Below are 133155 nucleotides of genomic sequence, written 5' to 3'. Positions count from 1 at the left end.
AGTAAACAAAGTAGTTCAAGTAAATTGAATATACAAATTGTTGAAAACAAAAAAAAACACACTCACGATGGAAAATATACCTTGTGCTTATTCGGACTGCATCGAGGATATCCAAAATGCTAAACGAAATTTATATTTTGTTTCCTGTTTGATTTCAGACTTGTACCCAAAAAAAGTTGCAGGGAAACCAAATCTAGGGTAATCAATCAATTTAAGATGAAAGTTAAAATTCAACGAATGTTTTCCAGTTTTTACTTGTTTTGGTTTAAAATTTAAAATTGGATATATACCACCGTAAACTGGTGTATTTATAGTAAGCTACCACCGTAAACTGGTGTGACTACAGACCTAATGGCTTCTTTGGTCCAAGCAGACTAATTTGTTTTAACCCTTTGTTTTATATAGTATCCAATATGATACCAAATAAACTCATTTTGCATACACATAAAAATAGTTTTCAACTTTTTTTTGACAAGATTTATCTTCTTTGCTACATATTATTGAAACGAAAAACAATGGATTTCCTCTCTGCTGACGTCATTAGTCATAGAGCGTTTCCCACCTCATTTCGACATTGTATCGTTCAACTTCGACATTGCACCCATACATTTCGACACTGCTGCATCACATTTTATTTATTTTAAGGTGCTTAAAGAAGTCTTTACGGTCTTATCACAGAGCACTGCGGAAAAGCATCCGAAAGCAAGTTCACGCCTCCTTTCTTACCGGTGGGTTGTTTTTAATTAGGCCAATAAAATAAAAAATGTGTCTTTTTTTTTAATTCTAAAATATTTATAGAGAATACTGAAATTATGAATGTTGTTTCCAAAATAAATTGGATATACGTAAAAAATGTATGTAAAATAAATTGTGTATATTATTCATTTTAAGTTACAAAACAGTAATAATTGTCTTTAACAATACTGTAATAATTGTTTTTTACCGCCATGTTAATTATTTTTATTAACCGGTATAATTATTTTTAAATGCCAAAACAAAACATTCACATTTTTAATATCCAATAATAATGAAATGTCAACAAATTATCATAGTGTCATAATTTTTATCTAGAAAACAACAATATATTGTTGTTTCTCAGAAACAACAATAAGATTATAATCTTGTAACCAAAATATAAAGGGTCACCGAGGGAGGGGGGGCAAAAGAGACAGTTAGCTCCGGGCGGCAAATATCCAAGGGGCGCCAAATGAAAAAAAGACACCTAAAAAAAAAAAAGGTCCTTCATCTATAATATACGAAAATTTTAAAAAATAAGGGCCCCAATCAGGGTTGCTGTCTAGATTTATCTTGTCTGTCGTCATTGCAGTATAACTTTCATTACATTTTACTGTAATGAAAATATAACTGTCATTTTTTGATGTTTAGCTGCTATGTATTCCTATTTTCATTCTTTTTTTAGAAGCTTCATCAATTTTTTTAAATTTTTTTTTGCATATTTTAACAAACCAAAATCAAAGTATTAAATTTGTCTAAACGATTCAATATTACTGTTGCCAATTCATTAATTTTTTCGCAGAAGTGATTCTTCATTCTGTTCGAGTTTTTGTGTTGAAAAGTTTTTTTTAACACAAACTCTTTAATGCAGTGTTTTGAACAATTTTTTTTTTGTGTGGCTAAATTTGCTAATTTGTAAAATTGAACTTAGGCTCTCCTAAGTTAATCAAAAACAATATTTCAAAAAATTACTTAAAATAAAATCTTTGATTTTGAATTCGGGCCACCAAAATTGCTAAGCAATTAAAGCAATTGTTTAAGGATTTTTTAGGGGCAAATTTTTTAGTTTTTAACTACTTCCTTAATCCAGCACTACTCGTCCCACTTTACCTTAATGACTTAATTGACACCTTAATAACACAATTTTTCTAAAATCAAAAAGTTATAAAAAAGCGAAAATAAATTTATTAAATGACGTAATAAATGTTTAGTAATTAATTAGTAATAATAACGCTATTAGAATGAGTTCATTGTTTAACTGATCTTATTTGAAACAAATTACCTCCTAAGCTTTGTTCGTAAAAGCTTTTTCATTTAATAAAAAATGTAGTTTCTATCAAACTGCTCCTATGACGGGGTACATTGATGCAAGTCAGAGGGCATATCGATTCTTAGCAAATATTAATGAAAAGCCTAAAAAATAAAACACACAAAACAATTTTGTTATATTTTTACATTATAATATTAAATCAAAAAACAGTTCTATCAATTACTTAAAGAAAAATGTTGTAAAAAAATTAATTTATAAAAAAAAAAAAAGAAAAGCCTGTCCTATCAGTATCTTTGTTAATTACAGAACTTGGTAACTTTAACACAATATAACATAAATATGAACAAAACCTCCATCTTTTTTATCAGGAAAAACAAAATCTTCGGAGGCACATTGATACGTATCAATGTTTCTCACATTGATATGTATCAATAAATTTAAGCCCAATGCGATTTATAAAAAATTAGAATTACAACTAGGTTAAAGTACCAAATTCTCATTAAAATAAAAAAACTACTATTAAATGAAAAAAGGTGTGTACTTACTCAATAACTTTTACACAATAGTCAACACTTAGTTTGCTTGGTAAAACACACTTAATGAAGACACAAAAATTTTAGTTTAAAGCATTTGAAACACGTCTTTGCGTGTTCATTTGGTATCGATAACTGAACTCTGTTGCAACTGTGACACCTATTGTTTCCAACTGACACTTAATGTTTTGCGTGTGATCATCAACTTCGCGTTGTTTTATGTAAGACCTGCTCTGACTATGTGCCTCGTATATCAATGTACCCCAACTACTTCTACAAAGTTATCAAGAGAACTTACTTTTAATTAAAAAATCTTTAGAAATGAACGACGGAAAAATGATAAGTGTAATGTTTTGGTGGACATTTTTCTCTATAAAACCGTTAAAAAGTTTATTAGGTGTTTATCAGGTGTTTATTAGGTGTTTATTAGGTGTTTACTCAAACTTTTGAACAAGCCTAAGCTTTCTCTTTGACCCATTTTGCATCTCAACGTTTAGTGCATGAAAACCACAAAGTTATTTCCTCAAACACCTTAGCACTGTTAAAAGTGCAAGAAGCGCTAAAAGTTAGGAATGATAATTAAAGCTATTTGTCTCAAAATTGAAATATTATTCACTTAAAGTATTTTTGGAGGGTTTTAACGGTGGGCTAAAGACATCCCGCTTGTTGGGGAAACTATGGCTCAACTAAAAGGGATCTAGACATATTTAAACAAAGAGCTTAAATAATTTGATGACACGCCTTTAAACCCAAGTCTTTAATTGCCCATTTTAAGATTCTTTTTTACCCAAAGTATATTCTTTTAAATTTTTTGTGACGTTAAAGTGCATGGTGTGGTGTTACTTGTACGAGGTTGTAAAGTACCTTTTTCTGGTTCGAGGCTTCGTGTTGATTTCTTTGCTTCATCCCCACTATCATAACTGTCTTCACTGTTAATTTGCAGATCATCTTCAACAACTTCTTGATCATCACCAGATGTTTATAAGTCATCCTCAATATCATCTAAATTTTCTAGAAAGACTGGTATTCTTACTAATTAGTACCTCTAGTAGTACCAGAAACCTTTGACAGAGTTAGTAGAGTTAGTACTTTATTAAAGTTTTCTGACTTCTTTTGAACATCTTATAAAATATATAAATGCATATTTATAACAATCTTATACACCACAAAATTTATTTTTCTGGTATTTGTTTTCTGGTATTTTGGCAAAAACCTTACCAATTAAAACAACCGCGCACTCTAAATTAAATTATAATTATAAACTATAACTTTACATGAAATTAACTTGAAAACAATTACTTTAGACTTTAGTAAATACAATGATTTTATTTATATTAGATCAATGACTTATTTTCGCTAAATTGTAGTTACTAGTAATACAACGCTTAAGAACAATATTTACATTATAATTCTATATTTCATTATAGTTCAATGAATACTTAATTAGCTAAATTATGTTGTAAACTACTTACCCAAGAATCACAAAACATTTTTTACAGTATTAGAGTTACAGTACTAGAGTACAATAATAGAGTTAATATATATAAATACAAAATATACAACGTTTCTGGGCTGCCAAAGAAAACAAGGTTTTAAAAGTTGTGTAGAAAAAAGTTATAAAAGTATTTACAGAGTTTCCCAACTCATTTTGACAATGTATTATTCAATTTCGATATTGTATCAGTAAATTTTGACAATGTTGCATTCAATTTTGACACCGTTGGATTGAATTTCGACTTTGTTGCATTTAATTTCGAGAGCGCTAAGAATACTTTTCTTAATATAAAATAAAACAGTTAGATTCATTCTAAATTTATTTAGTTAATATAAATTTTTAGTTTGTATACAAACCAAAATTATTATAACTGCAAATATTCCCTTATCAAAAAATAATAAAACAAATGTTTCTTGATAAATAGTTGATTCTCTTAATGAACACGAAATCATAAACTTAAACGTGTTCCCAAAATAATTATTGCAATATGTGCAAATAATATTCAATGCACCATTTTGAATAATTTTAAGCAGTTCCTCTTCAGTTTTAGACAAATATTTTCAATAGGATTTATAAAAGGGAGTAACGGGTAACTAAAAAACAGTAATAACTTTGAAGGATCATAACTCCGTTGGTTCATAAGATAAATACTTAATTTAAAAAAGAAAAAAATAGTATTTTAGGTGGGCAATTTGTTTGCTTATTAAGTTTTTTCAATCAAACCATTGCGTCCTTCATAATCTAAATAGCGCCGAGATGACTCAGAAAGTCGCTGTACAAGAGATTTTTCCAATTTATAAAGACAATACTTTATTATGTTGCACAATTTCTCAAGATGATCAGCTTTCTAATTATTTTTATACACTTTTTTTTTGAAAATACTCCAAAAATCCTCAGTTAGACGTCATTTAGGCACATTTGCAGGGTTATCTTCTCTTTTGACAAAAATAATACTTTTCTCATTTATGTAGTTTTGTACACATTTTGCGTGAGACGATGCCAGATCAGGCCAAAATATGTATTTGCCATATGATGCTTTTTGATAAATGAGATGAGTTTGTTCTTGATACAACCATTTTTGTAGACTTCTTGGTGGGTTAAATGTGAAGTACGATTCGTCGTCAAGGATTAACAATTTATTGGCAGAAATTCGATACAGCCGACCGCACTTCGTTTGAACTGTCTCTATTTGGTCACAAGTTCTTAATGAAATCTTCTTCTTCTTCTTCTTCTTTGGCTTGATTAAAAACTTTGTTTTTAATGTTTTACTGATATATACTTGGGTGCACTTAAATTTCCGAGCTGCTTGTGTTGCGATGAGCCGTCTTTGTGGTCAAATATTGTTTTAAGGTTTCAATGTTCTTTTTTGTCATTTATTTAGCAATCCTAGCACTTCCAGGGACTCTCTGGTGCCCAGAATTATTTTCAGCGTGTCAAATAATGGTATAGATGGTGTTAATAGAAATTTTTTCAGCAAGAAAGTGATCAGCTGTTCTCTTGCTGAATAAATTTTTATTAACACCATCTATACCATCATTCGTTAATTAACAGTTCTTCTGTACCAACGTTCTCGACGGACTTGTTTTTTTTTCCCTTTTTTCTTTGTAACAATAAATTATTTTAATTTAAAATAAAACAAATTTTGTAGAGAATTGAAAATGTTAAATACTAGGTGAATAAAATATAAATAATAGTGCTAATACTAGGTGAATAAAATATAAATAATTGTGCTAATACTAGGTAAATAAAATATAAATAATAGTGCTAATACTAGGTGATTAAAATATAAATAATAGTGCTAATACTAGGTGAATAAAATATAAATAATAGTGCTAATACTAGGTGAATAAAATATAAATAATAGTGCTAATACTAGGTGAATAAAATATGAATAATAGTGCTAATACTAGGTAAATAAAATATATATAATAGTGCTAATACTAGGTGAATAAAATATAAACAACTTTCTGTATTAAATGCTCTTGTTTGTGTTTCATACTTCAAAATTCCGTTTAAGTTCATTGCAAAACAGACGGAAATGATTCTTGACCGTTTATTGGTCACAGCTTGTGCAACCTTCTTTCAAGCTAAAGGACGTCCTCTTTTAATTACCATTAAAAGTCTAAAGCCTACTTCATCAGTAAAGGATATTATAGTATCACTCAAAAAAAGACCAAGTGTTCGTGAATCTTTTTGCATAAATAGCTTTTTCGTCAATAACATCTTTGGAATTTCTTCTTTCTGGAATATTGTGAACACATTTTAAAGTATAGTTAAAACTTTTAACGCATTTTGCTATAGTAGAACAATTAACTGATATGGACTTGGTTCCAAAAAAGTCTTTGTTTAATTTTATCAAAAGTTATCCCAAAATATTCATTATAACAATTTTGGACTAATATTTTGGATTCATCAGTTAATTTTTTGTTTCTAGAACCACCTTTTAACTGCCGTTTTATCGGCAAACCATTTTTATATTTTTTAATAATTGAGCAGATTTTAGTTCCATTTAATCCAAAAATATTTGCAATTTCTGATAGTGAATTTCCATTTAAATATGATTCAATTAACCTTGAACGGTTTTTATTGTTGATTGTTTGATTCGACATTGCCGTTTATAAATATTGAAAAAGACATTTAAACTTTTACAATGAACACTGATTGTATCGTTACAATGAGGGTACATATATTTTCAAGGCTACCTAGAGCCGTCACGCCGTCTGGGACAGCAACCCTGATTGGGGCCCTTATTTATCAAAATTTCCGTATATTATAGATGAAGGACCTTCTTTTTTTTAGATGCCTTCATTTCATTTGGCGCCCCTTGGATATTTGCCGCCCGGGACTAACTGTCTCTTTTGCCCCCCTCCCTCGGCGACCCTTTATATTTTGGATTATAAGATTATAATCTTATTGTTGTTTCTGAGAAACAACAATATATTGAAAATATATCAATACAAGAAAAATATTTATTAACATTTTACAGTATATGTGAGTGGTCTCAAAACCAAGAACTCGATGCTTATGGGATCCTGAAATTGGTAAAAAATATCACAACAGCAATGTCCATAAATAAATTTTAAATTTTGAAAGTCTTTATTTTAATGACAACAAATTCTTGAAAAATCACGTTATTTATATGATAAATTGTATAAAATCACCTTAAATAAATCACGTTATTTATATGATAAATTGTTTTAAACCAACTTAAATCCGTATTATTTTAGTTGTGCAAACTTTTAAACCCATTGCAGTATCTAGTGAAGGGATCACATTGAAATATGCACTAAATTATTTTTAAATTATCAGTGCTTGGTTCTATCTTAATCCTTGTTTTTGAAGCTCAAAAGCTTATAACTTTTTTGTAACTAAGGTGTTTGAGGAAATAACTTTGTGGTTTTCATGCACTAAACGTTGAGATGCAAAATGGGTCAAAGAGAAAGCTTAGGCTTGTTCAAAAGTTTGAGTAAACACCTAATAAACACCTAATAAACACCTGATAAACACCTAATAAACTTTTTAACGGTTTTATAGAGAAAAATGTCCACCAAAACATTACACTTATCATTTTTCCGTCGTTCATTTCTAAAGATTTTTTAATTAAAAGTAAGTTCTCTTGATAACTTTGTAGAAGTAGTTGGGGTACATTGATATACGAGGCACATAGTCAGAGCAGGTCTTACATAAAACAACGCGAAGTTGATGATCACACGCAAAACATTAAGTGTCAGTTGGAAACAATAGGTGTCACAGTTGCAACAGAGTTCAGTTATCGATACCAAATGAACACGCAAAGACGTGTTTCAAATGCTTTAAACTAAAATTTTTGTGTCTTCATTAAGTGTGTTTTACCAAGCAAACTAAGTGTTGACTATTGTGTAAAAGTTATTGAGTAAGTACACACCTTTTTTCATTTAATAGTAGTTTTTTTATTTTAATGAGAATTTGGTACTTTAACCTAGTTGTAATTCTAATTTTTTATAAATCGCATTGGGCTTAAATTTATTGATACATATCAATGTGAGAAACATTGATACGTATCAATGTGCCTCCGAAGATTTTGTTTTTCCTGATAAAAAAGATGGAGGTTTTGTTCATATTTATGTTATATTGTGTTAAAGTTACCAAGTTCTGTAATTAACAAAGATACTGATAGGACAGGCTTTTCTTTTTTTTTTTTTATAAATTAATTTTTTTACAACATTTTTCTTTAAGTAATTGATAGAACTGTTTTTTGATTTAATATTATAATGTAAAAATATAACAAAATTGTTTTGTGTGTTTTATTTTTTAGGCTTTTCATTAATATTTGCTAAGAATCGATATGCCCTCTGACTTGCATCAATGTACCCCGTCATAGGAGCAGTTTGATAGAAACTACATTTTTTATTAAATGAAAAAGCTTTTACGAACAAAGCTTAGGAGGTAATTTGTTTCAAATAAGATCAGTTAAACAATGAACTCATTCTAATAGCGTTATTATTACTAATTAATTACTAAACATTTATTACGTCATTTAATAAATTTATTTTCGCTTTTTTATAACTTTTTGATTTTAGAAAAATTGTGTTATTAAGGTGTCAATTAAGTCATTAAGGTAAAGTGGGACGAGTAGTGCTGGATTAAGGAAGTAGTTAAAAACTAAAAAATTTGCCCCTAAAAAATCCTTAAACAATTGCTTTAATTGCTTAGCAATTTTGGTGGCCCGAATTCAAAATCAAAGATTTTATTTTAAGTAATTTTTTGAAATATTGTTTTTGATTAACTTAGGAGAGCCTAAGTTCAATTTTACAAATTAGCAAATTTAGCCACACAAAAAAAAAATTGTTCAAAACACTGCATTAAAGAGTTTGTGTTAAAAAAAACTTTTCAACACAAAAACTCGAACAGAATGAAGAATCACTTCTGCGAAAAAATTAATGAATTGGCAACAGTAATATTGAATCGTTTAGACAAATTTAATACATTGATTTTGGTTTGTTACAATATACAAAAGTGATTGTAACAAAAGTAACAAAATTAAGTCAAAGTTATTAACAATAAACTATTATTTCATTGAAATGCAAAAAAAGTTTGTAAAAGCTCAAATAATTTAAAAAATAATTTCGTTTATGAACTAGAACAATTTAGCGATTGCTAAAAAAGTTGCAAACTTTTTTTTGATCAAAAAGGTAGATTTAATAGTGACAAACATATTGTATCCTCTGTATTTTTTAAATTGGATTGTTAATACTATTAATGTATTTCCAAATTTTTATATATCAACCGGTTGTTTCACACTATAACGATAGCAAACTGCGAGGCTGAGAAATTATACTCTACTCTTAAAAGAGTAAAAAACATGCACAGATCAACAATTAGGGGGGTGGGGGGCTTAGTCCAAAATTCTATACTTTTTGTTTAACCAGTTATTTATTATTAATTTTTTTAGAAAAGCTTGAAAAACAATTCAGTTTTTTCTATTTTTTTGTGGTTGGTCTTCTACTTCTATTTAAACATTTTTAAAGATACAAAAAGAAACAAAAAACATTTAAAAGAAAAATCTTTACAGCTGTTATTTTGCGCATAAAGTTACGCAACTTTATTTTAAAATTTATGCAACTTAAATTTTGATTGGATAAATTTGAATTAAAATGAATAATAGTTGCGTTTAAAAAAAAAAATGTAATAAAACTTTTTTTTGTTTTAACGTAAACTTTATAAATACTTAAAAAACAGCTTTTGTTTTACTTTGCAAGAGAATACTTTGCTTCTACTATTGTTAACTAAATTTAGATATCAATTAAAATGAAAAAAATTGTAACGAGACGTAATAACAAAATAGTTTCAAATCAAAATAAATAAACTCCTTTAGAAATTATCCCTGTAGTTAATAAATTTTATCATACAAAGTAGCCTTTACTCAGAGATGTTCTTTCACTTGTCTTTATCGAAGTCAACAATAAATTATCTTTTGAAAGTGCTTGTCGAAGAGTTGCAAAGTTAGTAGAAATTCATTGGACAGAACGTAATATCTACACAATATCATATCAGGCCATTTTAAAACGTCTGCAAAATGAAATCAATGAATATCGCTACTTAAAAGGTGTTGACAAAAACAAGCCAGGTGACAGTTCTTTAAGTAGATGTATTTCTATGAACGAATACCTTAAAAACTTTTTGACATTTTGTGCTTCAATCCACAACGTCGTGAAAAGCTAGAGAAGTTTTTCGGTATTTCAATGAATGCTGAAGACTACTCGTATCTAGGAATTTTACATGTCAAAATGTTGATAAAATTTTCCATCAAAAAGTTATTAATGACAAAAGAAAAATGGAGAAAAAGATAAGAAATGAAAAAGCAGTTTATCAGACAATGCACGTTGATAATGATGATAGCGAGTTAAGTGAATTTGAAGACGAAGATGAATTTCTTGAAAGAGAATTAACAAAAAATGAATATCAGTTCTTTGGAAAAGACACTGAACCAATTACAAAAAAGATTATATAATAATATAGATTAAAAGGTTATATTTGTTGATGCAAATGAACCAAAACTGCCATACATGACGAGATCAAAACCAAAATTAATATTCGAAGATAGTTTTCACAATACTTATGTTCCACCTAATGTGCGACAATCAAAAAACCTAGTCTTAAGTGATATCTATCATGCATGTGCAGAGTTAGATGGAGAAGGATTCTCGATGAGGGAAATACAAATTACACTGAAAGTAATCGGCAATCAAATTTTTAAAACAAAATGGAAAATTCCAGATAAAACTGACCGTATATCTAAGTACGATAAAAGTGGTTGTGAAGCTATTGAGAACACATTTATTGATTCTAACACACTCCCAACACGCAGTGCCATACGTAAAAAACTAAAACAGATGCACGCGTATTCTCTTGGCTTAATTGCAGACAGAGCTGTTCAAGCTAAAAATAGTGGCGATATAATATCTCACGCAACTGACTCTACCACTCGAAAGTTTGTTGGGACCTTTGCACCTTCTGGTTTACATATTAAGCGAGATTATTATTTTCCTTTGCCTACATTAGCAATTGCTTCAGAAACTACAGCAAATATTGCAGATGGAATAAAAACAACATTCGAAATGTTACAGGAAGCCTCAAAATACACCTCAGAAGAACTATACCTAGGGTTTCTGTCAGCTGTTTAACAGTAACAGTAAAACAGCTGTTTTTTCGCCAAAAACTAAGAACAGCAAACAGCTGTTTTTTTGTAACTGTTTTTTACTGTTTTTTTTTTTTAATTTTGATATGTTACCGCGATTACATTTTACTTTTCTAAAGTTAAAGTGATTTGAAAAAAAAAATTTCCATACAAGTAACTACTTTTTTTAAAAAAAATCGCGGGGCTTTTCCCTTCGCTTTGAAGAAAGTGATTTTGTCACAGTTTAAGTTAAAATAATAACTTATTATAACAAATAATTATTTAACAAAAAGTAAACTATATTACGAATTAAGTTTAAATATCTTGCACTATTTAATACTTATTTAGATTTCAGCTATGTCTTCTGTTTGGGATTTTGCAATTAAACGCAAGAATGCAAAAACAAAAGATCTCGAAGGTCAATGCAAACGTTGCAACAAAATTATTAAGTGTTCTGGTAATTCAACGACCACATTAAAGAGGCACTTGATTTCACATGGTATTACGTTTGATAAACCACCTGATACAGCTGAATCTAGTCAACAAGCTGTAACTGAAAAGAGAACAATGATGATCCCTGATATTTTTTCTAAAAAAATGATACTTAAGGAGATAGTAAGTGACTTGGCCACTGACAATATTTCAATACATGCCATCACAAACAGCAAATATATCCGTTTATCCATATCACGAGACGATTTTAAGTTGCCAAGAAACGAGAGCGACGTCATGAAATTAATTCACGATGATTATGATGATAAGAAACAAAAAATGATCGGCAATATCAAAGAATTGCTGCAGAAGAATGCAAAGTTTAGCTTCTCGGTTGACGAGTGGACAAGCATACGAGGACGGCGATACTTCGGAGTGAATCTTCACAATAATGTTAATAAGCTGACTTTTAAGACAGAACTTGTTCGCATATTAGGCTCATGCTCAGCTATGGATATGATAGAAATTATGAAAAAGCATTTTTTTAGTTTTGGTTTATCAATGAAAACCGATATTGTTGCTGCTACTTTGGATGGTGCCTCTGTAAACAAAAAATTTATTCGTCATGCTGAGATAGAGGGGCAATTTTGTCTAAATCACGGAATTCATCTTGCCATTTGCGATACACTCTATAAGAAAAATAATCTAGTCGATGATTTGGAATACATTGATAGCGATGATGTATCAGAAACAGATGAATTTGACGAGAATGGTGACCTTCAATTCCTCGAGGAAAATTTTTATGATGTCGAAACTGATTACAAGGACCTTCTTAAGAAATCACGAGAACTTGTTAAATTTATAAAAAAATCATCTGTCAAAAACCATGCGTTTCGAATTCACGTCAAAAATGAGTTAGGGCATGAGAAAGAACTTCATCTCGACGTTAAAACTAGATGGAACTCAATTCCAACAATGCTTGAGTCACTTATACAAACAGAAAATTCTATTCGAGCAACATTATTTGACTTTAACTCACTTCATCTAATCGATTCCTTGGATTTTGGTGCTCTTAAAAATTTGCTCAGAGCTTTAGATCCTGTAAAACTTGCAGTGGAGAATTTAAGTCGAGAAGACGCAACATTAGAGACTGCTGATACAATCATCGAATTTATGTTAAAAAAGCTTTCAATGATGAACAACGAAATAAGTAAAACATTGTACGAGAACTTAAAACGCCGAATTGATGAGCGCTGGACAAGCGATATAATGAATCTCTTGCGAAGCTTGAACGATCCTTCCACGACACCGTCAAAAAACACTTTGATTTTTGCTGGAAAACTTGCATCTCGCCTCTTTGGAATCAATAACGAGGAAAATGATGATGAAATGACAGTCACAGAGTCTAACGATGCCGAGCAAGAAAGTTTATCGCTTCAAGATGAACTTAACATGCTTCTTCAAAAAGAAAAGTCATCAAAAATATTGGGGCAAGATAAATTCAAATGGTTAAAAAGTGAATTTGTCCTTTTCAAAAATACAGGCAAACGAACAGAGCATCTACAAATGCTTTACAATGCATTACTTTCAATTAAACCAACATCGACTGACGTTGAGCGTGTTTTTTCAGTATGCGCAAATTACTGTACAAAAATTCGATCACAATTATCGGACAAATCACTAAATGCACTTGTGTTCCTTAAATATTTTTATAACAAATCATGTAAGAAAAGTCATACAATATAGTATTTAAATAAAAAGTACATAAGTTTACTATTTTCTTTGTATTTTAAAAAAAAAACAGTAAAACAGCTGTTAACAGCTGTTTTTTGAAAAATTAGGAACAGCAAACAGCTGTTTTTTGAAAACCACTGTTTTTCAGAAACCCTAACTATACCAGAAGGTAGATGTTCATATGACTGACAGTACTGTTCATAATATAGGAATATCTAAAACCACAGCTGATATACTCGATAGAGAAATTCCTGCTGGTCAACTGTTTGCACTTCACATACAGCTTTAGGTTTTGACAGAGCTATTGAAAAAGTTCTAAACCAAATTGAAAATGAAATGAATATGGATAACCTTTTCAAAGGCTTTCCGTTAGATATATCTATTAACAAAAGTACGGAAACGTTATCCTTAACCTTTCTATCATGGGTAACTAAACTTGTTTGGTCCAAGTCTTATTCAAAAACCATGGAATTATCATAAAGAATTTAAAACTTTCATGCAGCGTAAAAACAAAGATATTTTTCTTTTTGAATGTAAAGATGTTCGATTTGAATGTTTTTCGAAATGTTCTTCTATAGTTTGCTTTTACTGGGATGACTTTAAGGAGTTTTTAGACCAACATGAATATATCAAAAATAAACTTGCTTGTTTAGTCCGAGATTCTATGAATTTTGATTACATTATAATTACTTTAGTCGTGGTAGCAGCTTTTAGAATGCAAGTTATTTGACCATTTTTCTGTAAAACTAAAAGTAAAGCCACGTATTCTAAACTGCTAATATTCTTTAGCAAGATGTATGCAAGCTTATCTAATGATATCATTAATGAACAATTCTTTGAATTTAAAGAGCCATGTGTTCAAGGAGTATCAAAGAGACTTTTTGAAAATCTCATTATAGAAGATTATGACTTAGAAGTTGTTGATGTAGTTCGAAAATACGCATCAAAGAACTTTGATGATTGCATTATTCTTGCAAATATAGTTCGGCAAAGTTTAACTATAGTTCTTCAACACCAAAGAGGAAAGCATTATGGGTTTGGAGATGATCGATTACCTGATGAGTATTATGTTTTTAATCAGGTTGTTGGAGTTGATAAAACAGTTATAAATAATATTGAACTTGAGTGTCAGTGTGGATCTCAACAGTTTCACTTGGTAATGTTCTTAAATATTCAAACCATTTAAGAAATGAAGATTCAAATAATTTAGAACTATTTCGGAAAACGGGTCCTATTGTTAGAAAAATTGAAAGTATAGAATACAGTTGGAACCAGCGACAGATTCAACTGAGACAAAGCGGCTTAATTAAAAAAGAACAACAAGCTTTACATCAGGTGTCCAGGAGAAATTCTATTTTAACTTGTTTAAAACTACAAGGTGGCCCATTTACTAGTGCATCAGATGTCTGTGAATATAGTGAAAAAGAGCAAGATCTGATAAAATGCCAAAAACGATTGAAGAAGGAAGTAATTTATTTTAGAGATTTTTGATAAAAATACAAAAAAGCGTCGTCTTATGTCTATAGGAGAATATGCTACTAATTTGAAGGTTCTACTTGGAAAGTCATCACAGCAATCCACAATCACCTACGATGACTTCCACAAAGTTATTTCGCACTTTCAATAGAGGTCAAAACAAATTATTAATAATATAAGACTATCATGATAATGTTCAATGTCTAACTTTTTGTGTTATTTATAACTAGGCATAATGATAACATGTTTTATTAATAAAATGAGAAAACTACAAAAAATCTGAAAAAAGTCAATTTTGGACCCCCCTACAACAATGCTTCACAGCTGTTAAAGTAACTTAGCAACCTAGTAACTTAGTAACTAACTATTGAAAAAAATATATTAAAAAAATTGATATATAGCTAAGTTTGCCTAAAAAAAATCCTAAAAGAAATTGTAAAATGTAATATCTATAAAATGGCTTTGTATATATGTTTTTTGTTATTAGTCATACTTAAAATGTCTTTAGCCTTTCACCGAATCATAATTAAAATAAATAAAAAATGCTATTTGTTTTATTCAGTGCCGTAGCTAGTGGATTGGAGGCACCCTTAAAACCTATCATTAGGTTCCCAAAATCTTAAAAAATTTTCTACCAGGCATCACTAAAAAAAGAAGAAAGAAAAGCTCCTTAAATTTGCAAATGGGCCCCTAAAATCGAAAAAGTGCTCAAAAAATTTGTTGAATCCCCTTCCAGTTTGGGGTTGTAGGGTAGCCTAGCCACGACTGTGGTTATATTTCTCATTATTAAAGTATTCAATTGTCCAAATTTATTTTTAAATTCTAATTTTGGTTTCTGACAAAAATGTTAACAAAAGCCACATAAGTTACTTAGAAAGAAGACAAGCTCAGCAATTTTAATTCTACCTGGCAACAAAAATACTTAACGTAGTTCTGGAATTGTCATAACATTGGGAAAATATTTTTATTCATTTTGTGATAATAATAAAAATATTCTTGGAGAACTGAGAACCATTAATATGCTGAAAAAATGTTAAGTATTTTGCAAAAAAAAGGTATTATAGACTATTAAACGCACTAAAAAAAAGGTAGAAATGAATGACCGGCGAAGTCATTAACATTTTAAGACGAATTCAGATCGCATTCGTACACAAATTTAACTGAAAGACGAATTTTGGCTTTATATGTAGGCCGAATTTAACTGAAAGACGAATTTGGATTATAAAAACACATTCAATTGAAAGAGAAATTCTATAAAAACTTTTATAAATTTTATTGTTGTTGTTTTGTTTGTTTAAGGTGCCCAATAAGAACCTAACGGTTTTGTCGCGAAGCCCTAACCACTGCGCTTCTGTGCTGTATAATCATTTTTTATAAACTAAAGTTATTATTTTTCAGCTTGCAATTCACCATAATTCAAAACATAACAAAGAACAAGTAAAGCAAAGTTTTAATTTATTAAAAAAAATATATGCATTCAAAAAACAACAGTTTACGTCGAGATAAAAAATCTAAAAATGCAGTAATAATGAGAATTTAAGTTATGGAATTTTTACAACTCCTAATGTTTTTGAACAAACATGAACAAAAGAACATTAACAACATTCATTTAAAACCTTCAAATGTCAATTTTATAAAGGAAAAAGATCGTTAAGAATATTAGGTTAAATATTCATCTGTTTTTTGCCTTTCGAATTTTTTAAAGCGATAAATAAGATTTAATGAGTAATGAATAGACTTTGCGCCTTTGATGAAGAATTTCCGAATATTGACTCTTTTAAGTTTATGTTCCCAAGGCTCCGCAGGGCCACGAGTTTCGTGTGGATTACTTTAATCGAGGAAGCTGCTCATTTTTTTCTCTTTATAGTGGTTACAACCATCTCTTAACTCTTTAACTCTGAAACACTTTTCAACCTTAACGATCAAGGCTGCTGCACGGCAAAGCAAGTTGATATACATAAAACATGTAATATATTTTATAATTATTGTTCTTTTTAAATTGTTAAAAACTTTTATAAAGTTACTGAAAGTTAAATAAAATTTTGCAATTGTTACCGAATTTAACTGTAAGCCGAATTTCTATTTTAAAATTGGCATCAAAGTCGAAGCCAAAGTCAACTTCGCTTTTCAGTAAACTTCGTAATCCGAATTTTAACGAATATTTGCCGGTCTTTTGTAGAAATAACCTTAAGTGTATAAAGTATATCCTATATTGCGGGATGCAAAGATATAATCTTTCCATTGGGCACGGAACGTAAAAAGACGTCTTTTGAACGTTCAAAAGATGTCTATTTTTTAAGTGTCATGTCCACTAGGTTATCATGCTTCTAAATAAAAGCTTCCTTTGAGAATATTTTTTGAGCGATGTTTTGAATCTGCTGATCATAATATTCTAAAAACATTCAGCAAATTCGTAACTTCAAAGTTACTGAATACTTAAGCCATCATTTGTGATTTAATAAACAATTTTTAAATACTTTAAATATATTATATTATACTATTTAATATTACAGATTATATTATTATATCAATCATATTGTATTATACAGATATCTAAATATCAGCAGATGGTACTATGTATTAATTCATATTACGGATTGTATCTTATTATGCCATGCAATATAATATTATGTTGCAGATTATATTTAATATGTTTGATTTAAGATAAACAACATGCAATATTATATGACATAATATAACATAATATGTTATACAATATTGCAAATTGTTTATATTATATCAAATATTATACATGAATATTACACTATATCTTAAAGTAATGATGGTAAAAAGAAAATGTTGCGAACAAGAGAAGGAGCAAAATCCTCCCCAACCAAATTAAAAATTGATTTACAAACACAGCCAACACAAGTTCTTAAAAAGTTACTAATTGTTTCTATTCCATATTTAAAAAACAAAAAGAATAAAACGTGTCTAAAATAAGGTTTTAATTAAGTGAGGATATGGCAGCAGTATATCATACAAGGACGGGTTAGAGATTTTTAGAGATAAATAATAAAATCCGGAGTAAGAGAATCTAGAATGGCGAGCACGATGAAGAGATGCAACCTTAACAAATGCTATTTTTGCAATGGACTTGGTTTTACAATTTCCAAGAAAGTTCAGAAGTAAGAGTTGATCCTAGAAGACGAAGGGTAAATGACTCATTGACTTCGTTACCGTTCATAAATATAAGGAGATCTAGATTGTTACAATTAACAGAAAAAATCTGAGTTTTGTCCGAGTTAAAGTTCACCAGTTACTGAGATTCCCATGCTGCAGCAGAAGTGAGATCCTTTTCAAGCTCAAATCCCCCCTTTGATTGGTAATGTAAATTACCAATCAAATAAACATTATCAAAGGCTTTGGAAATGTAGAGAGCGATAATTTTAACTTCTCCACATCTATCTAATGCACGATAAAATCTATCAGTTAAAACCGTTAACAAATCAGCAGTAAAACGAGAAGATCGAAAACCATATTGATGACCAAAAAGTAAAATATTAGTTTCAAGATGAGTGATTGAGTGTTTGTTAATTAAAGACTTAGAACTTTGCTTGCAATCTGTAAAAGATTCTTGGCAGGAAATTGCTTTAGATACAGAAGCCGGAGTGTATGAATGTCAGGCAATGGATCAACCTGTTTGATGGCTATATCAGGTAGGGTTTGACTAATGGAATGAAGAGATGAAGTTAATTAAAAGTTTTTAGCAAACAATTCTGCTTTGTCTTTAGGTGATGTAGCAAAATATGAACCATGCTAGAATGAAGGAGTAACAGATTTGTCTTTATTCTAGACACTGATAAAACTTCTCCAGAAGTCTCGGGAGCCTAATATTTGAAATGAAATACAAAATTTTGTGACCTAAGAATAGCGGGCTTTGGCGTTAGACAAAACCTTTTTACAATGGTTTCAAGCAATAGTAAACAGACGTCTATTCAGAAGAATTGTTTTGGAAGTAAAAGTTACAAGTAATGGTTACAATTGGAGTTGCAGCAATTCTTGGCCTTATTTCCTGCAGAGTGTCTGAGAGCTACTCACTAGAGCCAAGTTATTCAGTGCGACGAGTATTAAAGTCACCAACAACGGTATTGACTAAAGGATAAAGAGAAAGGGGCTTTGTCAATTTATTAGAAATAACAACGAAAAGAGTGCAGTCTTCAAATAAAGGACAGCAGTATAGAACAAAGAGAAAAATGGTATAGTGAAGTGGTACTAAACAAACGCACAAAAAGAATAGTCTGTGGTTTCAAACCTAGCTTCCCGACAAATGGGTGAACTCTTACGAATGTTAATGCCCAGGCCAACCATGTGGCTATTGGAGTCTTTACGAATTAAAGGAAGATAACCAACACTAAGATCACAAGATAAGACAGCTAAACTCAAATTAGTCTCACAAAGAGCAAGTAAGTCTGGCGAACTTTGCAAGAGATAGGACTTAATAGAAGAAAAAAAAATTGAAAAACCGCATCGCAACTACCTAACTACTATCGCAACTAACTAAATATCTAGAAATTACAATCAAAGTTTACCGCATAGTCACATTGCGGTAAGGCCAGTGCTTAATTAAAACCAATCAGAAATTTTCATTAACTTAACAGAATAGAAAAAAATTAGTATTGTCAGCGTACTTGTCATTATCATAAGGTAATAAACATTTAATGTTTGCTGATGATACCAACTAATTTCTTTCTAATAATGATATTCACAAACTTTTTTCTATGGCGAATGAAGAATTAAAAAAAATTATCTAGTTGTGTAATAAATGTATAATATAATTATGTAATAAAATATAATAAATTAACTTTAAATATTAATAATAAAAAAAAGGGTTCTTTTTTAATCTCTCATAAAAAACAGCATCTACCTGCAAACTTACCGCGTGACTTTATTGACCGAATTGAAATCAAGAGATTCAGTTACAAAATTTTGGGGAAAATTTCTTAATAAAAACAATACATGAAAACAATACATGAAAACATCATTGATTTCATCTGCGCTAAAATTTCAAATAATATTGTAGTTCTGTATAAGGACAGAACTTATCTAAACAAAAAGCGCTTGACTATATTACTCATTTATTTTTAGTTATACAAATTATGCATATATGTGTGTGTATATATATATATATATATATATATATATATATATATATATATATATATATATATATATATATATATATATATAAATACAAGCTGATAAATAATTTTATATTATTATAATAATAACAACTTCTTAATCGTCTCCAGAAACGTGCACTTCGTATGATTAATTTTGCGGATCATTTTTCAAAATCAACTTTTTTTCTTATCAAGATTAAAATATTCAATGTATATGAACAGAATATATTTATTATATGTTTTGTTGATACGTGGAGAAGTAATTTATCCCTCTTTTTTTACCTTTAAACCTGGAAATAAATATACACTAAGATACAACAACTTCACGAACATTTTTATAAAACTAAATTTAGTCTTTGTATTGAGTACCGTGCTCACTTCTTAGCTTGCTTTTAAAACTAACCTAAAAAATTTTCTTCTACTTTCTGATAATATATTTAAACTTTACTAATATTTTTTTTTTTTTAAACATCTTTGCTTCCAACAAAGCTGCAAGCAGCCACTAATTAAAGTTGGAAGTTACTGTAAGAGAACAGATGAAGATTGTAGAGCAAGATAACGATTAACGGACGATTTAAAAGATTGCAAATTATATGAATTAGGAAAGCAAGATGAAGGAAGCGAATTCCAAAGAGCTGATGTTTGAGGAAAAAAACTAGACGAATAAGCGTTTTTGGAGCACTTAGGAACAGTCACAGAAAAAGGATGACACTTAATTGAATGACGAGTAACACGAGAATGAATTTTAGTAGATGGCACAAGAGACGCTAGCTCTTTAGAGCAGTGCCCATTATAGTATTTGTGGAAAAGAGAAAGAGAAGCAACATTACGACGATGTGATAATGGTTGAAGGTTGGCTGCAAGAGCAGGTCCAACTATGTTTACAATGCGTTTTTGCACCTTGTCTAAAAGAGAACGGGCATCATTAGAAGATCCGCCCCAGATATGGCAACAGTATTCCATACAAGGCCGGATTTGAGATTTATAGAAATAGAGAATAGAATCCGAAGTAAGAAAGTAACGAGCTCGATAAAGAGATGCAACCTTAGCAGATGCTAATTTTGCAACTGATTTGATATATGCTTTCCAAGAAAGATTGGAAGTAAGAGTTAATCCTAGAAGATGAAGAGTAGGTGACTCATCGAGTACATCACCGTTCATAAATATAGGAAGATCTAAATTATTGCGATAACGATTGGCTGAAAAAAATTGAGTTTTATCTGAATTAAAGTTCACCAGCCACTGTGAGCCCCATGCTGTAGCAGAAGTGAGATCCTTTTCAAGCTCAAATGCCCCCTCCAGGCAATCAGAGGGTGTTGGTTTCTTATCACGACAAGAATAAATGGTAGTATCATCAGCAAACAATGCCACCTTAGATGTAAGAATATCTGGAAGATCGTTAATGTAAATTAAAAAGAGTATAGGGCCAAGGATAGAACCTTGAGGAATCCCTGAAGTTACAGAATAAGAAGAAGAGTGTTGTCCATCGAGGACAACTTTTATGCTACGATTGGAAAGGAAGGATTCAATGATCTTAAAGATGTTGCCGGATACAACATAAGAAGAAAGCTTATGGAGAAGACCAGCATGCCAAACTTTATCAAACGCTTTTGAAATGTCAAGAGCGATGACCTTAACCTCTCCACCTTCATCTAATGCACGATAAAACCTGTCAGTTATTACTGTTAGCAAATCAGCTGTAGAACGAGAAGATCGAAATCCATATTGATGGTCAGAAAGTATGTTATTAGATTCAAGATGAGAAATTAAGTGTTTGTTAATTAAAGATTCAAAAACCTTGCTTATGATAGGAAGAAGACTTATGGGACGGTAGTTAGGCGAATCAGATCGCTCCCCAGAATTTTTGAAGACAGGGATAACAGATGCGGCTTTCCAGCAGGCTGGAAAACAAGACTCTGATAAGCACTTGTTGAATAGTTTTGAGAGTATAGACGACAGCTCCGGAGAACACTTCTGTAAGACAATAACAGGTATGATGTCTGGGCCACAAGCTGTAGAAGAGTCTAGGCAGGAAATCACTTTAGATACAGATGTTGGAGTGATATGAATGTCAAGCAATGGATCAACCTGTTTGTTGGCAATATCAGGTAGAACGCAATTAGTGGAATCAAGAGATGATATTGATGAAAAGTTTTTAGCAAACAGTTCGGCTTTGTCTTTAGGTGAGGTGACAAAGTCTGAACCAAACAAGAGAGGTGGAATTATAGATTTGCCCTTATTATTGATATTATTAAAGATTCTCCAGAAGTCACAAGAGCCTAATTTTTGAGATGAGATACGAGATTTCATGACCTGAGAATAGCGGGTTTTGGCGTTAGACAAAACCTTTTTACAGTTGTTTCTAGCAGTAATAAACAGACGTCTGTTTTCTGGAGAATTGTTTTGCTGATAAATATGGAAGTAACGGTTTCGATTGACAATCGCAGCAGCACAGTGTGAGGAAAACCATGGAGGAGAGTGAGGCTTGACCTGGAATCGTCAAAAGGAAATAAAAGATTCCATTGCAGCCTGAATCCACGAAGTTATGTAAGAAGCACATTTGTCGACAAAAAGTTGAAAGATTTCTACCCAAGGGCCATCACGAAGAAAATCACGGAAAGAATCCCAGTCAGCTTCACTGTAGTTGTAAGAGGTTCGATAATAGGGGATTCAGGTGATGAAGAAGAATGAGATATTAGTTTTAAAGAGATCAAACTGTGATCAGAAGCACCTAAGGGTGAATGTGGAGAAACTGAGCACTGACTAGGATCAGAAACAAGACATAAGTCGAGTAGAGAAGGTAAATGATTAGGGTTGTCTGGAAAGCGAGTTGGAAAGTTGACTATTTGAGTTAGGGATTGAGAAAGGCAAAAGTTGTGGGCTTTAATGCCTGCAGAGTCACTGACACCAGAGCCAAGCCATTCAGAGTGGTGAGCATTAAAGTCACCGACAACAACTATGTTGGCAGATGGATAAAGAGAGAGGGCTTGGTCAATATGATCAGAAATAACATCAAAAAGAGTGCAGTCTTGAGATGAAGGAGAGCGATATAGAACAAAGAGAAAGGCAATAGAGTGAAGTGGTGCTAAACGAAAGCACATGAAAGAATAGTCTGTGGATTCAAACCTAGTTTCACGACAAACAGGTGAATTCTTACGAATGTAAATGCCCAGGCCAAGCATGTGACTATTGGAGTCTTTACGAATCAGAGGAAGATAACCATTAACACTAAGATCACAAGATGAGACAGCCGAACTCAAATTAGTCTCACAAAGAGCAAGTAGGTCTGGTGAACTTTGCAAGAGATAAGACTCAACAGAAGAAAAGTTACTTCGAAGACCACGAATATTAGTGAATGATAGGTTTAGAGAACTTGGTGATGATGATGGTTTTTTGTGTTTTATAGTTTTTGGTACTTTATTCATTTTTAAATTAGATTGAAGAACTTGACTCAAAGCATAGATAGTACTCAGAACACCGTTTAATAGCCCAAGCAATTGCCTCATTACTACTAATAAACCCTAAGCCGTAACAAAGGGCTCCAAATGTGGCCTCCGCAATGCACACCAAAAGTACAAACAGGGACACCATCCATGCGCAACATGGCACTGTTAATACTTTGATATTTTTCAGCTGTTGATGGAATCAGCCTCTCTGAGAGCTACCACAGAGTTCGGGAAACCTGACTACCAGCCGGCCTCAGAACCATAAAACTGAGTTTTAGAGCTGTACCCTCATAAGGAGATAATAGAATGAGTTGCCTAGTTATAAAAACAGTGACACAAGCAAACCCATGCATTGAGTCAAGAAGATCCAGCATTCAACATCCTAAACTGGAAACAATGTATTAAAAATACATCTGCGCCACCCTAATAGATGAAGAAGGGGTGCGAGGCTGGTCAACATATAGAATCTGTTTACCCCTTAAGTCTTTGCCTAGGAGGCCGTCTACAAGACATTAGCTGGGTGCATTTAACATCTGCCTAAGATGAGTATTTTTATCGAGACACCATCTCTAGCCTTTACTCAACCAAGAGCCCCAAGGCAGGGGGTGTTTTAAATCGGAGTTGGCATCTCCTAGCCTTTGCCTAAAAAGGCGTATCCTACAAGGCAGCAGGACATGAAGCAGATTGTACTGGGTTACATGTTACCAGTAGCAGGATAACCTGATCTGACAAGAATATTTATCAACTTTAATTTTTTGATATTTGTAACAAACGAAATTTTAATACTTATAACTAACTTAATAAATGTTTACTTTATAAGGTTCTGATGATAAGATCGTTTGTGACCTTCCTTCGGAAACCTAGCTTATGCTGTTATGTCTTTATTATATTTTATCACGAAAAATATTGTACACGAATAAAATTGTAAACTGAAAAATAATACAAAAATAATAAATTTTTTTTATAAATTTATTAAAAAAAAATAATAATTTGTAATATATACGTAAAACTGAAAATTTAAACAATATGTAAATTATATAAAAGGAACATGTATATAATATTTAACACAACAAAATTGTAAAAAAATAACGCCAGCGTCAAGAAAATAAACATCACAACAAAATTGACAAAAAAGGTTCGTAATTACAAATTTATTTCGCATTAAGATGGTAACGTTTTGCGCTTGATCTTGCTTCGGCAAATAAGGTCTTCTTCCTCCACTAACATCGCACGGCGACGAAACACAGGACTTTGATTTGTATGCAATTCATCTTCTGGTGTGAGATGCATAAAATCATTACTGCTACTTTTGCTTAAACCTTTATCTAACTTTTCGTTATTTAGTGTTGACAGAGAATTAGAGTATTCTGATGTACTAACAAGATCCGACGGATTTGTGTTTAAATATGTTGGAGATAATAATCTTACTTTCTGAAGAGACATTAACCTACTAACTGAGTCTTCTGGAAATTTTCTGCGAATGCTGTTAAGGAGTTCTTTATAAGAATGTTTACGTGCACAAAATCCACTGATTGATGAGCTTTCTATATCGTTCTAAACCCACAATATATAAACTTAAGTAATTAAAACGCAAAATTAATTAAAAAAAGAAGCACTATTTTTTTATGCAACTTGAATAGCCAAAAGCACCATTTTAGGCAGTTAGCAGTTTCGTGAAAAACAATAAAAATAAATATTTTCTACTTGATAATCATCTAAATAGTTATGCATGTAATGTAAACTTATATTTAACCAGGTAATCCAAAAAAAACAAAACGTTTGTGTATCTAAATGTAATATAAACTTATATTACACCAGATTATCCAGCAAAAACGTCTTTATATCTGAATGTTAGGTAAACTTACATTTAAACAGATTATACGTGAAACTATACAACTATTGTAAATACGTAAAAAAAAAAATTTTAATTTAAAAATTGAATAATAAAAAGTTGAGATTTTAAAGCTTGTTAATATTGAAAAATCTAATACTAGTACTGGTTTAAAATCATAAATCACCATCAATCAGTCACCATAACACCTTCAACTATATTAAAAACAAAAATAGATACTATTTATAGACATGACTGATATTAAATAGTATTGAAGACAGGTAGTGCACTTTTTTTAGCCTTTGCTTAGGAAACAAATACTACAAGGCAGCAGGACATGGAAAAGGTTGCACTAGATTACATATTACCAGTAGCAGGGTGATCATGGTTACCATACGCCTGACCTGACTCTTATAATAATAAATAGAAATCTTTTCTCAAGAGAAATGCTCTCATGGATAAGGATGGAAAAAAAATGTTACAATTATAAATAGCAGCTGCACAGGAAGAAAGGGGATTGGGGATGATGTTTGAGTGAGGTTTGACTTGGAAACAACTAGAATGAATAAAAGCTTATATGCTTGCAACAAAATGAGTGCAGTCTTGGAAAAAAGGAGAACATTAATTAGAAGAACATTAAAAGTGCTCAACAAAGCATATGAAAAAATAGTTTGAAGATTCAAACCTGATTTCATGATAATTAAACAAATTGGTCATAAGAATATTCTCAGACCAAGTATGTGACTGTTGAAACTTTTGTAATTTTTTTGTGATTTTTTTTTGTGATTTAACGAGTAATAGTCTTAAACACAATTCTCATAAAAAGCAAACCTGGTGAATTTTGAAAAAAGAAAGATTCAACAAACGAAACATTATTTTGAATACCACAAATATTTGTAAAGATAGATATTTGGTGGTAATGATTTTTTAGTATTAAAATTTTTATGCACTTAACTTTTTTTTTTAAATAGAGAACTTGATTCGAATAATAGTCTTTAACACAATTCTCATTAAAAGAAAGTTTCGGAGCTATAGAGTTGAGAGAGGGTTGTAACTGCAACTAAAAGTTGTAACTAGCCTCCTCGACTAAATGGCCTTCATGACCTTGGGGAGGTGAACTGAAAAAAAAAATTACTTGTTATATATCAAAAAAAGTCATTACAATCTTATTTACAATGTTATTAAATAGATTAATGATATTTAGATTTTTTCACAACTTAATTTTGCTCTAGGGCCCTGAGCCAGCTTGGAGCGGCCCTTTACAAAATTATTTATGAAAATCACAAGCATTGAGTAAACAAACAAAAAAAAAATTAATGAAATAATTCATTAATTTTTTTTCCTGTGTTTTTTGGGTTATTTCCATATGAAATTACTTAACCACCTTAAATTTGCTTCAAATTTTGACCACCCACAGCTTTTATGAAAAAAACAGTCCTGAAAATTTCAGCTTGATTGACCAAATCATTCAAAAGTTATAATTGAATCAATATTGACCAAAATCGGAAAAATTTGAGTATCTGGAGCTTACAGTAGATTTTTTTGATTTTTAACAGATCATAACTTTTTAAATAAAATAGATGATCACCTAAAATTTTTACGGTAATAGTTTATCACCCAAATTATCTATTTCTAAAGGCGTTTTGATTGATTTTAAAGGATTTTCGAGTTCTTGTACCTCAAAGTTGCTAAATAACGCAATATTAGACAATAATTTTGCAAACTCTAATGTGCTACAGTTCAATACCAACAGACAAGCTGTGATAATTTTTTGTTACTTTTGTGTACTTAGATTAACCACTTGCGGAAGAAATTAAAATTATGTGTTAAAAGTTATTTTAGCCTTTGCAGCAGTTAAAATTTCACTTTTTTTTAAAAACACAACAAATTACATTCACTTTGTAGGCATAGAAAGTAGCATAGACAGTTAAAACATATACTCTATCTTATAACATGATTATAGCCCTATGACTTAGGTGTATACTTTTAATTTTTCCCCGAATATATACAATCAGTTTTCCCTAAAATAACATAATCAGTGTCTTAACTTATTTTATTTGATATGATTTTATAATATGTATTCGTTTTATGTATATAATATAATTATAATGATATAATTAACATGGTTATAATTTGAGTGTAAAATACTTCAACTGCTTCAAGAGTTTGTATTAAAATCTAACTCTGCACAGTATTTTCTGGATTTTATTATTTTAATTTTTAATACTGCAAGAACCAAAAACTAAAAAATTTTGTGTATGCAGAAATAGTTATATGAAGAAATAGGTTATTGGTTGCATTTTTATCACATTTATACTTGAGATTTCATTTTTACTGATTTCAATACTGGAAAAATATAAAGAAGTTTTTTTTTTAGATTATAATGTTACATGTTTAACCCTCGATTTTAATATTTCTAGATTAGTAAAAAGTGTCAAAGAAATGTTGTGTGGGAAGAATTTTAAATGAAAATTGTCATAAAATGTTATATTGTAGAATAGTAGGAAGAATAAGACTAAAAGATACTGATATTGAAGTTTTAATTCAAAGGATAGTATACACTTTCAAACCAAATGAGGAGATATGTTTTCACCATGAAAAAGCCTAAATTTCTAGATATGAAGCACCTCAAAAATACTGTTGTGATTTATTTAAAGTCCACAAGAAAAAAATTATCAAGGGCTTGTATAAAGTCAACATATCAATAGCAAATCAACTTAAGATCAAACTTGGTCAAAAAGTTTATACTAACTGTATGAATGAATTCAAACTTGAAAAAATTACAGAAGTTAATCAAGATGAAGCTGCTTTTAGTTGTTCAGATCTTGATAAGACTGTTCTTAATAAGAGTGTGTCTTTATTAGAAATATCTCCACTCAAAAATGTAAGTAGGTGCGACAAATTAGAATATGGAAAGCAAAAAGTTAAAAAAATTGCATTAAGTATGACAAATCTAGTAGCGTCAGCATTGGAGATAGACCCACAAGATATAGTATTGGAAAATAAGCAAAAATGTATAAACTGTAATGATTTAAACAAACTGTTGGATGCAATAAAAAATAAAATGAAAATAAGTTTGAAGGAAGAAAAAGTTCAACTACTAACACTAACTCCTAATAGTATGTCAATTGAAAAAACTTGCAAAATATTTTCAGTTTTAGAACATCTTGTTAAGAAAGCTCGAAAGCTGAAAAATGAAAAAGGAATACTTGCTAAACCTGAGGCTAAAATAGGACAGCCTTTGGAAGATATTTTTAAACAAAAGTCATTGAAATTTATGAATCCGAAGAATTCAAAAAGACAATAGGAAAAAAATACTTTATTTCAGCGCATATAAATAATGCAAAAGTTCATAAACAAAAACATTTAATATTAGTTCAATTAGAGGAACTTTATATTGAGTTTAAGAAGTTATACCCTACACACAAAGTTGGATTCAGCAAGTTCTGTGAACTAAGGCCAAAGTGGGGCATCACAGTTGACAGTAGTGGAAGTCAGTTTGCATATGTTCTGATCATCAAAATGCTAGGTTGATGTGCGCTGCTTTACCTAAGGGCAATTCAATATATTACAAAGATTTGATGAAAGTATGCGTTTGTAATATAGATAGTTGAAGCTGCATATTTTATCTATATTCCAGCTGCCCCAGTAAAAAAAGTTGAAGACTTACTTGGAATAAGTGTCAACTGACCAAACTGCACTTGTCACAGTCCAAACAAGCATTGAGTTTATTGAAACTCTAATTGAAACTTTGTATGACCTTTGTCACCACCACTTTATCAAAGAAGCACAATTCTCCTACTTATCAGAGGCAAAAAGAACGTTAGATCAGCACACTTGTCTTATTTTTATGGATTTTGCAGAGAACTATAGTTTCCTTGTGTATGATGCTGTACAAGGATTTTACTGGCAAGCCGATCAAGCTACCTTACATCCATTTGCTGTTTATTATAAAGATGTAAAAAATCAACTCAAATGTGAATGCTTTTGTTCAATTTCTGATCATTCTCGCCATGACCAAACAACAGTTCATTGTTTTCTCACAAAGTTACTCCCTATATTCAAAATCAAACTACCCACAATCAATAAAGTAAAATACTTCAGTGATGGTGCTGTTTCACAGTACAAAAATTACAAATTAAACTTAATGTAAACTTTTAAACTCAATGTACCATCTTGAAGATTACAATATAAATGCTGAGCATCACTTCTTTGCTACATCCCATGACAAAAGTCTATGTGATGGAATAGGACGAACTTTAAAAAGAGAAGCAGCAAAAATGAGTCTACGAGCAGCAAATGCAAACCAGATTCTCACTCCAGAAAAAAACATTAAAGGTGTTAACATATTTTACATTTTAAGTAATGATATCAATAACCATGAAACTTATTTCAACCTAAAGAAACAATGTAAAGAGATGAGCACAGTCCCAGGCACAAGAATCACAGTTTTGGACCAGGTGGAGAGAAATCATTTTTACGGAGAATCTCTAGCAATATTTATAGTCTGTTACTAAGTTATGCAAATCAGAGATTATGAAATTACTGTACTTGTATATACGCTTCTTTTTTTAGCATTTTTATTTTTATTTAAATATATTATAACTTACGATATTATGTATTCTTTTAAACTAAAAATTGCACTCAAAATGCTAAATTTATGTCATAAGATAGAGTATAGATCTTTAAATTTTTTTTGGTAATTGTCTATATATAGAACCTCGCCAGTAAAAGGTGTATGTAATTTATTATATTTTTCAAAAAAAGTGATATTTTAATAGGCTGCTGTAAGTGTTAAACTAACTTTTAACACATAATTTTAATTTTTTCCACAAGTGGTTACACAAAAGTAGAAAAAAATTGGTACTGCCTGTCTATAGGTATTAAACTGCAGCACATAAAAGTTTTTCAAAAATTTTCCTATTATTGCGTTTTATAGCAACTTTAGGATACAATAACTCATCAATTCCTTAGAGCTAATCAAAAGCACCTGCAAAATTGAATTATTTGGGTTAAAAACTATTAACATACAAAATTTCAGGTGATCACCTATTTTATTTACAAAGTTATGCTTTGTTTAAAATCAAAAAAAAAAAAGTACTGTAAACTTCAGGTACTTAAAATTTTCTGATTTTTGTCAATATTAAATCAATCATAACTTTTGAGCGGTTTGGTCAATCAAGCTGAAATTTTGAGGTTTGCATTTTTTTCATAAATACTGTGGGCAGTCAAAATTTGAAGTAAATTTGAGGTGGTACCCTGAGGACCATTGGGTAATTTGATATGGAAATGACCCAATACATAATTGAAAGCTTAATTAGGTATAAATAATGCTAACATGCAAGGAATTAGATAAAACTTTAAGAGAGTAAACAAAAAACTAGGTAATGGTTATATGGAAAAGTCGGACAATTATGGAAAAAATAGATTGTACACATGTACTAACAGAAAACAAAGTCTCAAAAGACTTTTTTTAAAGTATAAAATTTATTTATTAAATTAGAAACAAAAAGATAATTATTGATTACATTAATAATATACAAAATATAAAATAAAAAATGTTAGAAAAAAGACTCGTTTCAAAATTGGAGGGTAAACATAGTTTAACCATAATTTTACCTCTTTTTACCAATGTGACACAAATATAATGCATGAATTATTTAACATTGGATAGTTTTCAACACATTCAAAAAAAAGTCGCCTTTAAAAATTGCCTCTGATATATAAGGAATGGTAATGAAAATGCCATCATTTAGAAATATAAACATGAGTTTTTTACTAATGAAAATAAACACTTAAAAAAGTAAACACTTTTTTTCAAATCAAAGGTCTTTTTATTAAAATTAAATGAAATACTATTAAAGGTCTGTGTTTTATATTAAATTTATTAATATTTATATAAAAAAAATTGCTCATTTTTAATATGTAAATGGATTAAGTTGTCCGGAACCACCTTCAAAACATGTGGCTGATACCATCCAATCATCCCTCATTCACAAAGATTAGTTTTAAAACCAGATAATTTTTTTTTTTTTTAAATTACTATTGTAAATAAAAATCTTTAATCAATAAAAAGTTATTAGTTTACATAAAAAATAAATATATATATGAATACCTGAATCAAATATGATGATAAATTGCTCTTCTGGTAATGGCCTCACGCTTTTCCATGGTTTTCCTCTGATTGTGCTGGTGGAATTTCTAATCATAATCATTATTTTCATATCTACTACCAAAACAATTCTCCAGAAAATAGATGTCTGTTTACTATTGCTAGAAACCATTGTAAAAAAGTTTTGTCAAATGCTAAAGGGGCTATTCTCAGGTCACAAAATCAAGTATTTTATCTCAAAAATTAAGCTCTAGAGACTTCTGGAGAATATTTAACAGTATCTATAATAAGGGCAAATCTGTTATTCCACCTCTCTTGCATGGTTTAGATTTTGTTACCTTACCTAAAGACGAAGCTGAATTGTTTGCTAAGAACTTTTCAACAATATTATCTCTTGATTCCACTAGTCACATTCTACCTGATATAGCTGACAAACAGGGTAATCCTTTGCCTGACTTTTGTATTACTGTAATTTCCTGCTTAGACACTTTTACAGATTTTGGTCCAGACAACATACCTTTATAGTCTTGCAGAAGTGTTCTCTGGAACTGCCGTCTATACTTTCAAAACTATTTAACAAGTGCTTATCAAAATCATGTTTTCCAGCCTGCTGGAAAAAGCATCTATTATCCCTATTTTTAAAATTCTGGAGAGCAATCTGATTTGTCTAAATACTGCCCCATTAGTCATTTTACTATCATAAGCAAGATTTTTGAGTCTTTAATTGACTAACACTTAATCTTTCATCTTGAATCTTATAACTTACTCTAATATGGATTTCCGTCTTCTCATTCTACTGGTAATTTTTATTAGGCATTGGATAGATGTGGAGAGGTTAAGGTTATTGCTCACCATATTTCCAAAGCCTTTGATGAAGTTTAGCATGCTGGTCTTTTCCAGAAGCTCACTTTGTACGGCTTATCAGGTAACATCTTTAAGATTATGGAATTTTTCCTTACCAATCGTAGTGCAAAAGTTGTCTGCAATGGACAACACTCTTCTTTATATCCTGTAACTTTAGGGGTTCCTCAAGGTTGTATCCTTGGCCCTTTACTTTTTTAATTTACATTAACGATCTCCCAGAAATTCTTGGAAACCATATACCAAATCATTTACAAAATTAGCATCTGCCAAAGTTCCATCTCTTTATTAAGCTTGCCACTTTCTTACTCCGAATTCTATTCTTTATCTCTATAAATCTCAAAATTGACCTTGTATAAAATACTGTTGTCATATCTGTAGCTAGCGTCTTTTGTGTCATCTACTAAAATTCATTTTTGTGTTACTTGTCATTTAATTAAGTCTCATCTTTTTATTGTAACTGTTCATAAGTGCTCCAAAAATCTTGTTTTTCTGATTCATTAAATTTGTAATTTTTTAAGTTGTTTGTTAATTCTTGCTTCATAAACTTCATCTTTTCTTTTTCAGTAACTTCCAACTCTTATATTGCTTTCTTGTTTGAAGTGAAGATGTTAAAAAAATAAGATAGTGATAATAAGAGGAGGAAGTTTAAACAGAAAATTTACTACTTAAAAAAGTCACTTTCCATGATAACTGACAACATGGTGATTGCCATAAATCACCAAAAATATTATTTTACCAATGTGTATCAATTTGGGTCTCAAAAAGTGAAATTTTATAGAGATTTTATAAATATCAAGCTTATTTTAATACAACCTTCTTAAATAACATGTTGTTAAAAACATCTTCAAAATTAAGTCTTTAAAATTTTTGTTTTATAATTTCATTTTTTAACAATAAATTTCAAAAAAAAGATTTATAATATAAAAAAGTTTTTTTTTCATTTCTATAAAATTTTATTATTTTTTGAAGCCCAACTTGATATACTTGATATGCGAGAAAAATATTTTTGGCAATAAATTGCACCCACTATATCATTGAGTGACTTTGGGGCATGATATTTTTTAAACACTGGCATTTTCTTGCATAAAAACTCTACAAAATATAATAGATAGATAATCTTTTAAAAATAGTTTTTTTATTATATATTTTATTACTAAATTGTTCTAAATGCATGTATTTTAAAGAAATTAAATTATTGTAAATCTATTTTTCTTTACTGGAACTAAATTAGCAGTTATATACTGTGGATACATGGTATGCAAACGAATTTTTTTTTACATTTTGGGTTTTTATATACCTTGTAAAAGAGGAAAAGTTATCAAAAAATTGCATTTGCTTTGTACTTTTATTGTCTTTTACATATTGACACATATACTCACAAATTATTCCAATATATTTGACTATTGCAGCTTTCATTCAAACATTTTAACAGTATAGTTTTTAAGTACTATTAGGCAACATAATTTTTAGGTACATTTTTTAAAGTATACAATATACTTTGAAAATAGTACTTTAAAATTATGTTTTATTGACTCTATACTATTCAAGTATTTCATTTTTTTTAAAAGATCAAAAAATGGAATTTATTATGCATAGAACACAAACCTTTAATTTGTAAGTATTATTGTTTTATATATTTTCTCCTACTCTCTTTACAAAAGTACACATACAAGCAAAATATATAATATAAAGCAAAATATAGATTTTTTGAGTTCCAGTGTTTTCTTTTAGAACTTTTTGACACAATATCTCTCTAGTAAAACAATAAAACTGGAAATAAAAATGAATGTGAAACCTAATAAAATTTTATAAAGCACAATTAGTATATTTACTGTGATCACAAAACCAAACAATATAATATAAAATAAAATTAAAATTTAACTTTACATAGCTAAAATAGTATTAAATATAGTATAACTTTTTTCAAACTGTTCAATGAGGCCAGCGTTTAAAACATATAACAGGTTAATTTCTATAAGACATACTACTTTTTAGAATGGCAAAGTACTTTCTGTTTTCATTTTTATGCTTTTTAATGTGTTTCGGTAATCTATAAACAGTATAGTTTACTTATTTTACCTTTATATATTATACTTAGATTGTATATACAATCCGAGTATATATATAAACCAACTTTAAAACTATCCAACTTTAAATAATAACAATTACAAAAAATAAAATAAAAATAATTTTGTTTATTTCAAAAGCTATTTAGAAAACCTCTTTTTCTTCATTCTTGCTTTCATATGCAGAAAACTGGTTTGTTTTAGACACTAATTTTAGCAAACTTTTTGCTTCGTTGAGTTCTTTGACAGTTTGTTGTAAAGTATTTTTTACTGATTCTAATTCAATTGCAATTTTTCTATAACAAAATTTTAAAGGTAAAAAGTATAAATATTTAATTTAGATTATTACTTTTATTTAAATTATTTTTATAACATTTAAGATTTGAACTATTATTATATTATTCAAAAATAAATACTTGCATGTAACACAGTGTAACTTGCTTTTTTGAAACTAATAAAAAAAATCTCTTTAATTAAAAATATCAAACATCATATTAAATATGTTGTCATGAAATAAAGGTTCACATGAACATATTTAACCATATGTTTCAAACTCAAACCTTCAAACCTATAATTTTTTTCATATTAAATAAATCATATTAAATATTTTATTTTAAATTAAAAGTTCACATAAACATATTTAATACAATATTTCAAACTGAAAACCTCAAACCTGTAATTTTCTTCGAGAGTCTTATTGACATCAATCTGTTTCCTAAGTCCTTCTTCAGTTTTTTTTTTTGAATCTGCAATAGCATTGTATAATTTATCTTTGTCTTCCAATAATCTGTCACAATCAAATTTGTGTGCAGCTTGTATATCTTGGTACATTTTAACTTCTGCTTCCAATATTGCATTTTGGTCTTTTAAAAATGTGTAATTCCATTCCATTTCTAGAATTCATACAACTATGATTACACCAAGTGAAAATATACAAATTTAGAATTATAAACATTTAAAACAGATTAATATAGCATTCGGATTTTCAATTTGATAAATTAATGAAAAACTAATTTCCTTTAAATAAAGTTCTGAATGTTAATGATGATATAATTTTTCAACTTATTAAAAATATCATTGAATCAACAGTCATCTGTAAAATACTTGTATCCTAGCCATATATCTGCATCCTGGCCAGCTTGATCATCAGATTTGATCTATTTGGTGTTGGATGAACAAAGAATTATTCAAGATCTAAATAAGATCCATAAACAGTCTTAAGCAAGAAATAGATATCATTTGGAGAAGAGTTTCAATGAAAACTTTTACAACTTTGTTAAACCAATGTAAAAAAGATGCGTAGATTGCAAAAAAGCACCTGGATATATTTTTAATACAAAGTTTTTTTATTATTATTTGTCGATATGGCGCAATGTTTTTATTGATAATATTGATATTATGATAAAAAAAATTTGATATTATAATGAAAAAATATTTTTAAGTTTTATAAAAATTAAATATACAATTATATATACAATTGTATATATAATTGTATATACAATTTTATGCTTTAGTATGCAAGATTTGTTTAAAAAAAATTTTTCTCTCAAATTAATAAAAAAATTTAGTTCAATACCTTCAATATCTTCTTTAGTTCTTATTTTATGAAACCATAAATAAGCTTTTTAATTTTTATAAAACTTTAAAATAATTTTTATAACTTAAAAATATTTTTTATAAAACTTAAAAATAATTGATTTTTAAAAATCATCTTAATAAAATTAAACAAATATATAAAAATAACTGTAACTTTTTATAACAAAAATAATTTATTATTATCTAAAGAAACTGTAACAACAAACCTTCGCAGCGTGATTTACTTTGCTCATTGTCTAAAGCCATGTTCTTAAAACCCCAACTTATCTGTCTGCTATAGTCTTTTAATTCTGAATTTTCTTTCAAAAGCATTTTAAATTTGGTGTTTAACATGTCACTATACTTGACAAACTCATCAAACTCTCCTTTTAATGTTTCTAACTCTTCTGCAGTTCTCTGAAATTTAAGTTGCATCTCTTTAATTTCCTCAGCAGAAGACGAATTTGCATTAAAGTTATGTTCACTGTACATTCTCATAACTTTTCGATGGAAACTAAACTTTAACTTTATTTCATCAGCCTGAAAAATAATTTTATTGTTAGCATTTTTTAAATATTAAAAGTATAGACAAAAATGGAGATTAAATTTTTTACTTGCAAATTAAACATTTGTTATCATTTTTCTCAGGATTTATTGCTTGCAAGAAATTAGTAAAAAGGTTAAGAACATTGTCTTGATTATTTATTGTTTATAAATTTAATATTTTTATTTTCTACCTTTGGCTAAATCCATTACAAAAGCCTTTTTAAATCCATTACAAAAGCAAAACAAACAATAAAAAAAAGTTTTTCTTGGTATTTTTTAGGTCAATGGAACAACTCAAAGTGTCACACCCAGAAAAAAATTCACAAGAAAACTCAACATAGTTTATTAGTAACAAAGTAAGTATAAGAATTAGTTTACCAAGTAGTATTCAAAGGTACAAAATATATACAAGTAGTATATACAAAGTATATTCAAGTGGTATATACAAAGTATATACAAGTAGTATATACAAAGTATATACAAATAGTATATACAAAGTATATACAAATAGTATATACAAAGTATATTGAAGTAGTATATACAAAGTATATACAAGTAGTATATATAAATAGTATATACAAAGTATATACAAATAGTATATACAAAGTATATTCAAGTAGTATATACAAAGTATATACAAGTAGTATATACAAAGCATATACAAGTAGTATATACAAAGTATATACAACCCCAATTACATTTTAAAGTTTTGTTACGTAACGAAACCAGGTTACAATATGTACAAAATGTCCATTAATCATATATGACAAGACGTAACATTTCTATGTAACAATATGTAATGTTACAAAACTGTTACATGACATGTTTACATAACAATACATAACGAATGTACTGTTATGTAATGTGATGTAACATTTCTACGTATCATTAAGTATCAAATGTCTGTTATTTTTATGTAACAAAAAGTAACATTTTTAACCTTACGAGACGTTACATTGTAATGTGTGGTTTCTTAATATTTTATAATTTTCTGTTTTTTATATATATAAATATCTTCATATATAAGTATATGATAAATATATATAAGCATATAAATACATATTTGAAATAGAGTATAAATAGTAAATAGATATAACATTAGTAAAACAAAATACTAATCAAGCACTACAAATAACAAGTTATAAACACAAAAGTAGATTTGACTAATTTTATTATTATTGAAATTTCTATTTATCATAACACTTTATATATATTTTTGCTTGTGGGTTTATTAAAACTTTAAAAGCGCAAAAAGAATAATTTCATTACAAATTCACCAATTGAAACTGAACATTCAACTTCTTTTTCTACAAAAAAAAAAAAAAGAAGTGAAAGTGCTTTCATTTGTTTTTTGAAAGCTGTGAGAATTTTTTAACTTATCCGAACTTTACTATTTAAAGAATTAAATAGTAAATTTACTAGTTAATTCTTAAAATAGAAAGTTCAGGTAAGTTAAAAATTCTTCTGTGTAAGTTAAAAAATCTAATTTTCGTACATTTATACTTATGTTAATTAATGATTTTATGATAAAAAATCATGCAGATTAAAACCTAGGAGCGTAAAGACCATAAAAAGTAGGTATCACCCAGCTAAATGATAATTTTTAAGTGGGCAACTTTCAGAAAAAATGTGATCAGCAATCCTTAAACAATGTATATTAAATCTTAAAACCATTAGGCATATTTTCTTTAATTCAAAGGTGGAGGGGGGGGGGGCCCTTTAACAATTTTTGTAAAATTTTCTTACCCACCCTAAGCTTATTAAGACCCCTCCTCTCCCACCTTTTTTAATTTTTACTTGTTATCAGCAGAAAAATTAAATCTCAAGATTAAAAAAGAAAATTCTGTAAAAATCGACCTTAAAAATAAGAAAATCATTATTTCGGTCACCGAAAAATCAATGTTTAGTGTAAACAGCCTTACAAATCGTTGACATTTTCTCACTAAGGTATAAAATTTGAGCATAATAAGTCCTATTGAAATTATGAAAAAACAGCTGTTAGAAAATGCACATTTGACCACAAGCCATGCTGGAATTAAATAGTTTTTAAAAAATTCTGCATTTATGACATGTTTAATTCAGCCTTTTTTTTACGTTACATTACGTCTCAATTGGTTACACTTTTAAAAGTTTTTAAAAAGAAAAACCAATTGAGACATGTTGCAAATTGGTGTCTCAAATTTGAGACAATTAAATACGTTGTAAATATAGATTTTATTTTACACTACATTGCATTTTTTTGAAACTTTTAAAAGTGTAACCAATTGAGATGTAACGTAGCGTAAAAAAAAATAATCTGTATTTGAGACTTTTTCTAATTGTGCCTTTTTTTACGTTACATTAAGTCTCATTTAGTTCAATTTTAAAAGTTAAAAAAAAAAGCTAATTGAGATGTAATGCTGCTAATTGAAACTTTATTTTTTTTTTGTGACAAAGTAACCAGTTGAGACGAAACTTATATTATCTTATATTAAAAAGTGAAGTAAAAATGGTAATTAGCAATACAGCAATGATAAACAAACATTTACTGCGTTATCAAGTTTATTTAATTAATATTTCATTAAAAAGAGAATGTAACCTTGTTACCAATTGTAATCGATTGAGACATAACGAAACTAGTAAAATGTTATAGGGGCAAGTAGTATATACAAAGAGTATATACAAAGTATATGCGGTAGTGGTGTAGTGGTAGAGCATTCGCTTCATAAGCAAGAGGTTCCGAGTTCGATTCCCACCACATCAATGGTAGTACCACGCTCAACTTGTTTCTCGGTGCAGCAGCCTTGTTTGTCGAGGTTCGTATTTTGGAGTTATAGAGTTGAGAGAAGGTTATTACCACAAGTAGCCTCTTCATTTTTGTAGCAGCCTTCTCTGCCTTGGAAAGGCCTTGAATTACAAATATATATATATATATATATATATATATATATATATATATATATATATATATATACACAAGTAGTATATACAAAGTATATAAAAATAGTATATACAAGTAGAATATTCAAGTAGTATATACAAGTAGAATATACAAGTAGTATATACAAGTAGTATATACAAAGAGTATATATAAGTAATATATACAATAGTAGTATAATTATTAGTAACAAGGTAGTATAAGAAGTAATAGTATTATAACTTTTTTCCATTTTTAAAATTCAAAACTTATTTTATTTTACTATTTTATTAGGCTATTATGTCATGACAGTAATTTTCTTTTAGGTTACTATGTCATTACAATATTATACTATTAGCCTATTATGTCATAACAATGTTATTCTATTAGGCTTTTATGTCAAGTAAACAGAAATTAATGTCACTTATCCATTTTTTACATTCAATGTGCCAAACCTTAATAACAAAGAAGTTATCCAAATTATTCATCCTTTAATATGCTTGCCTTTAGTCATGTATTTAGAGCCCAATTGTTTTGTACCTACTTTTAAAACAAAATCTTTAGAAAGTCTTTGATTAATTTGCCTTAGCAAAGTCTTTAGCTAATTAAATAAACTGTCATGAAGTACATATTAAGCTTAAAATATCCTAAATGTATAATTTTATTCAAACTTGTCTTATTTTTTAATTTGCTTAGTTATGAACAAATATTATCAAAAACTGATAAAAAAATTTAATACAGAATTTTACCATTTTTTTTATTTTCTTGTTTTCTTCTTTTATATGAATGCATTCATTGTTTTTTTTGCTGATTTCATCTAATAGTTCAAGAAGCTTTGATTGTAAGGCAATTGTCATACTATCATGCCTTGCAAGTTTATCATAAAACTTAGAGCGAATTTCTTCCTCTTGTAACTTGGAAAGTAATACATTTTTTGTCTCTACAGACTTTGGATTTTTTTGATAATGTACCTAAAACATAATATTTAAAATTAAATATGCAAAAAATAATTTATAAATATAAAAAGCAACCTTAAAATAAATATTAAAATCATTTTAATATTTATTTTAAGGTTTTAAATACATATATAATATTTATTTTAAGGTTTTAAATACATTTTAAAAATGTATTTAAAAAATATAGTTAACTATATACATTTTTATATCAAACTTATCATGTGACACATGAATAAATAAAATTTAAGGAAATAAACCAAAAGTCAAAGATTGTTTTCAGAACTAACTTTAGAACTAACAAAAAACTATTTTAATAACCATAACAAAAAAGTTCTCAACTGTAGTGGCCTCTATGGGGAGGTAATAACAATAAAGTTGATTATTTTTACATTGTGTATATATTTAATTTACATAATATTATGTTTATACACAATAATATAAAAAATGCCCCAAGCAGCAATAATATATAAAATGCCCCGAGCAGCAATAATTTACATACAGTAAACAATATTGCGTTAATATTGTTTGCAGCTAATTTTATTTGGACTCTCTAAAAAGAAAAGTATCTTCATATTTGTAAGCCTTATGTACCATCTCATAGAACTCAGTAGTATGGTATAGAAGTACTCAGAAGTATCCTATTACCTGTTAGCACATTTATGAATAGGACAAGAGCCTCGTATGTATTGTGAAAAATTCAAAACCTTTGAATATGTTTATAATCTTGTCTTCAAAATAAAAAATAAAAAAAACAACATTAAAATATAATTTAGTCTAACTTTTTTGCAAGTTTTTTATCTATTTTTATATTAATTCACCTCCCCAAGGCCGAGGAAGCCTTTAGTTGTAGTTACAATCCTCTCTTAATTCTATAACTCTCAAACACGAACCTTGACGAACAAGGCTGCTGCGCAGAGAAACAAGTTGAGCGCTGTACTATCAGGGATGTTGCGGAGATTGAACTAGTTTTGCTGGTGCAGAGCGCAGCATAGTAAAAAATTTAAAGGGCAAGCAATTAATTAGTTATAAGTAATAAGTTGCTTGCTTTGCAGATCAAATTAAATGACAACCTAACTTTACAAGACTGTAAACATCAATGACACAACTCACCTTAAAAAAATAGACTAATGTTTTTCATACAAATGACAAATTTTTCTATTTGTAACTAATATAACAATAGCTTTTAAATCAAAAATTAAAAATAGTACAATATAAAACATCATGTTTGTAAAATACCTTAAGCTTTTCAATATTCTTTTGAAGATCATCAATTTTTAATTGAGCCGTCATTAGGTTTTTTTCAACAATGTTCTTTTCTTCTATAGATCTATTAAGCTGAATAACCATACAGTGGTAATCTTTTATTCTTTGTTCCAGTTGACTTGATAAAATTGCTCTGTCAGAATCAACATATTCTTTTGCTGAAAGACCTTTAACATAATCATATTTTTATTTTTTATTTTTATTAGAATTAAATGTTTTAATAATTCTATAAACACAAAAATTGTTAATTAAGAAAATGAAAGTCATGATAGTAATTAAAAAAAATTTCAATAGTATTTTGAAATGAAGCATTCAAATATTTTTGTTTGCTTGATTTTTAAATTTAGATAACTTCTATTTAAATGTATATGTGTGTGTATATATATATATATATATATATATATATATATATATATATATATATATATATATATATATATATATATATATATATATATATATATATATATATATATATATATATATATATTGTTATAAAAATATTGTTATAAAAATTATAAAAGCACAGCTTGATCATTGAAATATTACACTATGTGACTAATTTTAATTTCTTCAAATCATTTATCCAGTTATTCCTTTATTGTACTGGTACCACACAGTTCTGAACTGTTTGCTCCTACTTCCTTTAAGAGAGATCAGTCTACAGGAAAAAATCCTACAGTAAAAAAGATATTGATGGTATAGGAGCAGATGTTGAGAACAGCAGATCATACTTCCTTAACCAGAAAATTGTCAATAATCTAATCAGAGATTTAGGTTTCTGTTTATGTCGATTAAGCAATTGACTCAAGCAGTCAAACTTATGGCTGAAAACATTCAATTTAGAAATTAGAGAATATACCATCAACTTTATTAATACTATTTCAGTTATGAAAGGTGGGCTGTGCTTCTTTATCAATAGAGCTTACTTTTTTAGGGCTATTTGGCTGCGATTGAACCTAAAAAATGCTTATGCCAACCCTGCACATCAATTTAGGCTTCAGCAAGTAATTTGTTATCACTGCCAAATAAGATGCAAAACTTCACTTAAATTCCATTAGTTATGTGCTTACTCAATAAAATTAACGAGAACACAGGAGCTTGCTAAGAAGAGCAAGGTGAGCACTTCCATCAAGAAATAACTTTAAATATTGTCATTAAATACAGTATAATGAATGCATAATACATGGGGGAATACATTAGGGGGCTTCTTTGTGAAAGCAATTTACAGTGCATTTTTAAATCTAGAAAATCTACTCATTTCTGAAGCTTTTTAAGTATTTTTTTACTGTTTTTGCCTAAATAATATAATTCTTATCAGACAAAACAAAACAAAAAAAAAATGGTTTTACCATTCTTTCTCAATAAAAAAAAGATTTTCTTTTAGCTGCGATCATAAAAACAAAGTTTGTGTTCAATGTAGTTGGTTTCCAAGAGTTTTTAAAGGTGATTATTTCTAAATTTTCAAACTTATTCTAACATTGACAAAATGCAGAATAAGTTTAAAGATTTAGGCTTTTATGTTAAAGATTTAGCTTTTAGATTTATTTACGTTAAATTAATAATTATTGTTATTATTAAAATACAAATGTTTTATTTTCATTTGTTTTATTTCACATTTTTCCAGTTAAGTATTGCATAGTCGAAGGTTCAAACTCATTTGCTTAAAATTTTTTTCTGTTTTTTTTCAATCATGCTAATTTTTTGAATATCTAAAGTTTTAAGATTAAGATCTATAGTTTTAAGATCAATTTAAAATTTAGTTATGTTTATAAAAAACCAGAACAAAAGTAGATATTTTAAAAAAAAAATACTGATTATTATGGAACAGTTGAACTTTTCATTAATTTAACTTTTTCAAATAATATTCTATTTTTTTAATTTTCTATTTTATGTTAAAACTTTCTTTTTAATGACACAAAAAATATTTTAGATTTAGAAATATTAATTACAACTTTTAGATACTACAGTATGGCCTCACAAGATAAGTCTCAATATGGAATTACCTCACAAATTAAGTCTGCAGTTTAAATTTTAATGTTTATACATTATAATAACTCCAATGCATGACTGCAATAAACAAACTTTTGTTAAATTTACCTGAAATACAATCCCATGCTCGTCCAGATAGAATAAGAGGAGCAATAACTAAAAAATATATTAAGTAGTAATGATGTCAAAGGTAAAAGTAAACAACTGAATTAACAGAAAAAATATATATGTATATATATACCAAGGTATACTAGTAATGGGTACTTAAATGAAGCAATAAAATAAGAATTTTGAAAACTTAATTACTTTAAGTAAATTATTCTAAAAAAAATAATTTTCAAAACTTTACAAAACAACCAACATTTTTTAGATTAGCTTAAAAGATTTCTTGCAAATGCTTATACAATTGCTTCTAATGAGTGCCCATATGTCATACTATAAGAAAAATTTTTTTTGCTGGTTTTTATTAAGGGCCCTGTTATATCCATTAAGACCTTAATCATTTTCCAAATAAAAGTTGGAGAGTAAGAGACATGGTTTTGAAAAAATATCTAAACCCCTACATTAAAGTGCACCTTTTAAATAACATAAGAAAAGTAAAAAATTTTAGACCCAATCTAACGCATACCAGATCTGTCAAGTCTTTCCAAGAGTTATTTCTTCGCAGAGTCTCCCAAATTTAGATGAGCAATTTATATCCCTCATGCATATATAAAAAAATTGAAAACTCCCTGTTTCTTATTCGCAAATTTTAACCCAATTAAATTTCAAATGAATGGAACATTGGTGAGTAATATTTCATTTTAAACAAACAGACAATAAAGTCAATCATACTTTAGATAATATAATCCATCACCTTGTGTGAAAAAGCAAAGACTGTCATTTTGGAGTATAACCATGAACATTTAAAATGTATTTATGACATGAAAAGGTATTTATATTTCAAATATATTTACTTAATCTAATCTTGAGAATATTTTTTTTTTAATAGTAAAGATACTTTGTGGGCTAATACTATATGATCAGGCAATACAACAAAATCTTCCTCATGCAAATTTTGAAAACTTGACAGCTCTGGCATACATGCACACATACATACACATACATACACAAATACATAAATACATAAATACATACATACATACATACATACATACATACATACATACATACATACATACATACATACATACATACATACATACATACATACATACATACATGCATACATACATTTTTATATATATATATATATATATATATATATATATATATATATATATATATATATATATATATATATATATATATATATATATATATACTTCTTTTTTGTATTTTAATTATTACAGTATTATTATGACAATGATACTAACATTTAGTTGCACTTTTCCCAGTAAATGCTTTGTAAAGAGCTGGATTTTCATATTCTAAGGCATCAATGAAATGTTTGATTCCAGATGATCCTTTACGTCGAATTATATCAATAAAGCAACAAACTTTTTGCTGTCTTGTTACACCACTATTCATTATCTGTTCACAGTCTTCTTCATCCAAGACTTTCTTACTTATTAAGTAACTTAAACCAAATTTTAATTTTATCAATTAAATTCAGTTTATTATTAAACACAAGCAAACAAAAAATTGCTTGAATAATCTTAAATCTGCTGTATTAAAAAGAAAAAAACTAAATAAAGACTAAAAATGCTTGTAAAGCTAATAACTTATACTAGGATGAATTATAAGCTATAGAGGTGTTGAAAAAAATAAAATTTTTAAAACAAGAATACACTGTGCAAAAAATTTGAAACAACTATTAAAAAACTTGGATGATAAAAAAAAACTTTAAAACATCCAAGATTTACCTCGCGCTCAAGAGTAAAAACACTCAAAATAATGTCCAAAATAGTTCTTATGTAAAAAATCATTAAAAAAGAATACTAAAATTCAAAATATCTTTAGGTTGCACACTTATGTACTTCGTGTATAAATTGTACATTCACAAAGTAATTTAGAATCCTTATGTGATTCTTTTTTTGCCTAATAAATTGTGATTTATTTTCTTTGTTGATAACAATTTGCTGTGTTTTACCCTGAAAATTGAACAAAATTTGTCAAGAGCTGTTTTATTTTTCTTCTTTGTCTTTTTAGCAATGAACAAATTGTTGCATCAAATTAATTTCCCCCTTGTCACACAAAAAATATTTTTTGCAAAATTTTATGATGATTCTGAGAGCCAGTACTGAGGTGGTAAGCTCAGCCTGCCCTTGCATAACCATACATTTGTAAGATCATCACCAGAATTTTCAAGGGTTGCAGCAGTAACTTTTGTCTAAAATATTAAGACAAATTTGTAATTGTAATATTGAGACAAATTTGTAATTGTACCAATTGGGGCAATATTACCAGAAATAATATCTTTTAGAATCTCTATTTATATTTTACTAACAACATCCATAGAACACAAATCTCCTGGGTCAAAGTCTGAATTATTGCTGGTGTCCAAAGATTTCAACTCTGAATTTATTTATAATAATTTTGCAGCATCTTTTCTAAATAGTTTTTTCTTTTTTGTATTCTTTAAATCCTGAATAACATTCATTTAATAGTACTTAATTATTATTATTTATTTTGACAAAAAAAGCAACATCCTGTGTAAGTTTTTCTTTGTTTTTTTTTTTTTTTCAAATAAAAATACATCTTGTTCAACCTATTTAACTTTTGATTTGAGCTATTATCTGATTAAAGAGAAAATCAATCTTGAAGACATGAACCCTTAATTTTTCTAAGAATACACTTACAATGCAGTTCAATAAATGGTTCGTATTTCCTGCCTTTTTTACCAAATAAGTATTTAAGTTTTTTTTATGTTTTAGAAAGTATAGACTGATTAAAAGCTATGTGTTAAAAATATACAAGCCAGTTAGAAGCTGATCAAATAAAATAATCATAAAAATATTCAGTATGATTGTTTGTGTACAAACGGTAATCTTATTGACATAGATATTTAGAAACTTAATAAAACCCCAAAAAAAAATTCATTACCTAATACTGCTAGTTTGTCTAATTAATAACAACAACAATAATAATAACAATAATAATATTAATATTATTAATAAAAATAATAATAACAATAGTAGTAATAATAATAGTTATAGTAAAAACAGTATAATATCTTATTTCTAAGGAAAGACTTAATGTTGTCTGAGTTATTAACTCTTCGTGCTGTTCTTCGTAAAGCTACTCTTGTAAAATAGCTGTCAGAAAAGAAAGTATAGCTATTTGATTGGTTAGGAAGACAAGATTTGAAGTAGTTAAAAAATGGAAAAAGCAATCTCACTTTATTTCCAGTAATTTTTACAGACAAGTCTATTGATAAAAAGATTATAATGGTGTTTAGGATGTTTGCAGAAAAAGGTTAACCAAAAAAGAAGAAACTGACAACATAATGAATTTTTTGTCAGAATTGTTTGATGTTTGAATGTTCGAACTGTCTGGGATGTGAAAGAAAAGCTCACATTAACTGTAAATGTAAAAAGTCAGCAAGAATTCCCCTTATAGAGCTAGAATTTATTCAATTGCGGAGAAAAAGAGTGGGAGAAAGCTCAAGATTGTTTAGTGATTAAATGGAAAAAAAGGGCACTTAGTAAAGTAGTAAAAAATAAAACAATGTGAAAAAGTTCAAAGAAAAAGAGATGATATGTAGTAGCCATTTGAAAGGAACATATATAAAACTTTTAGAAAAATGTAATGATGAAGAAAGGTGTTCTAATGGTGAGTTAGATTGTTCTAATTATACTGAAATACTGATGTATCAGATAAAAGTAATGATTTCAAAGTAGAAAAAATGTTGTATGAAGATATTTTAAAATAGCAATTAGGCAAAAGCAGCAATTAGGCAAGAATTTTCAAACAATGCTACTATAATTGTTTCGAGGTTTTTAAAAGATTTTAAAAATCTATGTGGAGGCTAAAGTTTATCTAGAGTCATTTCTTTTTTTTGTTGCAGAGTGTCAAATAAAAAGGGAAAATAAATTTGAGTGTATTCTTTATGAAGTGACATAACCAATGTATTGACAATTAATAAAAAAAACTAAAAAATTTTATCCTCTAGTTAAAGAGGAAGATCAATATACTTTAACAGATAAATATGGTAAATATCTTTCATTTAAAATACTTTAACTAAAAAAGATATATGAAAAAAAAATCGAAAATCAAACCTGCTGAACATATTGCATATGAAATATATAAATGGTTTTTTTTACATAGTGATGAAGATAACTTAAACTTTTTTTGGTTGTGTTAGCACAGCCACAAATACAGTTCATAAAGAAAGTGTTTTCCATTGTTTAGAGGATATGTTAAAAAAAAAAAAAGAAAATCTAAAATTTTGCCAATTGACTGAGTTTATAACAGATTAGGTTTCATAGGTATTTGATTAAATCAAATACCTATGAAACCTAATCTGTCAAATAAACATAGGTAAGCAAGAAATTATCCTGGATTGTCCTATGGCAGTTTTATATTTGTCTGTTCACACACAAGAAGTTGAAGTTGTGTTCACACACAAGAAGTTGAAGAGGTAAAACTAACTTTCTTTTTCCTTAATTATGTTGAAAAAACATTAAAAAAATTATACTGTATTTAAAATAGTTTTTAGAATAAGTTGTTTTTTTAGGCAACTGCACCTTCTGAGACAGTCTTTGGTTTTAAGAAAAAAGATGGAATTATTAGAGCGAGAGCAGAAATTAGAGCAATAACATCACGTTTTAAAAGCAAGAATTTAATTTCAACAATCGTTTTAACTATTTTCAGTAACTTTATTAGAACAAATTATAAAGATAGAGAAATGACTTTCACATTTGCTTGTTAACTTCTATAACTTTTATGTTGAAAAATAGACATTTTAAAAACCAGTCACATATACATAAGGGAAGAAATAAGAGGGATTTGCTTCAATTTATATATTTGAAAACTGTTCTATATTTACTGACATTAATTAAAGAACATTTTTTACCACATATATGGGATAATCTCAAACATTTTGACCCCTTCTCCATTAGAGTTAAATTTTGAAAAATTAAGGGCTATTTTCGCAAATTTTACATTTTATCTGATTATTTTGTTCATGACTTTCTTTAATGAATGTACTTAAAGGCAAAAAATCTTAATGGTCAACATTTTTAGTACTTAAAAAGTACGGGATGCACATTGAAGCATTTGACCGAAAAAGTCAATTAAAAATATTTCACTGAGGGGTCATCCATAAATAATGTCAGTGTTTTTTCTCAATTTTTCGATTCCCCCTCCCCCTTTGTCAAACTGTCAATTTTTGGCCAACCCCCCGTTATATATGATGTCAGTTTTTGCTTACTTCCCCCCTAAAAAGCAATAAAAATGTTTAAAATGTTAATTTTTTTTCTGACTAAATTATACATTTATATAATAGTAGATCTCATCAAACTATATTATATAATAGTCGATATCTCATTAAATAATCAACTAAGCAAACAGTATTACACATCTTTAATATAATCTTCCCATGGGATGTTGAAATGATCATCGATTGAAACAATAGGTAGTGAATGCTCTCCACGCTCTAAAAGGATATCGTATTCTTGAGGTACAATCAAATTCGTTGCGTCAACTTTATTTTCATCTAACCATTCAGCAGTTTCCGAACTCTTCTTCTAGACGATGACTGCCAAAAATTCTGTCTGACGTTTGGCAGCGATACAAACAGGTTGGACCCTTTTGATTAGAGGGAGTGTTATAGCAGAAGAATGGATAGAAGCGTGCTTTTTCAACATAGCTTGAGAAGCAAAGTAGATATTGTACTTTTTACAGATTCTATCAGCTAGGCTAGACTGAATTGATGGACAAAACGCATTATACGGCAAAATTGGAAATCCTTTGGCAGTACGAGGAAGAATACTTTCAATGTTTGATGCGATGAGTATAAAGACGGATGATGAAAACATTTCTTGTGCTCCTTCTGAGACATCTACTGCTTTGAGCCCGTCTCTCGTTTGGTTGACAGGGACAGGTGGCGGAAGAAATCTTGCTCTAATTAGAGTAAAGTAAGAGCTGCTAATAGTCCGACAACAAGAACGATTTTCACATTTCACAATTTGAGTAAAATATTGACTTGAACGAAGATGATCGGCAATCCAACGTTGATCTTGTAATTAAAGGCTCCTTGACTCTAGCTCTGATTTGTCTGGATTAATATATTCTGCAATGGTTGGATAACCGTCAATTTGTAGATCAGACCAAATACCAGCCAAAGCCTGTCCAGCAAAACCAAAGTTCTGTTTTTATAAATTTTCATCTATTGTCCTGCCTGATTTAAAAAGATATGTTGGTTATTATATGTTAAATGTTATATTAATGTTTTTACAAATTAACTTTTGTCAATGTAATTACCTTGAGAATCAAGATGAGTTCCGACGAGTTCCGTAATGTTCGTGCGGAAGAATCACCCCAGATAATTCTTTACTTAGAGGTGCCATTCGTTGCTCAACTATGTTGAATGCACTGCGGCCTGGAGCGTTCGTCATAATGAAAAGAGCGTCAAGGTTATTCTTCAAGAAATGGTGAATCCCGATTTCAATTACTTTCTGGTATCTGGGATTTTCGTCGGGTTCTCCATCGACGCTAAACACAACGATAGGTTTAACTATCTTAGTTTGAGGATCTCAGGTAATAGAGTCGAATTCTTTGATATCCAAGAGCCGCTGAAAGTCTAATCCATAAGCAAAGGCGGTCAAGGATGCGTGTTTTCCTGATCAAACAGCAGTGTAGGTAGGTCCAGAATAAGTAAAAGCATCTGTTTTTGAGAGACCATCTTTTTTGATCGTATTTCCAGCGTATACAGATGGTATAAGCTTGTGTTTAGCAGCCACGACCCAGTCGTGGTCCGGGATAGTTACCCGGTACTCCAAATGCATCAATAACGGCGCCTGTTTTTTGGCTGCTGTGATTCCGATTGGCACTATAGCCTTGTTGTCTTGGCTAATGAAACACACTTCATCATGCCCTAAAATAGAACAAGTTCTTCCACATATTTTATAGTTGAACTGCAAAAGACTCCGTCAACATGTTTTAAATGAAATTTATTCTGAGAACTGATCAATCTAACAGGGACTGTTTTGACGTGCCTTTTGCCTTCTAATGTTCCGTAACTTCTAGGAAGTAGACGAGTATAGAGGGCGTTCTTGCTGATTGCAAATCCAATTTTGTTCATCTCGGATGTCAATTCGTCGAGAGTTTTAATGCTCTAAATAATAAAGAAATATATTTGGATATAATTAACTTTTTTACAGAAACCGGGATTTATTTCGTAAATTATATTCAAATCAAGTCTTGAAATTAGTTGTTAACATTTCAAGGATATTTACAATAGTGCAAGTACTAATTAAGAGTAAAATTTTAACAAATGCAATATAAACAAACATAGCTAAGCTATCATTACCCAAAGAACCTCTGACCGACGTTCATCAGCGGACAAACCATGGAGAGCAATAATCGCCTTTAAAAGAAGAGGTTGATCTATTTCTAATGACGGTCGACCAGGTTTCTTTCTGATTTTTATTTTTTCTTTGACTTCTCGATTGCTCCAAGCAGATTTCCTCCATTTTAGCTTTTTTCAGTTCTCTGGTTTTCTTCTGTTGAGCTTGATCATACTTTTTTTTGGCCAGTTCTTTACATAGATGAGCTAGTATCTTCTTTTTCTTTTTCAAATCATCCTCTTCAGCAATGAATCCATTTCTCTTTCTAGTCTTCAGTCCAGCAACTTCACAATTTAAAGCTGCAATTTCAGAATTGAGTCGATCTTAAGCCACTGTTGCATTTTTTTAATTTTTCGTGCTCAACAAACTCAAAGTTAACGCGCTTTGCTGATCATCAATAACAGATCGCTCATTGGTGGGCTCAACAAACTGTGAGGAATTCTTGTCAAATTCAAGTGGAGTATACGTGGGGGCAGACTGTTTTGGAGTATTCGCCCAAAATGATAATTACTTGCTTTCGAACTTCATTGCCTTTTCATTAAATAAATTGATTAAATACATTACTCTTGATTCAAGATTCTTATGCACCAGTTTCTCTTCTTTTAATGAATTCCATATACTATGGACTTCTTTCTGGATATTAGCCTTTTTTTAATCGGGATGAGCATTTCCATACGAGACCATCAATAAGTTAAGTAATGCGGTTTTATCCATATTTTAATATTGATTTATTGTTATTGTTTATATCACAATCAGAATAATGATTTTGCTCATCGTTAGCGCAAGCTTTTTAAAAGAGTTTCTTCAACCCACTTGGGAGAAATTAGCGTTTCGAATTTTCAATAGACTTTGTTTGCATTGCAATGTTTGCATTGCAATGTTTGCATTGCAATGTTTGCATTGCAATGTTTGCATTGCATCACATTTTAAAATCAACTAGAGAGCAATTAGAGTTTCGTATTTGAAAAAACGACAATTTAATTTCAAAAAGTGACAAATTTACGAGTTTACTTTTATGAGTTTACTTTGAACCACATTTTATAATCCGCTAGGGAGCGAATAACGATTTTGAATTTTATATACTAAGAGTTAATATTTCTAACATAATTTGATTCGCAGTCAAATGGTAATATATCAATAAAACAATAGTAATTTTTATTTTACGTTTGTAGTTATTATTTATTTAACGTCTCTGGGAAACTTATTATATTAATTTATAATATTATATTATAAATAATTTAATAAAATATTATATTAAATTCCTCGCATTATTTTATTAATTTCCCCACAAACAAAACATCATTTCTATACCATTTAGTAGATGTAAATACCGTTAAAATTTGCTCATTAAAACTAATAAAATAATTTAAATTGACATCATTTTGGCATCAACACCCCCTCTCCATTGTCAATTAGTATCAAACTTTCCAGCACCCCTCCCCCTCCCTATATTTACTGACATCATATATGGATGACCCCTGAAGTGAAACAACAAAAAAATCTTCAAAGTTTCCGCAAAATATTTTTTTAACAAAGTTTTTTTTTTTTATTAATATACTTTTATACAAATCAAAACAATAACATTTTAAAGATACAAACTAAATAAGTCCACTTTGTACATTCTCTAAACCAACGTCATCAATGTGTCGCGCCTAAATAGGGTTCGTGAGCCTCTTAAGCAGAGAAGGGATGCTCGCGTAATCTCCATCGAAAGACGTGTTCTTAACCAATTTATATTTGTTCCGTACTTCTCACCATTTGTAATAGACAGTTTATTCGCAAGTAGAGCCGTGAACCGTTTACATTCGTCTCCGAATCCACCATTGGTACCAAAAATCAATGGGGTGTCGACGGAATATCTGCTTCGTTGGTTGTTTTTTGGAGGGCTTGGAGTTTACGTGCGTTACTCTAACATCAAAAAATGCAGTTTCTCCCTTCCTCCAAAATCTTTTAGCTTTTATATCCAATCTAGCTTCGTCGCTTGTATTGGCAGTTTTGAAATTTTTCATTTGTCAACGGAACTAAATGTGGCTCCACTTGAACATCAGTACAAACTTTAGCTAGGCAAACAGTTAAAAAATCTCTGATATTATTATGTCTGTTACACACAAAGCCACCTTTTTTGTAAGAAATTGCATGCAAATCATCAAATTTATCTCCACAAGATTTTGTTCTTTAATTGGTAAAGTGTGTAACCAGCTGCTGGCGCCTTTACCACCAGTTTGTTCAACCAGTTATTTTAGATTTTCTGGAAACCTTGCATGTATTATTTTGACCTCTTCTTTCTTTTTTTTTCGATTTATCCATGCAAATCTAAACTTTTTTTTTGAGACAACTGACTGAGCCCATTTGTTAAGGAGAACACATATACTGGACAGCCTAAAGGCACAATAAAATCACTTTCTCTAATTGATAATAATAAAATTCTTGCTTTGATGAAGATGTTCTGTCATTCCATTTAGATATATTGTCCTGTGCATCAATTATATGTGGAAGCTCAACATCAAAATTAATAACAAAACATTAATTTTCGTCATTAATAAAGAACTAAATAAAAAGTAAAATAATAATAAGAAAATGTGTTGTTAGTTTTATTTGTAAAAATAAAAACCATGGTAAGTTTTCATTTAAAAAGAAAAATAAACGACGCATAATGATGTTATTTTGCGCGCATTGGAGAGGTTTCTAAAGGAGGAAAAATTAAAACTACTGCGATTAAATGTGATATACCCAGGTCTAACCTTCAAAGATACATAAAGCAGGGTGGCGTCGTGAAATATATTTCTTCTAAATTTATATCATACCTAATATTCCCGAAAAGATGAATTTCACGAAAAAAGAAAAATTTTAGAAGATCTTGTAACATCGTTTAAACTAAACTATTGAATGTCAAAACCAAAGGCACGAGAGTTAGTTTACAAATACGCAATTGCCATTGATAAAAATACCAGACAACTCGACAGAGAAGAAACTTGCATTCAAAGATTGATTAAGGGGATTTTTTAAATGGCAACTTCAGCTTTCGATAAGGACACCAGAAGCTACCAGTCTCTCGCGGGCCACAAGTTTCAATAAAAAAAATGTTGGAAATTTCTTTAAAAATCTTAAAACTGTATATGAACGGCATCGCTTTGATGATGAAATGGAAAATGTTTACGTTTCTGACGAAGCCCTTGTTGATATCGATTCATCAGAAAAAGATTTTGATGTAGACGATGTGTTTGTTCTGGATAGAAATATCCAGATCAATAACTTTGTGTTCGTTAAATTTGAGACCAAAAAAACTGTCTATCGTTATGTTCGAATAATCGAAGAGGTTAATCACTCCATGGCAACTGTCAAATTCATGAGAGCGAGTAAGATAAGAAATACGTTTATGTTTCCTGGTATCAAGGACGTAGCCAGCGTCCCCCTGGAGGGTATAAAGACAAAATTGGCTAGAATAATTTCATCAGCTAGGCAAATTTTTTCTTCAATCAATAAGTTTAAAAGACTTTGCTCATGTTTAACACAGGGCTTTCAAACACTGGCATCAAGAGTATAGCAGCTACTATCAATCAGTCAACCTTCATCACAGATTATTAAGAAATATTGCGTCATAAAATTTGATAGTTTTAGCAAGCAACTTACACATCATTTCACAAGTTCACCAATTCAAGATCACACTGGATGTGTGAGGACTTTCATACATTGCAAGGACTTCCGTGAGCCGAAAAATGAAATTATATCCATAAGAAGTACGTTAAAAAGTCACATTGTTAAGGTTGGAACTGACGGAGCAGATGGGTTCCTGAATGTTAGTCTTTGAATTATTGTATTAAATCACGAACCTAGCATTCCTCGAGCAAAACTCAATTATACAAGCAATGTTTTTATAGACACTGGTGTCAAACGACAACTCATTATTGCTGTCTCTGAGCAACAAGAAAATTATACAAACGTTTCACAAGTATTTGAGTTGATTATATTGAGGGACCAGGAATTTTTAATGTCCTGTAAACTAAAACTTACATACATTATTTGTGGGTTTCAAGCACACTCAACTGCACATTCCTGCACCTGGTGTGAATCTAATTTAAAGGAACTTGTAAATCAAAAGAAATTGAGAACTGTTAAATCTATGGAAAAAATGTCTCACTCTTCAAGTCAGTTGGATTAAATATAAGAAAAGCTTTTTACTACAAAAATGTTGTTCATTTTCCAATATTTGAACTACCTAGAGACATTTTGGTTTTAATGTTCCTTCCTCCCATAGAATAGCATCTCCTAATTGGAGTTTTTATAATCAACTGTTTGCTGCACTACTTCAAGTTTTTACTCAACTTTTTGAACTGATGCATTACACATAAAGCAACAGCCTTACCATGGTGGACATTTTGTAGAAAATGAATCCAAGCTGCTATACAATATATTGATATTTTTTAATCAATTGCTGAGAAATATTCATGCTATGCAGCAATCCCATTTATTGTTACTTTTTGAAAATTCAATGCGGAAGAGTCTGGCTGTTTTAGATGCAAACCTGCTTTAAACTACCTACAAATAATTAAAGCTTCAGAGCGTCGTATGTGGTGTTGCAAAATGTAAGTAAATGTAAATAGTAAACATTGCTTGAGAAAAGTCATTTGTTCCATGTAAAAGAAACACATTTTTTGGTGAATTTTTTTGTTTAATACATGTGTAGCTTCAAAAATATATCATTTTGTTTCCTTTTTACATTTATTATTACATAAACGTAAATTGGAGATTTTTACTACTGTAAAAAAGCAAAATGAGCTGTCATTTTGCATGTTTGTGCAAAAAGGATTTCTCCGGATCAGAAATTTAAGGGTAGAACTTGTTTTATAACACTGTGTCTTCTATGGGTTTACTTGGTTCAATCAGGGTGTTTTAAAAAAACTATGAATGTCAAAAAATAACTCAAAATACAATGGAAAGAACCATTTTTGGTGAATATTTATTGAAAAAAAAAACAATAATATAATAACATTTAATACATTTAATGGAAATTAGTGTTTATTAAATAGTTGAATTAGAATGTAATGGAATTTATAGTCTTTTAGATTGATTACATTCATGTTTCAATAAATTTTAAATTTATCAATGTAATTAGCATATGAACGAATTCCACGTTTTCGTTTATATTTACGACCCATTTTCTTTTTTAGAATGAAGCTAAAACAAATGAAAGTACCTTTTGTGTACTATTTGAAAAATGACAAAACAAACATTTAATAGAGAATAAACTTAATTTTGGACACTTCAAATATGTTCCAAGTAACTAAAAAACTAAACTAAACTAAAAAGAAAAACTAAACAAAAATAAAAACGCAGCTATTAAACTTTCATCCAACTCTATTATCTCAGAATAATGTTTGTAAATCTCGAGCATGAACCAGCTGTGAAATATGATAAATGAAGTAATGCCAACCTAAAAAACTAAAACTACTCATTTTGTTCCAAGTAAACACCACTGTCCCAAATTTTACGGTCTAATTATTAGGGTGCTCTTAAAATTCTTTACGGTCTTTTCACAGAACATTGGGGAAGAGAATATATCTCGAAAACTCACGCCTTCTTCTTTACCAATCTCGCAAATATAGCTGGAACTGGCATTAACCCGTTGACCTTTCGGTTTTGAAGCAAGCACTTTAAGTGCTGCGCGAAAAAGCTTAGAAAGCTTTTTATTTAAAAAATTTATTTAAAAAAAGATTTAAAATTAAAATTGTATACCATAAAATCGCTTAAGTTTGGTCACTTAAGCTTTGAACATTTATTTATCACGCATAGATAAAAAATTTTCAAATTTTTTTCCTGAAACATACAGGAAATTATATTGATAATTGATATTGTAAAAATAAAAAAATGAAAAATAAAAACTAGTACTCAATATTTAATTTAAAATGAAAACATCTACTTTGACCGAGCTTTCAATACCATCTAATAAGTTCGGCCGCTATATAAATACTAATATCTTATCACAAGCTTAACGTCACAAATAATGAAAACTAATTTTTAAATGCTGTTTTATTGTAAAATTATGATATAATTTCAGGTGGCACCTGTAACTAAGGAGGGCATCGCCCCGGGCTCACAAAAAGTATTTTGGGTCACCAAAGAAAACAAGAAGGAGCACATAAAAAAAAGCCTATTTAAATATAAGTAGTAGTATTTTTAATTTTTATTGTAATTAGTCAACTATTTTATTACTATAGCCATTATCACATTTGCTACGTTACTGGTTAATAAAATTATAAATATATATTTCAATTAATTTAAATTGGTTTTTTCAATTAACTAAAAAACACTACTTTGCTTTAAATTAGCTTGGTATGTTTATTAGAAATTCTTGCACCATAGTAGAACAGCAAGATCCACACAACCAATCGTCACAGGATTCGCAACGCATCTATAACTATCGTTGAGCTGTAATTTTATCTCCAAAAAAAATGTCACAAGCTTGATATTTTTTTGGACTCAAAGAACCGTCAGTTAATTTTGAAAATATGAACAAATTTTTTATTCAAATAAAATATCATAGTGTGTATCCATTATAAAAATGTCAAAATTCACTGGTAATTTTACAGGTAAAATTACCGGTAAATTTTACATTCGCAACACTTATCAACATTTCACAATATTACTGCTAATTGTCTCCTTCGTTGTTTATCCGTGAATGTCCGAAGTTAGAGTATTTTAAAATTTCACTTATTTTTATAAAAAAAGTAGTTAATTTTCAAAAATTGATAATTATTTTTTTGTAAATATGATTAATTTAGTGATTCTTAATAATACTAAGATTAAATTTGATCGTTTATTTTAATAATTTGCGTAATTTTATACTTTAATAGTATGCATTATTTCAAATTATTGTTTTGCCAAAGAATTATTTCAGCAGGTTGCATATAAACATTATCATTTTTTTTATAGATTCATCTTTACGAACTAATCACAAAAATAATTTGAGAAAAAAATGTTTGTAAAGTTTGAGTTTTGCATGCTTTTTTTATTTTTTTCTTAAATGACCGAAGTTACATGGTGACCGAACTGAGGCGATTTTACGGTAATCTAAAAGAAAGAAGAACCGTTTTTAAATTGGTTTACAATGGTTTTCTTTTTATCAACAATGTTTGAAAACATTTTCAATAAATATTTTCAATAAATATTTTCAATAAGTATTTTCAGTAAATATTTTCAATAAATATTTTCAATAAATATTTTCAATAAATATTTTCAATAAATATTTTCAATAAATATTTTCAATAAATATTTTCAATAAATATGTTCAATAAATATTTTTGATAAATATTTTTAATAAATATTTTTAATAAATATTTCTAATAAATATTTCTAATAAATATTTTCAATAAATATTTTCAATAAATATTTTCAATAAATATTTTTGATAAATATTTTTAATAAATATTTTTAATAAATATTTTTATAGATATTTTTAATAAATATTTTTAATAAATATTTTTAATAAGCATTTTCAATAAATATTTTCAATATATATTTTCAATAAGTATTTTTAATAAATAATCACATCAATGAGTATTAGCTCAATTATATTTTTATTGATATTTTTAATAAATATTTTTAATAAATATTTTTAATAAGCATTTTCAATAAATATTTTCAATATATATTTTCAATAAGTATTTTTAATAAATAATCACATCAATGAGTATTAGCTCAATTATATTTTTAAACAATAAAGCTGTTTTCTAAAAATCTTATAGAGTAAGGTAATTTAGTCTAATATTGATAAATCTTTAGAAAAAATTTTTTTCTCATGATTTGAATGAATTGAAAATATTTTTACATGTTTATCAACGATATTGATGACGTAAACTGATAAAAAGTTTAATTTAAAGTTTATGTTAATTTTTGATTAAAATTTTTTACGATTTCATTAATTTTTATTATTTCATTATTAATTAACGTTTATATGCATTAATTTCATTAGTTTCAACATTAATTTCATTAATTTATGATTAATTTTTTTTTTAACAATGGTGTCTGAGAATTGTCAAACTGTTAAACTCTACAACACATCATTGACTCAATATCTGGCTCCGACGAAACCTTGCAGCGTTGTAATTGTTTGTTTGATTTCTTTTTAACAGACTTTTTGGTGTTTGTTTTAATTTCTGAAACAACGAGATTTTTTACATCTTCAGGTTCTGATGTCTTGCTCTTACCAGTATTATGCAACATTAGGTGCGGATTTTAACTTTCTGCAAGTTTCGGTTTTTAGTCGTTTTTTTTTAAGTTAACTCTTTTAGGTTTGTTTTGTTTGCATTTCATGTAATCGTGTAATTGTTCGTGTAATTGTGAAAAATTCATCTGATGTAAGACTTTACGCTAATTTTGGATTGATTCTTGGCTCATGGATAACTTGGGCATTCCTGTCAATGTTACCTCAATACTGAAATATGCGTTAAAAAAAAAATTGCTAAAAAATAATCTTAAATGCTTAGTATTTAGAAATAAAATCATAAAAACACATGTAAAGTGATATTTTAGTATGGTTTTACTTATCTTTTAATTAAAGTTTTTCAGCAACAAAAAGACTGGAAATTTATTTAATTTATGCCCGCCATATTGTGTTATTATTTATACTTAGTATTATGCGGATAACAGTATTAATTTGTTCATTCAACATCTGGTTACAACATCTGGCTACAACATCTGACTACAACATCTGGCTATAACATCTGGCTACAACATCTGTTAAAATAATTTAAACTAAAACAACAGGCGACGGGTAAAATTTGTTTAATCTAAAGCATGTTAGTGTTACGTAACGTGTGGGTAATTACCCACATGCCAAAAGACCACGTTATCTTTTTTATGGCTTTTTTAATATTTTAATTAAATTACATTAATTTTTAAATTAAATTGCATTAATGTATTAAATTAATTACATTATTTTGATAATACGGAGAGGCACAGCTAAAAATGTATTCTTTATAGTACTTTTGAGTTACTGTGGAGTGTCTGCCTTTGAACTTCTTTCATACTTTACATCTTCATTCTTCTAAAACACTTAAGTCTTCCGTTTAAACTGAATTAAAGTTTGCCCATCATACCCTTCCTTGACTTATATTGCCCACATATTTTTTTATGTTTTATGGGACCAACCTGTAAGCTTGAAAATCTGAACCTTTATTGATCAAAATAAAAAGTAAAAAGTTTTTACTGTAGTTGTTTTGTATTTATTTTTATGTTAAAATTTTCTGTTTGAGTTTTTAACTAAACTTATCCTGTTTGCTTTTTTAGCCACAAATCGGAATATTAAAAATTATTTAAAAAAAAATGCGATACCGAAATAACAAAAGACGACAAAAAAACAATAATAACAAGAAACTTTTTTAGAGTTCTAAATAAATTAAAAAACTATAAATTACTTGTAGTAAAAACATTATTACACAAATTATTATCGAAAGTTGAGCTTTTTAGTTAAAAACGGTAAATGCACGAAAAACATCAATGCATCATATTGTAACTTACATTGTGTTACTGTATTGTGTTACAATAATTAGGGTTGAATCTTCCACCTAAAATAAGATTGAAAACGGTGAAAAAGCAAAAACGCTAATAGTGTAAAACAGTGTAAGTCACAGTATGATACATCGATTTTTTTCGTGCATTTACCCAGGGCCGTCTTAAGGCCATCGGGGGCCCTAGGCTAGACTTAATTTGGGGGCCCCCTTTTTCCTTAGTAAAAAAATTAAATCAAATACTAAAATAGGAAACATTTATTAAAGCAATGATAAAATTTACATGTGACGTTTACGTGATTTTTTTCTTGAAAATTCTTTAATAATATCATCAAAATCAATGGTTAAAAGAACATCTGATTCAATTGACATTAACGACAAACAGTTCAATCTTTCTTGCAGCATGGTTGAGCGGAGTTCATTTTTTATAAGTTTTAGTTTTGAAAATGATCGCTCGCCAGTGCAATTTGAGACCATCATTGACAGAAAAATTCTAAGGGAAATTTTAATATTTGGAAAAGTTGATTCCAAGTGGTCTCTTTTTAATGTTGAGTAAAATTCTGTAAATGAATGTTCATCTTTTGACATGTAATATTTAAATTGCTGGCACTCAAAAAAAAGTTCATTTTCATTTATGTCCTTCTTATAAATTTGTGCTAGGTTTGAACAATGGTATTTTAGTTCAACATTGGCAATTGTTTGAATGTTTACTAGAAATCCGAAATTGTCATTGATCTTCTCATATGCTGATGTTCTTTTTTCTAAATTTGATGTTAGTGAATCAATAACAGGAAGGTATGTTTCAATTTTGAATTTATAACTTCCCTGAAATTCCAATTCTTCAGCCTCACCATCAAAGAAGGCCATACGTCGGCTTCTTTTTTTGTTCTTTTTGAAGAATCTCTGTAGTCAGTGTTTGGAAGCAAGATTTTGGCTTTTTCCTGGTAATTCTCAAATTGACTCCTCAAATCTTTAATGAAATGCAACAATGACTTTAGAATCCGAACTGCAACATCCAGATTTAAATTTTCTTTCTGTAAAATCTTCGATGTTTCATTAAAATGACAAAGAATATCATTCCAGAAAATTGTCAGAAAAACAATCTCAAAAGTGTTCATTTTCGTGATAAGATTTTGAGCATCATTTTGAGTTTCTTTTGACTGACTTATGTCCTTGATCAAAAATTCAAGTGCTTTTTTAATCTCATCATAACTGTCATGCAGACAAGTCACAGTATTTGCACGTGCTGACCATCGAGTTCCAGAAAGCTGTTTGACAATTTTTTTGCCTTTGCCGACAAAAGACAGAAGCACTTGCCAACGATGAGTTGATGCAGAAAAAAAGTTGTAGAGGCATTGAACAAAGTCAAAAAAAATAATTGCGACTAAACAACATCCAGCTGCACTGTTGCCAACCAGATTTAAAGAATGTCCAGCACAAGGAATAAACAATGCTGATTCACTTTTGCCTTTAATCCTCTTTTGTAGGCCTGAGTACTGTCCTACCATATTTGATGCATTATCGTATGACTGCCCACGACAGTCAAATATTGAAATTTTATTTTCTTGTAAAAAATTCAAAACCACTGTTTCTAAATGTTCAGCTCCATGCCCGTGAATGGGAACAAATTGCAAAAAACGCTCAACTGGTGCCAAGTCTTTAACATATCGAACTGTAAAAGTTAATTGATCTACATGTGACAAGTCTGGAGTTGAGTCAACGCTGATTGAGTAGTATTTTGCGTTTTTTAATTCAGAAATTATTTCGCTCAAAACTTTATTTCCCATTAGGCATATAAACTCCTCACAGATATTGGCGGAGAGGTATGAAGTATTACCTTTTCCAGAATTTCCATGTTTTTTCATGTGTTCATGTAGGAATGGGTCAAACTGGCTAAGTAACTCAAGAGTTCCTAAATAATTACCATTTTGCTCTGAACCAATGGTTTCATTGTTTCCACGAAATGGCAATCCTCTTGATGACAAGAACTTTACAACTGCAACAATTCTTTTCAGCACATTTTGCCAGTACAATTGTTCGTTATGTAACTGTTTTAATAATACAGAGTCAAGCTGGCCACTTTCTCTTTGCCGACTGGAGTAAGTAAGCATATTTTTGTGATTTTCAGAACCATTCTCGTGTCCAGATATACATTTTAAGGCATTTTTCCAGTCATCAAATCCAGTTGTGGAAAAATTAGAGTGTTTGCTGGAGAATAAGGTACAAGCAAAGCAAAAAACAGAACCTGTTGAAGGTGAGTATAATAGCCATTCACGATTGACAAATTCGCCATTGTGTAGTTCACGTCTAAAGCAAGATTTTGATAAGTACCTTTTTTGTCCACAACTCAACCTTTCCGAATTTTTGAAGCTCCCATCATTGTTCTGGCACATGGACGGGCCATTAGAAATCCAAAATGATTGAGCTTCTTGGGATAACTGATGCCACAATGCTGGGTCAGTTTCTTGAGTAGTTTTTGTTGTTGCGTTTGGATAAGTTTTAATTTGATTTGATTCTGGCTCCTGTGCTGGTTCTAGCTCCTGTACTGGTTCTGGCACCTGTGCTGGTTCTGACTCTTGCTCTGGTTCTGGCTCCTGCTCTGGTTCTGGCTCCTGTTCTGGTTCCAGTTCCTGTTGAATTTCTAGAGTTTCATTTGGCAACAAAGCACTATCAATGCTTACGAAATTTGAAGTTGGACAAAGAAATACATCTTCGGACACAACAGGCTTTGACTTTTGTACCAAAAGAAATGATGTCAAAGGAAGATATTTTGAAATGTCTTCTTTTGCTTTAGCGGCTTTTTTCCTCTTTGCAGCACCACTTTGATAAGTCCGATTAGACATGTTAAATTACTTTTTTTCAAAACAGATGTTTTAAGTTGATCCCAGCAATTTCAAATTCAATCTAATAGGATATTTTAAGTGCTTGTATTTAACACTTCTTATCGGAAAATTTATATTGATTTTCGGACGCATGCATGCATTTTTGCTTATCAAGAAAAAAAAAATTCCCTAGGGGGCCCCCAAACTGAAAACTGATACTTTTCTAAAAATAATTTAAAAAAATCTTATCAAGAAAAAAATTATTCCCGAGGGGCCCCCAAACTATGATTTCTTCAGAAAATTTAGAAATATAATTTTTTATTTATATAAATTTGAAAAAAAATCCAGAGACATTTTGGGGGCCCCTAAAAATCGGGGGCCCTAGGCTGCAGCCTACCTAGCCTATGCGTTAAGACGGCACTGCATTTACCGTTTTTACTGTAAAAGCTATTATTATCGTAAATAAATTCAGACAAAAAGTTTTTCTCTGTTTAAACTTCTAAATTAATATTAATTAAATTAATTTTAATTAAATTAACATCTTCTCATTTTTGAACTTCTAAATTCAGTTATTGGACAAAACAAATAAGTTTTCCTTTATTATGGTGGTATCCAGCCATTATTTTGGTGTAAAATGAAAAAAAAAAGAAAATTAAAAAAAAGTAGTAGGAAAACCATGAAAAGTAGTATAACAAAGCATTATTTTAGCTTCAAATTTTCAGGATATGTTCATTATTAATATTTTTAGTGCCTGAACCTAAAATAAAATTAAATGAAAATTAAACTTAATCTACAATTACCATATCAAATGAGTGTTTTATCTCTAAAAATAGTTTTTTATACTATTAAGTCTGCCATTTTTGATCGTTTAAGTTTTTTATTTAAATTTTAGGTTCAAATTAAAAAAATTTTTGCAATACGTTTTAGATTTTTATCTATTATGCTAGTAATTCATAAAAGGTAGTTATTTTGTGTAAAATATAAAAAAATAGAAATAATGGCTAGATACCACCTTAAATTCAAAAACTTAAAGATTCAAATCAAAACATTACCTAAAAATAAATTGTCTGTGAATATCTAAATTCGTCGTAACCTCAACACGAAGATTATCTAGTAATTCTTTAAAGTTTTCAGTTGTTTTTTCATTTTCAGTAACTAAATGTGTTTCATTTGAATTTTCGGTCATTTTGATGTTAACTTTTGTTGATTTGCATCGTTAAAAATATGCGCAAGACGAATAGACGAAAGCAATTTGAATGACTTCAATAATTTTATCAAAAATGTTAATCCTGCAACATAAAAACTTATTAAGTATTTATTCAAAGTGATCTGCGATTTCGATTTCTGTCGTTATTAAAAAACACATTAATTCGAGAAGAGTCTGAATGATATAGGGAAGAATTCTATTTATAAATAAAGAGATCCTAAATGTTATAAGGGAATTGCCTACTTATAAATAAAATCAAAATTTTCAAAGTGCGCATTGCATTTAAATAATCATTTAAGGCTATATTCGTTAAACAAAAAAACAAAATTCCGTTAATAACAAATTACCGTTAATAATGCTAATGCTGAATAATAATTATTAATGGTACTATTTATAAAAAAGAGATATAAGTTTTTAGTTATAAAACAACTTTTTTTGAAATTTTCAAATCTTTCTATCGTTTTCTGAAACTTTGTTTAACTAAATATTCAATTTGAGCTACTTCGCTTTGTGTTCATGATTAGCTTCATACTATAATTATTATAATGAAGCAGATTTTATTGCGACTGTAATTTAATGAAATACATTTGTGCAAGCAATTTAAAAACTATATTTGACATATTCCCAGGAAATATCGAAACTGCAGATTATGGAGACTAATCTGCAATTAAAAAAAATTCTTAAACTTACAACTCCTTATTACGTCATAACTAATTAGTAAGACAAATAAAATTAAATTTAAAGTAATTCTGCATAAAAATAACTTTTTGTTTGAACATAGAATGATAGGCAATTGCAGCATTCCAAGCTAACACTGGAGTAACACTGATTTTTTACAATTATATAATGATCGTTTAAATACTAGTTTTAAATGTCAATTTAAAACTAGTATTTAGAGATTCAAAAATGCTTTTAAAAAAGCTCAAAATAATCTTAACAAAAGAATGAGTCAATCATAAAAGAATTTGCCAACAGTTTTGAAAATCGCTTAAACACTAAAGCAGTCTCACACATACCTCTACAAATTTTAATGTTCCACATTGTACAAGTTTGACAAGATAATAATATCAGATGAAAATATAAAAACGGCTATTACTCGCCTAAAATTGAACAGCTTTTGTAATCTCAACAAAATATTTAAAGAATCTGCGCTGTGAAGCACCAACAGAATGATTCAGAAAGTTCTTAAACTTTTCTATTGATCATTGATAGACCCAAAAATCGATGTTAACATCACTTATGCTAAATTGTATAAAAAGTCTTTAGTTGATCCAAATAACTACCGTTGAATTAGCATCATTTCAACATTTGTAAACTAAGAGAATATCTTATTTTACTAATCTATCCTAAAATAAAATAAAAACTCTTCAGTTTGGTTTTATAAAAAACAGCTCAACCTTATATGGGCAATTCCACGCTCATTTTTTAATTTCGAATAATAATGTTATTTGTGTGTTTTTTTTTTAATTCCAAATAAAAGTCTTACGTCATACTCTATATAAATGTTAACTAAATTATATTTTGATAAAAGCGTAGAATTATAAGAGGAATTAGTTTTTTTGTATCTTAACTTCCACGAATTTATTATATCATATATGAACTTAAAAAACGCAATTGACTTAAACGTTTTTATATTTAACAATATATATTATTAATTCTGTCGCGATATGTTTGTTAAATTTATTTATTTTAGGTGCCCCAAGAAGTCCTTACGGTCTTATCACAGAGCTCCACGGAAGAGCACTTGAAAGGAAGTTTGTGCCTCCTTCCTTACCAATGTTATAAAACTTGCTAATGAAATTATTTGCTACGAGAAGCCTTCTTCTTATAGCAAACAATTTTTAAATATAGTAAAATAAAAAATGTAGCAAATAGCGTAGTACACCTTCTTCCCTTTCAAGGGCTGTAAATAAAGTAAAACTAATGTTACCCAATAACCCGTCAAAGCAAAACGCAGTTGTTTTAAAATTACCTGCTAAACTACATTGCAAATAATGTCATGCAGTTGTTAGTGATTGTATAACTCATGATCAAGAAACATCATAAGTAATTCTTGGTAAATTGATTCGAAGTCTACCAAAAGAAGTTGTTGAGTTAGAAGTTTGGAAAGATGGCCCTACAAGTCAATTTAAAAACAGATATATTGCTTAAGCTCTTCAAAAAAAGTATGGAATTGTTACAAAATGGAACTACAGTGCGAACAGTAATAGTAAAGGACCTATAGGTGGCTTAGGAACAACTGTTAAAATAAATGCTTCTAATCAGGTTTTGACCAGAAAATCTGTTATTAACAATAATAATTTAACCAGAAAAGCTGTTACTACTCTTCAATACTGAAGATTTTTATCACGTTGTTTCTTAGACTAGCTCAAAATTTCAAATTTCTTTAATTTTATCTGAACGTATTCTTCAGAGAAGTATTGAATTAAATCTACAAGAAATATTTCACAAATCAAATAAATTAAAAGGAATTTCCACTTTTCTTTACTTATTTTTTTTTGATGATTGCATTCAATTAGAACGATAGTCCTCAGAGTCTGTAACAGCAACTCCAAAAATCAATAAAGCAAAACAAAAATAGAAAAGAAATAATATCGAGCTTGATTTTTAAACTTTTGTCACGTAAGTTGATTGATTTTTTGACAAGATTTTTACAATTTATTAATATTTAGAATACTACAACCAATTCAAAAATCGGAGTGATGAAGTATATGCTGCAAAACAAATAGTAAATTTAATATTATCTTATTATATATAATAATGCCTAAATAGATATTTTCTTTAACATAAATAGCTAAACTCCTGTTTGTTTTAATTGTTAATAAGTTATGTCCCATGAGTTACGTTTATTTCTGTCCCCATAAGTAACGATAACTAATTTGATTTAAGATATATAAATAAATAGCTAAAATAATCTTTTGAATAATTTTTACGCAGAATAATAACTACTTTATTTAATTTAAGAAGCAAGTTTATGTAGGTTAAATATTTGGCTCGAAATATTCAATTGAAGATAACAGGTTTTAATGCAATGTTTTTTGCGTCCCGTAAGTAAGACAGCATATAATCAACTATAATTTCTAAATAATTTTGGGATAATTCATACATATATAAACATCTGATCTTTTAAAACAAAAAATATATATCTAAAAATGTGACAGTACAAAAATCAAAATGTTCCGTCAGGGCCGTCCCAAAAAGGTCTCTCATGAATGGGTGTCGTATATGCTTTTTGCCAACTAGAAAAACCAAAAAAAAAAAAGGAGGGGGGTCTTGATATTTGACATTTGCAAAATATACTTCAAATATTGCAAACTCAAATGCTAAATGCGCCAACTCAAATGCATATTTAACAGGTTTGGGGGGGGGGGGACAGCCCCCGTTCGGGAGTGCCCTGTGTCCCATAAGTAACGGTAGAGTTGCCCACATGCTGAATTCGTTATTAGTGAAACAATTAAAGGCTACAATAACAACTCGCTTGTCTTCCTCTGTTTCATAGATGCTGAAAAAGTATTCTGCTACTGGGACACATTTTTTCAGAAAATATACAATAATCAAAAATTACCGCTGTATATTGTTAATACCATATGTCATTATACCATGAAAGCAGTGTTTCTGTCTCTTACCTAGGTTGCAAATCATATCCATTTTATTTAACGCAAGGAGCTAGAATGGGATTTATTCTTTCGTCTTATCTGTATAATATCATGAGTTTGATTAAATTTGTTATTGCTTGCTTCAAATTGTCAATAATGATTATTTTTTGCTAAGATACTTTCTGTTTAACATATCACCATAAAAAAAAAATTACATGTTGTCATATCTGGAGATATGAGATTAAACAGATCATAAGATCAAACAGCCCATTCAATTGGACCTCATCGGCTAATCTACCTTTCTGGCAACTTCTATAAAGTGACTTTTCCAAGAAGATTGATTAACAACGTTTAAGGAAAATAACACGCTTTTAAGTTAGATGAACTGAACACACCAGTAACACCAATTGGATTTTTATATAAATTATTTGAAAAAGGTATTATTTTTATATTTCAGTATATAATGAATAAACATACTTATTGACTATAGAATCAATTGGTTGACGCAGACATGATTGCGCATTTGCAATAAAAAAAGACATCATTTCCTTATTCAAATTGGTTTTTACCACAGAATGGCTGATCCTTGTAAATTCAAAGAGATATATCTTCATAACTGTTTTTCATTAAACCATTAATATAGCACTATGTGCTATGTTAATGGTTTAATGAAAAACAGTTTACAAGAAATTTAGTTGTAGAAACCATTTGGCGTGGCACACATTTCCAGTAGATTTTTTTTATTTTCAAACTGTTTTACGAATTCTCAGTCGACTTAGGCACCTTTAAGTTTAAAATACGTCAACAAACTTAGTAGTTTCTTCTTTCCGTTAATTTGAGTTTGATAGAAGAGCTCCACACAAGCTCTCTACACAATTTTATGCAATTGCAGAACGGGACACAATTATATGATTATACACAATTAAAGAGCACTTTGATCTTAGGGGTTGCAAAAGTTTCCTTTTTTTCCTCATTTCTTTACCCGGAAACTTCTAAGAGTTATTAATTATAAATTACGTAATATAATGATAATTGCTAAATATCCAGATTGCTAGACACCCAATTGTTAAACATTTCCTGATCAGCTCAGGTTTAGGATCATTACAATCACCCTGCTACCGGTAACATGTAACACAATACTACTTGCTTTTCTCCGCAAAGACTAGGAGAAAAAACTATGAGTTAAACTCCCCTGCCCTTAGGCTCTTGGTTGAATAAATCCCAGAAATGTTGTCTCCATAAAAATACTCGTCTTAGGAAAATGATAACGGCATCAAGCTATTGCTTCGTAAAGGTCTTCTAGGCAAAGAATTTAGGGGTAAGCAAAATTTTCTACACATATTCTTCCTCTAGTAGACTAACGTAGATGTAAACCTGTGTTACAATATTTCTTGCTAGGTTAATGAATGTTGGATCTTCTTGACTCTACTCATAGATTTTTGCTTGTGCCTCCTTTATAGTGTGTATGCAAATCTTCATGTTATCTCTTCATAAGGGTAAAGTTCTAAAACTCAGTTTTATGTTTCTGAGGCCGGCTTGTAGAAAGGTTTCCCGAACTTCATGGTAGCTCTCAGAGAGGCTGGTTCTATCAACAGCTGTAAAATATCAGATTATTAACAGTGCCATGTTGAGCATGGATGGTTTTCCTGTTATTTTTTAAGATGTTTATTGTCAAGACCACATAAAGAGCCCTAAGTTACGACTTAAGGTTAATTAGTAGGACAGAGGTAACTGCATAGCTCATTGTTAATGGTGTCATGCTCTATCTACGAATGAGTCAAGTTTTTTTAAACTTAAACAATGACCAAAGTAACCAAAAAAATTAAATATAAAAAAACTATCCCCTCGACTTAACTGTTTCAATATATTATTTACAAATATTTGTGGTCTTTGAAGTAACTTTTCATCAGTTGAATCTTATCTGTTGCAAAATTCACCAGACTTGTTTGCTCTTTATAAAACTAATTTAAATTCGGTGGTTTCTTTTTTTGATCTCAGTATTGATGGTTAATATCATTTAATTCGCAAAGAGTCCAAAGAATGTTTGGCTTACTATTATACTGCGCATCAATTCATTTATTTATCACCAATTTATTGTCAGTAGAAAAAATATTGCTTTTAATTTTTTTTTTTAAACAAAAAACAAGATTGACAAACCAAAATATGAACAATTGTGTTTAAATATTATTCTGATTGAATATACCTGATAAGTTTTTTTATTTACATTTAACACTTGTTAAATAATTCTTAGTTGTAAACAAAAGGTTTTACCTCATATTATAGACAAATAAAGCTGCGAGTTTGGTCTAGTTCAAGTTCAAACTTTATGCAAAAATTTCAACATTCAGGTTCAAACATTTTTTCTTCTTAAAGTTTAAATATCTAAAATTTTAATTAAATAAAAGTACCTGTAAAATTACTTTGTTTTATAAATGTACACTTTGGTTGAGTTGTTTTGGGAGCATCAGTACCAATGCTTTTTAAATGGTCTCTAAAACGAAGACATTGATAAGAAAAAGCGAGTCCTAGATCAGTATGGTATTCTTTTTGAAGTATATCGGCACTCATAGACTTCGGCTGTTGACAGTTATTTCAATTTAAAGAAAAATTTATATTTTTCGAGTAGGCAGTTATAAGACTATTTTCTTTTTTCTAGTTCTGATATAAGTCTATCCAAAATAGCTTAACTTTAAAAGTATTTTTTATTAGTATCTTCAGCTAAATATTCATCGCTGAACTTTGGTAGTTTTTTTTTACGTTTAGCATTATTTTCAAACTCTTTAATGCCGCATTTTTCAATTGCAGATAATTTAAAATATTCATATGCTTCATCAGAACGAAAATCAATTACATAAGCAATTAACGAACCATACAATTCAACTTCAATACTTAAGTCAATATTAACTGCAATTTTTTGCTAACTGCATTAAATCTTTGCTACACTTGTACTCAGCCCCCAAAATACTGATATAAAAAGTTTCACTGTTTAAAAGTGTTTTTTTTTTATTCCTTTAGACTTACAACAAGCAATTCATTTTCATTATTTGCTATCTTGTCAAAAGATACCTTTATGTTATATAATTACTCATAATATACTAAAATAAATTATATAAATCATAACTCATGTTATAATAAATTAGTTTTCTTGGGAAATGAATATATTATTGTTAATAAGTAATATAATAGTGTTATCAATAATTCGAAATCGTGTCTGTCATAAATAGAATCACTTATCACGTGGTAAAATATTATTAGAAAAAACTTAATTATCTACTGAATTACTGAATTAGATAATTGAATAATATAAATAATGAACAGTGATTATCACTAATCAATGCGACATGCGCGTTATGTTTAAAAGTGAAAAAGGTTTTAAGTAAATAAATTGTTTTTCTTTCCATCATGATTGTCAGAATTTATTCAACATTATGTACCCCTTTACTACCGCTGCTCAAAACTATAGATGCTTCCTAAAAATCTATGCGTAGTTGATGTGCAAAAAAATCCATGCAACATTACCAATAAATAGCTTTGATTGGTAAAAGCATTGCTTTCTCCTTTTCAAAGATGAACTTATTTTAAAAAAATAGCCTATCGGTTGCCTTAAAGCCGCTTAAACAATAGAAGCAATAGAAGCACATTTTTTTGCAATATAATAATTTACTTACTCCGATATTCAAACAGTTCATCAAGAATAGTTAAAGAATGATGAATATTTGTCGAAAGATTTTCTTCACAGAAGTTTATTTGCTCTTCTCTTAAAGAATGGTATGATAAGATTCATGCTAAATTTAAAACTTTTATCAAACTTATGAAGAACTTGCCCCAATCCAATATTTGCGTGTATTGCGAAAAATGTTTTTCAATTGGTTCATTTTGTATACGTGCAATAATCATGAGCTTCTCAACAAGTACTACTTGAGACTGTAGAGTGATCGAAAATGCTGTAGCTGTTTGAATTGTTTGAATAAATGCAAGTGAAAATGGCCAATGATTGTTCTAATTAGCCAGAACCTAAAAGAATCTTATCATTAGCTTTGCTACTAATGCAACAATATTATTTATAGAACTACCAATTTGAAATGTTTTTAAATCTTTTTTGTTTACTAAAAAATGTGCAATAGAACGAAACAAATTGAGTTTAAAACTACTTGTTTATTTATAGAATCTCGTTTTCTCATTCGATTTTAATTTCACCTTAATCGATCGTCATTTGAACTGTTTGATTAAAAAATCAATTTGATTTTTTAATTAAACAATTTTATACTTGAATTAAAGTCGATTTATTGTTATTATTTCTGATGTCATCAAAATACATAAAAAACATCAGACTTTTCCATATAAGGATGGAATAACCTTGGAATGATGTTAATGATAAGATATTTTATACTGTTTCTTTTCAACTTATTTCCAGTTTAAAAAATCTGAATTTAACAAGTATTTCTTTAGATGTGAATTAAATGCCGTTATTTGGCAATATTTACTAAATAAAATTTTATTTGCTGTGATTGATGAAATACTGTAGAATTTTATACTAAAAATTTTTAATAGCTATGTTTACATGTTTATATTTTTAATGTGAAAGAAATACTCATACAAATTGCCAGAATTATAGCAAGATTCCAAGAATTATAGCAAGATTCCAAGAATTATAGCAAGATTCCAAGAATTATAGCAAGATTCCAAGAATTATAGCAAGATTCCAAGAATTATAGCAAGATTCCAAGAATTATAGCAAGAGCTAAAATTGAAAAATAGTAATATTAGAAAAAAAATCAAACCAAAAACCGTTGTTGCAAAAAAAAATATTACACTAACATGGTACAACATACTTAGACTGTCTCCCGCCAGTGGTTCGATCCTAACTCATAAACTTTTCTCAGCATTGTGTCATAAGAACTTTCCTTTATGTTTATTTATATTAATATAAATAAACATAATTTATATTTTCAAATTTTTTTTTACGCAAAAACATGCATCAAAATTTGAATCATAGCTTTTCAAAAATTATTTCGTTCTTTTCAGACTTTTCATTGACGATTCCAATCACCTAAAAGCTGAAAATATCTTTTCATGCAATGCGTTCTTGCGATATTTAATACAAATCTTCCATTCGAAAATTTACAATTCCATTGTTTAGAATTAATTATGGTTAAGGCTGTATGTAACATTGAGTAACCATATGTAGTAAGTATAAAGAAAGATAAACTTAAGCCAAAAATAGTCTTTAATAACTGCAATAGAATATTAGAATTATTATTAAAATACCAATTCAGGTACAAAATTTATGCCATTACTAATTTTATCATAACCGGTTTTCCAATATCAGCACAATACTTAATTTCCGACATTCGGTATCTGTTTCAAGAGGTCTTAAAATCCAACATTACCGCCCGTAAAAAAATTTTTTAAGTAACAAGATTTTCACTTATTTTAAACATTTTTGTCACTGCTTTGGTTAAATTTTTCTTGGTTTTCTTACAGTAAAAAAAAGGAAACTTGGATAAACACTAAATCAAATTAACTCTATTTGAGCAGTGGAGCCTATTGAAGTTTGTATAAGCTGAAAAAAGCCTAATGACTACTTTACAAATCTAATGATGCCAGATGAAACAGTTTGATGCGCCAAGCTGTTTACTCCCATATTCTAAACAACTTGTGTGAAGCGGTCACTAAAAAGTTAAGTGATTCGTTAATTGTGAAGTTAGGAATGGACATAAGTAAGTCATTTTTGAAATTAAGCTTCATGTTTATCTCAACTTATAAGATGGCTTAGCGTTCGTGTTCTAAAGAAAGCCAAGTTTATCTCCACAAACAATATCTAGAGTCAAATAACAACTTATCATTGCAGTTGCACAAGACACATTACTCAAAGAAACTTACTCAAAGCTCTTCTTGATTAAAAAACCCAGTGGGCATGCGTCATGGGCGACGTGTGCACAGTGGGAAAAGTTCAAGAGAAATATCGGATTAAATCTTTGAATATTTTTTTGATTATGCAAATTATTCAAAATAGTAAAATCATACAAATATGCTGTATCAAAGTTAATTAAGCCAGGAGGATCACATCTCTATGCGTGAGGATCTTTGAAGGCCTTCAGAGCACGACCGCATAGCTAAAACAGAAGACCTTTGAAGTTTTTTTTAAAAGCCGCATGACTGCAAAGTAGGTCTAAAAGCGCAACAAAAATGTTATGACGTACGGGAATTTTACGCACAATTATTGAACAAAATGCAGCTAAGTTTCTTAAAAGTGACTGGTTAATTCAATGCAGGAATTGTTTTTTTTTCTTGTTTTATTTCTAGCATTGCAAACACGGGTACAACAAAACCAGATAATGTACTGGCATAGCATTATGAAAAGCTATCCCCAGTATTTATTGCTGTTAGTTATTTGATCATTGCACTGAATAAAAACAGAATAGTGAATTTAATTGCAAATTGTCTGATACAGCCAAAATAATATTTACATTTTTTTCTTGTACTGTTTAGGGCACTTTTTTTGCTCCTGTGGGTACAACAAGATTGATCTTATTGCATTTACAACAATGGTCTCTAAGGCTATAAAGCAAATACCTTTTTGCACTATTTAAAAGCAATTCTAAATTGGAAATTAATATTATCAGCATTTTCTGAAATTTAAGAATTACTTTAGTTTAAAAAAGTATATGCGATTGGTTCGCAAACGCAAGACTGTTTACATCTGATATTAATTTTTGGTCACAAATTCTAACATTTTATCAGGGGCAAAGTCTTTAACATCATATACATCTTTAGGTCTGATTAAACTTGCTTGTCCAAACATTTTTAACCAAAACTTATTTGATCTAAATGGTCTTAATTCAGTCACTGACATAATTTAGTTTCTTATGGCCTTTGCAATATTATTATTATCTTTTAAACAAAACTTGTAAGTTTTTTTTTCAATAAATGATATAAAAACTATTGATGTCCACCTTTTTTTATGTTTTACAACTCTTAAACCTGTTACTTACTTTCATATGATCATCTGTGCAATAAGATACCACGTCAAAATTTAGATGTTTTTTTAAAACACCTAATGGGATCATTGAATGCATGAGTACTTTTATTTGTTGTTTGGGAACGATTATAAAGAAGTGTCATTGGTGTTATCCCTTCAGGACAACTGTGAAGTGTTGTAAAAAACTTTAGCTTAAAGCGATTATATTTCTCATTTTTTCATTTTCTAATTATGCTTTTATAATTAATCATAACTAACTCATAATTATGATTCATTCGTAATCATTGTTCATAGTTCATTAATTTATAATTCATGATTATAAATCATAATCATGATTCATAATCATAATATGATTAATTCATCACCATGATAATTTCATAATTATGATAATTCATAATTAAATCATGAATAATCATAAATATTCTTAATTAATTCATAATTATACCAACTTTGCTCGGTGCAGCTACAAATATAAATAGGAAAAAAAAAACTATTGAACAAACAAAAACATGCAATTAGATTATTATCAGACGTCCACGTCTCTCACATTCAAAACCATTGTTTAACAAACTGAATATACTAATCGTTAACATATAGGGGAGATGGGGGCGCATTGATCGCCGTAGCAGTGTTTTGAAAATTGCGCAGAACCTGAAAGAGATGTAAAAACTTATTAACTACGAAACACATGTAGAACTATCTGGCTTTTGGAATATATAAATATTTTGATTTAAAAAAACGATAAACATGAATAATTTTAACTTTTAAACAACCCTCTCAAAAGATCAATGTACCCCAAACTATGGGGTACTATGATCTCCGACTTGGGGCACATTGATCTTATATGCGTAATATTATCTAAACGTTTAACACTTCTATAACTAAATCTTGTAAATAATTTAGTCAAAGGGTAATATTGTATAACATATAATACATCTAAATTTTTTAATTATTTTTTAAATATAGCAGTTAAACCCACTAGTCTAATTTTTAATTAAAAAATGTATAAATCACAGCAGCTATAAGCTACCCGCTTTATATACGTTTAAAACTTTACAACAACTTGAAATTTATAAGAACTGAAATATAAAGACTGAAATAAGAATACAACTTTTAAGTTTACAAAACTTGTTAAAAGTACAATATTTTGATTAAGAATATTTCATCATTTGTGAAAGTCAAGTTGTGAAGCAGCTTTTGGTTTACATTGTTTTTTATTCCTAAGCAAGTAATTCTTAGTTTCTTTCTTATCTTTTGTGGAGACTTTTTTGTTGATTTTTGGTTTGCTTCAAAATTTTCTTTTCTTTTGACAAACGAATTTCATTTCTGACAGGAGTATCAGTCAAGATCCTTGTTTTTAACTGCCTACTTTTAACTTTTTTTTTTTCTGGCAGATGCTTTTGGGTAAGGTTTTAAAACCTCAGGTGAGATTATAGAAGCAACACTTGTTGACACTTTGTTTAAAATACTTGTTTCAATATTTACTATAGTTATTTCAGACTCTATGTGATTAACATGTGCTGGTATCATTTCAGATTCCATGTTGTTGACAGGAGTGATAGTAACTGTATCTGGAGCAGCTCTATCTGTAACTGATGATGGTAAATATTCGTCATCTTTGAAAATTTCAGAATTGAATGGCTCAATGCCAGCTACTCTAAATCCTGTCTGTATATTAGATGGTGAGAAAGCTTTTGTATACGGTTCTCGAACTATTGAAACAATATCATAAATGGTCATTGGTCTTGGGTTTGAAACCATCCAATTATCACATGCAGAATTGTAAAACCTTTTCAATGGTCCAAAAACAGTTCTATCTAATGACTGCAATTTATGGCTGCAATGGGGAGGAAAACTTATCATTGTAATTCCGTGTTGAATTGCAAGCTCCAAGCCTTTAACAGAAATATGACTTTCATGACTGTCGAGAAGTAACAAAACTGGAGATTCCTGAGAACAGTTTGAATATTTAACAAAATGTTTAATCCATTCTATGAAAATTTCTGAGTTCATCCAACCAGAAGGATTTGCAAATCCCACACATCCAGGAGGTCCTTCCTTAATCATGTAATCATGAAACTTTACCCTAGGAAAAATAAATAATGGAGGAATGGAATTTCCAATAGCATTAGAGGCACAACATGCAGTTACCAATGTTCCTCGTTCTGCAGATGTGATTCTTCCAACTTGTTTGCTTCTTCTACCAGCTAAAACTTTTACCGGCTTTTGAACGGTTGTTAAACCAGTTTCATCAACATTATATATACAGTTAGGATTATATTTATATCGATTTCTTACCGTTTTAAGATTTTGAAAAAACTCTCTTACAGTGTGTTTGTTAAAAGCTGTTGATCGAGCGAAGCTCGTTGCTTCAGGTGTTCGTAGAGACAACTCTGGTTGTCTTTTCATAAAACCTTGCAACCAATCAATGCCTGCAATTTTATTTTTGATCCATGATGATGGGCATATCTTATTGTTTTTTAAAGCAAATTCATATGCCAATAATCGCGTTGACCTAGTTGAAAGGCCATAGTTCATTTTTGATGCAATTAGTAAATAACTTGATAAACTTTTTTCATCTTCTGCTGTAAAAACTTGTCTATTGTTGTAGTTAGGCTTGAAAGCTTCATTTGGATTAAGCCTCTTTTTACGACAATATCTTTTTAAAGTCATTCTATCTATGTTAAACTGACGTGCTACAACATTCAGTTGTGTTCCTTCTAAAACTTTATTAACAGCTACTTTCATTGTTTCACTTGGTATAGCAACTTTATTTGTTTTTTTAATTCTATTTCTAACCATTTTAAGATCTGTAAAAAAATATATCAATAAAAACATATGTTTTTAATAAATGCTAATATTTAACATAATAATATTATGTTAAATATTTTTTAATTATTATGTTAAATATTACTCTTTTGATATTATAAAATAATAGTATTATTATTACTAGCTTATAACATAAGTAGATTTAAAAAATGAAATGCTAAAAGCTATTGTTTGTTTATATATAGTTTTTTTTTAAATTATAAATACAATTCCATTCGTTTAACTGTATTGCTTATAAACAAAAACATGGGGCACTTCGTCTTCTATGGGGCACTTTGATCCTCCGATCAATGGGCCCCGCATAGTCAAAGATCAATGTACCCCTATAGGTATAGGTAACATATTGATAGCAATATCTACTGTATAAATTGCAGCCAAATAAAAATTATATATTATATTATACACCTAACACTTACAAATTTAAAATAAAATTGTGGTTAACCCATACAGACATCTAAATAAAAATATATTTGAATTACAGTACGATTTAAAAAAATCACTTTTTATGACGAAAAACAATATTTTCTTTACTTTTTTTGACGCTGATAACCTTATGAAAAAATATTACGAATAATCAATTAGGGAAGCATAATGGTTAATTAAATTGCAACCTCACTTCTAGTAAGGGGTCGTCCATAAAGTACGTACGCCAAAAATTTTGAAATTTGACCCCCCCTCTCCCCCTGTTGCCATGCGTACTTTTATGTCCCCACCCCCCCTTAAAAGTACGTACGTTTCTCAAATACCCCTCCCCCTCAAATATCCCCCCCCCCACCCATCCATCTTTCTTTTTTTTTTTCCTAATAAAAAAGTTTAATTAAAAAAAAAAGAGACGGAGGGTACCTTAGATACTTTATACGACCCCAAAGCTCTTTGTTTGCGCATTTTACAAACGTCTTTAAGTATATATGCAAATAATAATTTAAATAAATTTAAAATTTATGTAAATAAGTGCGTATTTGGGCGAGAAGTTAATGCGGCGGCAACAGTCGGCGGAGATCCAGGTGCGATTCCTGGTGAAATCCATGTGAAACTTTTTTTTGTTTTAATAACGAATCAAATGTAAATAAACTATACTTAAGGTGGACGTTTTTTTCAGGCACCCCTCTTTAGTAAGTAAAAAACGAGTCTAAGGTGAGATCAGTAATATTGAAAACAAAGGGTAAAACCCAGTGGGAGAGGGCAACAGCAAATTTTGTGCCCTTTTGCTAATTAAAGAAGCTCTTTATTTTAGTAAAACCTAGCGGTCAAATTTGGAAGATTTTGAGACGCCATTGACACGTTTTTTTGGGGGGTGACTCCGTCGCATCAATTACGGCCCTCAGGTCTTACTCAGGGCCAGTATATAAGGGGTGGCATGTGTGCATGGGCCCCCTCAGGATTTTTTGATGTTCCAGATAGAAGACTTTCACACATCGTGCAGACTTAAGTTTGTTAATATGCCAAATGAGGTGGCCTTGCAAAAAATTTGGATGGCGGAGGACTGGGAACAATAAGCCCTAAAGCGTTTGCCTCCCCCCTTCCCTGCCCAAACGTGAGGGAAATAAGTAGCAAAATTTTTAACTTTAACATCTAATACTAAATTTAAATTTATCGAAAGATTTTAATTTTTGTAGAAAAATATTATAAATTACAAAAAAGTTATGACCATGCAAAATTTACATCCCTCTTATTTTGGGGGTCGGGAGGGTAAGCATTTTAAGGCTTTTTATTCACAGGCCTCCGCCATCCCGATATTTTGCAAGGCCTCCTCATTTGGCATAGGTATAAACAAACTTAAGTTAGGAGTTTGCACGATGTGCGAAAGTGTCCTATCTGGAACATCAAAAAATTCTGAGGGCGCCCATACATGTGTGTGCATAGAGGAAAACTATACCCTCTACTCGATATACCATATATCTTTTTATGTTGGCAAACTAGAATCTTTAGTCAGAATGTAACTTTTCTATTGATTAGCTGGTTAATTGTGATAAATTAGAAAATCGAAGTACGTACTTTTAAATTGAACCCCCCCCCCTCCCCTCCCATACGCTTTCGTACGCTTTTTGAAGACCTCCCCCCTCCCCTCTATGAGCATACGTACTTTATGGACAACCCCTAAGGCAAAAATGAACGAGTAAAAGCCAAAAGATCATACTGCCCAGGCGATCAATGCGCCCCCATCTCCCCTACTATATCGTTAATATATAATAACTTTTTATAATTTTTATGTATAAAGTTAAAAAAATACAACACAAAAAATTTTTAAATCATTATTTAATAAAATTCAGCACAAGTACCTAACCGAACATTTGAATAATAAATTTGAGTAAACTATTGACATCCCAAAACTAAATATGATTGAAAAAAGTTCTCAATAACTATTCAAAAATTCAGTATATGGAATTAGATAAACACCAATGATGTTAAACAATATTCAATTTAAACAACAACTAAAACTATTTCTTTTAATTAATGAGAAAAATGAGGATTATTTCTTGAAAATCATCATATAATCTAAACTTTCTTTTGTATGGAAAGTTTTTAATTACTTATATTATAGTAACTGATTTTATTTAGTTTAGTTTTTTTATTTTGCCGTTTAAAAATGTTTACTGTTTACAAAAATTAAATTAATGGCAAGAGCAAGAAGAAGTCATAAATTGGCTTCATCACCGAGTCCCATAAGAAAAGCTTCTAAATTCAACTTTTAAAAAAGGACAATTGTAAGATATTAAGAAACAAAAAAAGCAATAGAAATAAAAAAAAAAAAAAGAAATTAATAAAAAAATAATATAAATGACAAAACTTCCCGTTTTGGGTTTTATACAGATCATAAATCAAAATTAAAAAAAAATAAAATTTCTGCTGTAATATCATTTTCAAGCAAACTCTAGAAGAAAACATTCCAAAATGATTTACCTTGTAAAAATATTTACAATAGGTGGTTAAAAAAAATATATATATATATATATATATACATATATATATATGTATATATTTTTTTTTTATATATTCACCCATTGTATATAATACAAGGTAAACTATTATAAAGTTACATTTTAGAGAAGAAGCAGTTTATATTCACTTCAAGAATATCTTTAAAGATTTTCCTTTGCTCTAATGAGTTTCAGCACTCAATTGCATAGTTTAACCTTTGAAGGTCCTTTTTAGGAAATATATTTTTTCAGACTATAATCTTTACTTTTTGTTTTGTTTTGCATTAAGTACTTTAAATTTAGTTCATTTCGATTGCATAAACCTACGACATCATCTAAAAAAGGTGCCAAGTGGTTTGGCTTTTGAACTGCGAATTTACAATATCCAAGGTTGTTTTATTGCTCAATATGCAAATAAGTAAGTTAAAATTGTTTTGCTGCACGATTGTTGATACACATTCCTACTACATCAAGCTTTTACATTAATACGTTTTTATCATCGGAAAGTTCAAGACCATATGTAAGTACCGAAACCGCCAATCTTTTATATTGCTGGACAATAGAGCTTGGATGATCAAAGCGGATTCTAGACTGAGTAAGAGTTTGGATTAGTGCCTTGAACTGTGATATTCATGATCAATATTTGAAAAATTAATTAAGGCGAAAAAAGAGCATTTAGTATCCCATATAAAACCTAGATGACTAAGTTTATCATCCAGTTTTATTTTGTGGTGGTCGACTGTTATTGTGCAGTTTGCAATTTGTTTTTTTCCGGTGAACAAACACTTGATCTTGCCAGCATTCAACTTTATAAAAATTGCGTTAGTGTATATATTACAAGCAGCCATAAGTTTTTCAATTCTAGACAGAGTAGAACTTAGAAGTATGATGGTATCAGCATTTGCTACAACACCTGTGTTATTTCCATATATTGATGTCCCTACACTACTTTCATTTTGTATGGTTTTAAGTAGGCTTTGAGTATATATAACATGCAGGTGAGGAGACAGAATCAATCCTCGTCTAACTTCTTGTGTTAGATAAAATAAATATGATTTGCATCCTAGATAAGTGACAGAAGCACTGCTTTCATGGTACAATGACGAGCATTGTATTAATTATATAAAGCAATATTTTTTTATTGTCGTATAATTTCTCAAATAAAATGTCAAAACTACAACTGTCAAATGCTTTTTCAGCATTTAGGGAATAGAGATAGACAAGTGAGTTTTTATTGTTTAAATGTTTAATTGTTTCACTTACAACAAATTCGGCACGTAAAGGTAATCTATTATTTGTTAAACTGAATTGAAAAGGATGAGTTTCTTTTATCTCTGGACAGATTAATAAAACAAGATAATCTATTAGTTTTTTAAAGATTGGAATGATACCACGGTAGTTATTTGGATCAATTAATGGTTTTTATAAGATTTAGTAAGAGGTAATAAGTGATGTAGACATCGATTTTGGGGCCTAACCGTAATTAATAGTAAAATTAAAGAATTTTCTTGGCCACTTTATTAGGGCTTTTCAAAGTGCATGTTTTAAATATTCTGCAGAAATTCCAAACGCATTTTTGGTCTTGTTTAATTTTAGGCAAAAGATATTTAATATTTTCATTTGATATTATTACCACATCAAATTTGGTACAAAGTGGAGCTTTGAAAATTCGAAGCAGTATGCGTAATTGCTTTCCCTATCGACAATTTCTCTTGTGATTATTTCCTTGTTCTTTTTATTATTTCTAGTAAATGGTTTTGAGTTTATCGGACTTTATGTTTCTAAAGGTATTCCAGAAGTTTTTTGGGTTCGTATTTTTTAGCTTATTAATTTTTATATTTTGTTTTGATTATAATTTATTAATGGTTATAATTTGAGTTTTTTTAACAGCGTTTAGGAAATTTTTTCATACCATTCGTTATCGATTAAAGGTGAGCGAGCATAAATCTTTTTCAAAACCCATCTCACACCATTACTTAAAATGAAATATAAGAACTTATATTAAAGTGTTATAAATAACGTAAATGCAAGATAATTTACAAAAAAAGTCTGCATATTTAAATAAAATTAGCTGGCAGGATCCGTAAAATATGGGTTTGCTAGGTCTATTCGATACCGACCATTTTCATACTCATTCCTTATTTACATCAATATATTTTAGTAAACGGTAGAAAAATAATTTTATCTGTTATATTATATTAATATAATGTCAAATAAATTAATTTTATCTATTAAACTTTTATCTAACAATTTTTTATGTTTCAGCAATGAAAATGATCATCATACTCATAGAATAAACAATAAATTCTTTACAAAAAGTATTCATATAAGTGATAATAATGGGTTTAGGTAAGCCTCTCTTTTAATTTTAAATAATTTAATGTATAGAGTAAACTGGGGTAAGAGTAAACGGTTTAGCTTCAAACTTTTTGTTTTATGTTTTTGTTTTTTTTTGTTTTAAAGAGAATTTTTTACGTTATATAAATATATAAAAATTAAGAAAAAATATTTTGAAAATCTTTAAAAAAATCGATTTTTATGAAGAAAAAAAACGTTTACTTTTCCCTTTATAATTGGGGAAAAGTAAACTAGTTAATTTTTAATAACAACTTTTTAAGATATCAAGAAAATCAAAACTAAATAAGGATATTAAGAAAATCAAGCAAAATTAATTAAAAATAAAACGAAAACTAATTTTATTAGAAGTTCAGTTTACAAAGATCTATTTTTGTGAAATATACGAAAAAAATTATTTGTAAATATAAAAAAAGAGTTGTTTTATCGGCAGAAGCAGGTTCGCGAGATTTTTTCATAAAAAAACTCTTCACCAATTTTCTATTTTTTGGTAAACACGATCGACAAACCCAAGACTTGCAACCAAAAGCTTCACATTGATACTACATTTTGTTTTGAGCTGGCAATGCTTCTTCCCAAACTCTGCGACACTTTCTGCAGCTCTTGATGACTTTGTCTTGTCTCGGTTTTTTTAAACGTTGCACTTGCTGAGTTTCATCTGAAGCTTCACTGAAGTGAGTTTTGCGTTTCTTTAATTGCTTTGACTTATTGGCCTCATCGTCTTGCTTTAGTTTCTCGAGCATCTCAGATGTACTCAGACACTGGGCTTTAACTCTCGGAATGCTGACTCTTTTGGGTTTTTTTTGCGTGTCAATATGGTGGCGCTGTTAAACATTTTTCAAATTGCCTTTGAGTCTTTATGTAAAGTGTTGCAACATTTGATACATTTGAGCAGGAGTCACTGATGTTGTTGATAAATTTTGAAGTTGACGAATCGTTGGAGTTTGATGCTGATTGATGTTAGATGATGATATTGGCTGGGATGAGGATGATGAAGCAGGCTCGGTTGAGGATAATGAAAGAGACTTGCATGAAGATGATGAAGCAGGCTCAGTTGAGGATGATGAAGCAGGTTCGGATGAATATGATGAACCAGGCTGAGAAAGTACTTGGAATGTTTGAGCAATTTGTAATTTTTTAGATAAATAGCAAAATTTTTTAGATAAATAGCAAAGGTTGCTGTATTTATTTACGTTTTAGATAATTAACAACTATTAATTAGTTTAACCGCGCTAATCTTGATGCATAAGTGTGAGCAATTAGCATGTTTACTCTTCCCCGAAAAACATTTATATTGGTTTTTTGCTCATAAATTTTTTTGAGCAACCGTGGTGCAGTGGTTAGAGTTCTGGCTCAGAACTCTAACCACAGAGGTCCGAGGTTCAACGCCGGCTCTCGCCCAATAAGCGATATTGGTAAGGAAGGAGGCGCGAACTTCTAGTTAAATGCTGTCCCGCGGTGCTCCGTGATAAGACCGTGAGGACTTCTTGGAGCACCTAAATAACCTAAAAAAAAAAACTTTTTTCCAGAACTAGCAAATTCAATTTTGAAAAGAGAATCTTGATCGTCATAAAATTTTCTTCAAAACAGCCTTTTTTGTTTAGTAAAACTTGATTTTAGTTTTGGGAGTTTTGAAGTTAATTTTTTAGAAAAAAAACTTTTTTTTTTTACGAGGGTGAGAATTATGAGGTTTGCCTAGGCAAAATTAGATTTTCAAAAATAATTTTTACACTTTTAGATAGCGCACAAAATTCTCTACAAAACGGTGCCTCGCATTTTTAAAAATTTTTTATTTTAGCTTTCAATAAATGCAAAAGAAACAAAATTGCTAAACCGTTCACTTTTTTTTTTCTTTTACTCTTACCCAGTTTACTCTATAACTATATAAACTAAAACAATGTAAAAATTATTAAAAAAAATAAAATAATAAAAGTACTATAACAACTGAATTACAACATTGTAACAATATTTAAATAGCTTTAGTAATTAGTATGAAGATTAGCGGTATTTTATTTTAGCCTTAAGAAAATGATAACCTTAAAGAGGCCGGATGAATAAAAAAAAGCATTTGCTTTTACTCAGTAATTGGTCAGCTTTACGTGAATAAAAATTGTAGCAATTTTGGTTAAGTTTTTATTCACTTAAAGCTTAGCAATTACTGAGAAAACAGCTTAACTTTAAGTGAATAAAAAATTGTGGAAAACTGCTGAAGTTTTTATTCACGTAAAACTGACCAATAACTGAGTAATAGCAATTGCTTTTTTTATTCACCCGGCCTAAGAATTCTTAAATCAATTATAACAATTATAAACTCTTATTTAACAATTATAATAGCAGTGACGGATCCAGCGTTTTTTGGTGTTTGAGAAACTCCAAACATTTGTATGTTTATACTTATGTTAAATAATGATGCTTTGGAAAAAATTGCAATGGCTGGAGGCTGGGAAAAAAAAGGCCCTAAAAATTCATCCCACCCCACACCCAAACGTAAGGGCAACAAATTTTTTTTATAAGAAGCTCCTCCGCAAAATCCACTTCTTAAGAAATTTAAACTTTTCTTCTGATGTGAAAAGTGGGTTTGTGCAGCGGCCGCTACAGAAACCCACTTTTCACATCAGAAGAAAAGTTTACTATTTAAGTAAAAGTATACTATTTATTAAGAATAAACGTATTTTTACTTTTTATGAATTGCAAAATTATATATTATACTTTACAGGACAAACAAAAAATTTAATGAATGTTTTAAGAACTTTAGGCGGGTAGTATAACCAAAGTTACTATGTTGCGTTGCAAACATGCTTCATTCGTAGCAAAAGTCCTATATACCTAAAAATTAAAAAAAATAAAAAAGAGTCCTTTAGAAAAAGAGTGTGGGGATCAGTGCCCCCCTGGCCACCTCGATGTAGTCAGCTCTGATTTTCAGAGTAATGATTCGCATATCCTTTACTTTGCCACATCATGTAAAAATAAACTGGTATTGTGGTTTATCTTCCTTTGACTAATCGCCATTTAAAGGTTACATTCCAAGGTCCGCTGAGACAAGTTCAGCTCACTAGAGAGCATCATAATCTGCTTCGACGGACCAAGAGTAAGCGAGTTTAAGGAAGAACAGAAGCAAATAAGAGTACAAGTCATAAGTAGTCGAGTTAGAAAAACAGCATGAAGAAAAGCGGAAAGACATTGAACTAGATGTTAGAATGTGAAATTAGTAAAACATTATTGTATATATATGCAATAATATTTTACTAATTTTATATATGTTTACATACATGTAATATATATTATATATATGTAAAATATTATTGCATTAAACCTTGAATTAATTTTATTCCGACAACGCAATTATGTTTAACTCTTTATTGACTTTAGTTAAAAATGGTTTAAATGAGTTATGAACTTTTCAAAGTACAAGATTGTTTTTTTTTTAGCATTAAGGATCGTTTTTTTTTTTAGCATTAAGGATTATGTTTTTTGTGGTTTTCATTAAAAAGTTCAATTCACAATGACGCGCAATCTGTTAGGGCATTATGTGCGAAAAAAAAAATTTAATTGTGGTCAAAAATAATTAATTTTATAAAAAAGTAAATTGATGAAAGTAATTTTAACGAACATTTTAATAATTATAATCTCTATAATAATTTATGCTTTATTTTTACTGCAAAAAAAAAAAAAAAAAAAAAAAAAAGACACGGAGGGTCACAATCGTCAATATCTAAAAAAGTCCTCTATGTCTAAATATTTCTGAAAAAAAAAATGTCGATTGGAAAAAAATGCGGGGCAGCGCCCCCATGGCCCATCCGGTGTCGTTGACTTTGTATTATCGTACTTTGAATCTTAAATTCTTGCTATATTTTGAAATCTGAGTTTTTTTTAATTTTAATTTGTTATTATACTTGATAAACTCTTACAATTATCATACATTTTATTAGAGCATTTGTATTAATGTGTAGAGTAAGTAGGGGAGAACGGGGTGAGATGGGACAAAAAAATTTGCTTGCGTGCTGCGCTTTAAATTTTCCACAAAAACCATACAAATCGGTTCAAAACTATAGTCCAATGAATTGTCATGTTAAATTATTGCAAAACCCATTATTTAACTATCAAATTAAGTTCAAGGGCTTGGTTTTTTAAAGTGACACTGTTTGTCCCATGTCACCCCATGTTGGGGTGAAATGGGACAATGGTTGGGGTGAAATGGGACAAAAATAGAAACAAATAATTTTAAGCACTATTTTATTGTTTATTCTACTCCTTATAAAACATAACAATACATAAAATTTATTTATGTTTAACAAAAATAAAATACCATTCTAAATGCATTTGTAACTTTGTTCAACAGGTTGCTTGATGTTTAAATTGAGCCAAAATTACGTTGATGTTTGAGGGGTAACTTTTTTTCTTTTTCTTATCTTTATCTTCTTTTTTTCTTTTACATTCTGATAAACTTTCAACTAGTTCATTTCTTGTTGGTGTGTCAGTCAATACCACAGACCTAGAACATTTTCTTTTTGCACTTTTTCTCTTTGCCACCTTTTCACTCGCTTTTGGAAATAACCTTATATCTTCTGCTGTCCAATGGTAGGCAGAAGTGCTGATTTGCTGTTTTTTTTCATTAATAACTTCAGATACAATACACAGTGATGTGGTTATTGTTTGTTTGTCAGAATTGTCATTTGCTGAAATTGGTCGATCAGATACATAAGAACATAAAAAGTCGACATCACTGAAAACATATGGATCGTACGGGAAAATGCCAGCTGCTTTAAAACCATTTGGAATGTTTTGGGAAGTAAAGGCTCTCGTATAAGCTATTTCTAAATTTTCAGAAATGTCATATATCGTCATAGGAGTATTTGGATGTGCCTTTAACCATGAATCACATGCTGAATTGTAAAACTTCTTTAATGGCCCAAATACTGATCTGTCAAGTAGTTGGAGTGGCAATGTCATGGGGTGGCAATGTCAAGAGCACAACATTGCTTTCCTTAGCTTTATTCATCAGTTCAATCGATATACGAGTTTTGTGGTTGTCCATTATTAAAAGTAATGGATGATCCTTGCTAGGATGTCCATACTCCACAAAATGATCAAACCATTTCAAAAAAATTTCTGTATTTATCCATCCACTAGGATTAGCATCACCTTTTGTACCTGTTGGTGCACCTTTAAGCATATGGCTACAAAAGTGGACACGAGGAAATATCAAAAACGGTGGAATAAAATTTCCAGGGGCATTAATGCAACCCACCATTGTAACTAGGGTTCCCATTTCAGCAGAAGTTACCTGTCCTACTTGCTTTACTCCTTTACCAGCAATCACTTTCACTGGCTTATGAACAGTTGTCAGACCTGTTTCATCAATATTGTAAATGCAATCAGCAGAAAAGTTATAGCGCTTCTGCACACTGTCAAGGTTTTTGAAGAAAGTATCTACATTTGTGCGAGTGAAACTAGTTGTTCGACTGAGGCTGGTAGCTTTTGGCGTACAAATAGATAATTTTGTACAATTTAAGAATAAATAAAACCATTCAGTTCCAGCTGTTTCACTCTTTTTACAGTTTCCTGGTATTTTAATGTCATTTTTAATTGCATATTGATATGCAAGTTGCTTTGTTTCTCTAACATCAAGTCCATAATGCATATTAGATGCTTGACGAAGATATATTGATAGTTCATCTTCTTGTGTCTTATTAAAAATATATTTATGTTGTTCATCAAAGTATAAGTTACTGTAAGAAGTTTCTTCATTAACCTTTATTTTCCGCTGTAAACTTGATTTTGAAATTGTATACTCTTGTGCAGCTGCTTGTAGTGATAAACTGCCAGATTCGACAGCCATCACAGCAGCTTTTATTGTATGAGCATCAGGCTTTAACCGACTTGTCACTCGTTTGTACTTTCTTGGCATCTGAAAAAATATTACTCATATTACTCACTCCATTATTAAAAAAAAATTATGCTCTTTTTAATTGCATTAACCAAAATCCAGATCCAGGCTATAAATTTTAAATTTATTTTAATGAAAATAAAATAGTATCACAACCCTATAAAACTTATAATGTGATTAAATTTAATAAGGCTAATAGTGAAGAACTTTATTTAAACTGAATTTAAAATACAAAAATGATTGGCATTAAAACAATACTTACTGTGAAAGATGTCTTCAGGACAAAGTAACAAAGAAATCTAATATAATAATTATTATTTTCTATGATAAAAAACACTTTATTATAAAGTAAACATTGAAATCTTATCATAAACATAAACATAATTTTCTGTTTACTTGCTTTTTTACAAAAATATTGATTATAAAAGTTAAAGTATAGTAAATTAAAAAAATGATAAAATTGAACAGTGTCCCATTTCACCCTAATTCTCCTGTCCCAAATCACCCCATCACTAGTAGGTGTGAGAAAACCTTTATTTTATATAGTTCTCATAGCCATATGCTAATCATATTTCTTCAGTAGTTAAATGAAACAATAGTGAATAATTAAAAACCATAAACATAAAAACATATGCAAACAACACATGAATATTTAATATTAATGTTTTTAAATTCCAGGAAAATTGTTAGATTTTTACATATTCGCAAATAATCCGAAAAAAAAAATACTTCTGAAACTTAAAAAACACAATAATATGAAGAAGCTATTGGAAACTTATAACATATATAAAAAACTTTTGCTTTATTAAATTTTTCACTGAGATATTGCCAAGTCCCATCTCACCCCATGTCCCATCTCACCCCATTCTCCCCTATACTTGGGCGCCTGCAGGATTTTTTGATGTTTCAGATAGGACACTTTCACACATTGTACAAACTCCAAACTTAAGTGTGTTCATACCTATGCCAAATGATGAGGCCTTGAAAAAATTTGGAATGGCGGAGGCCTGCGATCAAAAAAACAAAATTTTCAACTATATCATCTTAAACTAAATTTAAATTTATTGACAGATTTTAAATTTCGTAGAAAAATATTGAAAATTACAAAAGTTATGACCATGCAAAATTTACACCACCTCATTTTTTTTTTTTGGGGGGGGGGGGATTTTGCATGGTCATAACTTTTGTTATGACCATGCAAATGAACGTGCTCGCCCCCCTTTTTTTTTCTAAAATACCTTCTTTTTTTTTAAGAAAATTCTAGACATAGGGGACTTTTTTTAGAAACGGTTGTGTCCCTCCACTTCAAAACCTGTGTCGATGGCCCTGTAAAATGATGATACCAATAATTATAATACAAGTATGAGTAAATAAAAAAAATAGTAGTAATAACAGCGAATAAAAGTAATAGTAAAAATTATAAAAAATATACTATATTAATAATAATAACAATAAAAATCACAACAGCAATCAAACTAACAATAATAACAATAACAATAATATAACGAAAACAGTAATATAAAAAATAAAAAATTAAAGCAATATTAACAACAGTAAGAGCAATAATACTTATAATGATAAAAGTATAGAATTAATAACAATAATATAACAAAAACAGTAATATAAAAAATAAAAAATTAAAGCAATATTAACAACAGTAAGAGTAATAATATTTATAATGATAAAAGTATAGAATTAATAACAATAGCAATAATAGTGCACTATTATTTTCTCTTCATCACTAGTGATGAAGAGAAAAATAAATACTTCAGTTTGAGAACGATTAAAGTAATGAATTTAACAAAAAATATTAAAACACAACAGAAAAGAGAAAAACAATTAGACAAATAGAAGCTCAGAGTTAGGGTTATAAATAATAAGTCGAATAAAAGTATAAGATTTACAAGGAATTTTTGTTTTAAAAATAGTTAAAGAGCGCAGAATTAGATTTAAAGAGTCACATTTCTTACATGATCAAATTCAGTAGAAAAATATTAACAATGAAGTTTATTAAAAATAATCAAAAGTTGTGCACTTAATTAAAATGAATGAATCTGTAATAAATTTACAACTCAAGGTAAGTACTTTGAAAAGTTCTAAACCACTTGTTTTTTCAACTAAATATTCATATCTTTGGATCTTCAACAAAAATTTCTGTTGGTCGCTCATCCGGAACATTTTTCGACTGTAAACGTTTCGGCTGTAGAAAAGTCGCCGGTAATTTAAAAAAATATTTTTTATAACATTAAAGAAATCATTTGAGCAGGTAAGTTTTACCTTCAGTAGAATTAGTTTAATGAGAGTTTAAAGAAAAAACGTGGGTCTAAAACGAAAATTACACTCACCCTAAGCGTGTAATGAGAGTCCTTTGTTTGTTTTAGATATTTTTAACCGCGTTCTACATGAATCAATGCATATATATATATATATATATATATATATATATATATATATATATATATATATATATATATATATATATATATATACATATATATATATATACATATATATATATATATATATATATATATATATATATATATATATATATATATATATATATATATATATATATATGTATATATATATATATATATATATATATATATATATATATATATATATGTATATATTTATATATATATATATATATATATATATATATATATATATATATATATATATATATTTTTTCTGTAATATACAAAAATTCCCGATTCATTCAACCTCCGAGGGACCAACGAAAATGGTTTGACTTTCCCTTTAAGTCAAACTTTAACCAATATGAGGTGTTAGTTCGATTTATAGCAATTTTCCTTTATTCAATGCTAAAGTATAAAAATTAAATATTGACCATCATACTAACAAAAACGTAAAAAATGTTTTAGTGAAAGAAGTTACCGATACTATTGACGCTGTACACTTAAAAGTTAAAATTGAAAAAAGTTTGGCAACGCGATGACTTTTATTTCTTAATAAAATTGCGTCATAAAAGCTTGCGATCTTTTACTAAGATATTTACTAAAACTATAATATTGTTTATTATCTACTATAATGTTTTGTTATGATTCATTTTGTAACAGTTTCATTATAGCATTATTTTATGTCTTATAAAAACCTATTCTATTCAGATCTAAATACAACGAAAAAATGTAGAAAATATTAGGCTACTGCTATGTTTATGAAATGTTCGAGTTATCCATAGAATTTCTCTGTAAGAGTACGAAAAAATGGTTCGACTTAACAAAGTTCGAGTTATCCGAGGTTTGACTTAACGGGAGAATTTTAATAGTAATCATTAAGACGATTTTAATGGAACAAATGAAATAGTTTGAGATAACAAAAGTTCAAGTTAAGCGGAGCTCGACCTACCGGGAATTAAAGGTATACAACAAAATGGATAACATTGTTCCAGAAATTATTAATTCAACAAAATTTAAGGTCCTCTAATATTGATACGTGAGCCGTTCACCCACAGATAAAGGGTTTCGTTCTGTAATTGAAACTCGCACGCCTGTAAACGGAAGGTTTTACTTTTTACAAAGATCATCCCTCCTATAAAACCTCAAACAATATTTTTTACATCATTTTTTAAATTAAAAAAAAATTGAACCTAATGCGTATATTACTTATGCAAGCGCTTTTGTAGCACTTTCGGTCACACCTTTAAAGCAATAAATGTTCAAACAAATTGTTATTTTTTATGCAAAAAAGCTTATAATTAATTTTATTCGCTGGTTTTAAAATTTTCTAATTAATTATCAATGAACTTATAAGTAGTAGAAATTTTATAAGATTGAATTAGACTTTCTTCTTAAACCTTCAGTTTCGGTAGCTTCTAGGAAGATTTCGATTTTAGCATTTTATTATTGAAAAAAAACTTTTTAGAATTGCTTGCACAAATGTATTTTATAACATTATAGTTATAGTAAAGTCAACGTGAAGCTCATAGAGAACACAAAGCAAAATTGCTCAACATGATTATCGAGTTAAACGAGGTTTATAAAAAATATAATTGAATAACAAATATTTTTTGTTATGTAGTTTGAGTTAGATCGTATTTTCACGAATAAAAATAATTTTGATAATAATCTAGTATTTGCCTTACCAGCGGTATTTCGTTATAAATAGTATTTCGTTTTCGGATGTTTTTTTGTTTTTTTTTTTTAACAAACTCAGCTTTTTATGGTTATTTGTATAATTTTTATATAATTTATAAAACTTTACTTTATTTATAAGTAGACAACTGCCTTATATGATTTATATCTTCTCGAATTAATGCGTTTTTTTAATAACGACAGAAATCGAAATCGAAATCGCAGATCAATTTAAATAAATACTTAAAGAGCTTTTATGTTGCAGGATTAACATTTTTAATTAAATCATTGAAATCAGTCAAATTGCATTTGTTTGTATGAGCTGCGTATATTTTTCATGATGCGAACCAACAAAAGTTAACATTAAAATGACCAAAAATTTAAACGAGACAAGTTCGGCTACTGAAAATGAAAAAACGACAGAAAACTATAAAGAGTTACTAGATAACCTTCGTGTTGAGGTTACGACGAATTTAGATATTCACAGACAATTCATTTTTAGGTAATGTTTTGATTTGAAACTTAAATTTAAAGTTTTTGAAATTATTAAAGCAAAGTTGATGTTTATCTAATAACTGAATTTAGAAGTTCAAAAGTTCTTCTAATAACTGAATAAAATAATAATTTCTTCTAATAACTGAAAAAACTGAATAAAAAATTAATCTAATAACTGAAGTTTTTGAAATTATTAAAACAAAGTTGATATTTATTTGTTTTTATCTAATAACTGAATTTAGAAGTTCAAAAGTTCTTGATTTAATTAAAATTCATTTAGAAGTTTGTAAAGTCAAAAACTTCTTCTCTGAATTTTTTGACGATAATAATTTGCACAACAATATTCGTATTACAAATATTTTATAGTTTTTTAACTTATTTAGAACTCGAAAAAATAGTTTCTTGTTATTATTGTTTTTTTTTTTTTTAATCATCTTTTCTTATTTAGGTGTTTTTATATTTTTGAAATAATTTTTAATATTCCATTTCGTGGCTAACGAAGCAAACAGAATAAGTTTAGTTAAAAGATCAAACAATGAAACATTAACTGGAAAAATAAATACATTTAAAACAACTAAAATAAAAAACTTTCTAGCTAACAAGAACTTTTTATTTTGTTAAGTAAATATCCAGATTTTCAAACATACATGTTGGTCCTTAGAGTTTCAGACAACAACTTTATTGTTCTAAAATATAGATGAGCTAATACTCAATATTATTTTGTATTGTGGGCCTTTTTAATGGAAAATAGTTTCAAATACTGTTAATAAAAAGAAAATGAGCTTGACAAGGAGTATTAGTACAACCAATCCTCTAAACGATTTCTAGATGTAACCCATTGGTGAAACATAGCCAACATTCAATTATTACAAGAGTCACCTTTAAATGATCCTCTGTGATTTTGTATCATAATGACATTTTTTGTATATGCTGCTGCAATCAAATATATATTTGAATCTGTTGAAGCAGGTATTTTAATTATTGCTTTTTTTTCTTTGTCTAGCACTTCCTTGCTTTTTCTAAAAAAGGTTAACATTACAATTTTTTTTCACTGTTCATTTTACAAGTATACTTATGTACTTTTTTAATGAAAACAATCTGCCTTCGAGGTAATTGGAAATTGTTGATGTCCTGATTCTTATATCAAATTGTCATAAAATTTTTGTTTTGATGGCCACGAATCCAGTTGAAAATCTATTTTAATCCATCCTAACATTTCTTCGATTCGTTAAACGAGTAATACTATGCGATAAATAAATAATTATTTTATTATAATACTACTTGTTAAGCGAAGTTTAACGATTAGTATTATAATAAAAGTAAATTTTTTTTTTTTTTGAAATTGAAATTGTTCTTTTAAAAAGTAATAACTTTTTTTTTTCAATTTTATGATCTAGATACTTAAATTTGTCAACTAAAATTAATTCAGAACCGACATGTATTAGAGGAAAGTTGTTTGACGCTATTTTACCTATCTGCAACAGATTGATGTATATTATACTATGTATAATTATGTATGCAAAATACTACGTAGTGATAATAAAAATTAATAAAGAAATAATAATAATAACAGTGTAAATAAAAAATAATAGTTTGTAATAATACGAGGTAACAGTAAAAATAAAAAATAAATAAAAATAATTGTAATAGTTACAAGCAAGCTACTGATGATTATAGGAGGAACGCCAAATTTTTATTAACAATAAAATAATATAAAAATTCGTACATATCAACAAATGGTACTATTTTTTTTAACAAATAGTAATTATATTAATTATACTAATTATAGTAATTAATTATATTAATTACTATAATTAAGTAATTAATTATATTAATTATACTAATTATAGTAATTATTAATTTGTTTAACAAATAGTAATTTGTTTAACAAATAGTAATGGTACTATTTGTTTAACAAATAGTAATATTTGTTTAACGAATAGTACTATTTGTTTAACAAATAGTAATATTCGTTTAACAAATATTACTATTTGTTTAACAAATAGTTAAACGAATAGTACTATTCGTTTAACAAGTAGTACTATTCGTTTAACAAATAGTACTATTCGTTAAACGATAAGTACTATTTGTTAAACAAATAGTAATATTCGTTTAACGAATAATACTATTTGTTAGACTTCGTAACCGAATTTTATCATTAACCAAAAAAACCGAACCAAAATTAATCATTCAGTGTTCGACTACGTTTAACTTTGATTGGCAAATTTTTTTTTTTTTTAAACATCTTTGCTTCCAACAAGGCTGCAAGCAAATAATTAAAGTTGGAAGTTACTGGAAGAGAAAAGATGAAGGTTGTAGAGCAACGTAACGATTGACAGACGACTTAAAGGATTGCAAATTATACGAATCAGGAAAGCAAGATGAAGAAAGCAAATTCCAAAAAGCTGATGTTCGAAGAAAAAAACTAGACGAATAAGCAGTTTTGGAGCACTTATGAACAGCCACTTAATTGGATGACGAGTAACACGAGAATGAATTTTAGTAGATGGCGCAAGAAACGATAGCTCTTTAGAGCAGTGCCCATTATAGTATTTGTAGAAAAAAGAAAGAGAAGCAACATTACAATGATAGGATAATTGTTGGAGGTTGACTGCAAGAGCAGGTCCAACTATGTTTACAATGCGTTTTTGCACCTTGTCTAAAAGAGAAAAGGCATTATTAGAACATCCGCCCCAGATATGGCAACAGTATTCCATACAAAGCCGGATTTGAGATTTATAGAGATAAAGAATAGAATCCGAAGTAAGAAAGTGTCGAGCTCGATAAAGAGATGCAACTTTAGCAGATGCTAATTTTGCAACTGATTTGATATATGGTTTCCAAGAAAGATTGGAAGTAAGAGTTAATCCTAGAAGATGAAGAGTAGAGGACTCATTGAGTACATCACCATTCATAAATATAGGAAGATCTAACTTATTGCAATATTGCAGAGTTTTATCTGTATTGAAGTTCACCAGCCACTGTGAGCTCCATGCTGTAGCAGAAGTGAGATCCTTTTCAAGCTCAAATGCCCCCTCCAAGCAATCAGAGAGTGTTAGTTTCTTATCAGGACACGAACAAAAGGTAGTATTATCAGCAAACAATGCCACCTTAGATGTGAGAATATCTGGAAGATCGTTAATGTAAATTAAAAAGAGTATAGGGCCAAGGATAGAACCTTGAGGAACCCCTGAAATTAGAGAATAAGATGAGAAGTGCTGTCCATTGAGGACAACTTTTATGCTACGATTGGAAAGGAAGGATTCCATAATCTTAAAGATGTTGCCAGATACACCGTAAGAAAAATGCTTATGGAGAAGACCAGCATGCCAAACTTCATCAAAAGCTTTAGAAATTTCAAGAGCGATGGCCTTAACCTCTCCACCTTTATCTAATGCACAATAAAACCTATCGGTTATTACTGTTAGCAAATCAGCTGTAAAACGAGAAGATCGAAATCCATATTGATGGTCAGAAAGTAAGTTATTCAATTCAAGATGAGAAATAAGGTGTTTGTTAATTAAAGATTCAAAAACCTTGCTTATGATAGGAAGAAGACTAATAGGACGGTAGTTAGACGAATCAGATCGCTCTCCAAAAATTTTAAAAAATAGGGATAACAGATGCCGCTTTCCAGCCGGCTGGAAAACAAGACTCTGATAAGAACTTGTTGAATAGTTTTGAGAGTATAGACGACAGCTCCGGAGAACAATTCTGCAAGACAATAACATATATTGTCCGGGCCACAAGCTATAGAAGAGTCTAAGCAGGAAATCACTTTAGATACAGAAGCTGGAGTGATACGAATGTCAAGCAATGGATTAACCTGTTTGTTGGCAATATCAGATAGAACGCACCTGGTGGAATCAAGAGATGATATTGATGAAAAGTTCTTTGCAAACAATTCAGCTTTGTCTTTAGGTGAGGTGACAAAGTCTGAACCATACAAGAAAAGTGGAATTAAAGATTTACCCTTATTAGTTATACTATTAAAGATTCTCAACAAGTTACGAGAGTTAAACAAATTAACTTTGCTGGTGCCTACGTGAGTCACCCTATCGTTGCTCAGCATATTTAACAACTTTTTTTATCTGTTACTTGATGAAGATAAAACGTCGCGTTACTTTTCAACTTGTTTGCCCGTACCTATTTCATGCCGACAGATTGGGTCAATTTATTTGAGAAGTAGATATAAGCAAATATTGACATGGATTTGATTTAAAATCATTTAGGGTTAAAGTCTATGGGATCTATTACGTCAACAAAATAGAAAGAAGGGAGAGTCTAAGAATTTTTGACAATTATGGGAGGCGGTTATCAATTGTAGAAGTAATTTTATAAGAGGGGTCTTTGGAAGTTTGACAAGTTGTTGACGAAGGAGTTGCTGAAACGGAGGAGCGAGGTAAAAATTGCCAAAAACTTGTTGACATAATTAATGGACAGTAAGATCTAAAGTTTTAAATCTTCAACAATGCTTGATTAAAGCAGGAATGGCTGTTTCACCATCAGTCGGGTTTATCAGGAAACTTCGTGATAAAATCGACAAAATCAACTATAAGATTGAATTTACTATGTTTGATGAGAAGGTAGTGAATACTTTATCAGATACTAGTTTAACTCAATCTTGCAATTTTTGCGAGGAAAACATTTTCAAAAAAGCATACATTATACACCTTGGAGTAAGTTCTCTTTACTGTTGGATTTGCACTTTTAATTATCTTATGCATTTGGGAATTAAAACGGAAATTCAAGAGTTTCAGGCAAAAACAACTGATGAGATATTAAATGTGGTTCAAATAAAAAAAATATTACTAAAAAAAAATGTAGAGAAAAACTGACCCAATGGGCTTGGGACATAAAAAAGAGCTCTTTTAAATGTCTTTCAAACATTTTGAACATCATTTGAACGTTAAAAAGTCGTCTTTTTAGGTCCCTTGTCCACTGGGAGCGTTTTGATATCAAATTTTTGACCAACCCAGAGCAAGATTTGGTAACAAAAACGAGGGATACAAGTTTTTGCTAACATTATTTGATAAAGAACTTGTAGAAAGACTGATAACTACTACGGTAGCCATATGTTCTGGCCATGTTATTGACCCTTAAATTTTTCAAAACAACTTCATTAACACCAATGATTTAATTATTTCTCTCTACAGTTGGAATTTACATACCACCTATTATTCACAAACCTCTGCTGCACGGAGTTCAGATATCAGAGTCCTTAGAACTTCCCATTGGATTTTAGTCAGAAGAGGCTCAAGAAGCTTGAAACTAAGAAGTTTGAAATGCCAGGTAGATTCATTCGTTTAAAATTTCAAGGTTAAGTATTATGAAGAACCGAATAAACCATCAACTAATTTGAAGTGATCCACTGATTTTATATGTCTCTTTTGTCAAACACAAACGGTTCAATGGAAAGCAACTACCAACAATGTTCTTTTACTGCTAAATATTTAGCAACTACATGTATATTTTTATTAATAATTATTTTGAGAGAATTAAAGTAATTTAAATGAAAGAAATGATTTTTTTAATTAATTTTTATTCCAATTTTAATTTGATAATTACAATTTTGAGCTTGGTCAAAGTTGGAAAAATTGTTTTTTAATCTAAAAAAAAAAAATCTGAGGTAAATAAAAAAATTATATCGAAATAAATTATTGAAGTTAATCACTATGATAAAGTAAATGCACTACAACTTAGATTAGTCAGATCCAAAGTATTAAGCATATCTTTAAGAAATACCATTCTCATTCGAAGTTATAAAATGATTGTAATTTAATAATAATAAAATAAGTTAATGTCTCCTTTTTTTTTTTTTTTTATCAATGTTGCTCATTGGGCTGGTTCTGAGCCAGAACTCTAACCATGGTTGCTCAAATTTTAAAAACTCTGAATCTAAATTTGAAATACAGTTTTTTTATCTAGGTATCAACATCCTCTTAAAAAACAATGTCATAAAAATTTCCAATAGAGTAATAATAAATATTTTGTTTTGGCTTAAAGATTTAAGCCAAAACAAAATATTTTGTTTTGGCTTAAAGATTCTAAAATTTAAACTTAAATACTTTTGTCAACAAACTGGAATTATTTGACCCAAAAAATGATTATTACATCATAACATATTTATTTACTATGTTAGTCAAAAATTGTCGAATTATTGCCGTTTTTTGAGCATTCTGAAGCATAGCACAGTGGGCCAGTAGGTGGACAAAATGGGAAAAGTTTTAGTTGTCTAATCTTGAAAACCTATTTAATTTTAGTATCTACATATATTAGGAGAAATCTATTGATAATTTGTTTATATTAAATCCCTTAGTTACCAGGACTCTAAGCATTTGAATATTGAGATAAAATAAAAAAAATAAAAAATTATAAATAAGTAATTAACGGTGACATCAACGTTGTGTTATATTTCAATTACATCTACGTTTTTGAAACAAAAAATTAGTACATGTTATTCTAGAGTATTTAGAGATAAGAAAAACCAATGTGTGAAATAAATTTGTCATAGCATGTTATCTCAGTTATACTTTGAAAATCACAGATTAAAAAAAAAAAATTCTTAAGAAACTTATTTTTTGCCGCACAATAACTAATAATTACCACAATTTGCCATGTGTTGTCTTATATTTATTTGAGCTATATGATGCTTCAATCGAGTTTTAATTGATTGCTCGTCCCCTTAAATCCCCGTTCAGATTTTATGTATGTTTTAACTTGGTTGCTATGGTACTAAATTTTGCATAGCAACAACTCATTTTTACATTAACGTTGTTTTAACGGTATTTTACTTGCGCTAAACACACAATATTGGGGGTATGTATTAAAATGAGATTCAGAATTCTTATGAGGTTAACTTTTTTTGGTTACTATGGATACCTTACTTTGCATAACATAGCAACAACATATTTTCGGTAGTTGTTAGTAATTTAATTACTAACACTGACAGTAATTTAATTACTTTTAATTTTAATTACTAACACTTGTAGTAACTTAAGTACTAACAAGTATTAGTAGTCCAGGCGGCATATATATTATAACATTTTACTTTTAAATACAAAATACTTGTTACAATAATTATTTAGATATGGTTTTGTTAAACTTAGACATTCATAATTTTCTCCAAAAAAACAATCTTAGTATTTCAAAACAAAATATTACTGAAGGTATATTAAAATTTATTCAGCCAAAATTTGCTGATTTTAAAGACGTTGATTTTAGACATGCTGTTCAACGATTTGTTTACTTGTATAAAAAAAAGTGGAAATCTGCAAACTATACTGTGAAAAATTTTGAAAAGAAGTTTGTGAACTGGCTTAATGAATATTTAATTGTCAGAAAAAAAGACAATGAACCAACTGCAAGTAGACGTGGTCGAAAACCAGTTGCATTTGATAATAGTTCTAATAAAACTAAAAAACGGCGTGTATCTTGTTTAATTGAATCTCATTCATCCAATGAATTATTTTTTGCTGCTAATAAAAAATTTAGACATGAATCTGTTGTTATTGCTGCCAAGAATGTTTTAAATATATCAAATACAGATAAAGCAACTAAATATTCAGCAGACGAAGCACTGGCTTTAATAATTGATGCAAGTCTGACAAAAGCTTCCTATCAATTGATTAGAAGCGGAGCCTTGGAGAAAGAATATAACATCTACCCCGCTTACAATGATGTCAGAGATGCAAAATTGAAATGTTATCCTGCAAACATAACAGTGGAGGACTATTCAGCTTCAGTTCCTTTAAAAGATTTAATGACTCATACTTTGCAAAGAATCTGTGCAGTTCAGGAACCTGTGCTAAGGCACTTGATATTGAACGACAAAGCAATAAAAACAATGACACTAACGTGTAAGGCTGGTTTTGATGGTGCTACTGGCCAAAGCATTTATAAACAAGTTTTATCAGAACCCGACATTAACAGAGATTTAAAGCGTGAAGAGTCATTATTTATTACTTGTCTTGTCCCATTGGATTTGACTGGATTTAACAACAGCAACGAAAAGGTGCCTATTTGGAGAAATCAAAAGTCTTCCTCCACAGCCTATTGTAGACCCATAAGATTTGCATACAAAATGGAATCCAAGGAATCTGTGATTGAAGAAGATCAGTACATTAAAAGTGAGATAGAAAGCTTGGGTATGATTTTATTAGAGGTTTACGGATCTTCTATTGAAGTGAATTGTATTATTGAACTTACAATGATTGATGGGAAGGTTCAAACAATATTATCTGAAAAAAATAACTCATACCAATGCTGTTCAGTGTGTGGTGTCTCTCCAAAAAATATGAATAGTCTTGATATCCTTAATATAGATTATACTAACAGAGAGTTCAAATATGGTCTTTCCAGTCTTCATGCATGGATTCGATTTTTTGAGATGTTATTGCACATTGCATATAAAAAAGAAACAAGAAAGTGGCAAGCAAGATCTAAAGAACACAAAGAAAAGGCATCTGTAGCTAAACAAAAGATTCAGACTGATTTTATGAAAAAAATGGGACTTGTTGTTGATTTCCCTAAAAGTGGTGGTTCTGGAACAAGTAATGATGGCAATACCTCAAGGCGTGCTTTTGCAGCATATGAACAAACAGCTGAAATTCTGGGTATTGACCAAAACCTTATATTCAGATTTTACATTATCTTGGTAACGCTCTCTTCAGGATATGAAATAGACTGCTTAAAGTTCAAGGATTATTGTTTTGACACTTTTAGACTATATGTGTCCCTTTATCCATGGTATTACATGGCTCAATCAGTTCACAAAGTATTGATACAAGGACATGACATAATTAAAAGCCTTACATTACCCATCGGACTTATGTCAGAGGAAGCTCAAAAGGCTAGAAATAAAGACTTTAAATCTTATCGCGAAAATTTCAGCCGAAAAACATCCAGAAAAGCAACAAATACTGATCTTATCAATTGACTCCTAGTTTCCAGTGATCCTGTTATTTCATCATTGCGTAAATCAACATCACACCAAACAAATCATAAAGCATTTCCTTCAGATGTTTTACAATTACTTAAACAATCTTCAAACGATATTATTGTTTTATAATTTTTTGATGTAATTTAAAATTGATAACGTTTTCTTGCACTATTTTTTGTTTTTATTATTCCTAAAACATTATTTACCTAAATACTCAATTTTTATTCAATATAGGTGGGTCAAAAATCCGATAAGATATTCAAATATCAATTTACCACTTTGTAACTAAGGAAAGTATCCGGTAACTAAGCAATATAAGTATCCATAACAACTAAATTTAAAAAATTATCGCTTTTGTAAGAAGTGTGATCTCATATTGGTACTCATGGCAAATTTAGTGAATATAGCACTTATAAAATATCTGCAGATAACAAAAGTAGGTTGTTGCTAAGCAAAATAAAGGTATCCATAGCAACGAAATAAAAAAATATTACCTTCATAAAAAGCGCAGACATCATATTAGTACTCATACTAATTTTAGTGAATATAGCTCTTACATTAAATTAGTTATGAATTTTGTCCAGTAAAAGTGCATTCTGGCCCACTGTGCATAGGGCGACGCTTAGTGCCGCGGTGCGCGGTTACAAGACAATCAGAACTTTTTAGAACACCTTAGTAACCAGATTTAAAAATAATAATAAAAAAATAATAAAAAAACAATAATAATAATAATAAAAAATTAAAATTACTTACCAATATAGGTGAGCCCATTCAAGTTTATTCAAAAACTAGGCGCTTTAACGAGCTGGGATTCTAGGTGAAAGTTGTAGGTTTAACTTTCAAAAAAAAAAACATCATGCTTTTTTCTTCAAAATAAACTTTTTATTGTTTGTTTTACCTGTTTATGTTTATTAGTGTTTGATTGTACTGCATTATCTATATATAAAGTTTAGAGTTAATAGTCTTGGGATTGTTTTAGTATATAACATCACACAATATTAAATTGAAGGTTTAAGATGAAAGTTGTTTATACTCATTAGTTATAAACAATATTTCACATGACTTAACTGACATGACAAAAGCAGTTTTAAATGTATTGAAAACCATTTACAAACACACGCACACAATAGACAAATGGGTCCATGTGACCTATTTGTCTATTGTAAACACACACAAATAGGCCCATGTGCCCCAGTCTACACACACACTCGCACACACAAATAGGCCTATATGCCCCAGTCTACCCTATAATAAGGTAGACTAAGGCACATAGGCCTGTTTTAGCCATATATAGGCTATTTAGCTAAAAATGTGAACCGTATTGGTAGTAAAAAGTAAAATAAACACAGTAATAAAAAAAAAATCAACCATTTATATTTACTTTCATATTTCAAGTTTGTGTTTTTTTTTGTAGTTTTATTTTTTATGATAACATATAAGACAGGTCATACTGTGCTTCTCCTAAAGTTTAGTTTTTCTATTCAATAGGTAGAGCAGTGATGCAGGGAAAAGTTCAATCAGGTCTCAGATATGCCTATTACTATACATAGTACCAAGTAAAACAATGTCGTGCATGATATATTTTATGATGCACTGGTTTAGAAATAAAAATATTTTTATCTGTAAATTTTTTATTCCTTTAATATCATCTATTTACTTAAGCATATATAAATAACAATTTGTTACTAATTTTTCCTACCATTTGATACATCTTCTCAGAAAAACAAGAAAAAAACAAAAAATAGTAAAAGAAAAGTTTGGTACCCTATGCCGAGCCCTTAGTCGGTATAGCTGCATTTTTTGTGGCAGCAGTCTGTAAGATAGTGTATGTACTAAAGCTCCCAGCAACAGGCTATTTCAGTGTGATGTCAGAGATGTTATCTAAACACGCATTCATAGTATATATATATATATATATATATATATTTATATATATATATATATATATATATATATATATATATATATATATATATATATATATATATATATATATATATATATATATATAAATTATGTTAGTGTATTCTACAAATAGAGTGCTCAATGTTCTAAAAGAACAGAGCAATAATAAATTAAATGTATATATATATATATATATATATATATATATATATATATATATATATATATATATATATACTTTACAAAAAATGTTAAAAATGAACAGGACTAATATACTTAAGTAGCAAACTTAATAAAATGAAATGTTTATTTCAGAAAGAGGCCAAGTGCGCTTTTTAAAATTTTTAGAAAGCTATAAAAAACATCCAAATTTTAAAATTTGTAAAGGCTTAGGTCTTGGAAAAAAATTTAAGTTTTTTTTTTCTAAAGCAAAAACAAAAAAAGTAAAACTTTGTTTTTTTGGGGTATTTAATAGAACTTTTGATTGGAATGATAGAAAGCCATATATTTGCAATGTAAAATATTATGTTATTAACTTGTTTAATCTTTTTCCTAACTCCGTTTTTTATTTTCAAGATAAAAATACAATAAATTTATCATTGTTATTTCAGTTTTTACTTGGTTGCCTTTAATAATGTGCTAAATTTAATTTATTTTAAGTTACTTGATAAGCAAGAAGGTCTTGGATGAAGAAGATTGTGAACAGATTTTGAATAGTGCTGTAACAAGACAACAAAAAGTTAGTTGCTTTATTGATATAATTCGACGTAAAGGATCATCTGGAATCAAACATTTCATTGATGCCTTAGAATATGAAAATCCAGCTCTTTACAAAGCATTTACTGGGAAAAATGCAACTGCATGTCAGTATTATTGACGTAATTTTATTACTAATTATATTTTTTAATAGTCATTAATGACATATATATATATATATATATATATATATATATATATATATATATATATATTTATATATATATATATTTATATATATATATTTATATATATATATACATATATATATATATATATATACATGTATATATATATATATATATATATATATATATATATATATATATATATATATATATATATATATATATATATATATGTATATATATATATATATATATGCTCACATGCATACACTCTCAATTGCCAGTTATGTTCACACATACTCAAATTATTACGGTATCAATGATAGTTTTATATATATCTCCTTGGTGTGTGTATATATATATATAATATATATATATATATATATATATATATATATATATATATATATATATATATATATATGTATATATATATATATATATATATATGTATATATATATATATATATATATATATATATATATATATATATATATATATATATATATATATATATATATATATATATATATGTAAATTATGTTAGTGTATTTTACAAATAGAGTGCTCAATGTTCTTAAAGAACAGAGCAATAATAAATAAGTAAAAAACACTTATCTAACTTTTATCTTCTACTTTAAGTTTCACCATTGCTGGATCATCAGGAAGAGTTACTAAATCTCAAAAAAAATTCAATTTATAGAAAAAAATATTTTAATATTTAGGAAGTTATAAATTATTATAAAAAAATTTTTAATTACTATATTTTTTTTGTTTACGGGAAGTTACAGAAAGTAATTATTAAATAATTTTCTTTGGAATGGGGAAAGTTTAATTTGGTCATTTGTTTTTATAATTTTTTAAGAGGTATTTATTTTCGTGCCTACATTTAGAAATTAATTCAGATTTTTTATTTAATAAATTTTCTTGATTTAAATGAGTAATTATTTCAAATTTTTTTTGCAAACATAGCATACATTTTTTGGGAATGTTATTATAGGCAGGGGGAGATTTTATATATATATATATATATATATATATATATATATATATATATATATATATTTATATATATATATATATATATATATACATATATATATATATATATATATATATATATATATATATATATATATATATATATATATATATATATATATATATATATATATTAAGGGTGTTCAAAAAAAAAAAATTTTCAAAACACGAATACACAAGAAGCCAAATTTGGAACAAATAGAAAAAAATACGATTACAAAAAAAGTTCCATAAGTATTGACATTTACCTTCTGCTCAAGCAGCAAAATACCCCAAAAAATGCCCCAAACTATTCCTAAATTATTTGGCTTTGAGTGCAAGGTGAATCTTAATAATTTGTAAAGTTTTTTTTTCTAATGTGATCGTAATGGTCCAAATTATTTTATTAGATTGTTGTGTATCCTGGTTTTTACATAACTGTTGTTTAAATTTTTAAAAAAGATTTTGCATAATATAGGCAAAAAAAGAAACTTTTTTTTTGGCGTATTTGCGCAAAATTTTTTTTATTGTGTGTATTTTGTGCAAAAAATATTTTTTGGGAAACCTTTTTTTAATTTAAACAACAATAAAAAAACTAGGATACACAAAAATTGAAAAAAAATATTTTTCGGGTATTTAGCTGCTTGAGCGCAAGGTAAAAATATTTTTAGAGTTTTTTTTTTTAATCAAGTTATTTTTATATTTGCTCCAAATTTGGTTTCTTGTATATTTGCGTTTTGAAAATTTTATTTTTTTGAATACCCTTAATATATATGTGTGTAGTATATATACTTATATGTGTGTGTGTGTGTTTGTGTATATATATTTATATATACATATATACATACATACATACATACATACATATACAACCCATGGAAATAGGAAAATTGAGGTCGGCAATAGTTTGCCAACCTTAATTCAGGCATCAGGTTGGCAAAAAAAAGCTTGATACAAAGGTCTTACTATAAAACATTGAAACCTGGTCAGCAATTTTTTGCCAACTTCAAACACTTGTAGGTTGGCATTGCCAAATGCCAACCCTAATTCCGAGGGTTGTATATATATATATATATATATATATATATATATATATATATATATATATGGGCTTTCACGCTAGCTATTCATTTATTTATTAACAATTTTACTTATTTGATAAAAAGTTTGACAAATAAAGAGCTATAAAAGTTTTTACTGCTTATAAAAAATATTTTAAAATTTGATACATTTTAATAATTCATTATAACTAATTCATTTAAAATATATAAGTCATTACATAATATAAAAATTGTTATGTAATAATTTAGTATGTAATAATTTTATATTATCAATATATGAGTTTGAGCAAAATAAAAAAAAGAAGTTATAACATTCAAAAAGAATGTTTTACTTTTTCAAATGTATTTTTAAAAGTTTTTAATATTATAAACTGAATTTTAAATAACAGGTTTCAATAGGAAGACATTGCATTGACTAAGAAAAATATTTACAACAGAATATTAATTTATTTTTTCATAATTGCATTTTTATAAGAAACTGATTTTTTTATTTCAGAAACCAATCAGTTAGTCAATGAAATTACAACATTTAAATTTCATTTAGCGCTCTTTTTAATTTTTTTGTGTGCAATAACTGCGTTTTTGAAAGTATTGTTATTCGAAAATGACTTTGTGTTTTTCATTTTATTTACAACTATATGGTTTTCTTTTATAAACAACTTAGTTAACTTGATCATTATGTGATTTATGTTAGTGATATTGACTGTTATGAAAATAAATAAATAAATAAACGATCACATTTTGTGAACAAAAAAGCTAATCTTAAACTTGAACCTTGTCTTTTATTTATCTTTAATTTTATTTTGTAGAATTCATTTTAAAATTGTTTATATATATATATATATATAAATATATATATAAAATATATATATATAAATATATATATATATATATATATATATATATATATATATATATATATATATATAGGCCTTGGTGGGAAGCTAGAGCTTTAGTTCTCACTCTTTCCCAAATCCTAAAGTGGTTTACGGGAGGGATTTGCAGCTATATATATATATATATATATATATATATATATATATATATATATATATATATATATATATATATATATATATATATAGGCCTTGTTTTAAAGTGATAAGCTGATGGCAATTTATGTACGCGTTAAGCATATTTACATACACCTAGAGCAATTAAGCGACTTTTTATCATTTTTTAACTTTTAAGTTATTCTATAAGCAATAAGATAAAAAAAGTAATTAATTTTATAAAAAACCACATTAACTTTTGAGTGACGATTAGGTAAAAAAGTTTGAATGACAATTATATTAGATATAAGTTTACTCATAAAAAAAAACTCAAATAAAATTAAAAACTAAGAAAACTTAATTTTTATTAAGCTAATTATTTTATTGAAATATTTAGTAACAGAAAACAATGTTATTTATAGCAGGCCTTGTTACGAGATTTCCCTGCGTAGCAAAAACGCGTAACGCATTTTTAAGTAACTCAACTCAGCAAATATATTTTGCATCGTTAGAAGTTATATTGCGTCACTAGCGTCTTTACAAGTACCACATTGTAAGGGGTCGTCCATAAAGTACGTACGCTCATAGGGGGGAGGGGGGGGGTCTTCAAAAAGCGTACGAAAGCGTATGGGAGGGGGGGGGGGAGGGTTCAATTTAAAAGTACGTACTTCGATTTTCTAATTTATCACAATTAACCAGCTAATCAATAGAAAAGTTACATTCTGACTAAAGATTCTAGTTTGCCAACATAAAAAGATGTATGGTATATGAAGTAGAGGGTATAGTTTTCCTCTATGCACACACATGTATGGGCGCCCGCAGAATTTTTTGATGTTCCAGATAGGACACTTTCACACATCGTGCAAACTCATAACTTAAGTTTGTTTATACCTATGCCAAATGAGGAGGCCTTGCAAAATATCGGGATGGCGGAGGCCTGTGAACAAAAAGCCTTAAAACGCTTACCCTCCTGACCCCCAAAATGAGAGGGGTGTAAATTTTGCATGGTTATAACTTTTAGATTTGGAAAAAAATTTGGATGGCCTCCGCCATCCAAATTTTTTGCAAGGCCACCTCATTTAGCATATTAACAAACTTAAGTTTGCACGTTGTGTGAAAGTGTTCTATCATCAAAAATCAAAACATCAAAAAATCCTGAGGGGGCCCATGCACACATGCCCGCCCTTATATACTGGCCCTGAGTAAGACCTGAGGGCCGTGGTTGATGGGACGGAGTCACCCAAAAAAAAACGTGTCAATGGCGTCTCAAAGACCGCTAGGTTTTGCTAAAATAAAAAGCTTCTTAAAATAGCAAAAGGGCACAAAATTTGCTGTTGCTCCCTCCCACTGGGTTTTACCCTTTGTTTTCAATATTACTGATCTCACCTTAGACTCGTTTTTTACTTACTAAAGAGGGGTGTCTGAAAAAAACGTCCACCTTAAGTATAGTTTATTTACATTTGATTCGTTAAAAAAACAAAAAAAGTTTTTCTTAGATTTCACCGAGAATCGAACCTGGATCTCCGTGGACTATTGCCGCCGCATAAACCTTTCGCCCAAATACACACTTACATTAGTGAATTTTAAATTTATTTAAATTATTATTTGCATTTATACTTAAAGACGTTTTTAAAATGCGTAAGCAAAAAGCTTTGGGGTAGTATAAAGTATCTAAGGTACCCTCCGTCTTTTTTTTTTTTAATTAAAATTTTTAATTAAGAAAAAAAAAAAAAGGAGGGATGGGGGGGATATTTGAGGGGGGGGGTATTTGAGAAACGTACGTACTTTTAAGGGGGGGTGGGGACATAAAAGTATGCATGGCAACAGGGGGGAGGGGGGGTCAAATTTCAAAATTTTTGGCGTACGTACTTTATGGACGACCCCTAATTAAAGTTATTTTATTACCGCGTTAAAAATCATGCAAAAAGTTTTTTTTTTCTCACTATAACATAAGTTACAAATAAAATCAAAGTTCTTATTAAAAAAATCATTTTTATTATTTTTTTTCAAATATAAACTAAATTTTAATTTGAAAAAAATATTTTTTTCATGAAACGTAAAATATTTGTTTATTTTCTTATGGTTTTACATTTGGTTTTTGGTTATTTTATCAATTGTTAATAAATTTTTTCTTATTTAATTTGTGAACTCTTTTTAATAATGTTTTTAAACAATAGAGTTTTTTTTTGTTATTTATCAGTTACCAATAACATATTCGTGATCATAATTTATTTTCATAAATTAAATGAACGTCATTAAAACTTTACGTTATTGAATTAACAATAAATAAAATATGTTATTAATAAAATTTTTACATCAAAATAAATCGTGTATTTTTTAAACTATTATGATTAAAATAATTTTTATATTTAATATAAAAATATATTATTATATTATATAAATATATATTAAATATTTTATATATTTAATTCCTTAAGATAAAACTTAAACACTTTATTTTTTTTAAGTAATTTTTAATAAAAAAAAAATGAAACAAACTGTTTCTTTAACAAAAAAATCTATTAGTTTACAATTGCGGTTACTTACGACTTTATTTCTTCTGAATAAACGTCACGTTAACGATAATCAAAAGATAATTTAAATATTCTAAAAGATATAAGTTTTTGCGTAGCGCAAAACTGCTGAGCGCATAGGCAAATCGCCTTTTCGCAAGCAAAATGCGAGCTGCGTAACGCTTCTTAACAAGGCCTGTTATAGGTAATCACAAGTTTTGTTTATTTACATTATTAAACAAAATATATAAAAAAAAAAAACATAAAAGAAAATTATTTAATAAAAATTTTTATTTATCATTTATCAATCTTCCAAGCACAAGAATATTTATACAACTTTTAATTGGAATAAAATGAAATATAATAAATTTTTTTTTAATAATAAAAAATAAATTAATAATAAATAAAAAGTTAAATTTTATTTGATCTTAATTTTATATTATGATAATTTATTTTTAATTTGTTTTTATTTTATTGAAATGAATAATTTTTTCGCTTAAAAAACACTTATAAGCTGAAAGCAAATGTCATAATAATATAATTTATTCTGATAAAATTATATGATTTTATTTAAAACTAATTTAATAAAAATATATATTTATTTTCTTATAAAAAAAATATTTTAATTTTGATTTAAAAAACATATAATTTTATTCTGATTTAAAAAATGTTTTTAAGTTTATGAAAATTAAAGTTAATGCTTAGGTTTAAAATTATTACTAAATATTATTCAATATTTAAATTTCATTTATTCTTAAAAAAAAATTAGCTTATTAAAAAATAGCCTTTGCTTTCACAACAAAATTGCAAATAAAATAATAAACTTTTAATAAATAAAGTAAATAAATTAGCATAATTTTTGTTATTTGTTACTTGCTAATTTTTTTTTAAATAAAAAATCATTTAGCTTGTTTTGCGGTAAATAATTGCAGTAATTTAAATAAGTTAATGTCTTTAAAAAATAAAAAAATATAGAGAATTTTATGACGTCAAATTCACATTAGGCAAATGCGTTAAACATTTTTTATTTAAAACAAGGCCTGTTTATATATGTATATATATTATTGGAGATAGTGTAAAACCGCGTAACTAGCATTGGCTACTATAATTGGATATTATTAATTTTGACACGAAATATCTATTGTTGACGTAACAAAACATATGAATAATACTAAAATGAGCCCAAAATCTGTTTAAATTGAAAAAAAAGTTCTAACCTTCTCCAGTAGGAAATCTGTAGAGCAGCTATGCAGTATTATCCAATATAATAATAAACGCAAGTATTTTTTTTTTTTAGCGAAAAAATCACAGATTTTCTGCTAAGGTTTGCAGGAACAAGGTTTTACAGCCGCCCAAATTTTTTCCTATATATATATATATATATATATATATATATATATATATATATATATATATATATATATATATATATATATATATATATATATATTATATATATATATATATATTTATATATATATATATATATATAGAACCCTTAGATGTTGTCTGAAAGTTTTTTCCATATTTTGTTGACAAAAAGTAAAAATTAAAATGCAAGACCGGAATTTTTTTTTTTAAATAATGATAGACTGCCTGCCCCAACCAAACCCTCAGTCGATGTAGCAGCACTCCCTTGCGGGTCAGGCTATTTGTCAGTCGATGTAGCAGCACTCCCTTGCGAGTCAGGCTATTTGTCAGTCGATGTAGCAGCACTCCCTTGCGAGTCAGGCTATTTGTCAGTCGATGTAGCAGCACTCCCTTGCGAGTCAGGCTATAAGATAGTCGATGTAGCAACACTCCACGCATGATTTACAGTAAAAAAAATAAAAATAAAAATATTTTATTAAAAAAAATAAAAATAAAAACATTTTATTAAAAAAAATAAAAATAAAAACATTGTTTATATTGTTAAAAACATTCAGAATGTTTTTAAAAACATTCTGGTCAATTAAATTTGCGTTTTTGTGGTTTTTTTTATATAACAATTAATTTGTAATTAAATTAATGGTTTTGACTTTCGTCCAACACGAAAATGTTGGACGAAAGTCAAAAGTAATTAAAAGTGACGTATGTGTTGGCGTAAGAATCACTTTTTTCCTTCCGCTCTTCCTAAAGCCAACAAACTATAGATCTATATATATATATATATATATATATATATATATATATATAGGCACAGATCTAACTATTTTTTATGAGTTAACTTCCAGACATGGAACAGACAAGTTTGCATGTTTATACTTATGTCAAGTAAGGATGATTAGCAAAAAATTGCGATAATTGGAGTCTGGGAAAAAGAAAAAATATTTTATCAACTTGTTGCTCTCTTGTTTGGGGCAGTAGTGGCCAAAATTTTAGGGCTTTCTTTTTTCCAGACTCCAATCATCACAAGTTTTTGCAAATCATTCTTATTTGGCATAAGTATATACATATAAATTTGTGGGTTTTGTTCCATGTCTGGAAGTTAGTTATCTCCAATATTTTTGGTTCCGCCCCTGACATATATACATATATATTTATCCCTTTATTTAAGCAAAAATTGAAAAATGACTTGTTAAATAAATAATCAATATTGCCAAAATCAAAATATAATAAACTGTCAGTTTGATTGAATAGATAATAACATGATAAGAGGTTTGTTTATTAAGTGAGGGTTTTTCCCATTTAATGTAGAGGGTTTTAACGCTCTTCCATTAACTTCCATAATTTACTTTGAATATACGAAAATAAAAAATGACAAGTTGTTCATAAAAAATTCAAAGATGTTCCGTTAAAATTAATGTTTACTACTAATATAATAAAAAATAGTTTTTGTAAAAGATCCACTTCCTTAGCTACTTTTATACAATTTTTTTATACAATAATATTTTTGTGTGCTAACTGTAATGCCAATTATAATAAAGAAACCTGCAGACACTCGGCAACATGGATAAACACCTTAAAACTGATCGACTCATGTATATAAACGTCAATTAATTGCAAAAATTCGTCTAATTGTGATTCTTTTGAAGTTTTGGACCAAATTTAAATTAAAGGTGAAAGAAGTGCTTCACTTTAAATGGGATCCATCACTTAGAAAGAAACTTCTCATTATTAACTAAAAACATGATTAAATTAGATTATAACTTTTTTTTCCATTTATTCAATTACTATTACCTATGAACACCATTAATGTTTAAATATATTTTTTTTAATTTTAAAAATGTTTAAATATTTTTTAGTTATTGCTCCTCTAATTCCATCTGGACGAGCATGGGATTGTATTTCAGGTAAATTTAAGAAATATTTGTTTATTGCAGTCATGCCTCAGCAATTATTAAATTGTATAAATATTGTAGAATAAACAGATTTAGCTTGGGAGGCCATACCATAGCATATAAAAACTGTAATTACTATTTTGAAATTTAGAAAATTTTTACTGCTAAAAAGAAAGTTTTGATCTAAAACATAAAATTAAATTGTATAAAATATTATTTAATCTACTGTGTCTTAAACAGGTGTAACTACAAATAGAAGATAAATGGTTTTTATTTATTTATAAAAGTAGGGTCAGAGGGCCTCTTCAGTTGAGAAGGCTACTCAATTTTATATATAAATATCGGTCTTCTCCGTTTGAAGTTTAATGCCAGTGTATAATAAAGCATTGGCCAAATGGTCATCTTTAGGTTGGCGTGCATGATTTTGAAAATTCATATTTTTCTGCTATTCAAAACAGCAAAAATAATGCTTTGAATAAATGCTAGAAGAAATAATAACAACAACAACAAAATAAAAAACACAGGCAAATGGAACATTTTATTTGAATTCTAGACAAAATACTTAAAATAAAAACGGTATAAAAATGAAAATTAAAAACTTTTTATATAAATATTAGGCAATGGAATTAAAATAAAAGCGGAAAGACAAACGTTTTTCTTAATGAAGTAACTAAAAAAAAACTCAGCAAAAGGTTTCATTTAAATGTAGATAAAGTAATTAAAATAAAAATTGCTAAAAACAAAAAAAAATTTGGCAAATTGAGCGTTTTGTTTGAGTTCTAAATAGTTCAAAAATAAAATATTTTAATGATTTTTTATAAATGTATCTGATGAACAGAAAAAGATTAGTTTCAATTTAAAAAAACGTTTTTATTTTTTTGGCAAGCGCTTTTTTATGTGCTTGCCCAAGTTTTTCGGGCATGTAGGTGAGTGCAAAATGGCTTGAGCGTGAAAGCGCTGGCTAAGTGGAGAAAACTGAAATATATGTATACATATATATAAATTATGTTCGTATATACTTCAAATAGAGTGCTCAATGTTCTTAAAGAACGGAGGAATAATAAATTAGTAAAAACACTTATCTAAATTTTTTCAACAGGGTGTTTCTCTTTCTGTAGGTTTATCAGGAAAAAATTCTGGAAGAAACAGCCTGTCAAAAAAAAGTTAGATAAGAGCCATTCCATATTAGATGAGCCACTTTTTTGGAAATTTTCTGGGACTATTTCAGGTTTTCATGAAATTTACACCCCTTATAGGTTTTATGAAAAATAAGATTCCCCTAAAATTTCAAACCTTTATCTTGAAGCATTCTAAAATTATGGCAATTTGAAAAATAAATGTCTTAGCCTATTTCAAACAATTTGTCTTTTTCAAAAAGACAAGTTGTTTGAAATAGGTTTAGGTATAAATTTTTGTTATATTTTTGTTTTTTAAGCTTTTTCACTCATCACTAGTCGAAAAATAAATAAAAGTTTGAAAAAAAGGTTAGGAACAACTTAGATTAAAGGAAAAATAAAGGAAAATATATTCTGGATATTTTACCCAAACAATTTTTCGGATTTTTAAAATATGACCTGGATGATCTATAAATTTTCGGTCCCACAAATGCCATCACATGGACATTTACCATGAGTTGTTGCAAAAAAATACCACTCTGCACGTATTCCATGGTCTTGAAAATGATGACATAGATTGCTAAGAGTTTTATGATGTAGATGTAGTGTTGCTTGGCTATTATTCCAATGAAATCCTTGGACTGCATCTTGTGCTGTAAAACTATAATTTTCTGCAAAAATAAGCAAAATAATAATTTGGTTTTGTTAAAGATTTTCTTTCTGAATTCGAAGGAATAAGGACCGTGCCTTTGAAATAAAATGGTGTGAGCGCAAGTTTTCAATAATAGAAACAATTTCTTCCAGAAACTCCCCTAGCGAAAGTTCTAAAGTTACCAAACTAATAACATTCTCCTTTTTTAACCACTGTTTATACAGCAGTATATACTTATATCCAAAGCCATGTTGATTAAAGATATCACTTATATACTGTTTTAAGTTTTTTACATTAGGACAGTTATCACAACTATGAATCATACAGCTGTGATTCTCAATGTCACATGCTGTTTTTGATAAAAGTTCTTTACATTCAATGTTACCGGGCACTGCATAAGTAATCAACTTTGAATTTTGGTGTACTTGACAGGCACAAACTGAATGCATTCCAGATGCGCTATCTACTGTTATGCACCATTTTGGAAGAAGCTGACAAAACTTTGAAAATGCTATTTTCTCTTCTGTTTTTAGAAATTCTAAATGTAGCTCTTTTAGATTTACAAGTAATTATCGCTTTTGGATATGCTATTTTTGATCATCGATTTTAACTGAAACAAGTTCTTTCTTACTAGGACATATCCGAGAATATTCGTCACCCAGATAAAAGTTATTGATATTTGTTTTAAGTGCTTGCGATATCTTGTTTCTAGTAACTTTTTTACACTCTCCTAAGATACCTTTAGATGCCTTTAGTTTAGTTTCATTGAAGATACGCTCCTAAAAGCTTAAAGTGTTAAATTTACTGGACACCCGGTTAGTTTTCAGTTCAAAAATAGACTTAATTTTACCATTTTAAGGCTGGAGGCTTTTCTAGGGGGTCTAACTTCTATAATTTTAAATTCAATGTTGCAAAACTTATCAGGAATGATGACTACCACCTTCATTCTCAAAAAATAACATAAGTTTCACATTTGCATGTGTATTTCACTTTCATTTGCTTGATTAATATTGAACTTATTTCTTGAAAGTGTTTTTTTTATAACTTTGAAGTCCAAGATGGCCAAAAATAATTATTTTTGTAAAAATAAATTTTTATTTATTTGAAAGTTGAGGTAGATTACTGCCATCAGATTGATTTTTAAGTATTTAAGATAATTGGTTTTTTATTTATATGGATTTAAAAATGATATATATATATATATATATATATATATATATATATATATATATATATATATATATATATATATATACATATATATACACATACATATATATATATATACACACATACACATATACATACACACATATATATATCATTTTTAAATTGGTTTGAAGTTTTTTATCGAAGGTAAGTTCTGGATCTTTGAATTTTAAAAAATTCAAAGATCCGGAACTTACTTTCGAGAAAAAGTGATGACGTTAAAAATTATTTATTAAAAAGTTTTTTGCTAATGTGTTGATAAATACTTTTTTTTGGAATGTTTAAATAATATGAAACTTATCTTTTAAGTATTATTTAAGATATGTAAACACTTAGCCCTTAAAGATCACTTTATTTTGACTATTTCTCCTAAAAATCTAGTTTAATTTAATTTATAAACTCTTTTTAAGTAGGTATTAAAATACTTTTCTTTTTTATAGAAGAGTGCCTGTTAAAAATTTTCTTTTCAAGTACTTGAGATATTCTGAAATACACAATAAGTCTTTTTTATTCCCGGATCTCTCCGGAAATGTTTTCAAAATATTTTTCTGGATTTTTTTCCGAATGATATTGGAAAAAATTGTTACGGATATTTTAAACATGACCAGGATAATCTATGTTTGAAAGTTTTAAAATATTTTGGAAAATTCTTGGATCTTCTGAGTAAGTCAAAGTGTTTGGGAATATTTTAGAGTTATTTAATGCGACTCAAGAAGTTTTGTTGTCCCAATCACAGAAGTAAAGTTTTTGTGAAACAACAGCTCTTTTCTATTTGTTGTTGGCAAAACAAGTCAAAAATAAAATAAGTTAGGAAAATACACTTTTATCTTAAGAAGAAAAAAGGAAATTATCTGTTACATAGTGTTACATAATACTTTAATGTTTGAGCTGAGCTTTTTTATTTGTATTTTTACTTTTTTTAATACATTTTTTATATTTTATTTTATGTTTCTATATTCATAATATATTATATTATTATATTTACAGAGGTATATTCTATATTCATATTATAGTTCTATATTCATATTATATTATATTATTATATTTACAGAGGTAGTAGTGTAGTGGCAGAGCACTGGCTTCATAAGCGAGAAGTTCCGAGTTCGATCCCCACCACATCCCTGGTAGTACCGCGCTCAACTTGTTTCTTCGCGCAGCGTCCTTGTTCGTCAAGGTTCATGTTTCGGACTTATAGAGTTAAGAGAGGGTTATATCCACAATTAAGTAGCCTCCTTGTCTGTAGTGGCCTTCTTGGCCTTGGGGATGTGAATTAACATAAAAAAATATATATTATTATGATGAATGTTAAATTATTATGTTATGAAAAGTTATGCACTATAGCATAATTTTAATAATGGCATAATTTTGATTTTTAGTAGGGAAAAAATAATCCAGTATATAAAGTGAAAATTTGTTTAAAATATTGAGCAAGACAAAAATGATTTAAAATAGTTTACTATGTCAGGAAACATATATAAACATTGATAACCATATTATCTTTTTTTTACATCATCTGGAAACTAACTTTAATTATAATATTTTTTTAGGTTTCAAGTAGGTAAACTACTATTAGGTAGATAAATAGTAAAAAATAGGTGTTTGCATACATTAAGTACTCATTTTATATGTTTTTTGTATGTTTTTATTCCGCTTATTGAATTCAAATAAAAAATAAAATGTTGTTATGTTAAAGGTCTTTCAGCAAAAGAATATGTTGATTCTGACAGAGCAATATTATCAAGTCATTTGGAACAAAGAATAAAAGATTACCACTGTATGGTTATTCAGCATAACAGATCTATAGAAGAGAAGAACAATGTTGAAAAAAAGCTAATGGCAGCTCAGTTAAAAATAGATCAACTTCAAAAGTCTATGGAACAGCTTAAGGTATTTTGCAAATATGATTAGTTACATATTGTGTTGTTTTTAATTTTTGGTTTAAAAACTTTGCCAGTTTTCTGCAATTACATTGTTACATTAGTTACAATTGGAAAAGATTATCATGAAATTTATGAACAGAGCCGTCCTTAGAAAAGTGGACTGGACTGGAGCAAAACATTTTTGCGAGGCCTCCTTGAACAATGATTGAATTTGGGGAGGGGTATGGAATACTCTGTTAGAAAAATTAAAATTGTTGAATTCTTGGCATCAAGTCTTCGAGAGCTATATTCAGGGTTAGTCAATTAATTCCCAAAGGTCATCTTTAAATACGTATGCAGGTATGGGGAGAAGGTCACTCTAAAGCAGCCAGTGCATACAAAGGAAAGGGTGGACAATTTTTTGTTTGAATTTTTTTCATGTATAGTCCGGGAAATCAGATAAAAAAGCTTTGGTTTTTTTGTTAATGTAGTAGTCTATCTATTGGAAGTAATATGTTACTGTGGCTTTGATATTGAATAAAAACAATGAAATATCGCGTAATTTTATTTATTTTGTAGCTGTTCTCAAAAATTTGAGTTTATTTCAAATCAAGTTTTCACATTTAAATTATTATTAAAAAAGTATTCATCTTAAGAATTAAGTAAAAAAAATTTTTTCTATAGATTTTTATTTAACTTATTACTAAAGTTTTTTACTAAAATATTAATAACTCTGTCATTGTAAGTTATTACTAAAATATTAGTAAATCTGTCGTTGTAAGTTATTACTAAAATATTAGTAAATCTGTCGTTGTAAGTTATTACTAAAATATTAGTAACTCTGTTGTTGTAAGTTATTACTAAAATATTAGTAAATCTGTCGTTGTAAGTTATTACTTAAATATTGATTTTTCAAAATTCTATTAAGTTTTAATTTTATAACTTAAATTTTATATTCTCATTTGAATGACCATGTTTTGAAAATAGTAAACATTCTGATCTATCTGTTAGCAGTAATGACTTCATAACTTTCCATTCATTGTTTGTACAAAACAGAAAACTGCTTTCTAAATAAACTGAACACGCAATTTAATTATTATCAAGTAAATTATTTTTTATATACTTAATTTTATACTTAATAAAGATATAATAGACTTAAATTATATTTTTATACTAATATAATATATATTAGTGTAAGTATATATCTATATATTATATATATTGTATATATATGTATATATATATATATATATATATATATATATATATATATATATATATATATATATATATATATATATATTTATATATATAATATATATTTACCCAGGTCACTGAATTTTTGCTGACAACGATTAAAAGTTATTAAAAGAGTTGGGGGGGGGGGGGAGTTGCTTAATAAGTTTGGGGTGTGTGGGAAAATTTTTCAAAAATTATTTAACGCTCCCCCCCCTCCCTTTTATTATGGACTCAAGAGTAATATAGTTTATAAAGTTATAATGAAATTCTTTAATGAAATTTTTTAACTTTGAGTTTTTTATTTTTAACATTTGTTTTAAGTCATTTAAACTTTTAATTTTAATTCTTTTTAACTTATAAACACTCATTAGGTATGCATAATATATATATAAGATTTATTTGCCTTTACTGGCTTCACTTTACTTCTTAAAATTACTATAATTTACAAATGTAAAAAGTTGCTAAAAATGGGCGCCATGTGCGCTCATGAATTTTCTAGTGTATATATATATATATATATATATATATATATATATATATATATATATATATATATATATATATATATATATATATATATATATATGCATACAACCCTCAGATTTAGGGTCGGCATTCGGCAATGCCAACCTAACTGCTGACCTAAAAGTGTTTGAGGTCGGCAAAAATTGCCGACCTCATTTCAATGGTAAGACCTTTATATCAAAATTTTTTTGCCGACCTCTAAAAGATTGAGGTCGCCAAATTATTGCTGAACTCAATTTTGCTAATTCCATTAATTTTAAAGGGTTGTATATATATATACTTATATAGACATAATCTATAAATAACTTATATGCTGACATAATTGGTAGAAATGTTTTTATTACACCAGTAAAAACCAGGTCATGGAGGCATGAAACTGAAAAAAAAGATTTTTTCTTTTGTTGTTTGTGGGCACGCTTCCTTAAGTTTTAATAAACAAAACATATAACAAATATAATAATAAACAGTAGAATTCTGTTAACTCGGACTCTGAAGAGATTTATATTTTGAATATTTCTGTTATAGTTCTAATTTTAAGTTTTGTTTAGCTTCAGCTTTTTTAATTAATAGACTTTATTATAATTTTGACCAATTTGAAGATATCTGTAAAAATATTTAGTTTGTTAAATTTTATTTGACACTAAAGTATTTGATATTCTAACGTTTTGAATTTTGTTTGATGTTTTTGAATTTTAAATTTAATAGTCATTTTTTTTTTATTTAAACATCTTCGCTTCCAACAGCCACTAATTAAAGTTGGAAGTTACTGAAAGAGAAAAGATGATGATTGTAGAGCAAGGTAACGGTTGACAGACGACTTAAAAGATTGCAAATTATATGAGTCAGGAAAGCAAGATGAAGGAAGCGAATTCCAAAGAGCTGATGTTCGAGGAAAAAAACTAGACGAATAAGCGTTTTTGGAGCACTGAGGAACAGTCACAGAAAAAGGATGACACTTAATTGAATGACGAGAAACACAAGAATGAATTATAGTAGATGGCACGAGAGACGCTAGCTCGTTAGAGCAGTGCCCATTATTGTATTTGTAGAAAAGAGAAAGAGAAGCAACATTACAACGATGTGATAATGGTTGAAGGTTGGCTGCAAGAGCAGGTCCAACTATGTTTACAACGCATTTTTGCACCTTGTCTAAAAGAGAAAGGGCATCATTAGAGGATCTGCCCCAGATATGGCAACAATATTCCATACAAGGCCAGATTTGAGATTTATAGAGATAGAGAATAGAATCCAAAGTAAGAAAGTGACTAGCTCAATAAAGAGATGCAACCTTAGCAGATGCTAATTTTGCAACTGATTTGATATATGGTTTCCAAGAAAGATTGGAAGTAAGAGTTAATCCTAGAAGATGAAGAGTAGGTGACTCATCGAGTACATCACCGTTCATAAATATAGGAAGATCTAAATTATTGCGATAACGATTGGCTGAAAAAAATTGAGTTTTATCTGAATTAAAGTTCACCAGCCACTGTGAGCCCCATGCTGTAGCAGAAGTAAGATCCTTTTCAAGCTCAAATGCCCCCTCCAAGCAATCAGAGGGTGTTGGTTTTTTATCACGACAAGAATAAATGGTAGTATCATCAGCAAACAATGCCACCTTAGATGTGAGAATATCTGGAAGATCGTTAATGTAAATTAAAAAGAGTATAGGGCCAAGGATAAAACCTTGAGGAATCCCTGAAGTTACAGAATAAGAAGAAGAGTGTTGTCCATTGAGGACAACTTTTATGCTACAATTGGAAAGGAAGGATTCGATGATCTTAAAGATGTTGCTGGATACACCATAAGAAGAAAGCTTATGGAGAAGACCAGCATGCCAAACTTTATCAAAAGCTTTTGAAATGTCGAGAGCGATGGCCTTAACCTCTCCACCTTTATCTAATGCACAATAAAACCTGTCAGTTATTACTGTTAACAAATCAGCTGTAGAACGAAAAGATCGAAATCCATATTGATGGTCAGAAAGAGGGTGGTTAGATTCAGAAATTAAGTGTTTGTTAATTAAAGATTCAAAAACCTTGCTTATGATAGGAAGAAGACTAATAGGACGGTAGTTAGACGAATCAGATCGCTCTCCAGAATTTTTGAAGATAGGGATAACAGATGCCGCTTTCCAGCCGGCTGGAAAGCAAGACTCTGATAAGCACTTGTTGAATAGTTTTGAGAGTATAGACGACAGCTCCGGAGAACACTTCTGCAAGACAATAACAGGTATGTTGTCCGGGCCACAAGCTGTAGAAGAGTCTAGGCAGGTAATCACTTTAGATACAGATGCTGGAGTGATAAGAATGTCAAGCAATGGATCAACCTGTTTGTTGCCAATATCAGGTAGAAAGCAACTAGTGGAATCAAGAGATAATATTGTTGAAAAGTTTTTAGCAAACAATTCAGCTTTGTCTTTAGGTGAGGTGACAAAGTCTGAACCATACAAGAGAGGTGGAATTAAAGATTTGCCCTTATTAATGATATTATTAAAGATTCTCCAGAAGTCACGAGAGCCTAATTTTTGAGATGAGATACGAGATTTCATGACCTGAGAATAGCGGGTTTTGGCGTTAGACAAAACCTTTTTACAATCGTTTCTAGCAGTAATAAACAGACGCCTGTTTTCTGGAGAATTGTTTTGCTGATAAATATGGAAGTAATGGTTTCGATTGGCTATCGCAGCAGCACAGTGTGAGGAAAACCATGGAGAGAGTGAGGCTTGACCATGAATCATCGAGAGGGAATAAAAGATTCCATTGCAGCCTGAATCCATGAAGTTATGTAAGAAGCACATTTAATGACAGGAAGACGAAAGATTTCTACCCAATGGCCATCACGAAGGAAATTACGGAAAGAATCCCAGTCAGCTTTACTGTAGTTGTATGAGGTTCGATAATAGGGGGATTTAGGTGATGAAGAAGAATGAGATATTAGTTTTAGAGAGATCAAACTGTGATCAGAAGCACCTAAGGGTGAATGAGGAGAAACTGAGCACTGACTAGGATCAGAAACAAGACATAAGTCGAGTAGAGAAGGTAAATGATTCGGGTTGTCTGGAAAGCGAGTTGGAAAGTTGACTATTTGAGTTAGGGATTGAGAAAGGCAAAAGTTGTGGGTTTTAATGCCTGCAGAGTCACTGACACTAGAGCCAAGCCATTTAGTGTGGTGAGCATTAAAGTCACCGACAACAACTATATTAGCTGATGGATAAAGAGAGAGGGCTTGGTCAATATGATCAGAAATAACATCAAAAAGAGTGCAGTCTTGAGATGAAGGAGAGCGATATAGAACAAAGAGAAAGGCAATAGAGTGAAGTGGTGCTAAACGAAAGCACATGAAAGAATAGTCTGTGGATTCAAACCTAGTTTCACGACAAACAGGTGAATTCTTACGAATGTAAATGCCCAGGCCAAGCATGTGACTATTGGAGTCTTTACGAATCAGAGGAAGATAACCATCAACACTAAGATCACAAGATGAGACAGCCGAACTCAAATTAGTCTCACAAAGAGCAAGTAGGTCTGGTGAACTTTGCAAGAGATAAGACTCAACAGAAGAAAAGTTACTTCGAAGACCACGAATATTAGTGAATGATCGGTTTAGAGAACTTGGTGATGATGATGGTTTTTTGTGTTTTATAGTTTTTGGTACTTTATTCATTTTTAAATTAGATTGAAGAACTTGACTCAAAGCATAGATAGTACTCAGAACACCGTTTAATAGCCCAAGCAATTGTCTCATTACTACTAATAAACCCTAAGCCGTAACAAAGGGCTCCAAATGTGGCCTCCGCAATGCACACCAAAAGTACAAACAGGGACACCATCCATGCGCAACATGGCACTGTTAATACTTTGATATTTTTCAGCTGTTGATGGAATCAGCTTCTCTGAGAGCTTCCACAGAGTTCGGGAAACCTGACTACCAGCCGGCCTCAGAACCATAAAACTGAGTTTTAGAGCTGTACCCTCATTAGGAGATAACAGAATGAGTTGCCTAGTCATAAAAACAGAGACACAAGCAAAACCCATGCATTGAGTCAAGAAGATCCAGCATTCAACATCCTAAACTGGAAACAATGTATTAAAAATACATCTGCGCCACCCTAATAGATGAAGAAGGGGTGCGAGGCTGGTCAACATATAGAATCTGTTTACCCCTTAAGTCTTTGCCTAGGAGGCCTTCTACAAGACAGTAGCCGGGTGCATTTAACATCTGCCCATAATGATTATTTTTATTGAGACACTTTCTCTAGCCTTTACTCAACCAAGAGCCCCAAGGCAGGGGGTGTTTTAAATCGGAGTTGGCATCTCCTAGCCTTTGCCTAAAAAGGCGTATCCTACAAGGCAGCAGGACATGAAGCAGATTGTACTGGGTTACATGTTACCAGTAGCAGGATAACCTGATCTGACAGTAAATGTTATTTTTAAATATATTAAATATTTATAAATAGAATTTGATCGAATCTGTACAAAATTGAAGCTATTAACGATTTTTTAGTTTAATAAATTGTTATAAATAAAGTATTGCGCTAGATATTTAATTTTTAAGCATTTAAAGTTTTTGTTGCATGTTTTGATATTTTATTACATAGACTTTTACGCAATTCAAAGTAAAATTCCTTGTTCAGCAATGTTTTTGTCAAATGGACCCAAAAAAACTGTGTGAGTTAACGAATGGTTTGACTTAACCAGGGTGCGATTAAGGGATAATAAGATAAAGTTCAATGGGTATTAAAAAAAACGTCACGCTGAATTTAACTTTCAAATAGAAATAAATCATTAGCTCTATTTCACTGAAATTTTAATTTATGCGTGATGTACTTTATAGCGAATATAACTTCATTGGTATTATTTAAGTATTATTTAACAATATGCAAACTCTCTACTGTTTAATTAAACATATTTTGACTTCAGCAAAAAAAAATTTTAAAATATTTTCTATAAAATCAACTTATAAATTTCTCCTTTGCAAGTTCTTCAGTGTGATTTTTTACTCTCAAAACAAAATTAGCGAGCACTATTTGTTGCGCGCGGAATACCAGGCATATTACAGCCTGGTATTCTGCTTTACAGGTGTGTTTCTTGTACACGGATCGATCCCTCCCGCTTCATCACAAGGCCTGTATTAGTCATTTTTCAAACCTTTTCAAGCACTGTGCTGCAGTATCTGCAATACCAAAAAAATACTCCTTTTTAAACATTTGCTTGGCGGTTTCTGCTGTAGGATCATCTTCTCCCTCGCACTCAACAGTACTCAAACATTCTTCTTTTCTTTCTCTGCCTGACTTCTTTGAAATTTGGCTCTACACCCTAAGTTTCACTAAGCTCTGAGCTACCAATGTTGCTGCCATCAAATCTTCAGCTCTAAATTTCTGAAAAAACTGAACTAACCCTTGAAGTAACTGTGACACAACTCCAAGGTGCATTTTTTGAACACTGTTCAAAAAATGCACCTTGGAGTTAAACACTGTTTACTGCACCTTGGAGCTAACAATGTTTACTGCAAACAGTATATCATACCAAATACATAGGGCTAGTAAAGACTTACAACTACTTATTCCATTCATAACTGATCATATTTCACTATTGGCTTTTCACGTTTTTGGCTTTTGGTTCTTTAATGAACTGAACTAGTTCAACTAATGTAGTATAAACTTTTTTCACTTTCAAGAGAATTTGCATTCATACCATCTTTTACAAATCCTATAACCAAGGATATCTGCTCCTTGCGACTAAGGTCAGATGTACAGTCTAGCATTACTGAGAAATATTTAGCTGCTTTTAAATCTGCAGCATTCTTAGGTTTTACCTTTTCAGACAGCAGCCTTATTATTTTGTTTTAATTGTTGCCTCTTTGTAGTGGTCATGAATTTCAGGCAATTGAATTTGCCTAACATGCTCTTGAATAACGAGGTTGAAATTTGCTAACATTTCGATCAGTCCCAAAACAGCAAAATATTCGTATATTTTGCTGTTTTGGGACTTTGAAATTGGTATTGGTATTGGTATTAGATTCATGATGATAAATTAAGTGTTTGTTAATTAAATATTCAAAAACCTTGCTTATAATAGGATTAAGACTAATGGGACGGTAGTAAGACGTATCAGATTGTTCTCCAAAATTTTAAAAAAATAGGGATAACAGATGCCACTTTCCAGCATGCCGGAAAACAAGACTCTGGTAAGCACTTGTTAAATAGTTTTAAAAGTATAGACGACAGTTCTGGAGAACATTTCTGCAAGACTGCAACAGGTATGTTGTCCGGACCACAAGCTATAGGAGAGTCTAAGCAGGAAATCACTTTAGATACAGAAGCTGGAGTGATACGAAAGTCATGGAATGGATCAACCTGTTTGTCAGCTATATCAGGTAAAACGCAACTAGTGGAATGAAGAGATGATATTGATAAAAAGTTCTTAACAAACAATTCAGCTTTGTCTTTAGGTGAGGTGACAAAGTCTGAACCATACAAGAGAGGAATAACAGATTTGCCCTTATTATTAATACTGTTAAAGATTCTCCAGAAGTCATGAGAGCCTAATTTTTGATATGAAATAGGAGATTTCATGACCCGAGAATAGGAGGTTTTGGCGTTAGACAAAACCTTTTTACTATGGTTTCTAGCAATAGTAAACAGATTTCTGTTTTTTGTTGATAAATATTATCTATAAACAAAAACTAGACATCTGTTTTGCTGATAGATATGAAAGTAATGGTTAAAATTGGAAATTGCAACAGCACAATGGGAGGTAAACCAAGGAGAAGAGTGAGGCTTAACTTGGAATTGTCAAGAGGAAATGAAAGATTCCATGCCAGCTTGAATCCAAGAAGTTATGTAAAAAGCACATTTATCAGTAGGAAGGTGAAAGATTTCTAGGAAAGGGGCATCACAAAGAAAATCATGAAATGAGTCCCAGTCAGCATTAAGGCAGTTGTAGGAAGTACAATGGTAGGGGGAATTGGATGATAAAGAAGAGTGAGATAATAGTTTTAGGGAGATCTAACTGTGATCAGAAGTACATAATGGTGAATGTGTAGAAACTGAGCACTGACTAGGATCAGAAACAAGACATAAGTTGAGTAGAGAAGGTAAATGATTCGGGTTGTCTCGAAAGCTAGTTGGAAAGTTAGCTATTCGAGTTAGAGATTAAGGAAGGCAAAAGTTGTGGGCCTTAATGCCATCAGAGTTGCTGACACTAGAGCCAAGCTATTCAGTGTGATGAGCATTAAATTCAACAACAACAATAATATTGGCTGATGGATAAAGAGAGAGGGCTTGGTCAATCTGATCAGTAATAACATGAAGGAGATATGAATAAGATGAAGGAGAGCGAGAACAAAGAGAAAGGCGATAGAGTGAAGTGGTGCTAAATGAAGGCACATGAAAGAATAATCAGTGGATTCAAACGTAGTTTCTTGACAAAACGGTGAGTTCTTACAAATGTAAATTGATTATGATGGTGATGATCATCATCATCATGTTGATCGTAATGATGTTTATAAATGCGTGTATATACAAAATCAAACAAAAATTTTGAAGAAAAAAAGTACTTTAGGATGTATAAATGTTTATGCAACCCCGGTCGCAAACCCGGCCTCGGCCACGGCTATATTTTATCAAATCTGGCCCTGGTCAAATATCAACCCCGGTCGTTTACTAACTGTGTATTAACAACAGTTGTCTATTGTTTTGTGGCTGCAGGTTATTTTTTTTATGTAACCTGGCCTTTTTTGTCTCGCGAAACCCAATTTGTTTTCAAATAGTTTTCAAATAAGTCCAAAGTGACTTGAGTAGTTAATTTGCCATTGATGGCAAAGTTTTTGTAAAGTTGGACTATCAATATTTAATTTAATCTGCAAAGTAAGTAACTTATTACTGACAACTAATCTTTTGTTTGCCTTTTTTACTGTGTTGCGCTTTGCATCAGCAAAACTGATAAAAATTGCACATCAGCAGAATTGTCAAACAAAAAATTGAGTTTTTTATTTGACTGTTTCTCGGGAACTTTTGAAATTTATGGCGCCTAATGCCCAGTTGTTAATATTACTATTTGAAAAATCCAAGTTAAAATAGTCTAAAACTTTGAATCACAGATTTATATATATATATATATATATATATATATATATATATATATATATATATATATATATATATATATATATATATATATATATATATATATATATATATATATATATATATATATATATATATATATACATATATATATATATATATATATATATATATACATATATATATATATATATATATATATATATATATATATATATATATATATATATATATATATGTATATATATATATGTATATATATATATATATATATACATATATATATATATATATATATATATATATATATATATATATATATATGTATATATATATATATATGTATATATATATATGTATATATATATATATATATATATATATATATATATGTATGTATGTATATATATATATATCTAATATAGCATATTTTTTTGCTTATCTAAATCGATACCGCTTTTTTAGAAAAAGAAGAAAACGAAGAATAATAAATAAAAAGATTGCTGCCCCATTCCAAACCCTCAGTCAATGTAGCAGCACTCCACTGCGAGTCAGGCTATTTTTCAGTCGGTGTATGTACTGAAGCCCCCGGCAGCAGGCTATTTCAGTATGACGCCACACTGTTCACCAAAATCAGCAGTATAAGATATATATATATATATATATATATATATATATATATATATATATATATATATATATATATATATATATATATATATATATATATAACAGGTTATAACTTAAAAATGGTAATGACTTTGAAAGGGCATATCTCCCTTAGTACATAAGATAAAAACTTAATTTAAAAAAGGAAAAAGTAGTATTTTAGGTGGGTAATTTATTTACATATTAATTTTTTTCAATCACACCATTGCGCTTTACATAATCTAAATGGCACTGAGTTGACTCAGAAAGGTGCTATACAAGAGATTTTTTCATTTTAGAAAGACATTACTTTATTCTGTTGTGCAATTTATCAGCTTTCCAATTATTCTCATACACTTTTTCTTTGAGAAAACTCCAAAAATCCTTTATCGGATGACATTCAGACACATTTGCATCTTCTCTTTTGACAAAAATGACCTTTTTTTCATTCATGTGGTTTTGTACAGATTTTGCGTAATGAGATGTGCCAGATCAGGCCAAAATATGTATTCCTCATCAGAATGATACTTTTTGATAGATGGAATTAGTCTGTTCTTGATAGAATCAATTTTGTAGACTTCTTGGTTGATTGCAAAGCCAGTTTCTCTGAATATTGGCAAATATATTCCTTTATCGGAAAAGCAAATCCAAACGAGTAATTTCTTTTCATATTTTGCAGAGGGTTGAATTTGACACTTGTTGGTGTTTGAGAAACATCACTTGAATAATATCATTTCCATTAATCGAAGAGTGGTTAAATGTGAATTATGACTCGTCGTCAAGGATTTATGATTTATTGGTGGAAATTCAATACAACCGACCATACTTTGTTTGAACTGTCTCTATTTGTTCACAAGATCTTAATGAAATTTTCTTCTTCTTCTTTGGCCTGATTAAGGACTTTGTTTTTAATGTTTTGCTGAAATATACTTGAGTGCACTTAAATTTCCAAGCTGCCTGTGTTGCGATATGCTGTCTCTGTGGTCAAACATTGTTTTAAGTCTTTCAATTTTCCTTTTTGTTATTATTTTAGCAATCCTACCACTTCCAGGGACTTTCTGGTGCCCAGAATTATTTTCAGCGTGCTTAGTAATAATAAATATCGTGGTCGGCACCATATTTCCAAAGGGGCCCACTTGCAAAATTCTTGTTTTAGTTGCGGCCCACAGCAATAAATAAATTATATATAAAATAGGTTATATAATATAACAGAATATAGTATATATAACAGAATATAGTATAGAACTAGATTATAGAACTAATAATTGTATCAATACAACATACATACTTAAGAAAAAAAACACAAAAAACACAATTAAAAATTTGGTGATTATTTTGTTGTTGCAGCTAGCACAAGGTCATTCAAATGAGTGTCAGTCAGTCTTGTTCTGTAAACATTTTTTATTATTTTCATGGCTGAGAATGTTTGTTCGCATTGGTAACTAGTGCCATACATACAGATAAGTCTATTTGCATGTTTTTTAAGAACTGGAAAACGTTCCTTCATGACAGCATGCCAGAAAATAATTAAATTTTCACCAAAAGTACCATCTTCATCTTTTTTTGGTGCCTTTCTTCTCAACTCGTCGTCACATTGAAAGTTAATTAGATCATCCTCTGCTTTTAAATTATCAGCTTCTTCAAAGTCCTTTAGAATACTAATAAACTGTTCTAATTATTTTTGACGTGCTTATTGAATGTTTTTATTTTTGTAGAGTAATTTTTTAGCATGATTTAACTTTTAAGTATAAGGATCTTGTTTGAAGTCTTAAAGTGCTACAGTGTTAGAGTGCATTAAAATTATTTTTTTACTATGTCTAAAATGACAAGATCTGGTGTTAGGGAGTATTTTATAAGGAGGCTTTATAATTTTTACAGCCTGGAAAACAACTAAAAGGCCCACAACTACACTACTTTGTTTATTATGCAGTTAGGTGGCTTGGGACCCACAAATTATGTAGCAAAGGCCCACAATTAGGCTGCGGCCCACAATTTTCCGACCTCTGATATAGATGGTGTTAATAGAAATTTTTTCAGCAAGAAAGTGATTAACTGTAAACTTTTTCTTTTAGATCAATTTTTCAAATAGAAGCTGTACAAATGTTCTTGAGAGCTTCTTGTTTTTCTTTCATTTTCCTCTGTAACAGTAAATTATTTTAATTTAAAATAAAACAAGTTTTGTAGAGAATTAGAAATGCTATAAACTAGATAAGATTGCAACCATAATTAATATAAAGTATGTTACATAACTTTGTCTTCAAAGTCATTACCCTTTTTTAGTGTAAATATATATATATATATATATATATATATATATATATATATATATATATATATATATATATATATATATATATATATATATATATATATATATATATATAGATCTATAGTTTGTTGTCTTTGGGAAGAGCGGAAGGTAAAAAGTGATTCTTACGCCAACACATACGTCACTTTTAATTACTTTTGACTTTCGTCCAACATTTGCGTGTTGGACGAAAGTAAAAACCATTAATTTAATTACAAATAAATCGTTTTTAAAAAAAACCACAAAAACGCAAATTTAATTGACCAGAATGTTTTTAAAAACATTCTGAATGTTTTTAACAATATAAACAATGTTTTTATTTTTATTTTTTTTAATAAAATGTTTTTATTTTTAATTTTTTTAATAAAATGTTTTTATTTTTATTTTTTTTTACTGTAAATCATGTGCGGAGTGTTGCTACATCGACTATCTTATAGCCTGACTCGCAAGGGAGTGCTGCTACATGGACTGACAAATAGCCTGACTCGCAAGGGAGTGCTGCTACATTGACTGACAAATAGCCTGACCCGCAAGGGAGTGCTGCTACATCGACTGAGGGTTTGGTTGGGGCAGACAATCTATCAATTAATAAAAAAAAATAATTCCGGTCTTGCATTTTAATTTTTACTTTTTGTCAACAAAATATGGAAAAAACTTTCGGACAACATCTACAGGTTGTATATATATATATATATATATATATATATATATATATATATATATATATATATATATATATATATATATATATATATATATATATATATATATATATATATATATATATATATATGTATATGTATGTATATATATATACATATATATATATATATATATATATATATATATATATATATATATATATATATATATACATATACTTTTAATATGTTTATAATCTTGTCGTCAAAAAAAAACTACAACTTTAAATACGTTTATCATCTTTTCAAAAAATAATTAAAATTAAAAAAAATAATGCATTCTAATTTTTTGACATTATTTATCTCTTATTGATAGATATATACTTTTGTTTTTAATGACTACAGATGTTGTTACTAACATTACTTTTTTAATGACTACAGATGTTGTTACTAACATTACTTTTTTTTTTACTCAATTTTTTTAATTTATGCAAGTTATCAGGTTATGGATCTTTTATGTTTTTATACATGCATACTTTTTATGCATGTTTTATACATGCATGTTTATGTATATATATATATATATA

The 133155-nt window shown here is 28.9% G+C and overlaps 3 protein-coding genes across 5 annotated transcripts in view; 1 reads left to right on the top strand and 2 right to left on the bottom strand.

Annotated features, from left to right (window-relative positions):
• The window catches only part of LOC100210626 (EKC/KEOPS complex subunit TPRKB), a 14211-nt gene extending 14054 nt beyond the window's left edge, over positions 1 to 157 (bottom strand). Inside the window, exon 1 of the mRNA XM_065803329.1 lies at positions 81 to 157. The gene's annotated coding sequence lies outside the window, so the exon portion shown is untranslated. The remainder of the gene's footprint in view (positions 1 to 80) is intronic.
• A 24312-nt stretch (positions 158 to 24469) lies between these two features.
• On the bottom strand, positions 24470 to 64600 carry LOC105846222 (cingulin). Its single transcript, XM_065803326.1, has 9 exons — positions 64393 to 64600; positions 44878 to 45080; positions 43610 to 43657; positions 41483 to 41676; positions 40040 to 40261; positions 36076 to 36388; positions 34947 to 35166; positions 34428 to 34569; positions 24470 to 24954 (listed from the first exon to the last, which is right to left on the bottom strand). Exons 1-9 carry the CDS (start codon positions 64524 to 64526, stop codon positions 24562 to 24564), a joined length of 1869 nt encoding a protein of 622 aa, XP_065659398.1. The 5' UTR covers positions 64527 to 64600; the 3' UTR covers positions 24470 to 24561.
• A 28831-nt stretch (positions 64601 to 93431) lies between these two features.
• Positions 93432 to 133155, top strand: part of LOC105844181 (coiled-coil domain-containing protein 30) — a 129287-nt gene continuing 89563 nt past the window's right edge. For 2 of the 3 annotated variants that reach the window (XM_065803323.1, XM_065803322.1), the window contains exons 1-4: positions 93432 to 93716; positions 105216 to 105418; positions 114251 to 114298; positions 118956 to 119149. In XM_065803323.1, coding sequence (XP_065659395.1) covers positions 93583 to 93716; positions 105216 to 105418; positions 114251 to 114298; positions 118956 to 119149 — 579 coding nt within the window. In that variant the 5' untranslated portion in view covers positions 93432 to 93582. The remainder of the gene's footprint in view (positions 93717 to 105215; positions 105419 to 114250; positions 114299 to 118955; positions 119150 to 133155) is intronic. The other variant, XM_065803324.1, reaches the window with a different exon arrangement.

This window comes from Hydra vulgaris, chromosome 08 (assembly GCF_038396675.1).
Source record: "Hydra vulgaris chromosome 08, alternate assembly HydraT2T_AEP".
Taxonomy (NCBI): Eukaryota; Metazoa; Cnidaria; class Hydrozoa; order Anthoathecata; family Hydridae; genus Hydra; species Hydra vulgaris.
This window is presented reverse-complemented; position numbering and strand designations above follow the sequence as displayed.

Coding starts and splice junctions, on each gene's coding strand:
- LOC105846222 (XM_065803326.1), bottom strand. CDS start 64,526: ATGACCGAAAATTCAAATGAAACACATTTAGTTACTGAAAATGAAAAA. Junction 41,677..43,609: donor AGCATGGGATTGTATTTCAG/GTAAATTTAACA, acceptor ATTATGTTAAAG/GTCTTTCAGCAAAAGAATAT. Junction 36,389..40,039: donor ACAAGAAAATAAAAAAAATG/GTAAAATTCTGT, acceptor ATTATTTTTCAG/GCTGATGAAATAAAGTTAAA.